General features: G+C 36.3%; 3 protein-coding genes across 26 annotated transcripts in view; all 3 read left to right on the top strand.

Moving 5' to 3' along the window:
• The window catches only part of LOC121319967 (neuronal cell adhesion molecule-like), a 100,028-nt gene extending 96,473 nt beyond the window's left edge, over positions 1–3,555 (top strand). For 9 of the 21 annotated variants that reach the window (XM_041257980.1, XM_041257983.1, XM_041257975.1 and 6 more), the window contains 2 exons: positions 1,306–1,317; positions 2,020–3,555. In XM_041257980.1, coding sequence (XP_041113914.1) covers positions 1,306–1,317; positions 2,020–2,254 — 247 coding nt within the window. In that variant the 3' untranslated portion in view covers positions 2,255–3,555. The remainder of the gene's footprint in view (positions 1–1,305; positions 1,318–2,019) is intronic. The other 12 variants (XM_041257977.1, XM_041257984.1, XM_041257985.1 and 9 more) reach the window with 3 other exon arrangements.
• An 11,033-nt stretch (positions 3,556–14,588) lies between these two features.
• LOC121319969 (contactin-1-like) lies at positions 14,589–110,021 on the top strand. Of its 4 annotated transcripts, none has more exons than XM_041257996.1 (23): positions 14,589–14,685; positions 60,939–61,068; positions 65,380–65,506; positions 66,247–66,425; positions 69,448–69,543; positions 70,060–70,266; positions 71,120–71,222; positions 71,887–72,068; positions 72,232–72,356; positions 72,808–72,925; positions 73,145–73,295; positions 73,765–73,892; positions 75,024–75,199; positions 79,511–79,631; positions 90,964–91,122; positions 93,005–93,154; positions 94,793–94,863; positions 97,095–97,329; positions 99,585–99,688; positions 102,465–102,651; positions 103,018–103,130; positions 103,793–103,949; positions 107,765–110,021. In XM_041257996.1, the coding sequence occupies exons 2-23, from the start codon at positions 61,014–61,016 to the stop codon at positions 107,848–107,850; spliced, it is 3,030 nt and encodes a 1,009-aa protein (XP_041113930.1). In that variant the 5' UTR covers positions 14,589–14,685; positions 60,939–61,013; the 3' UTR covers positions 107,851–110,021. The 4 variants fall into 4 exon arrangements, with proteins under 4 accessions (XP_041113930.1, XP_041113933.1, XP_041113932.1 ...); XM_041257999.1 differs by lacking the exon at positions 14,589–14,685 and adding an exon at positions 36,004–36,212; XM_041257998.1 differs by lacking the exon at positions 14,589–14,685 and adding an exon at positions 47,394–47,910.
• A 12,933-nt stretch (positions 110,022–122,954) lies between these two features.
• LOC121319139 (E3 ubiquitin-protein ligase PDZRN3-B-like) lies at positions 122,955–125,410 on the top strand. Its single transcript, XM_041256320.1, has 3 exons — positions 122,955–123,762; positions 124,417–124,503; positions 125,261–125,410. The coding sequence occupies exons 1-3, from the start codon at positions 123,049–123,051 to the stop codon at positions 125,408–125,410; spliced, it is 951 nt and encodes a 316-aa protein (XP_041112254.1). The 5' UTR covers positions 122,955–123,048.
• Positions 125,411–144,179: the final 18,769 nt, after the last annotated feature.

The raw sequence follows: 144,179 nt of genomic DNA on the forward strand, positions 1-144,179 counted from the left end.
TATAGAGTGTGAGTCTGAGAAATATTAGCTAATGCCATCTATTACCCTTTAGTTGTGTGTACCACCTAATGGTTGATAATGGCTATTGTGTAATTATTGGAACCATTTTGTGCAGGCTGTATTCAGGGTTTTGTGTTTCTTTGGGACATGACAAGAAACAGATAAAGGGGAACTGTACTCAAAATAACAAGGCTCTCTAAATGCTCTGTATACATAACAAATGTGTCTCGCTGCGGCAATTTTGTTACAAAGTCAAGTGTTTGGCCAGTATTTATTTATTTATTTATTTTTAAATAAGGCCGCCGCCATATTGAATCCTTTCTAGAGCCGCTGTTACGTCATATCATTGACAGCCACCCACACCAGTGAACGCCAGCAGGGTGAATTATGTCAGAATGCAAAGCGTTTGGGTGCAAAAATAACGAAAGGAAAAACAGTAACAAAGTATTTTTATGTGCCGAAGCCTTTAAACCAACAAAGGGCGGCCATAACAAAACAATGGCTACATAATATAGGAACGGGACATGCGCTCAATAGAATCCTATGTGTGACTATAGAGCGAGTCAACGACAGGACGGCACACAAAGCACGACGGAAGAGAGCTCCAATACATTCAATGCTCATTTGTTTTAATGGGTTTTATACGATATACTGCTCAAGGAGAGGCTGAAAATGCATCAAAAGCTTTAGTTAACATATTTTCTATTGAAACGGTTATAGATTCATTTCAGCTGAGGTTCAGACTAATCCAGGATCCTGAAGTTGAGCCATTCCCAGTGATGTCGCTTACAGTCCACACTTTAGCATGTTCTGAATGTAACAGGCTGATAAAACTATGGCGGCAAAGCACACCAAGCATACAGCCAGCTATAATTGGGATTGGAGGGCAGTATTGGAGATTGTCATGTGGGGAGGGGCATTGTCAGGAATGTATCACATTCAAATTATTATTTTTTTATTTATTTATTTTTTTTGAGTTTTTATACAAAGTCTAGAATGCAGGATATTTTTTAGTTTATGTTTTACTAATTTCCTTAGCTACTGTCACTACTGAAATACTAAACACCTGAGGTCCCAACGACATTAGCATTGCGCTCATTCACATAAAGTGAGACTGATCAATCAGAATGTGTCTTTTGAATGTAATTGGAAATACTGCTTTCAGTTTTACTGCAGTATATTATTACATGGTTGTGGCGTTTCATTTCAGATTGTGTTGTCTTGAGTGATAGGAATAAGACTTTACTTTTCCTCTTAGACAATTTTCATTTGTTCTTTCTGCATTCTTTTTAATGGAACATATAGGTCACTTGAAAGGTAAGATGGTATCCGCAAGCCTGGCATGCAGTATTAATACACACGACTTGAAAGGCAGTGGTGTTTGCTTAATCTTTTTGCCCAGTGGAAAACTTTTTTAAATGATCACTTAACAAGTCTTCATTTCACATTCACTGCCATGAAACATCACTGGCTATTCCACTTTTAAATTTAACACAGACTAACTATCAGCATAACAAGCTTTCTGTTTATGCACTTACTGTATTTATTTTTTTTGGATGAGGATGTATTTATTATTATTATTATTATTATTATTATTATTATTATTGTTATTATTGTTATTATTATTATTATTATTATTATTATTATTATTATTATATTAATAATAATAATAATTATAATAATAATTACATTTATTTATGTATTTCTAGTCTTCCAATGTATGTCATATTAAAAAACAATAAGTACAAGTAAATTTGAAAATGTGTTAAAGAAGAACAAGCTGCCAGCAAATTCATAACCCCATTGCATAAAACATCACAGTTTACTGGCTTAGTAAGTAAGTCAGATTCATCACACTGTATATTTTGACTAGATTTGATTGTCAAACTACACAAGAAGAAAATACACATGCAAAGGGCATCAGTGGCATGCTTTTTTATTTGAACTACAATAAATCTTTACAGATTTATATTTGTGTTTTACAGATATAATGCCTGACTTTTTTTTTTTTTTTTCTAGTGACACAGAGGACCATAAACCTTTAAAAGGAAGCCGGACCCCTTCCAATAGGACTGTAAAAAAAGAGGATAGCGATGACAGTTTAGTTGACTATGGTGATGGGGGAGATGGCCAGTTCAATGAAGATGGCTCTTTTATTGGACAGTATAGTGGAAAGAAAGAAAAAGAAACTGCAGAAGGCAATGAGAGCTCTGAGGCCCCTTCTCCAGTTAATGCGATGAACTCCTTTGTGTAACTTGGGCAAATAGAAACTTTTCAAGTGGCTGTATACACCTTCACCCTACAGGCTGATCCATGTACACTGTGACCTGCCATCCCCTGCACATGTTGTATGAAAATAGAGAAAGATGTTTAATGTTACAAATGATCATTAAAGCAACAGGGGGGATTTGTACTCCAAGTGCACACAGGCTGCCTAATGTGTGAGGTAAAGAAAGTGGGTTGTGTAACTGATGTCTTATGCTTTGCGTACATCATTTTTTGTCAAAATGTATATAATGAATTGGCAACTACATAATCCGAATGCATATTTAATCAGCTTCTCTAATAGTGCATGAGAACAGAAAAAGCTGCAATGTTTTCCGCACTTAACACAGACAGATCAGTGTATGCTGTAAAACAGTTGATTCAATTTAGACTATACAGTGCACATCTCAATTACCTGATATGTATTTTAGTTTTGTTGTCAAAGTGTTATATTGGTATTATATAAAGCATCAATGTCTTTGTGGACATTGTTGTGAAAAGTGTGATTAAATGTATAGCTATTATATGTATTTTTTGCAAGACAGGAGCTGTTTGTATATACAGTATTTACAAAGGAAAACCTGCAGAATCATTGACTCAAAATTGGGGAAATATGTTTATGTATCTGTTCTCAGTGTATAAGTACTCTATAGTCACCTTCGCTTTTCGAGCATTCAGCATAGTCTTACATATATAAGATAATAGGTTATTAGATTTTAAAGGACGTTTTGTATGGCTGACTTATTTCATATTGCAATTGCAATAATTAATAAGGATACTCAACACGCTACATATGTCAAAATATTAAAATACCATTAACATAACTTTGCATTGCCTTTGTCTGTTTCACATTCCTGCTAACTATGTGAACAGTGATATAAAAAGTTGTTTGTTTTTCTTTTATCTTACCGGTACTTACATTTAAGGTTAAAGTGGCATCAAATTAAAACTTGTTGAATTCTCAAAAAAAAAAAAAAAAAAAAAAAAAAGTGTTGTGAGTGATCTTCAGTAAATAGTGCCTTTGTAACAGTGTTTTTCGTAGACTAATATACAAATGAATATATTTTGAGTTGGGTACTGCAAGTTATGGAGGAATATATACAAGTTTAAACCATAAAATACAAATATAACTGTATTGTGTAATGGCAATGTAGGGGATTTCTTAAAAGTCTCTTACAGGGTATGGATAACTATCACTTCTAATGGTGTTCTATAAATATACAGTATAACCATGGTTTGTTACCAATATTCCACAGATGAAGACACTCTGATTACCTTCAGGATTATTATTATATTATATATATATATATATATATATATATATATATATATATATATATATATATATATATATGGCAGCTTCTATCTAAGGAACTGATTCACTGCCATTTTGGAAATATATTCCAAGCACTTAACATTTTCTGATAAATTTTACAGTTTCCTCCATTGACTTGTAGGGCATGTGTGTTCAGTTGCATACAATACAATAAAAATGGCTTTGGTACAACATGCTAAAGACATTGCTGTTTTGCAAAGGTGCAGATTTAAATGTGGCATACAGTAGATTAGTATTAAAGTAGTTATAGACAATGTAATAGCCTTATGGTTGAAACTACTGGATTTCATCATTTGGTTTTCATAACTTGCATCAAGTTTAAGTTTAATGTTATGCTTTTAATGTGTAGATATGTTGTTGATTGTGTAAATATAGCCTTTTTGCTGTAGACTCTTTAAGGCCTGAAGAAATTAGAAGAAAGCCTAACATGTACTGTGTATGAAATGATAGGGCCAGTGGAGTGAACTGGAGTGAATATTATCTACTATACAATATTGTTTGCTGTGAACTTCATAAATTATAACTCACAAAATGCAAGCCTTTCCAATGTTGTTTTTCACAAGCTTAAAATCAGAAGATAGGCACCGTGTAACTTTCAAACAATGTTGTTTGTCAAGTGGAACCAGTTTCCCCTTTCCTGTTTCCTGTTTTCTTTTTGAACCAATACTAAGAAGACCTGCAGAAAAGCAACAGAACACCCAGCAGCCGATCTCTTAAAATCCCCCCTTTTTTTTGCTACTGATGTAAGAGAGGTATGATACTCTGGTAACTGTGGATGCTAAATTAATCTGTGCATGAAAGGCTACCAAATTGGTTACTCTATAATCTTATTGCAAAAGATTTTGTATAAAAATATATATATATATAAATAAATGTGGTTTCAGAATTTCACTTTTTTTTTTTTTGATTTCTCACTTGTGTTTGTGGGTTTTTTTTTTTTTTTTTTTTTTTTTTTTTTTTAGAATTTATGAGATGACTGACTTTTGTATTTTAGAAAAAGCTTGCAGATTTTGGAAAAGCAAACCCCTACAAACAAAAAAAAACATATTAGTAAGGTTGACTGTGCCAGTCCCGTTACCGGGTGTTTCTCTGGAAAAACCTGTACGCTCCTGTATTATTGTCACAGAGTTTTATTAGGTGTACTGCCATATATCTTACATTATACTACCTATACAGTACTTCTGTATAACATGCAACAATCATATGGGGTTTCCGATACCTAACAATCATATGGTCCTGATATGTCTACAAGGGACATTAATACATGTCTCATATATATATATATATATATATATATATATATATATATATATATATATATATATATATATATATATATATATATATACGTTCAGTATAATGGTTTAGAAATATCGTCTCCTTCAATTTGAGTAACAGTAGAGTGTAAATTCGGTGTAACAGCAGAGTATAGAACACACCCAAACCTTTACAGAGATTTTCATGTGTTAACGAGGAGAAAATAAATACGAAAAGTACACAATTGCTCCTAGATATTTTATATATGCTTGGTATATATATATATATATATAATATATATATATATATATATATATATTATATAAATGACTGAATCATAGGTCCGGCCCCTCATATATTTTAGAAAAGAAGTGAGCTTAATCTGAAAGTAGTCTTTAAGCTAAACACAGGTATTCTAGAATAATTAAAACAGAATATGAGTGTAAACATGTTATTATAACAGAGGAATTGTTAAGTTTGAATATATAATAATATAGTGCAGACTGTATGTAATAACTTTAGTATACAGTAAGACTGACTGAAGAAATATAATTAACTCAAACTCAAAGGAGATGTTAATTGGATATGATCTCATGTCCGCCCTTCCTCATTTCCAAAATATATGAGGTGAACTAATATGATTTTCCTCGGTACCATGGAGTTCCTTAATACTAAACAGAATATGAGTGTGTGTGTGTGTGTGTGTGTGTGTGTGTGTGTGTGTGTGTGTGTGTGTGTGTGTGTGTGTGTATATATATAATATATATATATATATATATATATATATATATATATATATATATATATATAAAAATATATAAAAAGTATGTTGAATCTGACAGACTGGTAAGCTATGCCAAAATGTTACACATCATAACAGTACTGCACATGCTGCATATATTATATAGTATTTTTACAACTAAACAGACCACCAATAAAGAAGTACAAAGAAAAACAGCCATACTCTCTCAAAGTTGTTGAACTTTGTTTATATCAGGTGGTCAAAATATTATTCTGTTTTGATTATTAACCCCAGACAATACTCAACAAAGATCCATAATCTACACAGTACATACAGTAACAGGCAGCAACAGCGATTTAGTTTTATATTTTTATGAATTGAACTAGATTTTTATGAATTTTATATATGAACTAGATTTTAAATCCCTGGTTTTATTTGGACCTTTCATGATTTAATCTATCAGTTAGGATAATCAAAAAGTGAAATTTTACAAACTGCACCTACAGCACATTCCACAAGCCTAATGCACCCAAGTTGAAACAAACAGGGTTTATTGAAGGGTGAAAGGAACCCCTACAACAAATGGATTAAGCAGTATCTCAGACTGAAGTTTCTTTGGTCAGATCATGTAAGGGGAATTATACTAAGTACTATGAAAGAGAAGGTGAGTTAAAAAAACAAAATGGCAACTGGAGATCAATAAACATTTGATAATAAAATAGGTAATGTTTTGATTATACAGTATATTGAGAATGTGTGCATGTTGCAGCAAAGAGAATATTGACATCTAATTTTTTTAGATAACTTTTTCCATTATTTATTTATTTATATATTTTAAATACTGGTATTTGGAATTCTTCCGACTGTTTCTGAAGTATTTTGGATATTAATATGAATAATGGAATGTATTCATGGCAGACAGATGATGTCCGATAAGCAAGCGTTACTTGAATATTTTTGTGGAATGTACTTACGTGGGGCACACCAGGGATTTGCATATCAATTTCAAATGAACTGTAAAGATCATTCAGAAATAAATGGTCTGCTGCATAATCACATTTGTTTCTGAGGATAGCTTTTTGCTCAAAATAGCCAGCTGCCCAAAGCTTCATACATTTCTCAAGGAAGCATGTGTTTGAAAACAAATGGCAGGTATTTTATACTGTACATCCACTCTGTTCTCTGGTTAACAAAGTATTAAAATGCATCATTTGTAACTGAATTTATTCCAAACGAACCAGGCAACCGCGACGTAATTACAAAACATTAGTGTCAGATTGAGTAGGGCAACAGTAATTCTATCAGATGCATCTGCTGGATAGAGCACTAAGTAAATAATCAGGAAGGCAATCTCTACTGTCTGGTGCCTTAAGCAACCCAAAGGACTGAACAATGAGAACCGTTTGGCAGTAATTAAAAGAGAAAAACTGTCATAATGAGAAAGAATGTGACAGATTAGCGAAAGAGATTAAGGACACCAAAATGCAGCTTTGTGCAATGTCAGTGTAAACACCAAACCCTGCCTGGGTCCTCTACATAAACTGCATTATGCAAGCTAACTACATACAATGCACAGATGGTATACTTTTAACACTATCTCTGTCGTTATGCTGAGGACATTTAAAATACAGCAGTAAAGTCACTGCAAGTACTGCTTTGAAAATGTGTGCATGTTAGTCATTTAGTAGAATCTTGGTTACCTGTTAGTAAGAAATGTTTCATGCAGACAAAACTGAACACAATCCGTAGAAACAGACTTTCGTTAGAAATTATATTTTAATAACCAGGTGCTTATAGCTTTGTGAACAGACCCCAGATCCTATAACCAGTCTAGTACTATGCTATACTGCATGAAAAATAAATGAAAACTAATCTCACAAAATACAGTTTATTTCCCTCAGTTCCTGTTCCCATTAAAATTGATGTAATTTTCGTATGAACGATAATAGGTATTTATTTTGTTACTGGGACAAAAATGTACTTTAGCAAAACATTCAAAACGACATACAATCCTAAAGAAAATGTTTAAATGCACTAAATAAAAAATAAAAAACAGCACCCCTAATACTACATGAAACCTCGACAAGCCACTGTTATTTTTATTGGAGCCTTTGCAAGCACAGGGGAATAACACTGGAATGCATTAACCGTCTATGTTTAGGCGTAATCTCAGGATCACCACAGATAGGTGGTGGATAGTGATAGTGTCTTTTTCAGTGTCACTTTGTTGAAATGCCTGTCATTTTTTATATTAATTGAGATATGTGTGACATGGCAGTACAACATTGTAAATCACGAAAGTCTTCCACTACATTAACACATGCAAATTAAATAGCGGAGTGAAGAACAAAACAAGGTTACTTACTGTAAATGCTTATCATGACGTACAACCATGTTTTAAAAGCATTTTGCACTTAAAGTGACTGCATTTGTCTTTCATGTGTCCATTTTTTTTTCCATGATATTTTTTGTCAATTTTCTTTTCTATAGAACATATCTACAGTTATGGCCTAAAGTCACCCTATAGAATTAACTAATTTTGCTTTGTGACATGGCTATTTGTTTTTAATATTCAAATTTCTCTAATCACCTGAGGGGACATTTATCTTAGCAAACAGCATTAGCTCAACTCTATTAACTGGAATGTAAAAAGGTATAGGCTGAGAAAAGACTTTAGAATTCTTGTATGAGTAGTGCAGTCCAAACTGAATGATCTTCAATGGCAATGCAGTTCTCCATTCTGTACTACATACTAACATAAACACTGCTATTATGATAAGAGCAAAATGGCTCCACAGTGGTAACATTTTCATATTTTGACATGTTATCACAATATGAACTAATACACATTGATTGCAGATACTTGCCGCCAAAGTACTACCAGTTCATGTGTGTTGCCATTGCTGGTAATGCTGGAGTGTGTTAATGGTTTTGATAGATTTTTTCTTAAACCTCTCTTTCATGCATTCATTAAACAAAGAATGCATATGAAAAAGAAAAATACAAAATGATGATGATATTGTATTGGTTGTTTAGGGTTTTTTTGGTTGTTGCTGTTTTAACCATCCCATACATGTATATTTAGGAGTCATCTCAATACCTCACAAGCAGTGTATATACTGTAGGAAGAAGACGCTGCTTACATGAAAGGCCTCATTTAAAATGCATCTGTGAATATATCATAGTTGAATATAGTGTATGTAATACGGTTCTGCTTGTTTCGCTCGGGATTCATTTTGGAAAAGACTCAATGCAATTAAGAACCAATGGAAAAACCATCATTAATACAAAAATGAAAGAAAATGGTGGTGGGAACAGCCTTCTATCCTAGCTCACAACCCCAGAATTGTGTTAACGCTCTTTACAAAAGACTGCAAGCAACCACTTCACATTTTTCAAGAAATGTTGCATTTGCAGTGAAACAAAAAGCAGGTGTGATACTTATGAAATGAAATCACAGTGCTGGTAGCTGGAGTTTTTCTTTGGTAATACAGACCTATGACACGTAATGTGACAAGCAACACAGACATGCTACAGTGGCTCAAAGCACAGAAACCTTCAGTGCTGGACAAGCAATGCCACATGATTTGAAAAGATATGTTTTTTTTGTAATTATGCAGCAGCATTGAGATACTACAGTACAGTGCGCATCCATGTGGTTCACTTCCTGGAAATGTACAGCAATGCTGAGTCATCATATTGGTATAGCTGATGCAGTCAAAAGCATGTCTGCGCTACACTCAATTTACATGCTGTTGAACCTGTGTATTGGGATTTTATTATCTGTGCAGTAGTGAAAAACAGTCAATCCAGGGCGCATTTTGATTAGATATACATCGACATAGAAGGATTTTTATTTTCTTAATGAATTGACTGAACAGAATGTGAATCGGCTTTCATGACCTACAGGAGTAATGTTGAAAATAAGAGTACTATTCTCTTCTCATATGGGATATACAGGTCTGATCAAAAGCTATCTTCAATGCCTTTATGATGTATGCATTGCAGTATTTACTGCCTCCTAGTGACAGAAATTACAATTACAACTGCATTTTTATATGACCTCATAGTAACCAATTACTCCACAGATAATAAAACCCCAAACCAATATTTAAAAGAAAATACAGGATGCTATAATTTTGTGAAATTCTACTGATCGATTACTGGTGCCTTTTTAAAACATACAATTTTAGCACAGAGGTGATGAATCAGTACTTTAATAAGAACGGTTATGGATGGAGCATAGGGCATGATCTATTTTCAAGCTTATTAATGCACTTTTGTAAACAAATGACAATTTGTTATTAACACAATATGCTCTACTTACAGAATGGAAAATATATAATTTAAACAAAAATGAAATGTGATATTAATTTGGTCACAATTTCAATAGAATGCGGTATTGGAGAACAGATGCTTATCAATTCAGAGATACCAAGATGTGTTGTTAGCAGGCTGTTTCTAGTAAGCAACCTCTTCCACCCTAAACATCACAAATCGTTATTTGTTCCAGAATGTTTACGGTTTAAAATATAAAATATTTTAAAGTAAAAAGTATTTGTATGGACAAAAATTACCATTCCTTGCTCTGCAGTGGTCCAGCCCATGAATGCTATTAAACAACTTCCTGTCATCAGTATTGCCTTTGTTAAACAGAACACCACACTACATAAATCAAACATGAAACATGAGTTTTTTGCAGAGGCCAAATAATTATTAGTTGCATTAATATAGTTTATATCAAAGAAGTACATGGCAAAAGAAGCATGTATTTCACCTTTGGTCTCACATATACAGTATTGTACTGGCTTTTTGTTGCTCATACACTAGACATTACTGGAAGGCTGATTTATCTGTGGTGCATCTGTGGTTTAAGGCATTGACTCCCAGAGGGAAGACCTGTCAGCTCTCATGGAAAGGTCATATTCTAATTCTAGTTGCTTTTCCACTTGTCACTGTTCAAAGTAGGGGCCATATAGTAGGTGGGGGTGAGGCAGATAAACAATACCTCCCTAAAATCACCTTGCTGTATTTTTACTAGATGTAGTAACAGGAAAAGGTGGTGGATATCAATCTTTCAATACACGCTGTAGAAAGCATTGTGGGGGAGTTCTGAGCCTCTTGACTACTATGACTGGGGGTCTACTTAAATTGCAGTAAATTTACATATTTTTCCCGGGTAGGTTATGGAATAAAATTTGGATTTGTTTAAACATTAAATAAACCTAAGTAGACAATATTTCGGAGCACTATAAAAGCCTTAAAATAGTGGTAGAGTACTTGCTTCCTTACTAAAACAGAGTGCTGTCATTTGTTAAAGGCAAGCATGCAACATCCCCCAGCAGTTGTTGCCGACATTCTCTGTCTGGTGTGGTCTTGCCCATACATTGAGACGGCACGCCTGCATCCACTGACTTGATTGGAAGTGTAAGGCAAAGCTTTACCAAGTTATACGGATGTGGAAATTGATTAGAAACAGTCCCAAAACTCGGTAACCCAAGTGCATCTGGCATAGTTTAATAAAGGCAGTATATGCAGCTCGTTCGTTGCCATGTTACTTGTCCCATCCAATAATTAATTTTATTAGTATCGAGTCAAAACAAAGAAAACGGGCCTATTCGGGTCTAAAACTCTAACTGTGTTTAAAAAGTAAGCAGCAGCTTGTTTGAAGTGAGGTGGCTGTGCTGGATCGTACCTGTAGTACTGACTTAACTTGACTACAACCGACAGGAATAGGGGAAAGTGGGGCTTAGTGAGACACAAAAGTTTTAAACAGGCACAGACCTGTAATGCTGAGAGATTAACAACATCTTTTGGCACCGGGCTGTAGATTATGAAGTTAGTTATATGTAAAAGTGACTTTTATATGTAAAAGGGACATTAGGTTTGTCAGATGCAAAACAAGGAAGCTATGACCATTCAAATGAGTGACCACAACTTGCCACACTGTGCCCTACTAGTGGGGTACTTTGAGACTGTACATGTGGCAGAATGACACAGTATGAAAGACTATGGAAGGGTGGAGTTCTTAACACCACTTGGGTGCCAGATTTATTCTTTACCACAAGGTGGAACTGTGGTACTGCTTTTACCAACAATGGTATTAGCAGGTTACTTGATCACCTTTGGTGCACATGCAAGTGCCAGAAATAATCAAAACAGAAGGTACAAAGGAAAAAGAGAAAACAAAACACTTTTAACAAACTACAAAATAAAGGTGCTGCACTCTGCAGCGTTACCCCGACCGTCGCTATCTCCATCCTACACTCATCCGGTGCCCCAACCTGTGTAATACATATACTTTCCAGGGGTCTGCCCAAGTTTTTCCCTGCTACTAAAAAAAAAAATCCCTTTTCTTTCTTTTTATTTTGTTTTGTTCTCGTTCCTCTCCGGCAGTGCTCGGTCTGTCAGAGATTCCGCTGGCTCGTTTTGGTTTTAGAGGGGCAGGTCTGAGGGAACAACAGAGCATTATTTTATAGGACCAGCAATCCCCCAAAGCCCGCCTCTCCGCCTTTCAGAGAGGGGGAAGCCAACCCATCCTCTTCCTCACCTCTCCATGTCACTGCCATGACTGACAGGTGGGTCTTACGAGAATCTGCCCTCTTCCTGCAGCACCATGCATGCGTCAGACAGTCAGCACAGATCTCCCGTTACAGAGACCCAGATACACAGCAATTGCTTAAACAGGATGCCATCAGTTTTATTTACATAACACCATTTATTAAACACAAAACAGCTGACAAAATTAACAGAAATTAGATGAGGTTATCACCTCATATCACCTTAGATATAACTGTAACTCAATTACAAAATCAGAGACAATAAGCCAACTGGCTTTCTGTCTGGTCTAGAACTCTACTACTCCAGTAAATCTCAGTGCCTTTTAACAAATGTCAAGGTCACAAACAATCAATTGGGATTTTTTCTGGCAAAGGGACAATGGCTGTAATACATTTACGGCTCCTTTGCTGTGTTTAGCGAATTTCAGTGTTTCCAAAATCAACTTCAAAAGAGAAGATTCCCATCTGGTGCCTTGTGTGGTCAGAGAACACTGACCTTTGCAATATGGCCCTAACACTTTCATTTACTAATGAGATATCTGGAATTTCTGGCATTAGAAACTTACAAGATTTTTTTCTGCTAGCACGCAGAAGCTGATTTCATAATTATTATCCTCATCCTTTTCTGTCAGTGCTGTGCCAGTGCAGTAAACATTCTGCTTACTTGTCTTTGTGTCGCAGAACTTGCATTGGCCCCTAAAAGATGTGAATTTCGTGGTGAATCCCTCAATTTCCAGATTTCTGCTAAATGGCAACTCATATGGTGTCCCCCTTTCTGTGTAGTATATCTTGATGGTTCAGAAATTCTTTCCCAATTATTTACTTCGTAGATGCCTTGATGTAATTTAATTGTCAGAATTAGAAAAATGATTGTTTAATGAATTTAGTAACCTAGCCTCCATCACATTGCTTAGGAGCTGAACTGAAAAAAGTGTGTTAGTATCTGCTACCTGTGTCCCATGGCCAGCCAACTCATCTTTTCTTGTCTTAGGTTTCCGAGTAGGGGCGCAGGCACTGGGGGTGCGGTACATAAGCAGATAGCATGATATGTTTGATGTGTTTGCTCTTGACGTTTTCTGGTAAGCATGCTGTAAACAGTGTAGCGAGGACTGAGGTTAAAGCATGTTTTGTACTTAAATAGATAAACAGGTGTCGATGCTGCTTCATTTTATCAATGTGTTTAACATAATAGCAACGGAATGCATGGCTTCCATCCTATACAGGGGGTACAGTTTTGTTCAATGGCTTTCAGCACCCCCACTCTAAAAAGTGTTCCAGTGCCACTGTTTCTGACCACAGCGGAATGTTGTCTGGAAATTCAATAAGCACTTTGCAGAGAAGAAAATCACTTACATTTTCCAATACCTGCTCTATAAGCACTTGGCATTTAAGTAGTACACTTCTTGGATCTTGGATGGATCCTAATTTTATTTTTCTTCTAAAAGAGCCAAGAGTGAAGGGAGGCATTTCAAGATTGCCCTTTCTGCTTCACCTATGTGATATTTTGCAAGGCAATGCATTACTACTACAGTATCTCCTTTTACTTCATCTGTATGCTTTGAAATATTTTAGGAGTCTTATATAGTAATTAACCAGTGAGGGTAACAGGTAACATGTTACAGTTCTCAAGCACCATTGTAATACAGAGCATTTGTTATTTTAATTATAATCATTATGAATTATGTATTGAAAATGTGTGTGTGTCTATATATACACACACACACACACACACATTTAACACACGATTTACTGAATTATCTTTGAAACCTATCATAGCTTTAGTTTGTTTAATAATGATCATGGTTAATATAATCATGTTCTTGCTTTCATTGCTATGATAACAACTCGTTCAGCCCACTGTATCATATAAGGCAGCGACTAAGCGATTTTCCATTTCGGCGGATTTACCGTCTAAAACCTTTTTTATTTTTATTTATTTATTTTTTAAATCCTGTGTACAAAATAGACGACGGGGTCTCAGTGTGGTGCGTGAATCTATTGCAGATAAGATAGCTGAGAGTCCTGGTGTGTAGAACAGAACACTGCACTGGACAAGATGCAGCGACCTGCAGATTGAAATGCATGATGTAAATCGATCAGCATCCCATAGGTCTGGAAACTCATGTTGTGATTCTTGCGGTGGTATCAGACGCCACCGCTTCCTATAGTTTTGGGTTTGGTGATTATTACTGTCAGTAAGAATCTCTTCCTCTCGCACAATGCCGTGTCTTGCTTTAGGCAAGACAACACAAATTCGTTGTGTGGTCCCTGAATCCTGTGTAATATTTCACTGCAGACTCACTGCAGATATTAGCATCCCAACCCAGCCCAATACAGATGGAATGACATCCTTTTCGTCCAATGGAAACCCCAAGCGCGTTATGCTTACACGTCAAACATCACCCAGTATCCAATAGAATAATAATAAAAGGTCCCTCCTGTCGGTTGGGCATGGTTGACTGGCGGTGCGGCGGACATAGGTGTGCTTTGCAGAGACTGAACAGATCGACGGTTCTCCGTTGCAGGTAAGAAAATAAAGGCATGCGAAAATTAGAACCCAGACAGTTTAATTAGCGGTGGTAGCCAGTGTGCACACATGTGAACTAAAGCGGCCAATGCACCAAACTACCGCAATGCAGAAACATGGCAGCGGGTTTCTCCAGAAAGCCTATGTAATGTAGATACTTATACGAATAACCTGTTCTTTAAACGAAAAAAAGGTTACATTTGTGTACAGGATGCATTGAAATGTTTTACTTTACAGGACTATTCTTATTTTTTTTTTAAATAATACGATATGTCCATACGAACATATTGCGCAGATGCTGTTAAATTAATCCTGTATTAGACTGTACCGGCATGTGGAAATAAACATCAACTATGACATTAATGTTAATGTAAATATATTATTATTATTATTATTATTATTATTATTATTATTTATTATTATTATTATAAATTACACTACAGCTATTAAAGATAAAAATATTATATTGGCTAATATTGTTTTGCCAAAAAAATAAGGAACAGAAAGGGCGTGTATAATTCACAAGCACGAAGCACTGACAGGGTTTATTAATAATTAAAATGTCAAATTATGCACCAAGTGCTCGCTTAATAAGTAATGGTAACAATTTGTAACACCTTACTGAACAAAAAGTAACAAACAAACAAACCTGATTGTCAATGACATTTTCCAAGCAATTGCACCAATATTCGCGATTAGGGACGCGGTGCTTTGACAGGGTGGAATGAGAAACGCGCAGCTCCAGACACCTATACTTCCAGTTTCTGCATTCTTACAGTATTTTCACAGTACACTGTTCTTTATTAGAGGGTGCGTCCTCCATAGTTACTGTATTGACCCCTTGAATTGGCGGTATCTGTGTGTAGCTCTTACCTGCATAAGGATGAATATAATTTCCTAATGCAGTAATCCACAATTTCTAGAGACATTTTGCAGTGTGACCGATTGACATAATACATTGTATGCTAAGTACTCAGGTGCTTTGTGAGTTGACTTACAGTATCTTTTCAACCTCAACCTGATGCTTATGGGTGGGGCATGTTGTATGTGAAGCATTTGAACTTTCCTAAGCCTTCATATCAAGTTATTTTAAAGCATTTGATCATGCTACCAGTATTCCCCAGTAGCCAAGGGTCACTGTGTACACGTTGAATCTCTTATATGAGCCTTTCATATAACATAATGAGCCCCTAACAAGCAGAGTTTGCTTGAGCAGGTCTTGGAAAGTGATTATACTGTAGTTAATGCAGTTAATATAGTATTGTTTTAGGTCAATGCAAGCTTATTGAGTAGGTATGTAGAAGGTGGTACTCACCATTTTAATTGCCATGTGCTTGTGATAGAAAATGGAAAATGCACTTTAAAGTGCATTTTATTTTATTCTTGTATTTTAAACATAATCTTATAATATATGGGATTTTCATAGTTGGTAATCCAGAAGCTGTTTAAAAAAAAAAAAAAAAAAAAAACCCAACGCTTTTGGCATTTTTCCAAATAGGCAGGCTCTCATTGAGAAGTTCAGTATTCCTCAATGTTCTTCTTCTCCACTGCTTAGAGTCTGGAAGAAAAGTGCTTGTGATCCCACCTGACCTTATGGTTTACATGGGCAGGATAGCATGCTATTCCTATGATTTGTTGGTGGTTTGTTTTCCACTGAAAATATCTGATTCTTCAGGAAGCATCTTTAAAGGCAGTTGGTGGCACTGAAAGTGTTTAACAAACGCGTGGTTGTATCAGTCAGCCAACACAATTTACAGATACATTACTAAAATGACCTATTTGAAGTCAAGACAGCCAGTTCAATGAACTGTAGGCTGTATGATATCAGAGATCTCCAGCCTGGTGCTTTTGTACAGTGGAAAGATCTGTATTGGCAAGTGTTAATACTGCCTGAGGGCAAATCCCTTCTGGCCTACGTAAAAGTGATGCTCTTGATTTCAGTATATGTAGATGGGCGTTGTCTCACTTGGTATTTAGGTAAAGTACTGTTCACTATATTGTGCCTTTTAATCATATATGAACTCCAAAGACCTGATACTTCCTGCAATCTATGGGAATTTAGCAAATACATATGGCTGTTATTTTGCCAGCATGAAATTAATTTCATTTTGTCAAGAATCAGCATCTGACACTGATTAAGAATGTCTAATACAGTTGTTAGCATTGATAAGTGTACTTTTTAAAAAGCTCATTCTAAGTTAATAAGCTGTTTAGGGTGGTGTTTATATCAGAGCAAACACAAGGCAACTTCACTGTACCACGTAATTGCAGGTCCTCAGGGTTCCTGCCGAACACCACAGGTACTTCCACTCAAAATTTTCTTTAGCCATCATGTGAGATTAGAGATTGAGACTAATTTGGTTATTAGTCATGCCCGCTTCACCTGTGGCTGTGCCCTTGGTTAGCTAATCAAATTAGTCTCAAACTTTTTAGTCTTTAGTTTCGCATTGATGATGCAAAAAGCCCTTGTGGGAAACTAACTTGAAGCATGTAGCCAATAAACCATGCTGGGTTCAAACATTTTAAAAATAACTTCAAAAGATGAAATGAAAGACAACAAAACAAGAACTGGAAATTAAAAAACATGATGTACATGTTTATTCTACCATTAATGGCTGCTGTTTGCCAGTACCACAGGGATCAATATTAGGTCCTCTGCTCTTCCTAATCTACATTAATAACTTAAAAATGCATTAGTAAGACCTCATCTAGAATATTGTGTTCAGTTCTGGTCACTTCTGCTACAAAAAGGATATTGAAGAGTGCAAAGCGATCAGAATTATTCCTGGTTTAAAAGGCATGTCATATGCAGACATTCTAAATTAACTGCATCTATTCAATCTTGAACAAAGAAGAATATATCTGATTCAAGCATTCAGAATTCTAAAAGGTGTTGACAGTGTCGACCCAGGGGACTTTTTCGACGTGAAAAAAGAAACAAGGACCAGGGGGCACAAATGGAGATTAGACAAAGGGGCATTCAGAACAGAAAATAGGAGGCACTTTTTTACACAGAGAATTGTGGGAGTCTGGAACCAACTCCCCAGTAATGTTGTTGAGGCTGACACCCTAGGATCCTTCAAGAAGTTGCTTGGTGAGATTCTGGGATCAGCTACTAACAACCAAACGAGCAAGACGGGCCAAATTGCCTCCTCTCGTTGGCAACCATTCATATTTTCTTATGTTCTTAAGAACATTCCAGAAAGTTAACAGCTTTAAGCCATCAACATACAACCTACTATTTTCCTAATTAAATGAAATAACACCAAGGCAAGATGATTCTCAATGCTTTATTTCCATCCTATAGCCTAAGCAAGCGTCCACATAAGAAAACTGCATTATTTAGCACATTTAGCCTTGTCTTTCTCATTGATGTCAGAGGCCAATGACTGTATGACTACGGAGGCTGATCTACCGTCTGAACAGAAACGAAGCATTATGATGTGGAGTACATAGGAGCTTACATTGATGCCATTGCCACAAGAGGACTTTAGTCAGCTCTGAATTATTCCTGTCAGTCAAAAAACAATTTTAGTAAGTCTTATTTAATATAAGATTGAGTATAATTATTTTGTTAGCTCTATGTATGTAAATAGCAAAGGCTCCGACTGGAATGGATTTCAGAAAAGGGTTTAGCTTGATAATAAAATCATTTTGAATGTCTTATGGAAATGATTACTTGGCTGTCCTGTGATCTTTAGTGGGGTGAAGTTAACATTTGTCAGTTGTGAGTTTTAGCATTTCCAAGATGCTTTGCTTTGGTGGTTGAAAACTCATTCCAGGTCTGTAATAAATGATGATAATAAAAAAGGACGTTACTTTATCTAAAGGCTGTCTGAAGACAATTAAGATCAGAACATGTAGCAACCACCGTTCATTTTAATGGCTGAGACTGGCGTATAGCCACATCTTTTAGATTTCATTTTGAATGTCTTTTGTAGACTTTTTTTTTTTTTTTCAAAGAATGTGCTTACTCTGAATATGCTTTACTGGTAGCAGGGATAAAGGATCACATTTTTGCTGGGTTTTTATTCCAAGCAAACAGATTTTCATTTGATAATGAAACCACATAATTGTGATTGGCAGGTCTGGCATTTTCAAGCAGTGGTGATAAATTTCCCTTACTTTTATGAAGCTTGTTTACATGGTCAAACCATTCACTGTTAAGTTATACTACTTTGCCAACTGTAATGTCATACAGTGTTAAACCTGAGAGAAGCACACACACACACATACGAATGAAGGTCATTCTTCAAAAGACGCAGTGTGACAAACTTATATGCTGAAGGGCACCTCCTCTTATGAACAAATTACTTTTGATGTTTCAGTCTTCCTGCTGAGTAGGAAAGTGAGGAGCACAAGTTCACTCGAGCACACCAGAGCTATGAAGCCAGTGCTTGTAATGCTGTTTCTTTTATGAGCAAGCCAAGTTTGGATTCTTTGAAATTCATTTCTCTTCATACTTGCAGTCTTTGTTAACACAACAAGGATAATTAAGCAGCCATTTGGTCGGAAGAATTGCACATAAATCGCAGTATGTCTTACATTTTGCCGTCAACTTCTACAGTTCAGCATGCCTTCTGTCCTTGATACAACTGATAGTATCAATGCCTAAACATTAATACTGAACAGCAGTGTAAGACATTTCCAGTTAGTAATCAGAACTAAATCAGAACTAAAAACACAGTAAAAAACACATTTGTGTAATTTTGAGAAAATACACTCAAGCTCTTCTTTCTTTCTTTCTTCGTTTCACAATTTTCTGCCTTGTAAAAAAACTGTAGTATTGATTGACCATCGTGATGCAAGTATGTGAGAGATGTCAAGTGAAAGACGTTGGGTGTTATGGTTCGTACGACATACCACTTACCAGCGTTATTCAATTGAAGTACAATACCCTGGTTCCTGTTTTTAAGCTCCCCACATTTCTGCACAACCGAACCAACGCTAAGCCCTGGATCCATCCTTTACAATGTGAGGTGCATACAGCATAAGCCTTGTATTGTGCAGAGGAGGTTGTCCTGAGGGCCTTGGTCATCAGTCCTGTATGTATTTGAATGCAGTCACTCCAGTGCCTGAAAAAGCTAACATGGCTTTGGATAATTTTAATAATTATGCCTATCGTCCCATCTCAAATCTGCCCTGCCTTGCTAAAATATTAGAACAAGCTGTCACTTTGCAATTAAATTGCCATCTAACTGCAAATAAACACTATGAACCTTTGCATTCTGGTTTTCGACAACTACACAGTACTGGCCTTGTTAAAGTTACAAACAATCTTATGGCAGCTGATTCAGGTGTGTTATCAGTTTTAATTCTTTTGGCTCTTAGAAGGTTTGTTAGGCATTTCTGGCATTGCACAAAAATGGTTTCAGTCTTATCTTACTGGGGGTTAACACTCTTGGCGGTTTTAGTTCTGAGGTTGGGATGCTAACATCTGCTGTCCCACAAGGCTCAATTATGGGCCCTCTGCTATTTCGTATGTACATGTTTCCCCTTGGTCACATAATAAGACTGCATTGCCTGAATTATCATTTTTGTGCAGCTGACACCCAAATTTATGTGCATACTAAATCTGATGTTGATGTTGCTGCCTCTGTGCTTGCTGATTGCATTTCTGATATTAAGAATTGAATGTCACAAAACCTTCTGCATCTTAACTGTGACAAGACGGAGGTTATGTTGCTAGGCACTGCCCACCAGTTACATAAAACCAATGCTGTAAACTTGTCAGTTGATGGTACCAGGCTTGAGTTTAGATCCCAACTGAGAAATGTGGGAGTTATTTTTGATCCTGGATAAACTTTTGAACCTCATGTGCAGAATATTGTAAAGGCATAATTTTTCCACCTTAGAAACATCGCTAGGGTGTGACCTATGCTTTCTGCTTCTGTAGCTGAAAAACTGGTTCATGCATTTGTACTACTAATTGACCACCTTGACGCTCCTCCAGTTGCTCCACCTGCCCTTTTCTCCTTCTCCCCTCTCTCCATTGCTGATGTTTCCGGCTTACTGTTGAAATCAACTACTGCCACGTGCCCCATGGACTCCTGGCCTCTGTGCTTCTGATCTTGCTCCCTCCATTATGCACACCCTCAACCTGTCCCTGGACTGTGGCTTGGTTCCTGCTGCCCTCAAGCTTGCCAGAGTCACACCGGTATTCAAAAAATCCTCCCTTGACCCGTCTGACTTATCAAATAATCAATCTCCCTTTTCTTTCAAAATCCCTCAAAAGGGCGCTGTCAGTCAGCTAATGAAATATTTCACCGAAAACAATCTGCTTGAATCTCTCACAGTTTGGTTTCCGGCCACATCACAGTACTGAAACTGCTGTGCTCTGGATTGTGAATGATCTCCTGCTCAATGCTGATGCTGGTGCTTCCTTTGTGCTTGTCCTTCTTGACCTAACAGCTGCTTTGGACACCATAGATCGTGGCATTCTTCTTGACTGCCTTCAAAAGTATGCTGGAATCTCTGGAACCTGTCATTCCTGGATGTCCTCTTACCTATCCGGACGCATACAGTCTGTTTTTTTATGCTAAACTTTAACAGGATGGTGTTTGTGGTGAAGTCAGACCCGGAAGAAACACTCAGTACTGCCAGGTGAAATGTGAATTGCGCTGTTGCGCACTTTAATCAGTAAACAGAAAATAAAAGGTTGAACAAGAAAAACACTTTGTAAAATAAAATGGCACAGTAGCCAAAACGAACAGACAGACAGACAAATGGTGGACAAACAAACAAGTATTGTGCTGGTTGTAAGCCAGCACGAAGCAATCGTTAATCTTAGTTTTTACCTCCTCTCCACACCAGTTCTCCACTCACGAACACACAACCCCGAGTGAGTGAAAACATGCTACTTTTATGCAGCTGTACCGAGACTCGATTGCTAATCAATCATTCAATTGTAGTCTCGGTACAACTGCACGTGAATTAATAAAGTGCAATTCCCCGTGCTCGCATATTACTACATTTTACCTGCACGTGAAGTGCTGTGCAATCCTCGTGCCCAAATAGAAATATACATTTTAAATCACTTGTGTTCATAACCCATATTATATCCCGTGTACCAACTACAATACACACTACACGCAACATACAACACAAATAAATAGCCTAGGGGCAGGGCACTTACCCCCCCCCCCCCCCCCCCCCCCCCCCCCCCCCCCCCCCCCCCTTGTGCAAAGCACACCTGGCCTCAATGGCCACCTCCCCCCTTAAAAACCCAGCAGTCCAGGTCAAAGTCTTGGGCCGGGAAGGGAAGCTTCACTGAGCCCATGGCTGAAAATGCTGTCAGCTCCCCTGCCGGTAGTGGCACAGCTGACAGCATGGTGGTCCACTCCCACAGGGGAAAGGCTGCTGAGGAAGGTGGTCTCCTGACCTCTACCCCCTTTTTCATAGCCAGCAGCTCCCTCTGATGGGGCTGCGGCCACACTGACCCCTGCCGCCAAGCAGAGCTGACGGCGACCCCCAGCGAAGCAGTTCCGGTGACCCCAGGCAAAGGCAGCAGCAGACCCTCGGGAGGCGAGCCCCTGGCCATAGAGGCGGCAGCGAGAGCTCTGCTTCTCCCTCGTACCCTGCCACCCATGGCTTGACAGGCAATTCGGAGACAGAGGCAGCCCCAGGCGATGCGGAGCAGCAGGCAGCCCCAGGCGATGCGGAGCAGCAGGCAGCCCCAGGCGATGCGGAGCAGCAGGCATCCTTGGGCATCCTATGCCATCAGCATCCAGTCCTGGTCCTTCATCTGGTGAAGGGAGAGGCAGCTCCTGCTCCTCTCCCCCTGATGGTGATGGAGCCAGAGACCGCTCCAGCTCCTCTCCTCGTGATGGTGGGGGAAGTGACTCCAGCAGGCATTCATCCTCTGCTGGTGGAAAGAGACCCTGCAGGCATTCACTCACTGCTGGTGGAAAGGGACCCAGCAGGCATATACCCTCAGCTGGTGGACGGGGACCCAGCAGGCATTCACCCTCTGCTGGTGGAGGTGGCGAAGGCAGAGGCAGCTCCTGCTGCTCTGCTCCTGGCAGTGGAAGTGGTGGATGTGGGAGCAACGTGTAGTCTCCTGATGATGGAGGTGGGAGTGGCGTGTAGTCTACCCTTGTTACAGGGTACGCATCATAAACCGACGCATCAGAAACTGCAGCTAGTTCAGAATGCTGCTTCCAGGATCCTTACCAGATGTAAAAAACGTGATCATATCACCCCTCCCCCCTCCTTGCCTAGCTGAACTGGCTACCTGTAAAGTTCAGGATTATGTTCAAAACTCTCCTGCTCACCTACGATGCTCTTCATCAGACAGGTCCCGAGTACCTCCTCAACCTGCTAACCTGCTATGCTGAGGTCTTCCAACTCTGGACTGCTTGTTATCCCCAAGCAAAAGTGCACCACACTCGGACAACAGTCATTTAGCTTCATGGCTCCGACTTTGGAATTCTCTCCCAGCTTTGGTGCGTGATGCTCTGACCGTAGCTCACTTTAAATCAACTCTCAAAACCCATCTGTTCTCTCTTGCTTTCCATACTCCTTAAGCCAGGTATCTGCTATTAGCTGCTGCTACTATTTCATGTATTGTTACTATCATGTATTCTGCACTTTCCACTGTATTTATTGTACTATTTTATGTATTATGCACTTTCCACTGTATATAATGTATTATGCATTTCTGTATTTGAATTATTATAGATTTTCTTGAACTTACTGCATCTTGTAAAGCACTTTATGATGGTGTTCCACTATGAAAGGCGCTATATAAAATAAAGATTGATTGATTGATTAATGTGACTGGGTTTTTGTTCTTGTCCTTGCAACAACAGATTTAAAAATTACAGCCCCCATCAAAGTTGCTTGTGATTTTTTTCTTGTCATGTAATAACATTTAAATTACATTTTACATTATGATGTTTCTAGAAATAAACATAAATGCAAATACACAAGGGTGGTATATACAGTAATAGCATACTGTACTGTACCCACCTCTCATTAATCCATCACTCTCGTTTAGCCTTCAGTCTGCGATGTAACGGCTTGATTCTGTTATAAAATACTACATATAACTATCACATGCATTTTCTGAATTTTTTCTTACAGTAGCACTATATTCCTTGTTATTAACTGTCATTCATCAGTCCCAAGGTCCCATTTTGATAACATAAGCAATTGATTCAATAAGGAGGTAAATTTGGTATTTGAAGAATAGCAAAATAAATGTTTGATTGCAATACGTGGTTGATTCAAACCAACGATTCTTATTGGTGGTGTGGCAGGCTGGCGAGTGGCTAGAGGCCCAGAGACAGACTGCAGTTCAAAAAATAACTATTATAAATAAACACAAAAATGAAAGTGCACAAGGGCAAAATAAAGATTTAAACACAAATAACAAAACACAAAACTTACAAAAATAAAAGATTTCCAGGCTGGGCAATGCCTTCACTGGATTTAGAAAACAAACAAACAAACAAACAAACAAACAAACAAACAAACAAAAACAAACAAACAAACAAACAAACAAACAAACAAACAAACAAACAAACAAACAAACAAACAAACAAACAAACAAACAAACAAACAAACAAACAAACAAACAAACAAACAAACAAACACCAGCCTGCTTCCTCAGCTCCCTCCTCCCAAATGGGAAGCAGAGGCCTCCTTTTATGTCAGGTGGCTGGGCGCTGATTGATCGTTAATTAACCTAATCAACTAATCAACAACAGCCACATGAACATAATAAACCCAGGCAGGTAGGGGAAATTAACCCCATCCCTGCCAATTTCAAAATGGCAGAGCTTTGCTCTGCCACAGGTGGTTTTCACTGTAACTATGTAGATGCATACCACTTATACAGACACACTTTCCTGTCATGAATGCAACTCTACAAGTATGTCTTTCTGTATTGTAGTGCAATAGATTTATAAGCCTTGAAAATCAACACAACTAAAAGGATTGAGGTATTGAATCTGTCAAAGATCAGTCCATTTACACTGCAGACTACAGAATGCAATCAGTGCTCAATTTGTTCACACCAGTTGAGTCTGCCTCTGATTTCTAAATGCCCATGGCAGTTTGATTATGGTTAGTGACAGAACATTTAATGTTATCCACACTACATTTGTCACAAGGACAGTTTCAATTTCGCCTCAGCAAAATTAAACTTTTCTTTCTGTTCTACTGACTCACAGTTTCATGATAGTACTGAAGCAAAACATGTTTATTTTCACTTAAAATCTGGGCCAATCTCAAAAGATATATTTTTAATTGATTCACACCCCTAGATTACTCATTAGATTCCAGAGATATTATGGGGGTGTCTGTCGGTCAGTACATTTGTCCAACTGTGGGTCCCTTTGTGTGTACATTTATTTCAATACTGTACATCAGTCATTTTAATATACTAATATACCATGATACTAACACCGTATTTGTTTATCTGCTGACACCTAGGTCTTAACCACCCAGCTGTTTATCCCACTATTTCCACGTGGAGCCATGCAAGTCCAAATTTGTCACTCCTGTGAGAATAGCATGCAGGGGTTATATGTGCATCTGCAAAGTTTAACCTCTTACGCCCCCCTGTTCCGCGGGTGGAACATGGTACTGCAATTACACATTATATTTCAAAAATCATCTGTAATATTATTACAAAAGCAAAACAGCAAAAAAAAAAAACTGACTCAATATCAAAAACGTTGTTTTCCTACCGTCAAACAGCGAAGGAATTTTTCGAATTCGCCATTTCACCGCTGAGATATTCCCTTCGCAATGTGTCATATACCTCACAGTTCAAAAACAACTCAGATCGACTAGCTGTGAGTTTCGCTGCTCTGGCCTTACATGTATCTGTTGATGGTGAAATCTCCCTGATCACGTTGTAGGGGAAGTCACAAGCTGTCCAATCGTACCTTGACTTTGTTTGTAACCTAATCCATTGAAGAGTAATTGATGTGCGTATGTAAACAAGACACATATTTGCAAGCGAGAGCGCAGCATTACGCACTTAGGATCAAGGTTTCTTACCGTTTTCTGATCATTTTTCAATTTGTAAAATTTATAAAATTGAACGAAATGGCGAGCAGTGTTCCAAAGCATCCCAAAAGAAGTATATTCAGTCTTTTTGAAGTTTTGGAGGAGATGGATAAAAGTGAAAGTGACGGCGAAAATGATCAACTTTCTGGGTTGGAAAGCGCTGATTCAGCGTCTGTGAAGCAGCATCTGAAGATGGATTGGAGCCTCTTCAGGATTTGAAAGTATAATGGATCCACACTACATTTATTATTATTATTATTATTATTATTATTATTATTATTATTATTATTATTATTATTATTATTATTATTATACGTAATTTTCAATATGTATTTTTACTGTAAATGTTATTAGAAAATGCAACCATTTGACTGTCAAGGGGCACATAGAAATAACTTTTTTTTTTTACAATTTTTATTGCATAGTAAAGAGCAACACCATGTCTCATCTGTGCTGTGCTGCTGTATACGGTCCCTGATCTTTACGATGCAATACAAGTTGCAAGAAGTAATTGTTGCTTCCTGGCCGTCTTTATTATTTTCTCATTTATGTTCATTGATTTAGATTATTGCATGGGAGTGTTTAGCAAACTTTTTTATATTTCCATGATTACAAGGAGTGATGTTACTCACCTAGAGACAGTGTAGGTTTCTTGCCCTTTCAAGATAAGCTGGCCGCCTGCTCCAACAGTCACTCACTCAGTTCCTTTGTTTACCACATGTCAATCAAAGTAAAGATGAAAGGAACTGAGGTGTTTTCAGTCTGGCAGCCTGATTTAGAGCAGCAAAGGTGTCTGCAATCCCATTATTATTATTATTATTATTATTTATTATTATTATTATTATTATTATTATTATTATTATTATTATTATTAGACTTTTAGCAGACACCTTTATCCAGTAATCAACATATGTTCACGTGTCAGCAGTGCTTGAATGAGTGTAACCACTTTATTTTGAGAAAAAAAAATCTTCTCATTATTTTGTTTCTTGACATTTACATACTTTCAAGCAAGTGAGTAACAAAAATACAGTCAGGTACTGAAAATTCAGAGCTACAAAAAAAATCTCAGTAGCAACATTCTCCTGCACAAACACACAGTTATGTGAGAGCAATGTGCCTGACAGTTGTGGCATATGAACTGAGAGTATTTGTCATGCATACTCATCATGGATACATTTCGGGCACCCCAAAGCTCTCCAAAAAGGCCACCTTTTGAATGAAATATTGGACAAATAAGTAAAAAAGAGGATTACAAAATCTAATTCATGTGGCAATGTATAGCGTGTGAGGTGCCAGAACGTAACCTCCCTTTTAGAACTTGCTCCAGAAACTAGTGTATGACTGGCCATAAAGATTTACACAATATTCATTTTTGGAGAGGTTTGGGGACCCTTGGGCCTAGCTTTGTAAAAACTCATGTAGAATTTGATTCCTTTATTCAATCAGTTTCAAATTTTTATCCAGTGTAGTAGACATGTTGGGGAAGCACTGGAAAAAAATCTGGCTCTTTTCATATGGTACAAGGTGAAAAAATGACGAAAGAATTTAAATAAATAAAAAGTGTTTCTTGTTTTTTATGGGTTTTTTTTTTATATTTCTCCTTCCAATGTGGTACTGAGTAATGGCCAGGGGGTTACCTTGAATTCAAGCCCTGAACCATGCCTGTGCTGTCCATACTTTGGAAGATAATGTGATTTAATTAAGGCCATAACCCAGGAAATTGCCTGTGGGAGGCTGGGGGTTTAACAGGTTAACATGTCTTTTAACGTGCTGCAATGAAAAAATAAGAAAACTGTTTTCTAAAAGTTTATGCAGTTTTGTTTTTTCCTGGCAGACCGGGTCATCTGTGTATACACAGCTGAGAGTGATAAATGGATGCCTGTGTATCTACAGAGAATAAAACGAAGAGATTTCTTTATTTATTTGTTGGTGTTACAAGTAGTAAGGAAGCCTTTTCAGGTATGTTACTGGTCAAAACAACATATTTATTTATTGTACCTACACTTCACAAATAATAATTAATATAACAGTGCTATACACCCGTCCCTGAAACTGGGGAAGATACTGTATATGACTTGAATGAAAATTTGCCACGGAAGTTTTCTGATGTATGTGTTCTAGATGAAGACGTTCACATTGTTGAGGGTTTGAAGTGCATCTGCTTTGAACTCTATCACAGAAAAAATAAATTCTAAAAAATGATATGCCTGCACAAGTATTATAATGTTATTATAATGCTGCCATTGTAAAAATATGTGTGTGCATGTATATGTATGTATATATATATATATATATATATATATATATATATATATATATATATATATATATATTATTGTATATTTTATTTATATAATGCTGCCATTGGGGGGAAAAAAAGTTCAATTGAAAAAAAATTTAAATTCTAAATTGCTTATTTGAGGGCTAAGAATGAAGAATCAATTCATCTCTTATTTTAGACATGTTGATATGGTCAGTGGTTATATTATACAAGTTGATATGGTCAATGGTTATATTATACATGTTGATTTGGTCAATGGTTATATTCTACATGTTGATATGGTCAAATGTTTAAATAACAGCCGTGACAGGGGATGCATGTTACTGACACACTAGATAGAACACTTTGTTAGCAATCCACCTTCAGTCTTAATAATACATTGTTAAATCAGAACTTAAAAACTGAGTTAAAAAGAATACAGTTACTGGTCCACTCTGTCACATTTTCAAGCGCAGAAATGTGCAATAAGTGTTACTTTTTTTAATTATAATACAGCTTTCATATTCATTGTGAATTTGGTTGTATGTCATCAACAGGCATGGATTTGTAGAGTACTTCAATTTAAATCAATAAAACGGCAACAAAATAATGTAAAAACAATTGTGTCCCATCAGGGTATCGCCATCCAACTTGATAGCTCTCTGTGTCATGCAAATATTGGCATTACTGGAGAAAGGGCATACATTGCATATGTGTCCTTGTCTATGCACCATCTGTGGTAATCATATCCTCACATTCACTATGAAATTATACAATCATCACAGTATGTAATTATCTTTGAATCCAATTTAATATGAATGTGTTATAAGGTCACTAATTGTTCAGGTGACTGAAACAGCTGCTGGTCATTTCTTAGTTAAGGTACTGGGAGAGGGGCAACGGGGTATGCTTAGCGACAACTAAAACCAAGGATTTACAATGTGCAATAGAAGTTGAATTTGACTGCTCTCTCCTACAGATGAAAAGAGAAGTTAAAGCAAAAGTCTCAAAGACAGTACAGTATCGTAAGTCAGCATCTGTACGTTTGTTGTTGAAGACAAGTGTTTTACCCATATAACACAGAACTACCGCTTAAAAGACATGAAACGTACCTCTTCTCTACCCTAATGTATATTTTAAGAGAAAACTTTTTTTTTTTTGTTTATATTAAATCTTTTTACTGGCAACGGGAAGGCAGTACAAAGAATGACCAGTTTACAAAGAGTCTTGGAATGGTTGATATACATTTTTTGTTGGGGATTCAGTGAATTGAAGCTTTGATGAATGCAAATAAAATGTTCCTTTAGTGGTTAGAAATACTGATTTGGATTTCATAATAATTGCAGTGAATATAATACAGTTTGCACATACTATATTATTATATTGGTAATCTATGCTGCAGATCAAGTTGTAACCATCAGTGGTCTAGACACAGATGTCTCGAGCAAATGCAAAGAAAAATGAAGATACAAATGGCTGATTAAAAAGCCTTACTACAGCGCTGCCCTTTTCTGCCAAATGACAAGCTGCAATTGCACCACAGTTGTCGCTACCATTATCATGGACACTTTTCAGTGTAGCTAGAGTCTGCCAAGAAAATAAACACATGCAGTCTTTTTAGTTTTTAGCATTCTGATTTTAGGACATCATTAGTTGTATTTGTCACAAATCTTATTTGTTTTATATATTCACATTAAAGATGTCCAGCTGTACCTTTATACATTAAAGCAATACATAACTTTGTATTCATCTTGATATTTTGCATGTGTCCCAAATAAGTGGATCGCAAATGTACATTTTTATGGTTCCAAGTAAAGGGGTCTGTATTGGTTGTTTTTAATAATTTATAACAATCTCTTAAATAATTTGGATAGATTAGTACTGAAGAGGCTTTCCACAGGCCCTATTTAATTATAATATAATAATGTATTTGTAATTATTTATGCAAGCAATCAAAGTGTTTTAAATAAGCGATAATTTATTACTGAGCCCAAGAGCCCTTACCTGGTAGTACTGCTATTACTAGGTAACAACTCATAGGTAACAACTACTAATTGGGGTCCTATTGAAAATGCTCAACAGAGCCAGACTGTCAATTGAGTTGAAGCACTTGTAGTGTTTGTAGCACTCTTTGCTTCACAGAAAGCACATAATTATAAAAATAATGTAATCTCTCAGAATGTTCATAATCAGAGCTCACAAATACAGTTTAACAGTACAGTAGATCTTCTCTATTCAGCCATGCACTATGATTTTACCAAACTGCAGCAGAGGAGTTCAGAATTGAAAAATATGAGACAGATGTAATTATAATTGTGACCAACTGTATTTATTTACAGTATGGAATGTTCTTTTTACTTTCATCCTAAATTGATAATGAGTCACTGTAATGAGACACATATTGCAAGGGGGATCAAAAATGTGATATTCAGATTTGCTATTCTGAACTATCAGAATGCATTTCATTATCACAGCATGGTTTGGATGGTGGAACGAATCCGTCTACAGGGTTCTGGGTTAGCAAAAATCTACTGTACAGATAGGGGAAATAACCAGCTGTTTTCTGTCACTACAGACAAGAAATACAGGCAGCACCTTTATTTAGGACCTTTTAGAGGTGGGGTCATACAAAATTGTAAAATGTCTTTCCCACGATTTGCAGTTACAGAGTTTTTGTGTCCTTCATCATTTGTGTCCATTCTGGACTGGGGACAGAAGGGTAAGTCACTTTCACATTTTACAAAACATGTATAATGCAGGCTGTGTGGTCTGATGGTTAAAGAAACAGGCTTATAATTAGGAGGTCTCCGGTTAAAGCAATGGAGGACCTCAGTTCAAATCGCAGCTCACTCACTGTGTGACCCTGAGCAAGTCACTTATATTCCTTGTGCTCTGTTTTGGGTGGAGATGTTGTTGTAAGGGACTCTGCAGCTGATGCATAGTTCACACACCCTAGTCTCTGTAAGTCACCTTGGATAAATATTTACTACAGTAACATGTATGTAATATAGTGTGCGCTTTACTGCAAAATGTACTGAAACACTGTATTATTTAATCTAGTAAACTGTATGCCCTTGTATGTTTGTATGTTGCCCTATAGGATGTATCTTGTACGTTGCCCTATATGTGATACATCAAGACATTTTAAGATTTCGTTGTATTAACGTAGCGTTAACATGCTGCTCGTTTATTGTAGTTTAAGGAAGGTTCAATCAATCACTATTTACTGTTTGCCATGTGGCCCCTTTACATATAAAGAAATATATACTACATACTACAATTTCTACAATAAGTACAAACAAAAAGTACTTAAAATGAAGTACATTTCCAGTATGTTGAGGTTCTGTTAGTCCTGTACGTTGGTTAATTTAATTGGCAGTTTTTACTATGGTTATTATAATTAATTGCAGTGTTTAATTTACTTAACTGGATTCTGTACAAGAAATAAAGAAGAAATGTGTTAATTACATACTTTATCAAAAGAAAAACAACAGTAAGAAAATATGTTCTTCTGCACACTTGAGACTGCGGTTTCAATCCTGGACACATCATGATACTAATGACTGTGCCAATCGCAGTTTACAACCTGCTGATACATGGAAGAAATCCAAAAGAAAATATCTGTGCTTTCAGGAAGCTTTACTGTATATTAAGGACACCCTGTCCCTTCTCTTTTACTCTGGGCAGCTCCTAAATTGGTTGTGGATCAATAGCCTTGTGGCAGAGCAAAGCTCTTCCCTTTAAATTGGCAGGGATGGGGTTAACTTCCCCTACCTGCCTGGGTTTATTATGTTCAGGTGGCTGGGGTTGATTAGTTGATTAGGTTGATTAACGATCAATCAGCGCCCAGCCACCTGATATAAAAGGAGGTCTCTGCTTCTCATTTGGGGAGAGGGAGCTGAGGAAGCAGGTTGGGTTTTTTTTTTTTTTTTTTGGGTGTTTGGAAAGTTTGAATCCAGTGAAGGCATTGCCCAGCCTGGAAATTGTTATTTTTGTAAGTTTTGCTTTTTGTCTTTCTTTGTGTTTAAATTGCTTTGTTTTGGCCCTTGTGCCCTTTCATTTTTGTGTTTATAATAAAATAGTTATTTTTTTGAACTGCAGTCTGTCTCTGGGCCTCTTTCCACTCGCCAGCCTGCCACATTTGGTGTCAGAAGTGGGATAGCGCCACCTAGAGGCTCAGAGCAGTATTTTTGTTTTGTTTTGTGGCATTTTTGGGATAATTTTTTTTTTTTTTTGAAAAAAAAAAAAAAAAAAAATGGGAAAGAGCAGACAGCGGCAAAGGCAGGAAAAGCAGCAGCAGCTGAAGAAATGTAAGCTGCTGCAGCCACCACTGGAGGACCCGGCCAGCCTCTTCCCCTGGTGTTCCTGGTGTGGGAAGGAGGACCATCGTTGGCGGTCCTGCCCAGACGTGCCACCGGCAAACTGGTGTGGCCGGTGTGAGGAGGACGGCCACAACTGGGCAGGATGCCCCTACAACCAGGCCCAGGAAGAGGTGCAGTGTTCACCCCGGGCATCAGGGGCCACCCCACTACCTCCAGCACCACCACCTTCACCACCGTCCCAGGAGATCTGGGACTGGTTGATGCACCCTGAGGCAGACCTCGTCCACGATCTCCCCATAGTTATCAACACGCTGTGGCGTCGAGATGGGGAGAGGTGGGAACAGTGGGAGGAACAACACCACCCGGCCTCCTTCCCAGAGGTTGCCCTCATGGTGGTTAATTACCTGGCTGTAGACATGGGAGATGCCCCGGTCACTCCAATAAAGAGGGGTGAGCCGCCTTCCCGAGAGCCAGAGAGGGAGGAGGAGCCTCCGTCGCTCCCAGAGCCAGAGAGGGAGGAGGAGCCTCCGTCGCTCCCAGAGCCAGAGAGGGAGGAGGAGCCTCCGTCGCTCCCAGAGCCAGAGAGGGAGGAGGAGCCTCCGTCGCTCCCAGAGCCAGAGAGGGAGGAGGAGCCTCCGTCGCTCCCAGAGCCAGAGAGGGGTGAGGAGCCGCCGTCGCTCCCAGAGCCAGAGAGGGGTGAGGAGCCGCCGGCGCTCCCAGAGCCAGAGAGGGGTGAGGAGCCGCCGGCGCTCCCAGAGCCAGAGAGGGGTGAGGAGCCGCCGGCGCTCTCAGAGCCCGAGAGGAGGGCTCTCAGAGCCAGAGAGGAGGAGCCGGCGCTCTCAGAGCCCAGAGGGGAGGAGCTATGGCCCAAGGATGCCTGCCTTGCACCGCCCAGGGATGCCACGCCCGCTACGCTCAGGGATGACACATTTGGATCGCCTGGGGTTGCCTGCTGCTTCGCATCGCCTGGGGTTGCCTGCTGCTCCGCATCGCTTGGGACTGCTGGTGTCTCCTTTTTGTTTTCTAGGGTTGCAGAGGGTCCACTGCCGTCGCCGCCTCCGCCACTAGAGGGAGCCGGGCCGCCTCCATCCGCTAGAGGGAGCCGGGCCGCCTCCATCCACTAGAGGGAGCCGGGCCGCCTCCATCCACTAGAGGGAGCCGGGCCGCCGTCACCGCCTCCGCCACCAGAGAGAGCCGGGCCGCCGTCGCCGTACTACCTTGGAGATTCGGGGCCCCCTCAACCAAAGAAGGCTTGGGGGCTCCGACATCAACCCCGCCCACCACCACCCACCATAACAGCCCACCCAAGGGACATAATTGGACTCTTGGGGGGAGGGGGGTGGGGGGAAGGGGGGAGTTGGCCGATTGCAGCCGGTGTACGTTGTACATGGGGGGAGGTGTGTGGCAGAGCAAAGCTCTGCCCTTTAAATTGGCAGGGATGGGGTTAACTTCCCCTACCTGCCTGGGTTTATTATGTTCAGGTGGCTGGGGTTGATTAGTTGATTAGGTTGATTAACGATCAATCAGCGCCCAGCCACCTGATATAAAAGGAGGCCTCTGCTTCTCATTTGGGGAGAGGGAGCTGAGGAAGCAGGTTGGTTTTTTTTTGGTTGTTTGGAAAGTTTGAATCCAGTGAAGGCATTGCCCAGCCTGGAAATTGTTATTTTTGTAAGTTTTGCTTTTTGTCTTTCTTTGTGTTTAAATTGCTTTGTTTTGGCCCTTGTGCCCTTTCATTTTTGTGTTTATAATAAAATAGTTATTTTTTTGAACTGCAGTCTGTCTCTGGGCCTCTTTCCACTCGCCAGCCTGCCACAAGCCTATATTACATAGTACCACAGATGAGTGAAGTACATTTAAAATGAGAAATTTCATTGCACAAGGCAGTCTGGGCATCAATAATTTCCAAAAGCACAGACATAAACTAATTTTAAAGATTTAGTATTGCTATCTGGAAGTTGCATGCTTTTCCAACATAATGCTGAAGGAAATTGTATTTTATATCCCAACTAACCTGTGTCATGACACAGAGTGTGGACTTCCCCTAAACCTGCATAGTGTATTTGGAGTTTTATGCCATGTTTAAGTAAGTACTATGTGGTTTTCCTGTAGTAGCATACAGTATGCTAACGTTCAATATGCCCACTGACATTAATGTGAAACCTATGGAATGAGGTAAATCAATATAAAATGACATTCTGCAAGTATGCCCATGCTTGCTCTTAGAGTACGCAACAGAAAGCCTTTGTAATGGTTCAAACATTCATTTCCGCCATCACTGACTGAAACCCAGTCCTTATCTGCTATATTGTGATGATCATTTGGCACTTGTCACTGACGTGTGTGTGTTCATGTTTTCCATAATTACCATTTTAACTGTCATTTTGCAGTTTCCAATTCTTTGCCAGTTCGTTCTATGGTTGAGCATGGTGTTTACGGGTCTTTTACATACTTCAATTTGTTATTATATTGTTTTAAAACAAGTTGCAATTCTTTTAAAATTACACAGGCAGTCCTAGGCAACAGTAAATATTTCTAGAGTATTTCAATTAGCAAGTATGTTTACGCTGTTGAGGAACATGTTCTAGCAGTGCAAACATTCCTTAACACTACCAGTGTCAATGACCTAGAAACAGAGTGTATAAACGATGCATTTTATTGATAACCGACAACAGAAATAGCGTACTTTTTTGACAAAAGTTGCCTGCATAACTAGGCATTTAAACTAATTGCGTATTAAGATATGACAACTGCCTTCCTTGCAGTTCATTCTTATACCAGCCAAACCTGTTAACCTGCAGATCTTTAAAGGTTTAAAAACCCTATCAACGTCATAAGCTAACTGTTTTACATGCATGCCCTTTTAGTTTTTTATAGTGATTGGTATTTGTCTGGCAAGAAATAGGTGGTGGTATCTCACTGGAACTGGCTAAGCATTTTATATATACATCTTTGATTAAAATATATATATATATATATATATATATATATATATATATATATATATATATATATATACTACTACATTATTAAAAGCAACAGTTTAACTATAGTTTTAAATTACAAAAACAACAAACTATTTCAGAATGGTAGAATTCTGTTCCATTCTATAATTGTATGTTTGTGCATGGCTTTTTTTTTTTTTTATACATAATCATGTTTTTTTAAATCTATGTATAGATTTAAAAAGAAATGAATGCAATACAGAAAATAAATCAAGCTGGTGCATTGACTAAAGTAACAACAAGGACTAATTCTGTTGACAATTTTGGTAGAGGCCAACAGTATTAATTGCTTGGGTGTTGGCTGTCTCGATCACTGGTTAAAATGCGCAAGTCCAGAAAGCAAGATGCATATTATGTTTCATTTCTGCAGACGCTTTCATTGAAGATTTGATAATAGCTGAAGGATGATATAGTAAAATTAGAATTACTGCTATTTACTAAAATAGTACGGATTTTGCAAACATGTCCTGAACGTGACTGAAGAAAAAACAGGTACATTACATTAAAAAATACATTGGTGAAATCCCAAAACACTATATTAAAATAAACTGGCTGCGATACCAGGGACTTTCTGATGTGTGAATGTATCTACAAGTGGCTTTCTGACAGATAAACATGTGGTGTAGAGAGACCAAAATGCAACAGATATTGTAATGAAATCAGTCAGGGGCAGCTTTGTGCTTCTGAAGCTCCTGCCTAAACAGATGGAGCAGGAGCTTTTAGATAACAGCGAAGGATCTGAAGATGAGCAGTGTACACTTAGTTACTTGTACAAGGGTGACAGGAGAACATGCGAGTGTTTAATAGCTTATGCTTTAAATAAACAGTATAAAGCTGTGAATGGATTAACCCCCAAGGAGTCTCGACTAATCATTGGAAACTGAAGGCTATTCTGTTAATTTTTTTGTCCCTTTTTAAGGTGAGTGAATGGACAGCTCAATCTGTATTCGTTCAGTGTTCATGTAAAATCCATTTCGAATCTATGCTTTTTTGAAAAGGTTTTTGTGAGATACTTGGTCGGCTGTTTTACACAAACAAGATACTGCTGCTTCTGAAATGTTATAAAAAAAAATTCTGCCGTGAATAACGGGTTAGGAGAGATTTAGAATACATTGCCTGGCATGCATGCTGCAGAATATTCAGAATGAAAAAAAAAAAAAAAACTAAAAAATGTAGTGTGTGATAGTTAGAAATCACTGCAGAAAGAGAACCAAGGGGATTTCAAACAAATTAGTAGTAAATAAAGAACACTGAAAAATTGCTTGATAAGAACGTGATGTTCTGCTCTTTTCTGGCTGTCCTCTGTGTTTTCCGGGCCTCAGTGGTGACTGACAAAATATCCCTTTGAAGATAGCATTGATGCAGAGAATTAGCATTCAGCCCGCGCTGTGCAACACACAGGTTGGTTTCTAGTTTCGTGCTGCAGTGTTTTCAGTAGGTCAGCTGACAGACTGAAACAATCTCTTTCAGCATACAAAGTGAGTATGGATAAAGAGGGAAAGAGGCTCGGTTGGCTGATGTATCAGCATGCCCCTTTAGCCACAGATCCATTTCAATTCTAATTCCTATAATTATTCAGCAGGCATAAATGCATGATTTCAGGGAAAGGTTATGAATCAACGCACATCTGCTGTTGATGCGGATCAAAGCTTGTTGTAAATGTTATACTGTAGTCCATAGCCAGCTGCTCCAACCACACTGTCCAGCCAGAAACACATGTAGGGATGTCTTCCAAGTTTAACAACGAGAAGAAAAACAACAACAACATTTTTGAGTGTCTTATTTCTCTAAAACAAGCACAAATATGAACATTATTATTTCTGATGTTGGTTAGATGCCTATACGGAAGTTTAAAATAATGGAATTCTAACTGGAGAATTGTTTTGACAATACCCTAGATTTCTTGCCTGTGAACAGTATGGCTGGCTTTTTAAAACTGAAAGGACATACAGTACCTCAATTTCAACAAGGCAGAAGTAGAATACTACCTGTGGATGATCCTGTGGTTAGTACATATGATAGTGCTAATGCCAGTTTACAGGATAGGACCAATTACAATGAATCAAACCTTTCCAGATCGTTTTATAGTTGCAGGTATGTTTTAAACACAATGTACAGTATCAGTCTTATGCCCTGTAGAGGACTAACATTGCTTTACATTAATTTTAATCCTGTCCTGTAACTGCTGATAAACGTTATATGATTACATTTTATAAAATGCCTTTTTGTTGGATTGTATTGGCTAGTACTGAAAGGAAACATAGCTATATAATTGAACACATATTTAAACAATAGGCTTGGTAAAACTGTTTGTCTAATGTTATAACAACGCGGTTGAAGAATGCGCTCCTCTTCCTCTACTGTCCAACAGTGCAGACAGGCTATTCTTCTTGTTGACTGTTTCTGGCTCATGACTGCGGTTCAATGGTGGTAGATGTGGGCTGTCTACTTACGGCTGATGTTGGAACTGTGCCTCTCTCAGTGTGCTTGCTAGCAAAGCGGAAGCTGTTGCAGCACTGCTATGTCCATTTTCGCCACATTGCACAATTAGCTCAGTGGGCTCTGCAAGTGCAAATGTAAACTTTGACATGCTTAACACATGTCCTTCTGCTGTGAGTACAGTGGAACAGTGGGGATCCAGTCTCTTTATACCAGACCAAACCGCAGGTGGCCAATTTGTGCGTCTCAGAGTGCCTCTGTTATAGACATCGCTCCTTTGCATAACAGCCTCCATGTAGCCTCCACTTTTTGTGATGCGCCAATAATATGCGAATAATGAATCACCCTGTATAGTATTCCCATCTTAGTGTGGGCACTATTAAGTGGATGTCCATAATACAAACCAATGCACAGACATATGGAGGACCTTGGAATGCATGATAAAGGATTAATGAAAAGCAGTTATTGTCTTTACCATGCAGAGTGTGAAAGATGGATACAAATACGTTAGTGTAATCTGGGCAGTCGAGCATATAAAAAATGACTGCTGGTTAACAGATAATTAAAATGAGCTCAAAAGCTAAAACTTTTGGACAACATTATATACTGAATTAGTAATCAGATTATGTACTGCATGTTTGCAGAAAGCAAAGAGCAGGTGCTGTATTGGCAATCAAAATGTTGGGCTTCCCAGGTACTTCATTCAAATGTTGCAAAACTTCAGCAGCAGAGAGCAATTCAGTCTCAATACAGATTCAAATTAGTCTTTTCATCAAAGGCTGCCTTTTACATATAGGGTGCTTGTTGTATTCTAAAGATTACAGTACAGTGTATATGTGCAACCCAAAGGCAGGTTTATGTAACTGAGAAGCTCAGTTCAATGAATAATGTGGTATTAAAATGTGGAACATAAACTGGATTCAGATTGTATATCAAAATGTCTTTTCTAGATCCAAGTACATACTGTCTACTGTAAGCTGTGGACATCTTTTAACAAAACACATTTGCATTACTTTACCTTTGCTGTTCAATCTCAGCCTCTGTTCACAAGAACTGCTTAGGATAAATTGTCTTTTGTCTCATATGCATCTTCAATTCCAGAATGTTCAGACTACATGAAGATATTTATGATTCAGTAGCTGATCTTTTGCTAATATATTCTAAAAGCAATCTTAGAGATTCATGATAGATGGTTACTTTTAATTTAAATTATTTTACAAAAAGCTACTGTAAAAACAATGTATATATGAATTGAAAGACATATATTTAAATATATGTATTTTAATAAAAAATATCCAGTTTTTACCACCTGAAGAAAAGCACATCCATCATAGATCGACAAACTGAATAGATGGCCAAATTAGAAATGACGTCATTAATAATATCCCTGGTATTTTGTGGTAAAGGTGTGTTTGTTCTGCATCCGTTGAAGAGAAAAAGGAGCCATTCATTGGCTTGGCTACTAATTTGTTAAATTTCCTTTCTTGCTCTTTGTTTAAAAAAGGCATTTATCACCATGGCACATTCAATCAAAATGTATTCAACAATCCATTCATATGTAATAACAATTTTGTATGGAAAACATTTTGAATCTTCAAATACGTGGACCGACTTTTGTCCCACAGGGGTTGTCAGGTGGTGGCCATCTTTAGTGCTTCTACAACAAACTATAAATACATGGAGCTTTTCCAAACATGCTCATTTGCTGTCATTTGCAGTCATCCAAAGCTCATCTACAGCTACAGTAGATGCAATCACCACAGAAACAATTCTGACTACAATAAATAAGTTTCCTGAATTAAATTATATTTTATTTTGTATAATCTGAGTAGTACTTCCAATATTTCTGTGCTGTATGTGAATAAACAGCATTACTTATTCAGCTTGGATTAATAAAACCACTATGTAAATATCTGCTCACATAGTATTCAGTGGTATGCAATACATTGTTGCTACTCAAATGGAAGCACCCTTTTCTCAGCCCTCTCTCTTGCCCAAGTAGATTTGCTTAACCATACCGGTCACTGCAAAGCCATTTAAACTCGCATATACACAGGGAGCTGGTATCTCTATGAAATCCAACTGTAGTTGTTTACTAGGGTTTGGTGTGCAAAACACGTTCGGAAATGGTGGCTGCTGTTGAAAGAATCTGGAGGAAGTCCATAAATGGCACAATAAATGTTTTGCTGCAGCCTGCAACTGTAAGATTAGTGAATGCAGCTGACATATGTTTTGCTGCAGCCTGCAACTGTAAGATTAGTGAATGCAGCTGACATATGTTTTGCTGCAGCCTGCAACTGTAAGATTAGTGAATGCAGCTGACATATGTTTTGCTGCAGCCTGCAACTGTAAGATTAGTGAATGCAGCTGACATATGTTTTGCTGCAGCCTGCAACTGTAAGATTAGTGAATGCAGCTGACATATGTTTTGCTGCAGCCTGCAACTGTAAGATTAGTGAATGCAGCTGACATTCACTTTGTTATAACACCGTTTGGGAAAAAAATTCAAGATAAAAAATGACATCTAGATATATATATATATATAGATATAGATGTAGAGCTCCTGCCCATCCTATCTATTCATTCAGCCTTGCTATTTAAACCCTTCTTCTAGCACTCCGCCCTGTCGGCATCCTGTTTGCTTTATACATGAGGTGTATATATTTCACACCCAAGAGTGCTCAGTCATGCATGTAATACACAGGCTGCCTCGTGTTTCATAACATTAATGTACTGCATATTCCAGAGAATAATTAAGGGAGCATTGTTGGATGGCAGTTGAAATCAAACTGCATGATTAAGTAATTTTGGAAAAAGAGCTTGTGTCATGGATAGAAGAAGCTCCACTTTTTATGCAGATTGATATATTGTTATCAAAGCCCTTGAGTAATCAAAGGCCAGTAGCAATTCACAGTGTAGCTGATAAAGCTTATGGTAAATAATACTCCTAGCAGGGAGAATATGTGTTCACATTATTCACTATGTGTGACTAACAGATGTATGCACATCTACTGTATTTCAGTATTTCATGACTGGAGTCTAAAGATAGCAATGTATTATAGTATAATGCATTCCATGGTGAATCAGGAGGTAACTTTATTTATTGATATTCAATTTTGAATAGAGTAAGCAAGTTCCCGTTGACCAACATACATATTGATGTTCCATTTACCTGCACTTGAGGAATCTCTGAGTCTGCTTATCCTGTTTAAGTGATTTTATAGATGCATTTTGTTCTAGCAATATGTGAGGACAATCATCATTACAAACTATATTTATCTTTTTATTTAAATCATCAGTTTCAGAAGTTTCAATTTCTGCAGAGACCAAGAGACATCATCTTGACAGTTTTAATATTATGTGAAAGTGGCTTCATAATGTTTGCAACATTTTAATTAACTTCTAGGATATAAGTGTTTCCAATATGAGATAGAATGGCAGTTATTTATTTACATTTTTTGAGTGCACACAAGTTGAATGTCATACTTAGTAATTTTAGCAAATACTTTTATCCAAAGCAACTTACAGAGACTAGGGGGTGAACTATGCATCAATAACTGCTACAGAGTCACTTACAATAGGACCTTGGTCTCATCCGAAGGACAGGGCACAAGGTGGTTAAGTGACTTGCTCAGGGTCACACACAGTGAGTCAGTGGTTGAGTTGGGATTTGAATTGGGGACTGTCTGATATCAGGAGGCTGTGTGGCCCAGTGGTTAAAGAAAAGGGCTTGTAACCATGAGGTCCCTGGTTCAAATCCCAGCTCACTCACTGACACACTGTGTAACCTTGAGCAAGTCACTTAACCTCCTTGTGCTCTATCTTTCAGGTGAGATGTTGTTGTAAGTGACTCTGCAGCTGATGCATTGTTCACACACCCTAGTTTCTGTAAGTTGCCTTGGATAAAGGCATCTGTTAAATAAATACTAATATCAAGCCCTTTTCTTTAACCACTGGACCACCAAGCCTCCTTGTAAACTGTGGCTACTTTAGATTTGCAACATTGAACAAAAATGAAATGTTAGGGTATCTTTGGACAGCAGTTTACAGTCCAAAATTGGTGGCTCAAAGAAAAAAAGTACCCCAGAAATTCAAGCTTTGCTTTTAATTATTTATATAAAGGATGGCACCATTAAAACGAGATGCCAAATCCAAGGCTAGTGACTCAACCTCTGCTGATTGCCACTCAGAGTCAGCAGACAGACTGGAGTTTTTTGGCAAAGAGTATATGATAATTTCTCATTCGCCCTCCTTTCCGAAGGGAGCTGTTCACCTTATCAGCAAGGATAGTACCTTGTTAAATAGGATCAAGGTCCTTTGGAAGAACTCTTGCGAACTTCAATATGGTACGGCTAGTGCTTTTGTATTGTGGAGAGGAAAAAATAAATCTGTAAATCATTATTGCTCAGGATGCTGTTATTTTACAGTCACACCTGTTTTAATTTGTGCCACTACAGCCAATTATTGAGCTTTACAAAGGCTTTACCATGGAAAGCATCATGTAAATGGTTTCCAGAAGAAGTATTATCTTACCTTAAGATCTGTTGATTCATTGCGGAAATAAGACACTGCTTCAGCTATTTATCCCACAACCAGCATTTCTATGAAAGAAACTGGAATAGTGTATATATCACAGCTGTCTGATTACCTAATTTGTATGTACTGTTTACTCTCCATAATACCCCATTAAAGCACTTGGTAATACTGTATTTTGACAGTAGGTATTTCTGTTGGTCTAAACTCCAAACAAAGCAGTACTATTTATTGATAGTCTGCTTGATTTTAAATTGCACCATAAGATGTCATGAAAATGTACATATTACATACAAGTATTCTAATGCATGTATTATCATCGCGCTTTGAAATTTTCATTCAGTAATTTTTATCAATCAATTTTATTTGAATCAATGTTACAGTTTCCTTTGTATCTAGAGATCCTGCAGCTGCTCTTCATTTTACATTTTTGCTTCTTTGGTTACTTTTCTTAATAAGACACAAAATGAGATTGGCAACAGTAATGCAACTCATTCTAAGCTATAATAAATGGGATGTAATTTAACATTATTATTATTATTATTATTATTATTATTATTATTATTATTATTATTATTATTATTATTATTATTAATTGTTATTGTTTGTAATTGTCTTTTTCTTTCTTTGAAATATTCATTGGCCTATAAAAAAGCATTTGCCTCTTTTTTAAATGTAAAATTCTTTAATACTTATCTAATTTTTACAACACTTTAATTACAGACATTATTTATTACATGTTGTTGATGATATCACCATAAAATAGTGTTACATTATATTAACTAAGCTTTTGATGTAGTATATAAATAGGAAAAGATGAAAGAAGTTACAATATTGGAAAATAAACAAGTTCAATAGCACCTTAGCACCCTTCCTTTATCAATGTGAGCTTGCTTTTTGCATCTATAGATATCTATAGATGTTTGTATGTATTGATTATTTCTATGAAAGCAGGTGACTGAGTTGTGAATGGATTGATTTGACAGAATGGTGGTTGCATGACACAATTTCAAAAATACAGAAAACATCCACAACTAACTAAACTGTTTTTAAACAATTTTTAAAATTCCTTTTAGGAAGTGCAGACTTTTTACTGGGGTTTAGTAGGTTGAGCCTTTAATGTTTTATGTTATGTTGCGTCAGACAGTGATGCAGTTGCCCAGACTGATTCTAACCCAGGCCTAACCCAGAGGTTAAAAGCAGCCCACCTAAGCCTATGTATTTCGTGTGGTAAATTAAGCAGGTTACCACTTCTTCATATATAAATTACAAATCAACTGTTACCAAGGCTAATTCACTCAGTTTTGTCACTGGGGTGGTTTCATATTATACAGTGTATTGGATATCCATTATGCTCCAGTTTTGTAGTATTGAAGTATTTTGGAGATGTGCATTTAGAAGGACATAACAAAATACAAAGACCGATCTGTCCTCTGCTCTGAAAAGTGTCTTGTTTTAAAACCCCAGTGCCAGCCAGAGTAGAGAGGTCCATTGTGTTGTTTTCCCTCAAGAGATAAGAACTACAGTATATGGGCACATTTATCTCCTGATGCTTCACTGTCTTTCTCTATCTCTACATATGAATTGTGTTATAATGTTTTGACTGGATGAAAAACGAATTACAAGTTGGTTGGATAGCTGTATTATCCCGCTAACAATTTAACAAAATAGGTGCTTTTCTATTTGAAGGAAGTATTTATTATTATTCAAATAAAACAAACAAAAAATACAATCTATGTACCTGTGCAAGTGTCGTGGGCTTGTCAATAAAACAGTGGTTATGGCTATTTCAGACTGTGACTGAAAGAAGGAAAATGTGGGTGGGGTGTTTACTGCTTTGCACAAAGCAGGAGAGTAAGGGTAGTGAGTGCCTGGCTCGTGTCCATGGCTTGCTAATCATAGCTTCAGAGAGGCTTTTCTCATAGACTGAAGAGGAGCGGCTTCCTTTTGAAGATCCCTGTGGAATTAACGGTCCCTGCATCTAATCATGCAAATGGTGTGGACAGCAAATACATTGGACTGACTGAAACCAATGAGGGAAGTTCATACGTTATTGTCTGGCGCCCAACTATAAGGAAGAAGAGAAACATGGGGCTGTGTTTACAACCACTTTTGGCACCCAGAATGGAATGTCCTTTTTTCTAGATTTGTGATGTCATCATACTGTCATCGTACTGTGGTTTTCTAGAATTATGAAATTCACGTTCCAAGCGTGGAATCCCTGGGGGTGGGGGAGGGGGGTCGGCCAGTGCCAGTTTGGTATGATTAATACTGTTCCATGAGTCAAAATACATCAAATTCAAGATAAATTGAAAAATTGTCGTCTTACTGACAGAAATATACTTCCTTATCACCTTTAATCCCGTTGCAAATCTCGTGTTAAGAAATGCTTATCATACAACTTCAGAACAAATAACACAAAGGCTAATGAAACTGAATATTAAAAAAAAACAGACCAGCGAAAGGCGAGGGAGCTACATCAGTGCTTCCTCGCTATTGTCAAAAGTACAGAGTAATTTCAAAATATACATCTCTAAATCATGTCAAAACAAGTTAGTCTGTTTATACTGTACATTGTATACATATACATTATAAGTGCAATATCCAAGTTGATATCCATACCTCCAGATCAACCAATAAACCCTTAATTTAAAGTCCTTGAGCATCGAATACCGCTGTTGAAAAATATTTTAATACAAAATAATTAGTAGTTATAGCCTTTCGTTGAAAGATGTATTGATTTTAAGTTAAGATTGGTACATCTTTTACCAGACACATTTTCTTAAAGTTCATGTACAGTGTAGTGAGTCTTAATGCTGAGTAACCAAAAAACAAAGCACATATTAACTTATGCAGTTTAAAAAGTAAACTTAATTTAATTGGTAGTAGCAGCATGTTGGCGCAATGTTAGGATATCACATTGAAAATTGTCATTTTGGACCAGCCCTAAACAAAAGTATAATTAGACATTTTAAAACAATAAAATTATACTTATAAAATGTGGTTCAAATGCCTGTAATGTATAAATACATTAATTGGACCATTAATCTGTGTTCCTTTTGTTTTTAAAATATTTTCATTTAAAAAATCTAGATCAAAATTCCCCAAGATAAAATGTGTATTGTACCTATAAACTGACACCCATTGTGGAATGCATAGTATAGATTTTATTATATATTTAACAATTGCTTTTTTTTACTTAACTCATTTTATGTTTTTAGTTATAAGCACTTTTCATCTGCTACAGCTATCTTGAGAAGAAGCATTTACTGTACACATTTTCACAATGCCTTGTATAGATGCATGCGTGCATGCATGCACTCAAGAGAAGACTGTTCACTATAATTATAACCATAAAGGAGTGTCCAACTTGAAAGGAAAAAGATAAGCTTTTGAATTAAATTTCACTGAAATATACTGACCTGAAACAGCTAATGCATGGAACAAATGGGATTGGACTGCACTGTGTATTGATAAATTAGATGTCAAAGGAATCAGTTTTACAAGTTGACAATAAGCCTAGATTTAATCACACAATGTTGCTGACAGGTGACTGTCACAGAATGTAATTGTTTAAAAGCTGTTTGTGTTTCCATGTAACATTTTGTGCAGACCAAACCTTGGCCCCAAAACTAGACTTGTTTAGTTTTTGTGTTTGTGTGATTCAGTTCAGATGTAATCAATAGCAATCAATTGCTTTAAATATTGATTCATAATACCTGGGCCTTCATTAGCCTGCTTCATGCTTCACATCTGTTTATATTTTAAAGCATTTAAGAGCTGATATTTTTCAAGTTAGGAAAACACTTTATGACCAGTATTTCTACTAAAAAACGTATCTGTACAGATTTGAGATGGATCTCTATATGGCCCATGCTAGTAAAATCTTAATATATTCAAATTATTTTCATCTAGCAACATTTTCTTCTCTTTTTTTAAGGGATCTTGGAAAGGCACATGAGTGTCTTAAAAGGTGAATCTTACCAACATCTACTGTGTATTCGGCCTGTCCAGATTAGGTGCTATATCTGCAGTGTGCTCTAACTTAGAACAAAATGTGCTTGTTTGTAAAGAGCACGGTACTGTACAGTTCCATTGCTCAATCCTAACGTGAGGGGTTTAATAAGGTTTTCCAATAAATGTATTTCTGTGAGGTTTAGAGGTTAATTTTTCTGGTTTTCCTTGGAACCTATAAGAAAATTGCTCATTCCAGTTTTATCCTCTACCAGCTGCCTCTGGTGTAAATCATTCATTGAATAATTTATATATATGGTTTTTATAAGTAGATAGCTTACAAAATGGCATGTTTATTTGTGAGATGTTTTTGTTAATTTAACTTAGAAGAAAGTATTGTGATTAAATGAGTTATTCATATACTGTTTGAAAGGAGGTATAACTGTAGTGCACAAAAATATAAAAAATAAAGGGCTTTTTTTGGATGTACAAATAACAAGTTTACTTTTCTATTTTTTGGAACTAAACTAAATGCAGCTGGGCACTTTGCCAACTGCCAATTTTTGGGCAGTTATTTGAATTAATTATCATTTTTACTTAAATTAATATGTGAGAAGTATCTGAAAATCATTAAGAATATCTGAAATAATCAACATTTAAAACAATCTTCACTGTAATTTGGTGCCTCTTGTTTTGTCCATAACATGGTGGTTTATTTAATGAATGTCTCTATTCATCTGCATCAGGCAGCTTAATGCAAATGGTGACCTATATGTGAAAGCACCAGTCAAGCAAATGGATTGATAGTAAGCTGTATAAAGATTATGGCACAGATACTAACAGACACCAGGACACATTGATAATAGAAAATATAGGACACGATAATCAAGTTAACAGTATTTTCACCATTGCTGCAAATTGAATGCATCTATTTAGTTTACACTCTTAAAGAGCAATCCTTTTAAAATTGTAAAATGTGTCTGCTCTTCTTAAATGAGAACATTGGAAATGAATACAGAAAAGGGGTTAATGAGAGATAGTAATGCTGCAGCACGGGCAGAGATACAGTAAATGCAGCAGGAGCCAAACACCCTGCAGTGGCGTGCTGGATGCACACATGATCTGAGCTTGGATTGTGTCTCAGTGCTGTAAAACCAACATCCAAATTCAGACTTAGGATGGAATACTGTGTGTGTTGCAGTGAGCCAATTACCTCCTTCCTGAATAGTGTAATAGTAGAGTAATCGATAGCCCATTACAGGGCTGGCTCACCAGTGAATACAGGACACACAGACGGCATAAATTATGCATGCAGTGCTGATTCTTTAGTCTTCGAGCAGTGAGAGGGGGCTTGTGGAGAGAGCAGGGATTGCTTCTTACATTAAGAGACTGCACAGAAGACTGAAAAAAAAATCCCTAGTCTTATTTTGCAAAGAGTTTTGGTCAGCAAGCATTTACGACATACAGTGCTGAACTCCTATTCCTACTGCCTGACCACCCTGATTCTGAATTTGGCTGGGAGTTGCTGTCTGGGCTGAGCTTTGCTCTGAGGTCACAGCTTGAAATCATTTTAATTTGATGGCTGCTGCAGGATAGAATATACAAAACAATCCCCCTGCTCTACACAGAAAGTGGAATATTTACATGGGAGTGGCACGGTGTCTCTTTTTCATATCCAGAGGCATTACAAGGTGAGTTGATTTTTATTCTGCCGGTTGTAGGATTGCAGGAGATTAAATGTGCTGAGTCGGGGATCTGGTGGTGCAGTGTGGTGGTATTAACATTGACTAGGACCCCTCCATGAGAATGCAGAGTCAGGATTTTTTTAAGGTGCTTCCTGCTGCTGCAATATTGTTTCTGCGTGTGCACAGCAGGGCATTACAGGTCCAACCATTACAGCACATTTCGGTCAGTTCTCGTTTTTAAAAAATGTAAATAATATTTATTTAGATTATTTTTTCTATCTGTATCTACTGTATCTGTATATCTAGTTTGATTAATCTATTTGAACTTTCATCTAGTAACCTTGGACAAAAAACATTTTTTCTTGCAATTCAGACTGAGAGAACACACAACCTATTAGAAGTGCAGAAGATTAAATAGGTCAATTTTATGAAGCATCTTTGGTGTTTTTATTTTTAAACTGTTGTCCTTTCAGATGCTTTGGTACAGGACAGTACAGTAAGTAGTCACTGATGCTTTTTGTATTGGTACCAAAAAAACAAATGTTCTTGAAAAAAGTCCACCAAAAGCCCTTTATGACCTCTACTGCATACATTTAAATGATATTTAGATATTATTAGAATATGTTCAATTTACTTGCTTTTTGAAGAAACAAATGCACAAATCTTCATCTGTTAAATTGTCCAAAAAATTACACTGTTGCCAGGTTGGTTTTAAAATACAGTTTTTTTGTTTTGTTTTGTTTCTAGGAAGTGATTAATAGCATTTGACTGCTTTAGGTTGTGTAACAGTAGTTACAGTTTCAGATGAGCAGATGAAACGTGTCTTCGCAATCTTGTATGAAGCAGGTTTCTTGCAGTTAGTCACACAAACTCATATTTACTACTGCAGGTATGTTATTATTGCATAGTAATTCCAGTACCGGTAGTAGTAAAACCAATGGGGATAATATTGCATAATAAAATTCAACCAATATTAAGGCTAAATGGAACTGTTTGAACTGGTTTTATAGCATCATATTGGCAGCCAGACAAAGGTGCCATATTCTGTCTCTGCTTAGAGGATCCAAATCCAATTAAATCATATAAATTACTCAAGCTGCTGTCGAAATGTTCAATAAAGGGGTGGTGGCTGAGATTTTGTTATCTTGATTTGACTGATAACTCCCTCCATCTTACCAAACCCCCTACCCTATCCCAAAACACTCTTCCCTACCCTGTTTTAAAATCCATGTGGTCTTCTCAAACTCCAACTCCCAAACCAAGAATCCGAATCTAATCAATACATGGGATCCCACACTTTAACATTTACCACTGTTCAGTTATTTATTTGTGCAGTAAGACCCTTGTAGAATCCTATCACCAGAAACAATTATTTTATATTAACATGGCAAGAGATAAATATTTATTTTGTACTTGACCTCAATATTGAAGTGGAAGATAAAGGATCTATCATTTATTATGTTTGGCCTTCAACCCTGTTATCCATTGTACTAAAATACCAGAAGAAAAACCCATTAAGACATTGTGCTTTGTAAGTTAAAACCTTCATTTGTAGCTTCCACATATTTAATATGCAAAGCTCTGTTGGTTTATTGAATTTAAAAATGAGAATCTTTTATAGGAGAATCTATGGAAATCCTGTGCTATGTCAATGATGAGCAACCGTATATCTTTAAATGCATTATTAATGCTCAAATCCTTAGAGCGGAAGAGATATATAATAATGAGATGGGTGGAAGAGACACCATGATAAATTTATGTGGTGTTCTCGCGGGACAGAGGTTCTTCTGGCAGCAATAGAAGTTCAGGACATTAAAGAGCTGCACAATGAGGAGAGTGCACCATAAAATCACTAGAACGCTCACAGTAATTGTTGTGTTGGGCATTCAGAGGCATCTTCCTTGAAGGAGTCTTAGATTAAAGCAACAAAGATTCCTTTGGGCCCTAGTAGTCTTGTATTACCCTGATCAGCTCAGTTCCTGGGTTATAAACATGCAGGTTTAGTTGAAACTATTGGTTTTGTAAATATAAATTGTGAACGCCGAACTACTTAACTGTTAGATTACTTTTGAATTATTCAGCTTTTTAAAAGTAAGTACCAAACAATAAATCAGACAATCAATTTGAAAGCCGCACTAAATATTGCAGCGCTATAATTAAAATGTAATCCTAGGGTTTGTTTCTTCTAGGTTTTCAGCAGAATTTCTGATTGCTGTGAATGATGCTATAGGCCCAGGGAAACAGACAAGCTAACAGTTTGTAAAGCACATTGCATTTAGTTACATTCTTCCTTTTTGTATTCCCTTTTAAAACAAATAGCTGGTGGGTTCCGATTTCCTTCAGCTCAGTTAACTGATTTATTCAGAATTATTGCACTGAGATTCAGGCATCTTGTTCTTTGGGACCTCCTAAACTCAGCAGGTAATTCAAGTTGTATGGAACGTTTATCAGACAATCAAGGCACCAAGCAGTTGCTTATGAATTTGATTAATGACTTTAATGAAAATGCTTTATGGAACTTTAAATATGCCACATCTTTATATGTACTGTGCTGCATAAGACGTTTTTAATTACTGTACATTAGTTGAAAGTACAAAGAATATGGGAGGAGGGTAAAACATATATATTCACTTGCTTCCATGTTTTAGCCTGCAGAGGGCGCTGTTGACCATGGTCTGCCTACCAACGATGGTAGACAGGACCACAAAATACCACAGGTGGTACAAAGTTCAAGTGCGGGCGCAATCACAGGTGCTCAAAAGAATAATCAAAAACAAAAGCGAAACGAAAAAGGAAATTAAAACACAATAATCAAACTATAAATAAAAGGTTCTGCACTCGGCAGCATTACCCCGGCAGTCGCTAACCGCACGACCCGGGTCTCCGTCCTACTTATGGGGTGTGCCCAAGGTTTCCCCGCTACCACTACTTTTGTTGTCTTTCTGATTTCTTTTCCAGTTTCTTTCTCCCGGCCGTTCTCGGTCCTAGACCAGAGCTTCCACACGCTCTTCACATCTTAAAAGGGCAGACCTGAGGGAACAGCAGAATGTTATTTTATACGGCTAGCAATCCCCCTAAGACCTGCCTCTCAGCCGCTCAGAGGGAGGGAAAGCCCTCACACCCTCTCTCCCACCTCTCTGTGTCATTGCCATGACTAACAGGTGGATATTGAACAGCTGCTGCCCTCTAACTGCAGCACTATGAATACACCAGAAGAGTCAACACAGGTCTCCCCTGTTACAAAGGGTCTCTAGTAATTTATTCTAAATGATAACAAAAGCCAATAACATCTTGTACTGAAATCCTACTAGATTTCTTGCTATGTCTTAGCTCTTTAGTGTTTTGGGGTCAAACAACTGTTGAATGTCACAGACACATTGCGGCATATCTTTCAAAGTCTAGACAAGTTGTTTATTAAAGATGAAAGATACAGCTTTTTTGTCTGTGTTTTTATTTAAAACATTACAGTTAAATACAAAGTAAAACACGTAAGAGGATGTACTATTTAATAATGTTTGCAATCATTCCGAATGATCTGGATTCTGTTGTTCCAATATAGAATTACTATGTTCTCCTGGATTCTCCAAAGCTACTTTTAATTACCTTGGAACTTGCTTTGAGCATCACTGGAGATCATAAATATCTGCATTGAAGCCCTTCCTCATTTTATTTGATTCATGACAATATGACCTTTGATGCTTACTCAGCGTGTGTATAAAAAGAGAGTAGTCAGGGCAGGAAGAGTTGAAAGGTCATATATATTGATAGGATTTGAAAAGAATATGGAGGGCTGTTCAATAACATGGTTCTTTTCTCTTCACCTTAATTTGCACATTGTACACTGACAGTGAATTCACAAAACATTACTGAAGCCTGGACTGTGAGGCAAAGCCTTACTGTGTATTGGGTATTGATATTCTCTCAATGTCTTTGTTACAAAATCTACAGTAGAAAGTGAAAGACATGGCTTAAACATGATGTACCAATTGTGATAATATTAACCTTGGATGTCAAGATCCTCAGAATCTTTATTTGGGTTTAGAAATTAATATTGCTTCTTTAACTAAATTATGCCAGCACTCCTCAAAACATGCATCATTAATTTACATACAGTACTTCACAGGCTTCCTGGGTCTGTTTAAATATGTACATTGCAAGCTGTTAATGATGATTAGCCAAAACCAGCCACAGCAATTTTTAAATAAGGCATCTTCTCTGACATCCTTACATTGCTGTGGACATGTTGTTGTAGCCAGGAGGGTCATTTTATATGTATAGTCATTTAATTTTTTTTCCAAATATCTGGTATCTTAAGCAATGTAGATTATTTATTTTATATCTGATTTATCAGTTGTCATTTATACGGGTCCAAATCAGTTGTTAGAGTACACAGCAGTCCTGCAAATGAAACCTATTTATTTTGTTCATACATATGCATGTTAATTGTAGAGTTGTCTGCCATTTCATTACAGGTGTTTCCCTGTTACAGGGCTGGCTTAACTTAAGGCCAGAAGCCCTGTTTCCAGTTTCAAGTGGTGTGTTCATATTATTTGAAAGTGTGGAGTTTGAACTTTAAAGCCAAACTGCTGTAGAAATTTGGTAACAAAAAAAAAAAAAAAAAAAAAAAAAAAAAAAACAATAATAACAGATTGTTTAATAAGTGAGTGCTGTTCAACTCAAAAGTCATACAAATATCACAATTGTTAGTTTGTAAAGCTAAAATAAAACACAATAAGAAAATAAGAAAAGTCTTGCAATGAAAGATGCATTCATAACTTGCTGGCCGCCCACAGTTAATCATCACCAGGCACATTTTGTTTTCCTCTATTTTACATTATAACAGAGATAGTCACCGGCAGATGCTGTTATTCTCACAGAGATGACTTGTTCTGTCTCTGGACGTAAACAATCTGCAGTGTGACAGACACTTGTGGCTTCATGCATGTTTAGTGCCATTTCTTTCGCTCATGCTGACCGTCCTTCTCCTGACATCATTATCATTTAGCTGCAGCGATACTGCTGCAATCACGTTTCTCAGCTCCTTCATGGCAAACACCTTCACTTTCAGTGAAACGCTGCATTTCTTTCTCTGGGAGCATTCTGGTGTACTGCAGGCATTTTCTAATGAAAAGTAAAATCCTACTGAAAACATGCATGTATTCATTGCAAACTATGGTAAAACATAAACATAGTTAACCATAGAAGCCACTGCAAATGCACAGCATAAACATAAAAAATGCCAAATTACAGTAATCTGTGGTGTTGCCACGTATCCGCCATGATCAAGCTCTAAAGCAATTTTAGTTTGTTATTGAACAGAGAAGTTTAGTTCAGTGATTGTAGATCCTACCAAAGTTTTCGTACACTGTTGTATGAGCTGCGTGCGCTGCCATTGCTGGTAGTGTCACATGAGCTGTTCAGTGTGTTCATATGCAAATGAAATTTGTTTGCCTGCGGGGCGTATCAACTTCAATCTCTGTCTTGAACTCCTGCCTGTCACTTAGCGGCGAATGCACACACCCACATGGCAGATGGCTATCCTGTCACAAGCATTAATACCCTGTATCTTTCTAAACAAGGGATTTAGGGGAGCGCTCTAATAAAAGCTGAATCTCAAAACGATTATTGCTTGAATATAGTTATCGTTATGTATAATGTTATTTTAAAACAGGTTGGATATGCGACGGGTTACTGTACTGTGGAAATTCACTGTGGTTAATTTAAAAGGAACTACAGTACCTACCTAATTTACCAAAACCTGTTTATACAATATGAATATTTTCTTGTAGTGTAGGTGGTATTGTCATTCTGTAACAGATGTTAAAATAATAATAAGAATAAGAATAATGTTCTAATTGTACTGTATTATATAAATGTACAATGTAAAATATTTGTCAGCTATAACATTTGTCTGTTTTTTCAGCCCAATCTATTTCTCAATAAATACACTACCAGTGTATATGGCAAAGTGCTGGCATCTCATTGTATTAATGACTGCATTGTTGAAAGGTCATGGTTTGGCATCCAATGACTATTTATTTATATTTATATTTATACATTAATCTTTCAGTTTTGTTGTTCTTGTCACTGTTATCTGTTCAGCTTTCCATTTGGTTTAGATCGAATGCTGAATTGGAGTGTAAAGCAGCGCACTGCCACAGCATAATTTTTACCCAAAATTCAATTCAGTGGTCCAAAATTAATGAGGCATGGCATAAGCTGCCATATTTAAATGCTTAAATGCGCTGAACCGGTGCCCAGTATGGGCTATCGGTAGCACAGATTAACAGACTCATTTGAAAAATAGTGCCTCCCCTCCAAATTGTCTGCCTCAATTGAACAATAGGTAGGTAAGTTGGAGAGGCAGAAATGATCGTTCAAAATGGGCTAACCCTGTTTTAAATAAAATATACTGGTTTAAACCCAGAAGCCTGGGTAGCTCATCTAGAGAGGCAGACTAAGTGACTTTTTATTATATTATTATTATACGACAGATAAAACCAAATACACTTAATGAAAAAGATAACTTAATGAACCAAGTTTATTATACAATGAATACAAACAATTGTACATAATTAAATAACCGCTATTGAGGTATAATTTCATCCTCAGGGAGATCAAAAAGCAAAATGCGGACCTAAAATACTCTCCCTTCTCAGTACTCTCTCTCTGTTCCTGGGTTGTTCAGGAAGGTTAGGAGCCTGTACTGTCCTTCATAAGAAATACGTTATCACTGCTGCCATAATGCTTTCCTATCAGCTGCTTTCTGACTTTCTTTGCACCCAAATAAGACCAGTTTGAAATCTGACTTATTAGTGGACCCTTTTAGGGCTGGCACAGCTGTTCTGCCACTTCATAAATCTAATTTTAATATCACAGACTTAATTTACAAATGAGCCCCATCTACAGTTTGCCCATGCATATAATTAAGGATTGACACACCTTAAAGAGCATGGTTAATGAGAGGCGGAGCGCATTGCACTGCGGAGCATATTCTGACGGTGCTAACACGGCCTTAACTTGCCAAAAGTGTCATGATACATATGGGCAGTTTTAATGTCAACGTAAACTCTGTGCTACAGCCAGAATGCCATCGCAAACTACGATATGCTGCCATTTGGAAAGGGCTTGGTCCTATACCACTATTTGAAAAACTGTCCGTGCTTCATACCTCACCGGATTTCTTGATATGTATGTTTACATACAGTACCGATATATTTTAATTTAATATACAGTAATAACTCATATGCTATCAATAGGTTACCTACAGCAAATTGTTAAACCTCTGTTTAATTGGCTAATTGACAAGTTAGAGTTTGTGTGACTGGGGAGGCACATTTTGAGACAACAGGAAGCTGGGAGATACAGCTGCCATCTGGAAGGTAGTAGCTGAGGGCTGATACAAGTTCTAGTTTAAGAGACAATATGAGAAGACAGTACTGTCTTGTATCATGAACTTCTCCCTTGTATCATGTGTGCATAGTGATAGACAAGCTACTGATAGAAGTTCTGATGCATACACAATGTACTTAGTTAAGGGGAAGCCAAGAAGGGCCAGTGAGTCGTGGTTTTGTTTAGTTTAAAACTGAAATGTTTGCTGTCTCTGGTATTAATGTGTCAGTGCAGTACAATGCTGGGTGTTGTATGTTTAAAGGTACAGGGGTTGTATTGTTATTGGTTCTGGTTGGGAATGGCATATTAACAATTTTAATCTGATAATTTGTTTAACCCCCCAAGCCATTTCCTCGATAGCATTTATTAATGTATTTTTGTTTTGATTTTTTTTTTTGTTGTTGTACCTTAGACAGTTATCACACTTAATTTGGAAACAGAATGTTGATTCTCAGTGCTTTATTCAGTTGTTTTAGGAGCAGTAATGAATGATTGGAATGTGTCTCTGTATTGTTTAGTCTAGCATATCTTTGATCATACAGTAGATCAAAGAAAAGAAAATAAATTGCTCTGTTAAAGTATATACAGTGACATACAGGTAATTCTATATACGCCATGTCAGAAACTAATATAGGTGCAACTAATTGATGTTCTCTGTTTAAGTCAAGAAACACAGCATGTGACTTTATACTATTTACTGCTGGTATGGTAAAAAATGACATTTCCATAAAAAGTCACCATCAAATGCAAGATGTGATTGGTATACAGATACCTGCTGTTAACATATGTGAGCCTGCTGTTGCTAGCACCGGTATCTTTATGGTATGATGTTGGATAAACTTACTGTACATGTTTAAGTATTTCAAGCACATTATACTGTAGGTATAAAAATGCCCAAAAAATGAAAATGTATGCAATTTTATTCAGTGTGTAAAACTGTACTTTTCTAACAAGCCTGTTCAGAACAGAGACAGGATGTGTATAATGTGTAAAAACAGATAGTAGATGTGGAAAGTAAGGATGTTTTGACTTTCTGAACAATAGAATTCATCATAATATCAGTTGCAAATCAGTGCCCTTCAGGACAATGCTGCTGGGAGACTCTTTTCTCGAAATAAGTTTTTTAAAATTTACTGCACCCAATTATTTTACCCACCAAATTTCTCCCCACTTTAGAATATTAATTTGCGTTTCCATATTACAGCTCAGGAGAACTGAAGGTCAGTGGGCTTCCTCCTATCCCTAATATAACTAAGCCAATTGCCTCTAAACACCCATGAGTTTGAGGGTGGACATTGGCAAGCAAAGGCCATCCCTGCATGTGTCCGTCTGAGCTCACTAGACGCCTGGCCAGTGGGGTCCGCTGTAGCATGCTGACAAGATACCGTCGATTTTGCCTCCATTACACTGTAGAATCCCAAAGGATGACCGCAGACTTTGCACAGATAGGATGCAAACCTGCGCTCCCCTGACTATATGACTGTGCACACCACGTGGTCATGCCTTTACCAGGTGAGTCATCGGGGACCAACATAAACAGATTCTGTCAGGGAAACAGTTTCAACATATTTTTTTTTTTACTTGTTTCATTACTTTTGTCCTTACCATTGATTACTGAGTTTATAGAATAGCAGGACAGAGAACCACCACACCACACCAACCTTGCTTGCCTGTCTCGACGGTAATGTCCTCTCTTTAATGCATGCCAAGAACCCTAACAGTTCAGTGTTTGCTGTGAGAATTATCATGCACATAAATAAAACCTGTTACATTTTGGGGTAGGTATTTTCATAACACTCTAATTTAAAATAATGACTAGAACAATATCTCATTTTAATCCTTGAAACAACATTTACAGTTAACAGCATGAAAGTTGGGGTCTGTTTAAGAGTATTCTAATTTGCATTGTGTATTCCTTTAAAAAAAAAATGGAAATTACAACAGCTCTTGTTGAAAAGCTGTTGCTAGGAAACCAGCAGCTTGAAGATGAAATCCCCACTGTGCTAGTCTCCAGCTGCAAAGCCTAGGCAGTATGTTGGGGAGTGTCTTTACGTGACTGGGAGGGATTGCATTTCCTTTCATGTTAGAAATCAATAGTTTACAAGTGCTTAATGTGTTTATAATCAACGGTGCGTGTTATTTTCAAATACAAACTGCCTGTAAAGTGACACTTTAAAACTGGGGCCTTTCTAAAAGAATGTGTTATTTTATACAATATAGAACATAAGGGGTAAGTTGAAAACCTTCTTATTTTACAATCCAGACTGAACCATGTGTTTTACAGTTATACAATAGACATGCTAAATGTGGACATTCACTTATTATTGACAAAAACAAAGTATTATATCTTCTCGTAAATTTGACATTGTTCATTCACTGATTTGTGTGGACAAATGCACTTCTTTATGTGGAAAATGTGCTTAGCATCCCATTGTGTGACAAAGGCAGATTTCTTATAAATAGCCATCTGCATTCAGTTAATCATGTCTCATAGTTCTTGTAGTGAAATGCAGTAAGTAAAGTATGCTGTGAACTCACCAGAGACATATTCTAAACCTAGATTGATGATGTTTTTTTATTTTTTTTTTAATTATTATTACACACAAAAAAATATGTTATTTACTTGTACGGTTTTGTTTGACAGTTTTGACGAGTGGTACACATTGTAATGTATGATTACAGTAAGAGTTTGTGTCCACTATAACAGGAGTACAGTATAATATTGTTTAATTTGGGTAACTTGTTAATCATACAGTAGTGACCGTACTTTTTGAATGTATAAGTATGTAATATACTGTATTGTAGTGAACTCTGTCATTTTAATTTCTTTACTCGGCAAGTATGTTTTCAAACTGTGTTTTCAAACGTTGGGCCTGATTTGCCTATAACTTATTGGCCTTTTAAACAAGCTTATTTATCTATTTGTATCTAACTGATTATTACTGTAAGCGTATTGCCATTTTTTCAACCCAACCATGGCTTTAAAGGTGTGTTAATCGCATTTATTTTGTATCCATTTTCTTACTTCTTGTTAGCCGTGCAGAATGGCAGGTGTTTCTGTGTATTTGTTAACCCTTGTTCAGGCCTTCTACAGCGCACAAGTGAAATACTGTAACTGATGAGAGATTACATGCTAGCGTATTGAGGAAAACTGCCGCCAATCATTTAATTTCCAGAATACCTATAGTTTGTCTTTTGAGACACGCCTCATAGCCAGAGTCATACATTTGTATATCACTGACAGCGAAGTGTCCTTCAACCTCTGGAGGTGTAATATGGTACTGTACAAATTTAATTAGAAGGAGAAAGTACTGGTAAATAATGGAAAGTTAATAATTAGGTCAAAGTGCAAACAGTAAATCGAAAAGAGCAAAAGGGTATTGAGGCAGCAAATCAAGTGGGAAAGGCTGCTGTTGATCAAAAAAACTTTCAACTTTTAGTTTGCTTTGGGCATAATGCCACACATTTGGCAATTGAGAATTTGTGCAGTCATTTAAAAAATATATATAAAAAAAACCAACTTTAAATTGAAATGTTTTTAAATAGATCAAAAAATGTAATATTTAAACCTTTAGTGATGAACTTGATACTGTGAATCATTCCATTTATCATCTTTAAAACTTGATTATTCTAAACTGGTTCAAATCCTATATAACTATCAGACAGTGTTTTTTTGTTTCTTTAGGGGGGGTTGTATCAGGATTATCCGCTATTACTTGTGGTGTCCCCCAGGGCGCTATTCTTAGTCCAATGTTATTTTCTTTATAAATGCCACCACTGGTTGAGATCATTCATAAGTGCAGTGTAAACTTTCACTGTTATGCTGATGACACACAGCTTTATATTTCTGTGAAACCTGGTGAAACCGCTGCTATTTCAGCTTAACTGGAGTGTCTTCCTAGTCAAGTTGGATGTCTCAGAATTTCTTGCAATTGCACTCAGGTAAGACATGAGTTTTTGTGTTAGATTCTCAGCTGGTAAATTCCTAAAAAAATGTTTTGGGCAACCTGACATCTAATATAAAATCTTCTTTGAGAAATCTGTAGGTTGTGTTTGATAATGATTTGATTTTAATTATGTTGTGTTTCTGAAAGGAGGACCCTCCCTCCAATCACCTATGTAATTAAAAAATTAAAACGTTCCATAAATAGCCTATCACCTATGCCTCCTTGTCGTTTCTGTAAACTTTCACTGGGTCCCCCTGCAATTGCACTCCCTGCATGAGTTTTTGTGTTAGATTCTCAGCTGGTAAATTCCTAAAAAAATGTTTTGGGCAACCTGACATCATCTTCTTTGAGCATGCCTTGCCTATCACCTATGCCTCCTTGTCGTTTCTTTGTTTGGTCCCCCTGCCTCCCTGCCTCTTCCTCACAGCATGCCTTGTCCAGGGGAGTTAGGTGTCCACCCACCGGCTATAGCTGTCATCAATCAAGTCATTACGTCACAGTTCAGCCAGCTCATAGGGCAAGGTGGTTCAGAGCCACTTGCCCTGCTCGTAGGCTGCAGCTGTCATCAATCAGTAGTCATTACATCACAGTTCAGCCAGCTCATGGGGTTGGGGGCAGGTGGCCCAAAGTGCCACTTGCCCTGCTCACTGGCTATAGCTGTTATCAATCAATAGTCATTGCATCACAGTTCAGCCAGCTCATGGAGTGGGGACAGGTGGTTCAGAGCCACTTGCCCTGCTCGCAGGCTGCAGCTGTCATCAATCAATAGTCATTACATCACAGTTCAGCCAGCTCATGGAGTGGGGGCAGGTGGCCCGAAGTGACACTTGCCCTGCTCACTGGCTATAGCTGTTATCAATCAGTAGTCATTACATCACAGTTCAGCCAGCTCATGGGGCAAAGGCAGGTGGCCCAAATTACCACTTGTCCTGCACACTGGCTATAACTGTCATTAATCAGTAATCATTTCATCACAGTTCAGCCAGCTCAAGGGGCGGCTATAGAGCTCTAATAGACAAGGCCGTGGGCCAAAGTATATTACGGCCATCTGTTGAACGCAACAAAGAATTGTTCATTTCAATCTTTTGGTGGATGTCTTCTTTCTAAATGAAAGATTGCTAAAATTATATTTTTTCGTTCTTTGTCTGATGCTGATAACTTGATTAATGGTTTTGTTTGGTCTAGACTTCACTGTTGTCATGCTTTAGTTGCTGGGCTTCTGCATCTTGCCTTATTATGTTTGCAGCTTGCTCAGCATGCAGCTGCTTGGGTTCTCACTATAACAGAGAAACAGACCTATAACTCTTGTGTTGACCTCCCTGCACTGGCTTCCACTGCATTTTAGAATGGATTTTTAAATCTTACTATTGACATATAAAGCACTAAATGGCTTGGCACTGGATTATATAAGAGAGGTTCTGTCCTTATATAAACATCTGGACAGTTTGGACCTCCTAATCCAATGGATCTCAACAGTGTAAGTGCTAAACTTTACTGTACCTTACTTGGTTTCCTGTACCACAAAATCTACCTGCATTTAAGTGTCTGAGCCATGTTGTCTGCATTGTTTGCAAACAGTGTAACTGTTAGGTGTCAGCAGACATATAAAATAATGCATACTGTGCAAAACAATTTCTGAAAGAACAGTATTATCATACTTAAACTTGTTTTTTTTTTCCCCCCCTAATTTTACAGACAGTCAAGTTTAAGCAGAGTACAAGACTTCAACCCATGAACATTGATGCTGCTTCATTAGAAAGCTGAGAGAAAATGCAACCCCTGACCTTATACCTTGTTGCTTTGTCATTTATATTGTGCCATGCTGGTAAGTAACATATTGGCCTAGTAATGGGCTTTTTGACCAAGAGTGTGTTTTCAAAAGTCAATTACGTCGAGGCTAGAATGTACATCTTTCGTAGATGACTGTAATCTTTGAGCACAAAGCTACAGCAGCTTGTGAAAAACAATTTAGTGCTTTATGAAAATGGAACGCAGTGCAGTAGAACAATAGCAATAGAGAAAATTAAAAGGACAGTCAATACTGCTGCCAACCATACATGTTCTTTCCTGTACATCTGCTGCCTTATAAAGAACTAATTCCTATTTCCCAGGCTTGTCATTGTGAGTTTTGTTAGCCAGTGTTTTGTTCTGGCTAATGCATATTGAAAGTAATTAACGTCTCAGTAAAAAAAGCAGTAATGATGTTTACAAAATAATTTTGCACTAGACCGTAATACTTACAAAAAAACAAAACAGTGTTTTGAATCGCTGTCATTTTTTGGCTACTGGGATCAGAAGAACTTTGCCTGGACAGGTATGTGATTTTGTTCTTGACAATCCCTATAAGGGTTATTGAATGAGTAGCACCAAGAAGTAAGTGAAATAAATTCCTGGCTTATCAAATGAAGTAAAAGAGAAATAGAAATAGAGTACCAGAGCTGGAGGGCACTTTCAAACTGCAATGTAGCTCTTCTATTATTTAACTCAACATGCAGGCATTGCCCATGATTACAGGTTGATGTGGCTTTATGGGTTCCACAAAGAGTTGTGTTTTAAGAATAATCTGGTATAAGGTCAGTCCAATTTTTGTATAATTGGAATAACGAAATGGCTTTTTTTTTTCTTGGCATGCGAATATACAGAGTTGACATCATGGGACTAGGAAAGGGTAGATCTAAAATGTCTTGCAGCTGAAAGCTATATACTTGTACAAAATAAATGTGTTTAGTGTAGCATATTTTATGCATAGATAAATAGTATATGTAGTTTTATCTGCTGTGGGAAGAAGATGTATGATTATTTATGTCTAGTTTTCTAAGGGCATTTGGAAAATGATATAATGCACAGTACGTTTCAAACAAACACATTGACAAATTTTATTGTCGTTCGATAACATCACTCTGATGTTACTACTGAAATTCTCTTTAAAAAATAACTTTGCAAACCTGAAGGAAAAAAACAACACAAAACCCATGAAACACATGGCAATTTTTCTGGCAACTTCTGAAGCAACTGGTACATTGCAATATTGCAATGTTCATCAAATTTATAAATTCATAAGTGATGTTTGAGAAAACTGCTGTATCAACGACAGTTAGTACCACAATTCTAATAGTGTTTTTAGATTATCAAATAACATTTTCTGGTCAAATTCATTATCCATGTACAGTACTTTACTCTATATGTTTACATTGATCAGTTGCTGAGGTAAAGCCCCAAAATAAAAGTTCAGTCTGTGCAGAACATTACTTGTTCATGCTATGAAAAGGTACTGGATACTTGGTTATTTTATAACATTGATATAATTTTAACCTAATGTAAATAATGCAATCAATACACAAATAACCCTAGCTTGTATAGATTTGTTTGGCAATAAGTGCATGGACAGATCTTGACATTGCATTTCCGCCATGTCGAAAACACATGATAATTATCTCAGGATCTCAGTTTGGTTATTGCAAGCCAGGTCACAGTGCAATTTCATTATGATCCTGACCTTTCACTTTTTTTTAAATTTTATTATTTTCAATTAGCTATCTTACTTTAGTGTTTTGTATAAAATAATAGTCTTCAGTGTTTCAGTTAAACAAATCTGTATATTTCAAAGTTTACTCAAAATATTAGCACCTGGCTCTGATATGTACTAACTGTTTTGAAAAGGACTTCCAAGATTGCATATATTGTTCTTAATTATGCATCATTCACATTATGGTTAAGAAACATCTGCTGAGACGCGTTGATTGTAAATTACATTTAAACACTGTAACAGGCTGAAGTAAAAACAAATGGGAATACTGGTTGGTATAACAGTTGGCTAAACTTTGATCATTATTGAAATACTGTTGTTCTCTGCCATTAACTGATAAGTTATTCATTTAGGAAACAACAATAGCTTAATTCAATATGTTGGTAATATACAGTACATTTTTGCAGTAAACTGAGCAGCAAAAATGTATTATAGTAAAATTAAACCATTACCAAATAATTACAGATGATTTCACATTGGGAGTCGATTGATTTTCTAAACGAATATTAGTGGTAAGAGAGACATTTTAATAGTTAAAGTTGGCATAGATCTAGATCTATGAACTACGGATGCCACATGGATCCATAGTTCACAGGCTTAGAATTCTGGGATATATCCTTCCCATATTATTGTTAATTTAAGACATGTGATTCCCCCCCCCCCCCCCCCCACTTATCAAAAGACCTTTGATTCTGATGTCCGGCTGAAAGAGAAAGCTGCAACTAATGTACTTCTCAAGCCTCTTTTCATTCTGCCAGCAGGTGCGTAGGGAAAAAAAGTGAAAATCTAAATGATATTTCTTACAATTGAAAATATAACCATTCAGCATATAAAATTGGAACAGGGTGTAGGATATTTTGCGGATAGGGGTCTATTCTGACTTGGTTTACGCACAATTTACGAGCTGGAAGTAGGGCTTATATGCCCATGTATGGTATTGTATTTACCGTTCAAGGGCATGTAAACCCGGCTTCCAGCGTGTAAATCGCAGGTAAACCAAATCAGAATAGACCCCTTAATCCTTCAGTTTTGTTTCCTGGATACACCACCTTATCTTCTCTTTACCAGTGAGTCTCAATTTGAGCTGGGAGGTAGTTTTGACCTCTTGAATTATTTTTTATATTTCTGCAGGCAAGAGAAGCCAGAGCCATATAAATATTGTAAAATTAATATATCTCGGCTTTTCAAGAGATAATTATAATATGAATAATTAATTTATAATTAATTAAAAGAGAGAGTGCTATGGAAAAGAGAATTAAAAGATGTCTTTGTATGAATGTCTTGTTGACTGGTTTTATATTTAAAGGACAAAAATGATTTTGTTGAATATGACTGGGTCTGGTCGAACCCAATCAAGTTTATGCCAGAAATACTGATATTAATTTCTATATTTTAATTAATGTATCTCTTAATGCATACTCTGATGTCATTTATGAATATAAACTCAGAAGTATTAATACATATTTCTGAATAATTGCATATATAACTAAGTAACTGTTACATTTAATGAAAGCACTGTCTTAAATTAAGCCTAAAATAGAAGTATAGTCCATTCATTTTTTTAAGAACTTGTGGAGAGACATATCAGGCAAAAAAAAAAAAAACCCTGCCCTGAGGTTACATTATATTAAAGTCTATAAAGCAATTAGACAGAAGGTGACCGCATAGGAATGCAATGCATGTATTGGTATGTAAATGATTGTATGTAACTATATATTTTTACATCTTATTCATTCTACTGTTCACTACAGCACATTGCTCCAAAAATAAATTGTTCAGCAGTGAATATATGAAGGAATTAATACCTGATTTCAAGAGTTTGTGATTATTAGTTATTAGTTATGAACCCTTTTTTTTGTTGTACAGTAGTCATTGCATGGTCTAATGCACTGTGTGTTGAAAATCAGACATGGTTTTCTTGAAAAATCTGAGAACTTTGTCTTTGAATTGAAAATATTGTAATTGCCCTCAGTTTTATAGAAATCAACAGCATAATAACACAGCAGGATATTAGTGTCTGGAAGGAGACTGCTGCTCATAACTGGTAGCTGTATGATCAGCTTTCACTCAAAAAGATATCAACATATGAAAAGAACCGCTAACCATCATTTCGCTCTTTGTGATACTACGAATGCAAGGCTTTTCTTTTTACCTTGTTCAGAAGAGTTTTTAAATTCAGGTCATTCTGCATTTTAAAGTGGTACTGTTATATCCTTGAGTAGAAATGTTAACTGGAGAGGAACCCTAATTAGAGGGCATTACAGCCTGGAAATTGGACGCATCTTTTCAGTGTGAGTAGACCCTCGAAAATAAGGTATTTATTGCAATTTTAAATGACATATTCTTTTCCTTTTCTATGTTGAATTACTTACATTCTATTTGAATTATCTGCCTTATTACCCTCTAATGATTCCTTCCTTCACAGCTTCTGAGTCACTTTCTGTATGATGCTTTCGGAGAGCAACTCCCTTAGCACTATACTGATGAAAGCAGGTTAACAACAAGCACATAACTAACCTTTCAATATTGAGCGGTGCTCCCCCCCCAACACCAATTAATCTAGTCATCTTTCTATGTGTGAAAAATGATCACATGCCTCCTTTTTTTCAGAGGACGGTACGGGATATGGACCAGTATTTCAAGAGCAGCCAATTGATACAATATATGCAGAGGAGTCTCCTGAAGGAAAAGTCACTATGAACTGCAGAGCACGAGGGAACCCAGCTGTTGTATACAAGTAATCAATACAGATGTTCACCACACTCTTGTTGCCAAAAGAGTGTCTTTTTCTTTTTTTTTGGTTTGCGAGACTGCTTCTAGATATGTGTATTTGAATGCTCAAGTGTTGGCAGTAAATCTATAGAAAATACACAGTACCATTTAATATATCAATCAGTCTTTATTTTTATATAGCGCCTTTCAAAAATATGCGCTGAACAGGAGAAAAGAAAAGAAAAAGATTTTTAAAAAGAAATAGGGAAATGAAGATGCTTAAAAACAATACAAACAAGTAATAAATACATAACTGTAAATAAGTTAAGAGCAGTAAAAACAAGTGAGACAAATAAATATAATTTTCAGAACTGTAAAAACTTCCCTGCATACAGGGAAGTAAACTGAACTGTAAATTATATGGTAAAAAATAAATATCCTTTACAGGACTGTGAATGCTCTGTCATAAAAGTACATTTTCAGTCTTACTTTAAAAACAGCAACAGAGTGAGCCTCCCTCACAGACGGTGGCAAGCCATTCCACAGCTTAGGGGCTTTTTACTAGAATGCTCTCCCACCTGCATGTTGTTTTTCTGTATCCTCTGTATATGACATTATGCTTTGATCTTCCAAGTACAGTTTTACAATTTATATTTGTCGAGGATGTCGCTGTTGTTTTTGCAATGTTCCTTAGACAACATTAGTATGTAATGTTTGTTCCAAAAAAAAAAAAAAAAAGATTTCAAGTCCCTCTTTTTTCCATAGGTGGAAATTAAATGGCTGGGATATCCATGTGATAGACACAGATGATCACTACACTATGGTAGGGGGGAACCTGATCATTAACAACCCAGAGAAAAGCAGGGATGAAGGGCGGTACCAGTGTGTAGCAAAAAATATATATGGCAGTGTGATCAGCAGAGTGGTCACCATCAAGTTTGGATGTAAGTGGTTGTGCTGTATGCTTTTTCATTTCATATATTAGCTTATACAATTCAAATCTCCTTTCATAAGCTCCCACAGTGCCTATGTTTACATGTTGTTGGTATTGAGAGCTCCTGAGTATAGCACACCGTGCAATATCGAATATGGGTCATTCTACAAACCAACCAGTGCCGTCATAAAAGTTTACCATAGTAAAATCATAGCAAAGTGTAATAGAGCATAGTGAAAACATGGCAAAGCATAGATAAGCATTGAGAATAGCGAATTATGGTAACGCATATTAATAAACATGGCAAACCAGGGCAAACTAAGGTAAATGCATAGTATAGCCACATGGCAAAGCTGCATAAAGTAGTGTGCAAAAATACCATGGTAAACTTTAAGGGTACATCCGGGGTCAGCAATTATTATTATTTGTATGAGTTCAGTGGAACTTATAACATTTGATATTAACCCATCATTACAGAAACACAAGAATTGGAAAAAATATATAGCTCACATAAAAGGTGTGCCCATATCTTTATTGCTCATCATATATAGCCAAGTATATGGTATAGTGCACTGTCTATCAATCCAAACCACACTGCAACTCCCCCCCGGTCGTAGTGCTTTTTGTCATGCACTTATTAAGTGCATGGCAACGTAGTGCATCATAACTTGCTAAAAGTCATTATAAATATCCCCTCCTCTACTTCAGCTGTTTCATTTTTCACTATTCTCTTTCTGTCAGCTGATTGATACATTTCCTTTTATTGATTTCCAGATGTGCGAGGTAGGTTTGCCTTTTTTTCACAACATACGTCAGCACCTCGACTTTGACAATATTGCCTTTGTTTTTCCACTGCATATCATTTGGACATAACTGACTAGCTTTAAAATGATGAACAAATATATTTATTAAATCAATTTTAAACATGTAATCAATTTATGAAAAACTGAAATCAAAATAGTGCCATTGGTGTTACCTAGGGTCATTTACAATAACCCCAATGAGAGATTATTGGAAAATAAGACCTTGGCCACAACCATTGAAAACAAAGGGCAATAAATTAATCAAATCATATTTTTTTTAACAACAAGACCATTTTGTAAATTATTTTATGTTTCTTGAGCACAAAATACATAACACTAGTGACATACCTGGATCTTAAACCTACTCATTAATTTTACTAACTGAAACATGAATATTATTAAAAATGAAAGAAGCATGTTTAACTTGCATACATCAATGAAGTGCCTCCTCTAATGACCTTTGGTGGCAGGAAGTTTTTGGTTGTGGTGTCCATTCATTTGCAATTGCGCCATTTCACAAATGAAGCATCAAACACAGAACATTGAGTGACGCACATTGCATTTGAAATTGTAAATACATATTGTTGTTTTTTTTGTTTTTTTTTCATAACATTAAGCAGAATACATTATACATGTACAGGTTTAACTTTTTTTTGTTAAACTGTCTAAAATATCTCCATATTAAATACATTTTACATGCCCTCCAGCGACATAGTTATGCACATACTGGCACATGCTCTTATTTGAATTTTCAGTATTTCATGTGTTTTGTTTTTCATAAAGGAGATGCACCACAATTGTAGAATGACCCATACTCTATGTATCTATAGTAAGTGTTTACAAACAATGTACACGTACTGTCACAGTATCCTTTACACTACAATACTAAGACTGTGAGGGAAGACTGCTTACCTGGCAGTCACTCTTTGTATCATCATATGTATGAATAAAAACAAATTTAAAAAGTAATTTGACATATTTACTTGCTGTGTCACTCAGTCCTTTACAGTTCAGTTTGTAGCAGGATTTTTCTTGGTGTTGCACATCAACAGCATTTCACAAAAAGAAGTGTCCCTTATATTATTACATACTCCAGACTTTGGTTTCCACACGCACCAGGCTCGAGATTTAGTATCCTGCAAATGAAAGTATGAGTTTTGATGGAAATTGTAACCTGGATAGTACAACCAGTGTGCATACCACCAAGCAATTGAACGAGTGTATGTAGCTATGGTAAGTGCCTAATTCTAGGACAGAATGGTATACTGAGAGACTATCAGATTTTACTATAGAGTAAAAAAGTGGTGTGCATTCCTGAGTATGTACAGTCACCCCATTCTTGGAGATTATTTCCTTTCCTTTTTTAATTTATCTCACAGATTATTACAATGGTAAGGAGGATAGTAAGCATAATAAAAATGGAATCCTAATGTATGTTTTACACTTCAAATAAAACTTTCAAGTTTAGCGTGGCACACACCAAGGTTAGAACCCAACATTGAAAGCAATCTGTATTACAGGACAGTAAGACTCAGTAATCTGAGCCAGCCTGGACCCTATGTGTTATGTTTTTAATACTCTTCCAACCCATTTTTAAACTAGAATCAGTAATGAAAAACAGGCATCTGTAAATCAATATGTAAAGAGCAAGTAGCTGCAAATATCATTTGCTCCATTTCCCGTGTTATTGTTTTATGGTGTCTATATAAATTAACAATTTTGAGTTATCATTTTTTGTTCCAAATCTGCTTTGAACTGGCTTTGAGCTGGTTTGGAGAAGTGCAAGGACTTACCCATTCCATTCAGATCATGTGACAATAAGACCTTTCAATTCCAGCCAGCTCCACTGTCTTTCTGCAGTATATAAATGTAGACTAGGTGGGTCTGGCAGAGCTGAATGGACACACTGTCACATGATTTGAATGTAACAAGGAAGGCTGTTCAGAGCTAGAATGTAAGATTCTTAGAACAAAGCAGCTGAAAGCCAGGTAAAAAATCTGTTTTTAGAGAAAGAATACAATAATTCAGCACTGGAGCATGAGAACCCAGAACCACTCAGAATGATTACAAACACCTCAATAGTGAGGTATTCAAATTCTAACTTACGCTGTACTTTACTATGCATGTGCTGGTCACTGTGTGCAGTTATATTTCACTTCACCTCTGTGAAAACCAATAAGCTGTAGTAACTGACTATAGACGTGTAAACTGCTGTTGTGTTTTTTCTAGACCTTGATCCGTTTTTAACAGATGAACGATCTGCAGTGTCTGTGAAAGTTGGACAAGGCGCTGTGCTGCTGTGTGCACCTCCACCACATTATCCAGGTAATACTTTGATTATTTGTTTTTTTAAACCTTTTATTTATCTAATAAGCAAAAATGTGTAAGTAGGAGCCTTTACTATTATGTTCATTAAATATGGAATTCATTAATTATCATATACATTTAAAACAACATGCAAAATTGTATCTGCTATGTTGCAGACCAATGAAAAGCACATCTAAACTCTTTAAACCGTATCATCATTTTAAAAAAAAATTACAAATGTTATGCATATTATACACATGCTTTTGTTGTTTGTAGTTATGTAGCTGAAACTGACAAATTTATATTGCATTTTAAAATGTATTATTTATTTAAATATTAATAATCTGTAAGGCTTCAAACTTGGGACAAAACTGGCAATGGAAACATTTAATTTGGTATTAACCTTTCTCACTAGCCATGAATGTATTTCTTTATTTTAATTTGTTGGGTAATCTCCATGTATTAATGATATGTGTTTAGGTTCTCAAAACCAGACAAAATCTAGACGTCTTACTCTAATGTTTTACTCTTCAGATGACTTGTCATACCGCTGGCTTCTGAACGAGTTCCCCATCTTTATCACACTGGATAATCGAAAGTTTGTCTCTCAGACAACTGGCAATCTGTACATTTCAAATGTGGATCCAGCAGACAAGGGCAATTATTCATGCTTTGTGTCCAGTGCATCTATTGCAAAAAGCGTCTTCAGCAAGTTCATTTCACTGGTTCCCCAGGATGAACGTAAGTATTTTGACTTTAGTATCATTGTTGAAGATAATGTTTTTGCAAAAAAAAAAAGAAAAATGACTGGAAGATTAGGTAGGTAAATACAGGTATGATGTACATTGGTACTTTTTTTATTCACACCAACAAATACTAAATTTCTTATTATATTTTAATCTTTGTAATTTGCATGGAGAGTGACATATACAATAACACACTGTTTACTTTTCAAAAAATTAATAACAGTGTCATGTTGAAAAAATAACTTATTTGTTCTTTGTTCCTTCAGGGGAATTGATTTTATATTTATTTTTTTATTTTTAATAATTGGTTTACATGCCCAGAGAGATGATTTAATTTCACCCTGTAATATGAGAGGAAATTTTGGCAGTGAGTATTTATTATGCAGGCGGTCACTCTCGTGAGAAATGAGAATAGGGGAATGCGACTTTAATAATCCGATCCTGTTGTCATTTCTGTAATGTTAGTTGTAATGTAAAATGTCTGTTCTAGTGCACTGATAGTCTAAGGGTTATTGCCCACATTGTCAAACAAGTAACACAGCAATAACGTTCCGTGATGTGGTATGAAACAGAAAAGCCAGAGCACTTGTTATATATTTTTAGAGGATGGATCTCAAACCCCAGTGCACTAGAGCAGCCATTTTGAAAAGATCTTTGAAACGGACTTTAAAGTTATAAGTGTAAAAAGTTGTCAGGATGTTAACAATGAAAAGAAAAATAACAGGTACATTGTTTAAACAGTTGTAGCAGCACAAGGGGATGTGTAACGCTATGTTTTTTGTAATCCCGCTACCTACTCTTTAAGGAGTCATTTTATGTCAATATTTTTAAAGCTCTTTTTTTTTAAGGTGAGAAAGTGAGAAAGTATCCAGCAGACATAAAAGTTCGATTCCCAGACACCTATACACTGGTTGGACAAAACGTGTCGCTTGAATGTTTTGCTCTTGGAAAGTAAGTCTATGGGCCACATTCTAAAAGCATTAAGCCTTCCAGTCATCGCATTGCAGTTATATGCAATTCACTACCGTGCTAGTGCTTTATGAATACAGCCCTGTATCATCTAATACTGCACGTAATACTAACCACTAAATTAGGTCAAAAGAGCCACTAAAGCTACATATGCAGGTCAATGAAAGGCTTCAAATCACCTTGACTGAAATAATAAAATAGTGTTGGTTGGGAGTATGATTTCCATTTAGCCGGGTTAGAAAATGATTTATTGCAACTTGATTAATAACCGTTTATGGTTATAATGTACATTTGCATTATAGTATAGTGTGTAGATCTCTGTAATCAGTTAAAAAAAATAAATCATTTCAAGTATAGTAATGTATTTATTATCTAAATAGGAATTCCAAATTTATCTTTTGGCTGTTCATTTATCTTGCATTAACAGGCTATAGTGTTAAACAGTGTGGTGTGAATGAAATTAGGGCACAGTTGTGAAATAATCCTGTGTGAAGAATAAGGGAATGTGGAAAAGTGCAGTCGACTTTGATTCATCCACTTCACTGGGAAAAAAAAAGGTTTTAACTTTGGTATATCATGGTTTAAGTTAGTCTTTCACACTAATGTCACAGTAGGATAATCTTACTGTCCTGTTCCATTTTCTTAGCCCTAATCCCAAAATTGTATGGAGAAAAGTCGATGCGCCCTTTCCAAGCAACTATGAGATCAGTTTGTCTGGTTCCGTTTTCACGATATTTAACGTCCAGGTTGAAGACGAGGGCCTGTATGAATGTGAAGCAGTGAATGCAAAAGGAAAAGATAGACACCAGGCAAGCGTTTATACCGAGGGTAAGTCAGAATAAGAATATAATAAGATGGTGTATTATGTTTTTAAAGACTACTTTTAAATGTACTCCATTCTTCTTTTAATATTGCTACAATACATGTTTCCTTTACCCACCGCCTAGAATAATTATATAAACCATATTGTGAATTTATTTTATTTACTTAGCTTACCCAGAGTGGGCAGAACATATAAATGACACTGAAAAAGACATTGGAAGTGATCTGACTTTGTCTTGTGAAGCCAAAGGCATTCCTAAACCTACTATCAGATGGCTGAAAAATGGAATTGGGGTAAACTGACTTATTTTCTTTCAATCAAAGTATGTACTAGTATTTAACATATGCTCTATTTCATACTATGTTTATAGATTGCAGTTTTTTAAAATTGAGCACTGTAGATTTTCTAAATAAAGTAGCCAGTGCTAACCTTACAACAGGAAAGTTGAACTGTAATGTCTCTGTCTTAACTTTTTAATATAAAGAAGGTATGATAAGGTACACAACTGAGGACTAGTGAAAAACAAATTATGGCAATACAAATAATACAAGACATAGTCTCCAAACTGAGTAGAATTGACAAAGAACATTCTCAGGGCCAGTCCTCTTGTGGTTGTGTTGGTGGGACTCCTCTGTATATGCAATATGCATTTTAGTGGTGAATGCATCCATGTTTTTCTCTGCCTGCACCAAAATACCTGTAGATGGATTTTGCTTGCACACTAAAGGTTATGTTCCTTTGCAGTATGGTAAGGGTGATTTGAAATTCTATGGGCTGACCTTGGAGGATGCTGGAATGTATCAGTGTGTAGCAGAAAACAAGCATGGAACTATTTATGCAAATGCTGAGTTACGTGTAATTGGTGAGTAACTCATTCTTGCTGAGTGCTTTCTCAATATGAGCACCCATCAACTTAGCCTATAGTTACCAAATTAAAGCATGGTTACAAAATGGCTCATACTGTACCTTTTACAATTTACACTGTGTGTCCCACTTTAGTTTTCATGCACTGGTTTATTTTGTATTGTGTGTGCAACATTTAAGTGTCATCAGAAATAATCTTTTTTTTTTCCTTGTTTAGCCAGTGCACCTGATTTTGAATTGAACCCTGTGAAAAAGAAGCTTCTGGGTGCTAAAGGTGGAAGAGCGGTAATTGAGTGCAAACCAAAAGCTGCCCCCAAACCCAAATTCTCCTGGAGTAAAGGGACTGAACTGCTACAAAACAGTACAAGGTCAGGGTGCAGGGTATTTTGAGATATTGCTTGTGAGCTCTGTGAATATGCACTATACTCCAAGTATTGGAACAATAAATGCTTAACTTTGTCCAAGACGGGTACATGATTATCTGTTCAAGGATATCGATATTTAGTTACAGTAGCAAGGTTTTTTTTTTAGTTTTATTTACAGCGATGGTGGTCAATCTACCTTATCACTGACCCAATTCCCAGTGATCCAGCAAATGTTAGTTTCTATCTTCACTTGTAAGACAATTTTCAGATTACAGTCTTTTGCACATATGTGAAGAGGATGCACTGGGTAAGTGAGGAGTCTGAGTACAGTAAAACAGACCAGTGTCCTACCCCGTCATTTCGTTTTTTTTTTATCATGCTTCCACTTGAAATAGGTTATTGTGTTTAACTTCAAAGTCTCCCTAGCTTTCTTGCCACTTGTAACACATTGTGCCACTTATGCTTGCTCTAGGATATATATTTGGGAGGATGGGAGTCTGGAAATCCTAAATGTCACAGTAGCGGATGAAGGAAGGTATACATGCTTTGCAGAGAACGACAGAGGGAAGGCCAATAGCACAGGCACCCTTTCTGTTACAGGTGATGGCTCGGGGGGGGGGGGGGGGGTTTCCTGCTAAATTATTTTAAACTTCAGTACTGCAAACCAATTGTATAGAACAGATAGCTACCCTCAAAACAGTAGACCAGTAAATCTGTTGTATGTAAAGTACTAATGTGTATGTCTATGCTTATTTCAGTTTATTTTTCAATGTGATTCACTGATGTGTTAGTAAAATATTGTTTTAGTTTCTATTAGCTCCTAATTGGGATTGCTGTGTAGTATTACAACTTGACAGAAGCTCTATAAATTATTTCTTCATTAACACCTTAGATTCACAGACAGCAATACATCCCACATGTTTGTATACCTGTGTAAAATGTAATTTTATTTTTTTAGAGTCCTTAATATTGCCTACAGTAACATTTTAAAGCATATTAGGAAAACAATGGACATAATCTATTTTTAGTGGGTACCATATATTTACAGGAAAAAAAACTGTTTGGTTTGGATAACAACCTGCTGGCTGACTGTATAGATGTTATTTATTTATTTACATATTTATTTGAATGCTGAACACGCAGGATGAATTGTGATGTAATCATAATCATCTAGCTTGTTTTTAAGTTCCTTTATGACAGCGACAAATGTGCTGTCTGTTCAGCTAATTGCTTTCTGCAGCAAGGCATATCTTTCCTGTGTAATTACTTCTATCTAATTTAAGATTTAGGTCTGAAACGGAAGTTTGTTAACTAAAAACAGAGTTGCCTGGCAGCTGGTTGCTGAAGTACTGTAGGATAATAGCTCAAAGAAAACACAGGTCAGGGAGCAGGACATTACATTTATTTTTATTTTTTTCCAGCACCATCTAGTACAATACAGTCGTTCTCTACAGTTGCTGGTAACATGTTGTAACAGCCCAGATATGTTATTAGAAGCCTGGAGGGCTATAATTATAAAAATTTTAAGGTTCCTATATATATATATATATATATATATATATATATATATATATATATATATATATATATATATATATATATATATATATATATATATTTTTTTTTTTTTTTTTGTTTTTTTTTGTTTATTCTTTTTATGTTATTTTGTATTCCCATTGCTGACAGCAAGTCAAGCTAAATCAGCTTCTCTCTTTTTCTCAAAACATACAGACGTGACTAAAATTACTCTTGCACCTTCTAATGCTGATGTGACTGTTGGAGAAAAGGCCACCATGCAGTGTCGTGCTACTCGGGACCCCTCACTGGATCTTACATATATCTGGTCTGTGAACAGCCACATCCTTGACTTTGATAAAGAGAAGGAGCACTACAGTCGAAATTTGATGGTGAGTCTCAAAGGACAGACATGCAGACATAAACAGGGACTGTGGGGTGTATTGAATTAATCTAAGCAGTTGTGGATCTACTCTCACTGGTTTGATGATTAAACTAGGGCCTTGTTGTACCACGCTTATGAAAATCAAACATCTAACAGTGCAGATGAGTCTCGTTAGTGTATTTCTCTGACAATTTTTTAACTCTAGGGTTGATCTGCCTGTTTAAATCAACTGAATAGAGCCTTACACCTTTAAATAAAATGGTGCTTGTGAATTTAGTGCTGAAGAGTGACAATACCGCTAGTTGAAATTAGAGCTGTAAATCTATGTTTAACAGATGGAACCTTCTGTGTAAAACTGTCATACAATCTATATTAAAACAGTAGACTTTATTTAGTATTTGGTCATCTTTATATTTTTCTTCTGTATTTTTCACATTTTAAATTAGTATTCCATAACAGGGGTTTGCAATACATCAAGAAATTGAATAAATAAATAAATAAATAAATGCAATATTACCATTAAGCAGTACATTTTCAGTAAGCATTTAGCAAAATAAATACACTTAGATTTTTTACTTTTACTTTTTTTAGTCTACTTACCTTTTAAACGTTTGAGCAGCCTTAGTTACAATTAAGCCTGCAGGAGCCATGAGAGCAATAAGGACTTTAAAAATGTTCATACCTCATAAACCTAGAATCTGTCCTTATCATTAACGCATGCAAAGTCCATTTATCCCACAACCATTCAGACACCTCCTCCAGTATTGTATGTTCAGTTCAAGTGAATATAAAGTCTGACACCCTAGCAATCTATGGAAAAACTGTGAAAGACTTGTGAGAATGTTGGTGTTAATGAGTGGTCTTGTGGTGGGAACCAAGCAGACCACATTTCAGCTGTGGCCTGTGCCAGATTGGTACAGATGAAATGCTGAATATCTATTGAATTAGTCCATGGCACCACTGACCACTGTAATTGAAATGAAATGTGTCATATTGTTTTGTATTCACCATTTGTAGTTCTCACTTTCACCAGCAAGTAGCAGTTTCTAATCACTTTTCAACAGACTCTTTACACAGACGGCTTATGATTTTGGTCAAGCTGCACACAAATATCCTACATGTGACTGAACTTTCTCAATAAAAACAAATGAAAATAGTGTTACTTCTGTTTTGTTTTGTGTGACTAGCATAAAGCCAGCAAACTACCAGCTGTATCAGGATAGACCCATGCTTCTGTTATTGTAATGACAAAAAATGTCAAACACTAAAGCAAAATTTGCTGTGTAAAACATCAACTAATAGATGGTGTAAAGAAATCTAAATATCATGTACAACTTTTTTTTTAGCAGAAAATACTTTCATATACACTTTCTATAATATTTCAAGTTGTATTCTTTAGTATTCCCATGCTGTTTATCTGTACAGGGAACAGCAACATTTTCTCTGCATGAGTTTCAATTGGATTACATCACTGTCACTGAATATTTCCACTGCAGTAGGATCTATAGGATTTAGGGCCTGTGTGCTCATTTTTTTTTTTTTTTTTTTTTTTTTTAAATCAAGTAGGATTTACCAGCAACTCAGAGTAGAGCCCCAGACAGGGATTGACCCAGTGACCTCACAATCCAAAGTCATCTAAACTAACCACTGCACCACTTGATTGGTAGTTTTAGTGTGTGCTGGATACTATAAAGCCATCACTTTGTGGCAGGGAAATTATGCTCTTAAAACCTGCTTTGCAGACATATCCGCTAAAATAACTTGTGATGCCAAACAGGAAAACTAAATCGTGGCTAAAACCGCAAGTAGGTTTTAACATCGGCTAGTGCTGTATCACTGTTTCCAGTTACAAATCCAACTCCCTGTAAAGTTAACCAGTCTGTAGTAATGCACAGTTAGGGTTTTGTAAGAATTTCTGTTTATTGCAAGTAAAATTTGTGGTGAAGTTTTGCTGATGCCCAAGTTCCATTCCTGCTCTGTAAGCTGTGTTCCTCCCGCTAGGAGTCGAGTTTGGGAGGGAGGTATGTCAAACATACATGCAAAAGTTTTAGCTGAAATCACATCTCTTTTGTTATTGAGACAGGACTGTGTGGGTTTTACCTGCTATCACATCACATGCATATCTCATATTTGTTTTATTCTTTGCCCAAAGAGTAACAATATTGATTGCGCCATTTTTGGGAAATTATTGTAAACAAAAAAAAAAAAAAAAAAGTTAGATTTACAAAGCTGTTGCACAGATTAATTCAACTGTAACAATAAATTAAGCTGCATTTACGACTTTGAAGAGAGGCTGTGCCTGATTTGAACTCCATTTTGTATACATTTGAATAACAGATGCCAAGCACCCAATCAATTGGAATGAAGAATATAGAGACATTGTGTCTTGATACGAAAATAAAAAACATATGCATTGGTTTGCAGAACTGAGCATTATTGTTATCTTGTCAGAAATGTGATGTTTTGTTTATTGATTTTGTATTTCATGTCACGGAACTCCAGATAGCCATTTGTATTATTAGAAGATAATTCAAGATGTACCCGATGAGTTGCAACATCAAGCTGTAGGAATTATCTGTTTCCATTCATGGGTTTGAGTATGTGCAGGCAGTTCATTAAAAGTGCCTGTTTACCAAGACGTTTAGAGCCTCATGCACTAACATTGGTAAATTACCTGAAATACTACATGGTAAGAGAAACCCATACTGCGTGCAAAAAGGAAGGCGTGACCGATCTATTCACTAATATAATAATATGCTCGAATAAGGCAAGCTAAATGATTCATTTGCTAGTCATCATAGCACGTGAAATGCTGCACGCGTTGCACACCCATTATTTTAGTATATGGGCACTCCAAAGGACAGATAGTCCGGCTCTCACTTTGTCAGAATGACAGCGACCAAGGAGGCAGCAGCCGGCACCAGCTATATCTTCAGTGGGTCTCCATAGGATGAGGGAAGGCGGCCCAGTGTTACGCAGAAAAAATTAAATACAGTACCTGATAGCAGATATACACATTTATCATGTTTCCCACACAGCACTACTTGTGGTTTGCTCTATTTTATATTGTAATTTAGACAGGCACCGCCTGGTTTCAGTAAGTGGTAAACTTAACACACGCTGAGACACTCAGGAAAGTTAGCACCTTTAAGTAAATATGGTTTTTATATCAAGTCCCTCTCCCGCGGTATTAGGGGAGAGAATTTGAATGCATTTCCATGGATTACCATTATTAATTGTATGTAAATGACTTGCACGCGGTATCTTTTTCCACGCGATTCATTTTGCGTGCAGTCATTTGCCGCTGGTTAGTAAATATAGCATGTGTACAAAGCACACAGTAACAGGCTTACTGCGTGGTAAACTGGTTACCGCTGTTTAGTGCATGAGGCCCTTAAATTCCTTTTTTTCTCACATATGCCCTTGTGCAGTACAAAACTCTGAACTCTCAAATAGCATTTTGTTCAAGGGCACTGCTCGCTATTTGCCTTTCTAATCCTACAGACTATAACAGAAAATAACGGTCCTGCACTGCTCACTGTGTGAGCTTTTCTGTTATCTGTAATGTATTAGTAAGGTGAATGCACTAGCCAGTCCAGTCACAAATTGTATACAGAAGAGTTATTAGCTACATATTGATGTAAACCGGGGGTTTTCTATTTCCCAAAAATGGTGTCTGTCCAAAAGCTCATTCCTATTGTTTTTTGCTGTACATTTATACCATGATCCTCCCATGGCATTTACAATGATTAACCATGAAATGGTAAAACTTAATCAATGGTTTGTCCCTTGGCAGGCTCCAGCAGAAAGCTGTTAAACTCAGATAGTCTAATGGTTATCTAATTCCCAGTCTATTGTTATCTAATTCTATCTATTGTTATTGTTTTCTTTTGCATTCTTCAACGAATACCAGCACATTCTAACTGAGTGACATAATCAGCATGCTGTGGATGGTCAACACAAATCTCAGAATGAATCTCTGAATCCATTTTTATTAACCTTTAAAGAATTTCAGAATTTCTTCAACAATCCAGCAGTCGTTTATGCAAACGATGGCATTTTGAAGAGCAAAAAAACACTTGCCAATAATGTCATTACTGCACAGTAGTCTGCTGGCAACAACAGGAGTGTTGTATGGGAGTGCATGGGACTGCTGTATGCCTTCTGCATGAACAGTGCTGCCATGAAACAATTACGTGCCAGCAGGAGGTTAAAGTCTTACACCTTTTGTGTAATAGCATTTTTTTTGTTTGTTTTCTGGAATGTGGCCGAATGCATTTACTTTTTGAGAATTATATCCAGATTTACTCTCTAACAGAACGAAGACAGAGGGGATTTGTTCATTGCAAATGTTCAGTTACGGCATGCCGGGAGGTACACCTGCACAGCTCAGACAATAGTGGACAATTCTTCAGCATCCGCAGACCTGGTTGTGAGAGGTAAGTCATTACAAAGAGAAAATGTGTATTGGCAAATGTATTATGGTTGGTACATTTGGACCTTTTCTTTTAATTATCTAAAGCTGCAGATCTAAATACAGTCACTTTTTAATTCTATTTTAATCCTTCTGGTGTTTTCCCCAAGAGGTGTATCATTGACCATCTGGTTTACACTACTAATATCAGGTTTATAAACTTTAGGGAGTAAGTATCAGGGTTATATAAAGAATTGACCACTAGACTGAGGACCAAATAACCCCGACACCTGACAAAGCAGTGTTGAGTTTATTTAAAGGACCGCTGCTGTCAGATGCGTGTGTTTATTTTGAAATGAACACTTACAGCTTTGTCAGCACTGTTCTACATTCAGAATCTTGTAAGCACCATAATACAACGAAAGGGAGTGACTGAACACATTTCCATGGTTTCATTGATGTCTAATATCACATGAAGTTTAGTAACTCCCACTCCCGCTTAGACCATTGCCTTTTTTTTTTAAAGGAAGGTTTTATTTTTTGTGCTTAGGTTTGACTGCTGTTAGAACAAATTAGAACAAATTACAGGACCATTTAAAAACTGTTTTGTTTTGGGTTCTTTTTCGGAAGTAGCGTTGTGTGTTTGTTGCATATTTCTAATATCTGTTCAGTGTCATCGGTTAAGTTATAAAATCTGATGTAAAAAGGATACATAACAAGAAAATTATTCAATATTTACCTTGTTTTAAATAAAAAAACATGCTAGTGTCCTTGCATATTGATACGTGTTTGTGTAACTGAAAACATACACATGTATTATTATTATTATTATTATTATTATTATTAACAACCTACGCACTCTAAAAGCAGCAAGGCGTTTTTCAGAATATAATGTTGAAGCTATGTGTGTCTGACTGACACTGCTTCCCGCTCTCTAACCCTTTTATTAAACTTTTCTGTCAGCACCGGTTATTACATTTTGCTGGAGCTTCTGTTTAATCTCAGATCTGTAGGTCTGTCATCTATTTCTACTGTCAAAATGGTTTTTTTCAGTAACTGCTGCTTTCACTTAGTTTGAAAGACAAATGCATGGGAATGTCAACACATCTTTTACCACCTTTAAAAACATGTCATTATTTCAAGCATATAGTAAGACTGCATTACAAAACATTTCTACATAGTCCTTGATACATGTAGCAGATTTGACTGAAAATGAGTTTACCTTTACCATTTCAACATGTTTATGCTGGATGTCATACTCAGGCATTCGAATAAAAATTTCTTATTTTGAAATATTGCATTTCTCACACATTATCAGCTGCAACTACTTGTGTAGTAGGTTGGAGTTCACAGTGTACCACAAATGATACTACGCTAGACACTTATGTTAACATTTTTATTTCAAAATGAAACATGTAACTCTACTAAATGTTAACATTTGTTGTAAAATAAAGACATAGAATGGCAAAGACAAATCACATGTATAACGCACACATCTGTAATGGTCAGGATTTAACCATTAAATAACTTTAATCAGTAGGGTATGCCAAACAGTTGTCATGTTGAATTCATTAACACATAGGCATTGTTTAAGAATTTGTCATGAGTAACATACTATTGATAAAAGTGGGAAGGAATTAGGGAATATTCTTCTTAGTTTGAAGAGAATATATATCATGTAATTACAGCCTGAAAACATGTTTAACTGTCTGGTGTTTACCTGGTCAGACAGTGGCTGTAGTCATGTCAGAAACATGTATTAAGAAAAGGTTCCCTTTGATTTTAGAAAGCATTTAGTTGGCCTTGAAAATGATATAAACAGTGTTTTCTATGAAAGGTTTTGATTCAGTTTGAACCCAGTGAGAACTGTAACATCTAGCTGGAATAGCTTGTCCTTGTGGATTAAGCACAGGCCATTTCTCACCTGTATGGTTAACTGTGACAGCTTGGAAACATTCTGTGGCAGGAAATACCTCCAGATATCAGATGTATGCCAAAAATATGAAGAAAAACTAAATCAAGAGAGTCACAGAAAGGAATTGCACAACAGTTTGCAAGAACTGAACATGGACACCATTGTGAAAATGCTGTCCTGACAAAAAAGAAAATAAAAAGTGGATAATGAATTAAGCGGCATACTGTGTGCAGAGTAACACTGACACCAAATGTAGCTGCTAAGAGAGAGCACTCATCAGGGACAAGAGCATTTTAAAGCATTGCATGACAGCTGGGTTGACCCTAGTAAATATAGTTAGTAAGTTGAGATTATTTTGAAGTTTGCCTGATCAATGCTTTTTGAGGGGAAAAAATAAAGATACACACTGTAGAGAGAATTCAAATGAACTGTGGACTGCTGGTTTAATCCAAATCATGCTATGTAAACTCCTTGGAAATGGGTCACTGTTGAGTTATGGTATACTGTAAACATACAGTAGACGAGTGACCTATTCATAACAAACTCTCTTTTAAACAACTTCTCAAAATGTTTCTGAGCCCTTCTATTTGCAGTAGTAATTGAAAAAAAAGTTTACTAATGCTCTTAAAATAACACCCTTTAACTTCAAACTTGAACTTGAAGAATTAAATTCAGTATTTATTCTAATTATGTGGCTGTTTGGAGACTATTCTTTATTGTGTTACATAATTATACATATGTAAAGTGAACTGCAAAAGAGCTTAATGATTTAATGAATTTTAATTGCGTTCATTTGTAGTGCCCTGAAATGACAGAAGAGATGCATTGGTAATAAACCCAACAAGGGAGTTGAATTATTTGCATAGTCAACAGACTAGCACAAGTAAAGTAGCTAGTAGTGAGTTACTGATGACAGTATAAAGTGTAATTGTGCTACAAAGAATAAAAGTGTACTTAATACAGTGCTCCAGCTTTATAACACTGTTGTTGCGATCCAAAGGTACCTTATAATGAGAACACAAGTGCTAGTGTAATGCCATTATGGGGCTAATGGGAGCCATGTCTATACCCCCTTATAACTTTTTTTCACATTATATAGGGCCACCTTATAACCACAGGTTTGTTTTTGTTTTTTTCTTGGATACCTAAAATAGTTATTAATTAATTTTCCAATGCACAAAGTATGCAGCTGCTGAAATTGTACAACCACTTGCACAGGTTTTAATCAGAAATTAAAACAACACTACAACTAAAAATTGTGCATCGATTCATTAAGACTAGAGACTGAACTATGAGGGAGTGCTGGAAAACAGGAAGAAAAGAGAAGCCATTAAATATAAAAACCAAACTGTTACTACACACACAGTCAGTAAGCAATTTTTTTTATATATATTTTGACTTTTGTATATTCTCATTATAGGCAATATGAGAGATTACATTAAAACTTTTAAAAAATATATACAAGAACACAATTGGCACAGATTAAAAGTGTTGTCAGGAAGGGGTATTACTTACAGCAATATTATTCTATATTCTACACTTTACACATGAGTGAACAATGTTTGACAATTAAACTTTACAGTTACTAGTATTCTTATAATGTTAAATTAAAAAAAAAAACAGACAAAGAAAAAATATAACAGGAATCAAACCCACCCTCTATAAAAGCTTTTTTTGCAATTGATTCAGTGGTGTAATGGATCCTAGGAACTAGCTTTCTTTGTGCTCAGCTCTTAGGAATCATGAGCCTAAACCTCTGCCTGCTTTCAGTTTACCTTGGCAAACAGAATTGTTATTGACGTTTTATTATTTTTTGGTAAATGGGCAATGGCTTTGAAATTGAAAAGCGATGGTGATGGAGTGTTGAAAAGTCCAGTATATATTCTTTGTTCCCAGTGAGGACTTTCTGCATATAGGCAATGCACTCTCCTTTGTCTGGGCTTCCAGTAAACTGACATGTTGAATATTGAAATGTCCGTGGAGACTCATGTTACTGGTACTTTTTGCTTTTGAGGAACTGTAGGTGGTTACAAAGGTAAGTTAATATGAGAGAAGGTTTTTTTACTGATGCACCTTCCCTGCTGGTATTTTTCCAGGTAGTCTTTAGTAAAATCGTGTGTTGTTGATGATGCATCTGCCATTAACAACCATTAAAGTGTCTTCATTTCATCAGGATCCACTGCAAAATCAGATCAGTATAATTGTGTAAGTGGCCTTATTTGATATATGCATCCACAGTTCAAAGTGAGTTGGAATGACTGCACCGCAGCAGCGCTACAGTTTCAGCTTCCTGGCAACTTTTTACAAAATGTTAAAAACACAGTGATAATGTTCAGGGTCCGGTGTGTTTTTCAGTCATCCTCACTCATAATGTGGTGGTCTTCACTGTTAACACCTGACTTTAGAACTGTTATACATTTTTAATGCATCACAGGCATCCTTAAATAAAGTCATAAAGTCCCCAAAGTATTTTCCAAGCAGCTGGGATGCTTTTAGTTTTTGTTCCAAATATTAAATGATCTTGAGGTCTGGGTGCATTTGTGGCCTTCCTGTGGTCTCAGGCATTCCACCCTCAAACCATTTGTTTACCATTTTGAAAGTATCATTGGCATCAATGTATTGCTGCAAATAAATATTGAATCAATGGCTTGCCTTCTATACACATTTCAAAAGACTAGTTATATACGTGTTCAGTTATTAAACAATAGGAATGATGGAAGATATATAGGTGAAAGTAACCTACTTCAATATCTTTAATTAAATACTCATTGTATACAGTATTAGGCTAATGTTTGGATATCTTTAGTGCCAAATATTTGTACTGTCACGGTTTCTTTAGCTTGAAAAAATTATATTTAATTGCCTGTTTGGATTTATGAGGGTACACAATAAATAATATTCTGCAAAGTCTGGAATTTTCTGTTGCTGCATTGGAAAGATCTTATTTTATGGGGTTGCTAAATCACTACTGTCTCTTTATTGAGCTGATTTCTAGTAGCAATTACAAAGGCAACAATGTTTGAGTCCGCTAAGAAATGCACATCAATGAAGGCCCAGTTTAAATGAGAGGAATAATAATAATGCAGTCATAAAAAGCACAATCCATATCTTACTAACAGTCATTTTATTTTATGCAAATCTGATGGGATATTGTTGAAAGATGGGATTGTCGTTTAAGTGAAGACCTAGGGTTAGACCAGTGATCCTCAAAGTAATTTTGGCACCGGCATGAATTGATCTTACTTGGTTGTTTGCGGGCACGCTGACTAGGTTCTTATTAAAAATAAAATTTATAACGGAAGGGATAGATGATGTTTATATATATATATATATATATATATATATATATATATATATATATATATATATATATATATATATAGAACGGAAGGGCGCTCTCTTCATATATATATATATATATATATATATATATATATATATATATATATATATATATATATATATATATATATATATAGCGTGTTTAGTGGGGTTATTCTTGGCTCACTGATAAGGACAAGTCTCTGGCAGTTATTGTACGTGCTGCGCTTATTCTTGAAAATGTATCTAAAATACGCAATGCAAATATTTTTAAATAGCATTTTTAAACAGATAACCATGAATAAACTAAAATAAGAGGACAGATGGTGTCTCGCTTTGTTTCAATTTGGCAAATTTGTCAACACTACTCTGTTTTAAAGATCGTCATCTCCAGAACAATTATTCAGAGAAAGTGGATTCGTAACTAAATCAACTACGGTGTTTCCCTTGTCTGGTGAAATTAAAATATATAGAGAGAGAAAATTAAATTCTAAATACTGAAATGTATTATTTTTCTCAATACACAGTCGGCGAAATGCAGTGCTTACCCGGCATATTAACCCCCGCCTCTGCTCACGAATGATTGGACAGCTGTCAGATCTTTCACTTTCCTATTGGCTACTTACTCGGCTTTAATTTACATGCAGAATCCTGTGAACGGCCTCTGCTTGCTTGTAATTGGACAGCTGCGTAAAACTTGGCAGATATTTGACTCTCCTATTGGTTACACTTACTGTCAGTACATGCAACTGAAACAGACACAGTTTATGTCCCACCCAGCTAATAAGCCAGCAGTACTATCAACAAACTGCTGTGACGCTTTTGTTGGAAAACTTGTTTAAAGCTTTATTTATTTTCCCACCCGCTAGAAATGTGTTCACGACCCAAAATTTAAGAACATTCGCTGGCACGACTTTGAGGAACACTTGGTTAGACAAAGTGCGGTGTGTGTGTGTGTGTGTGTGTGTGTGTGTGTGTGTGTGTGTGTGTGTGTGTGTCTAATATATATATATATATATATATATATATATATATATGTCATGGTGTATTGTAGGCCCCTTGCCAAAGATGATTCTATACATAACTATAGTCTTGCAAAGGAATTATTAGGGAATATTCACAGTAATAAATTATTTGAATCGCAGTACTATGTAAAATGAAAAGAGGGTTTATTTATCACTTCTTAAAACTTGTTGTATTGGAAACGCTTAAATCTGTATTCACATACAGTAGACACAGTCCACCAAACTCTGAAGTTTTAATGAAGTTAATTGAACTAAGGAAATCAAAAAGTGCCTTGCCGTCTACAAGGGTACGCAGTCAAATACATATGACAACCGTTTGTTTTTAAATACAGGGGATTAAAGATGGGGAAAGATATATAGCTTCACTGACATGTTCATAACAGCCTTCTTTAACAGACTGGACTGTAAATACCATACCAGCTGCTGAATGACTCTTTAGTAGACCGTGAAGGTTTTAGGCTAGCCTATGAAAAATCTAGAAAAAACAAAAACAAAAAAAAATCGGTGGGGAAAAATGTGTTTGTGTGACAGAGTTGTGTCCTTTAGAAATGTGGGTTCTGATTTGTGTCTGGTGTCACTGATGTCATACAGTAGTTGACTTACAAACGAGACAGCCATTAACTTTCTGGCTTATACATTTGACCTTTGGCTTTAGCATTTTTCGGAATGCCATTACGGAGAACGGCTTGCACAAGCCTCTGTCATATATTAGTTCCTTAATGAGTCTGACAAGCATATTGTAAGGGGTAACTGTTCACAATCAGTGACTGGGTCTCTTTTGGTTCAAGCGACTGCGAAATATAAATAATTTATCTTTGTCTAGTCCCTTTTCAGCTGCTATTAAAAATGGTGTTGTTTTAGTTCCATTTTTTCCATGGAATATTTGGGATTCTACACACTATTTTTAACATGTATTAACACTCAAAAAATGTCAAACACAAACCCACAATGGAAATGGTATGTGGCCAGAACCCTTGTAAAAAAGAAGATTCATAAAGAAGTCTCTGAGGTAAAGTGAAGGGTTCATTGCTGCACCTTGTCTTTGCAGTAAGTAAAGCCATCTCACAGAACAGCTCAATAATAACCCCATCCGAGCATGAGCTATGTGTGATTGGAAAAAAAAAAAAAAAAACTATTCTGTTAAAGCAGCAGTACATATAAGTGGCAATGGTTCATTAGTCATGGGGACTGGATGTGAACCTCTCATAAATTGTTGGCTCAGTTATCACTTCAGTGCCTCTTCGCGTTCTAGGGTAAGAAAAGGAGAGATGTGGGTAAAAGGAATGTGGATAAACTACTGAAATTACTGAACTTTAAGAGCAGTGCCTCATTTAGAAAAAATATATTCTTTGTCCATTTGTGGTTGGTTCAGAATTTACACTGGGGGTGAGCATGAAGTCTTATTGCAACTCTTAAAGGAGAAAGGGCACAGTTACTCCATCAAACTACTCAGATAAAAGGACATTATTGCTTGGTGAGCATCTGAGAGCCTTCCTGTTTGTCAAATACATCTTTCAGCTGCTCAGAACTTCTGGAGGTTAAGGGAATAAACTAGGGAGGCACTAAATACTTCCCTAAAGTCCATTTCAGGCAGATGTTGACAGACAGGTGAAAACAGAGCAGGAATCCCAGTGGGAAGAAATTAAATAAAAACAGGAAAGCTGGAGGCAAAGACAATTCAGTGATAACCTTTTCTATTGAAGCACAGGGAGCAGAGACCTGCATCTTGCCTGCACTGTAAGTGATTTTGTGCACAAAAGGCTATTGGCAATTCAGGTGCAATGGAGCGTAGCATTTGCAACCCTATTCTTTTCGTGCTGATGTACTCACTTTGTATTTGTTGTATTAGTATGCTTCACAGTACTGTATTTCAAATTTAGGTTTTCATTACCGTGTATAGTACATGCAGTAAAAATGTAGGACAGTTTTAGAAAGCTGTGTCTTATAACGTTATAATTTGATATTGGGATGAACAAGTCTCATCTGGATTGTGGAGTGCAGTTTGGAGTTTACATTCTAATACGTTTATAATTAATTCAGAATCACAAACTGGGACCTGCCAATTTGCCAAATTTGAGAGAGAGGTGCTAAGCAAAGAAAAAAAGCATGTCACTGTTACACAGGCTGAATTCACGACAAAGGAACTAAATTAGATGAAGTCAGTTGTGGTCCCAGTTTCAGTGTTCACACTGGAACAAAAGAAAAAGATACCCTGGCTAAGCAGTCTTCTACAAATCTCTCATTATTCAGGACGTACTTACATGTGCAGACTTGCCTTAAAAACGCAACCTTAAATCCTATCAAAGTATTTCCAGATAGTGCTATTTAAATATCTTAAAACCTGTCCTATTAGGATGCAGACATAAAAAGTACTGTATAATTTATCATAATCAATCAAGACAATCACTGTCATACATAACACAGATGTCATCCCTTGACCCGTCTGATTGATCTTTCATAACTATTAGGCTAAACAGTCAATAGTGCTAAATTTTAAAATACTAAAGAAACAATAATACATTCAATGACAAACATTGTGACTAGAAATACTTTGCTTTGATAAAACATGACAAAGAAAATAACCCAGATACATAAAGTAAGGAAAAACAAAAGTATTTTATCAGTATTTAGGATGGGAGTACTGTACCTGTGGGATTAATAAATGAGACGGTGTTTCCTCCCTCTGAAGTTATTCTTTGATTCTTACTAATGTCTGTACTCAAGACAATGGGTATATGTGCAATTTAAGTAAGTTGCTGAGTTTAATTAAGTGTGAAAGTTATGAATGACATTATGCGACTACACAATGGTAGAAATTCCTAGCATGTACTGTATATGATCTTGTATTTCACAAAAGGACTTTTAAGAGCGCTGTTTCCCACATTTCTTTGACAAGAGGTCACAAGGTGTATTTTTACACAAAAACACATTTTGAGACGGTCCAAACACGGCGACACATGAATCAATGCTCCTTGTCATCCTGACAATGGTAGAGGCCCTCTAGAATGCAGTATTACACACAGCACTTTATTGTACAGGGTTGGGAAGTGTCTGACTTGTTTTGCCTGCAGCAACCAACAACACTGGAGATGCAATTGGAGCCATATTGCCAAGAAAATTATTTGTTCTGCCGCCTTTGCCCTGAATTTTACTTCCACAGTCGGGCAGTGTGCAGTGGAGTGTGTTGGCTTGAGGCTTACAGGTTTTGTGATTTCCAACAGAAGCAGAAACATGTGAATAATCTTATGATTATTCAAAAACATTTAACATGATTGAATCACTAGCGTTCAAAATGGTGACAAAAACAAGCAATATTCGGCAAAAGCATATTTGGAACGATGTCATGGTTTTGTTAAAAACAAGTCAATATGAAAAGAAAGAAATGACCTTAACACACACACACACACACACACACACACACATATATATATATATATATATATATATATAATCTGCTACACAATTGTTACACTAACTGTTTAATTTTACTCTGCATGCAGATGGGAATGTTTAAAATAAATTATATATATACAGTTTCCCATTGCTTTCTGAAGTAAATCTGTGAAACAGCAGGTAAGCCTCAGTCTTGCTATATTAACAATGTTCCTGTTTCCCCCATTGGGCTCTGGCAGTGCATTCCATTGAGTTGCATTCTATCTCAATGCGCCCTTCAGGTGAGGTTTATTGCTTGAAAAGGCATGTTCTGCTGATCAGTATCACACTGAATTGCTCACCATAATGCTCGTAATTGACTGAAAGTGGTCTATATGTATTCAAAAAGATAGGTCTGCAGTCAACCACGAGCATGACCCAGGGGATTAGGGATTTGCTCTTCACTGTCTATATATGTGTGTGTGTTTTTTAGCAAGTCTACAGAATCCCTTTTGAATGTTGCAGGGAGTAAGTGGTTTATGCTTGTGTTGCCTTCAGGCAAGGGGCAATATATAGATACTAGCTAGCTGTAACCCTGGCATGTATAGTTTAGAATCTGTGAAATTTGTATTTCTAAATGTTCTTTAAACATGTCATACTTATTTTATTATATTGCATGTTGTTGATATCTTCAACTGACTTATGGGTTTCTTAACCTACTTGATGCAACAGGTATAGCAGTGACATACAAAGTACAGTCTGTTTTTTTACCTTTACCAACTAGTTAATGATGGATAAGGCTATTGTTTTCAGTAGTCTCTCCCTAAATTAATATGCCTTTCAGAAATGAATCTTTAGTGTTCATGTTTAATGTAGTTCCTTCAAATTCTGTATTTTCAGTATTTTCATTCAGCATGTACCTGTGGTGGTAAAGTCTGTGGCTACATTTAAAACGACTTTTGCCACCCAGAATGAAACATTCTTTTTCTAGGTGTCATCTAGATGATGATGTCATCATACCCTGTATGATGTCATCATACCTAAATCGTAGTAGTTTTCTAGATTTTGGGTGAAAGTTAGCCAAATTCAAGGGGCAATTTCATGTAATCTTATTAAGACAGAAATACACTTCATTATCTTCTGTAATCCAGTGCAAACCTTGTGCTAAGAAATGCTTGTTGCACTACATCAAAACAAATAATGCAAGGCCCAACTCAACTCAAAGAAGAATAGAAGCCAGCCAGAGACAGAGCACAGAGCTACAGCAAGGCTTCCCCGTGGTTGTTTAAAGTTCATTTAAAACGAACATCTCTGAATAATGTCAGAACAGTTACATTGTTTATACATATAAATTACAATGTAATATACAAGTACCTCCAGACTGTGGCTGATAAATCAGTGAGGTCTCAGCAAAGTGTTGAGCTCTCAGTTTAGATCAAGCAATAACCCTGATGGCCACAATTAGGGAAGTAAAATTGGAATGTTTCTGTAAAACGACACCCACTAGCGCAGCACTTAAAAGTTTGTTGTAAACCCTTGTCAAAATAACAAAAGGACAGGGTCATGGGATCTTTTTCAGGAATAATAACACAACAGTCAAAGCGTGCTACGTCTGATTTCGCTGTAAATCTAGCCTATGTTACACTATGCTATTATGAACCAAAGAGTCTTTTGTCTCATTGTGCGTGGGGATATTTTGCCATCTTCTTATATAATCTCTACAGGACCACCAGGACCTCCAGGTGGTGTTCGAGTGGAAGAGATCAGAAATTCCTCAGTGAAATTGACATGGAGCTGTGGAACTGACAACCACAGCCCTATTTCCAAATATACCATCCAGGCCAGGAGCATGCTGTGGGAGGACTGGAGAACTGTCAAAACATGTGAGTTAGAATGCTGATACAAAAAAGAAGAAGCAGAACACTAGAATATGTTACTGCCTGTTCTACATTGTTAATGTACTGCTACTTTTTTATTTATTGTTAAAGTAATTAGTATTTCTTTTATATAACTACTAATTCTTAAAACAATAACCGCATTTATTATACTGTATAAGCTCGGTCTCAGTATCACTCTGTGAAAATGACAGCAGATTTACACTTTACAACAAACTAAAATAGACCACACTCTATTTCATTTAAAGTTCAAGGTTGTTACACTCTTTAAAACTAGGGAATTTAATAAACATGCATTCAATCTAATAGTATGTTCAGAAAAACAACAAAACAAGCAATAATGCAGAATATCAACATAAAACAATTAAGCAAGTAATACATTAAAACAATTGGACAGTCAATATTGCACTAAACAATGTTACGACAAACAAGGATTTAGACATTCAGTGTTTCAGTTCTATAAACACAATGACGCTAGTGAAATATCTGATTCTGTGTCTTAAGATATTCTCCACTAGGACTGCATGCAGCATGGTATTACTTACATAAGACATTCTCTAGAATGACTTCACAATGAATACAAGTTACCAAAATTACACTGTTTATATGGTAAGATACCTGTTATCGACTCACATACATGCATATATTTTGCTATATATCATACCCTGATAAGCATTAGCTTTATACTTGCATGTCATTTCCTTTCGGATAGTTCGGTTTAGGTAAGCAAGACGTTTTAACGTGGGGAGACTGGCTTTTTCTACCGAACAATTTGAAGAACATATAGTTCCGTGGGCCGTTTTCGAAGTCTAGGGGTCGTGGTGCACCTTAATACAAATTTTCAGCCATTTTGAAGGGACCACTTTTGAGTTGCTAAAACTCTTGTCTTAAAGGGAGTTTTGGAACAGAGGGAGACAAGAGAGAGTTTCCGATTGGCTAGTCATATCAGAGCTTTAGACACTGTTTGAAGTGGAGGTCATCTGTGTCAGCCAAGCTCTGATTAAATTACCATGATTAATTGCAGGAAAACTAATTGGTTCCTCCCCATGTTTGTACAGACTGAGTGAGTTACTTTGATTCATTTGCAGACTTAACTTAAAAATAAGCCAATATGACTTACAGTTTCATGTTTTATATTTGATGAATTTTATATTTGTTACTTAAAACATCACCTGTCTTTTTTCTCCTTAAATTATTAAACAAGGTTTTCGCTTCCCTGCCCCTTCACCTTTAGTTAATGTAAAAAGGCAGGTTCAAACCCATACTGTACTCTTTCTCAGAGATAATTTATTGGAGTGATGTAAAACTGAGTAGCTACTATTGGCCAGTATATTTTTTTGGACATCCCAGGCACACATATAAATCTATGTGTTAATTAAGTGCATTCCCACTTCTATTGAAATTAAATTTCCTTTCAAATGTTCATGAAACCAGATAAAAAGATAAAATATGGCTTCTAAAATAATTCCCTTTTGACAGTTTTGTTTTGGGTTTTTTTTGCCTGCTGTTATTAATAAAACATCTTATTGATAAGACTGGATTTACCAGGTCATGAGTTTAGGAATGTACGAGATACACAGAACTATGGATAAAAAGCAGGACAAATAATTGGATAATAGTTAAAAAAACATTACATTTTGATCGAGATCATTAGTTTTGTGATTTGTAAATTGTGTCTTCACAATACTACCTTTTTCTGACTTAAGACTACAATAATTATACATTTTAATATCAATAACAACTTTACTATCATCTTTCTTATCTAAAGAAAGATTTTAAGGTTTAATTGGGTTAATTTTATTCAAAGCTATTTTTGCCTCTGTGTTTTGCTTTGCACCTCTAACTGTGTATGTTGTACCACTATTCCCAGCTCCTTCAAACATCGAAGGCAATATGGAGGCTGCAAATGTAATTGATTTAATTCCCTGGATGGAGTATGAATTCCGTTTGATAGCAACAAATACATTAGGGACAGGAGAGCCTAGCATGCCATCGATTAAAATAAAGACTCTGGAAGCAGGTATGTCCGTTTTCTACATTGTTTTATGTATTTATTATTTTTTGTACTAATAGATTTTATCATTTAATATTTTTGTTTATTTAAGTTTAACTAGAATGCATTGAAAATGTGTGAAATACTGTGTATGTATATAGATAAACATTACATGGTTATGATTTGTTTAAATCTAAAATTTGTTTACATCAATGTGGTGTGTGTGTGTGTGTGTGTGTGTGTATATATATATATATATATATATATATATATATATATATATATATATATATATATATATATATATATATATATAGTGCCTATAGAAAGTCTACACCCCCTAGAACTTTTTTCACATTTTTTCACATTTAAATGAGGATTTTTTTTCACTTATCTACATAACAAACTCCACACTGTTACGGGGAAAAAAGTTGTTATTGAGAAAAAAATGCTATATTAAAAATACAAAACTGAAAGATCATAATTGGATAAGTCTCCACCCCCCTGAGTTGATACTTTGTGAAAGCACCTTTGGCAGCAGTTACAGCTGTGAGTCTCTTGGGATAGGTCTCTACCAACTTTGCACATCTAGATTTGGCAATATTTGACCATTCTTCTTTACAAAACTGTTCAAGCTCTGTAAAGTTCATTGGGGAGTGTTGATGGACAGCAATCTTCAGGTCATGCCACAAATTTATACATTTTATAATATATATATATTTGGGGGGGGGGATTTGGCCAAATGCAATTTTATATGTAATACATATTCATGTTCTAAGGATATCCATTTAGTTTGTTTATGACTTGTGGGATCATGTTTATGCATATTTTGATGAAGCAACTTCATTTAAAAAGCCAAAAGGCAGCAAAAAAGACATGCTCCACCACATACTTGTGGTTTATTAGAAATGCAGTTGAGGGAGAAATGCAATTGTAAGTAGCCCACAGAAGAAAATACTGTGTGTAGGATTGGCACAGCTTTTGAAAGTTCTAATTCAAGTCCCATTTTGTATTGCTTTTAGTTAAAGATACATTTAGGGTTCAATTATTGTCAAAGAATCACTCCAAATTGAAAACTGATAACAATGGTCTACGTGTACAACATCAAGAATTGACTAGTTACTAAAAAATACCAGTTACAACCTTCAAAATCAAACAAACCCAGTCATACAATGCAAAAAAATAAATTTCTTAAAGCATGGTCTTGTATTAAAAGATTGCTCCATTTAAAATATATATATATATATATATATATATATATATATATATATATATATAGATATATATATTAATATATATATATATAATATAAGAGCACTAATTTGCAGTATTAGGAGACGAGGGCAACCATACCAAATTCTACCATTCTGTAAACAGCACCTTTGGGAGAAAAAAAAGTGAAATGATAAAAGTGTGAATTTGTGTAATTATAGGGCTAAAGAGGGAGGCATTGTTTTTGCCATGTTATTCCCATTGTTTCAGAGACGCAAAGATGTTGCTGATATCTGTACTTCATTGCCATCTTTCCTCTGGTAACAGTTAAGTATTAGTCTTGGCAGTTCTGTAGACCCTTGCAGCAGTCAAAGGCTTTGTTAGTAAAGAAAGAATTGGGTCTCAGCAAACTAAGCTCATCATTAAGACTCCTTCTGTTCCTTTCTCTTTTAGCTCCCACTGTGGCTCCATCTGATATTGGAGGGGGTGGGGGAAGGAATCGAGAGCTAACAATTACATGGACGGTAGGTTCTGATATCTCACAGAGACTGTTAAAAAAAGAAAAGCCCATTCTTTGTTGTCTGTGGATGGGTTTATAGAAATTATGGACTGGCAATTGCAGGCGTCCAGCAGGGGTGTGGATTAGTAAAAAAAAAAAAAAAAAAAAAAAAAAGGTATTGTCTCACATGTGTCATCTGCAACTGTTTGACATCTACAGCGAGAGTTTAAAGAGTGAATGCTAACATAGAAACCCCAATGTCATGCTTATTGAATTGGTGTTTTTATGTACCCCAGTTGCCAATGTAATTACATTTTACATTATACTGAACCTTTGTTACCAGTTTTGTTGTATTTCAATCTTCCCAGGAATGTATTGTTTATTTAAAAAAAAACAAAAAACAAAGAATGTAGTAAAAAGAGTGCAATGTGAATTCCAGGTAAATCTCGGGTGTAAAATTGTGTGTGTGTGTGTGTGTGTGTCAGTCACAGTCACGCAGCTACTGAATGCAAGCATAGCCCATATGCAACAGCATAGACACATTACACTTTTGTTATGCAGTACATCTGCAATATATAATAACAGCAAACTGTTGTAGACTTTTGTGCTTTGTTGCTTTGCCTGTCAAACATGTTCTAGAGATCATACTGAGATTTAAAAAAAAAAACAGCATGCACAGAAATATATATTTTTTGTAAATTTTTTGTAACTAGTACAAGTGCCAGTTGTGCAAAAAGTTCTTGAACAATATGCTTTAGTAAATTATGTTATTGTAATGTGTCAATACAAGTTGATTTATTTGGGAACTGCTGTGTTTTATTAAAACATTTTAAAACCTCTTTTGTAGACTATTTGATATGTGATACACACACGGTGCATTTAAATCAACGTGGGTTTTATTTCACAAGGAGACTCAGGCCACTCATCACGGTATTTTTTCCTCATAGCTCTCACATAGGGTTGTCAACAGGCTCCAGAACCTCGGTACCCTTTAATATTTCTTACTTCACACAGATTGATGGAACAATCCTCGCAGGCATGTGTGTGCTTTTGGTAACAACAATTCAATTAATTTAGCAACAGTTCACACAATTCACACTCACTTTACCGAACACAGTTTAGAGAGGTGAGTTACAAAACCTGACTTTCCTTAAAGTGTCCTGAGATTCTGGAGCCTGTTGGCAACCCTACTCTCAGATCAGGTGACACAGGTTGAAACGTCATTAAAGAATATAGTGGGTTACCGCAAAGATACACGTCTCCTTTCTTGTAAAGGTAAAGTAAACGGTTCTGTATTTTGACATTTCTGTTTTGGGGGGGGGGGGGGGGGGGGGGTCGCTATCGGTAAATTGTGTAAGTTTCAAACTAAAATCTTATTCAGGGACATATTTCCATTCGGGAATAAAAATACTATTAAGTAAAAGGCTCAAAACTATAGATTGTGCGCATCCCTTGTTAGTAGCTGCCAGTCTGTTTCAATCAACAGTTTCCTTGACAGATTTTGTAGATTCAGTATTCGGTTCAGTATTTGGCCGAATCTTTTGAGATGGATTCGGAATTGGGTCGAATACCAAATACTTGAATTCGGTGCATCCCTAAAATATATATATATAATGATAGTGGACTGAAAAGCAGCTCACATGCTTCTATTTTCTGTCTGAGTGACTTGTAAAGTTATTTTATCAGTACTGACACGAGTTAAACAGTATCGTTTTTCACTAAAAATAATGTATTTACAGAAATGTATCTACTGAATGTAATGTCAGTGGTGTCGAAAGACAAATACAAACATACAATAAGTATAAATATAAAGATCAAACGGTTTTCAGAGCAGGAAATAATAACTCAAGAGACACACTGCTCACATGCTAGTTTAGTGCCAGATGAGGCATTCATTGAGATTTCTGTTTTGGCCATTTGCACGAAAAAATAGAAACATCTGTGACAAATTCAACTTTTTTCAAATTTTTTTTTTTTTTTTTAATCGGCTAAATATGTACTATTTGACACATGTTTGTGGTATTACGTGTCTTGTCACAGCAATTGTAATGATACGTTTGCATGCCTGATGGGTTGACAGTGTGCAATATATTCACATTGCTGGAGGTCAGATAAGACCAGTGTTAAGATATTATAAATACCAAATGCTCTTTGTGTTTTGCAGATGATGTCCTTAATAAAATTGGGGTCACACCAAAGACAGTTTGAAGATTTGTGAGTATACTGTATAGTAACATTTTTCTTTTCTCCTCATAGCCGGTGTCAAGAGAGTACTACTTTGGTGGTAATTTTGGCTACATAGTGGCCTTTAAGCCTCACGGTGATAAGGAATGGAAGAAGGTTACTGTGGCTTCTCCAGAAGCCAGGCGTTATGTACACAAAGATGCGTCTATCACCCCGTCCACTGAATTCCAAGTCAAAGTCAAAGCTTACAACAACAAGGGAGAGGGTCCCTTCAGTCTAACAGCGGTTGTTTATTCAGCCCAAGACGGTAAGTAGAATTATAAGATATAGAAATATATTGTTACAGGAGTACTATTCATGGGTTACTATTCAACCCCTGTATTACCATTAGGAATGTTATCACCAATCCCCTTTAATTATGTTAAAGACCTTTCAGTTTTTTTTCTATTTTAGTATATTTCAATTTGAAATATGTCTGTATCAAAGACAACGAATGCTATAGTGAAAAATGCGCTGGTGCTATCTGGTATTTATAGTTCAAAGTCACTTCAATGGCCTAGCAGCAATCGGATCCTGTGAACTACAGCAAAGCTTCCAGGACACAACAGCTTATCTATTGCATTGCATTCATCTATACAATAGCATAACATTGGATAATACTGAATTTAAATTTTAAAAAATATATTAAAATCATGTAAATTAGTAAAAGGAGTCTGTGTATTAGTAAATTTAATAAGAACTTTTAAGCGTCGGTTAATTGCTCCTTTAATAAAAGCGTTCTTTGTCTGTATTTATCACTCATAGTACTTCCTTATTTGAAGCCTGTCGGGTGCAGTGCTGAACACTGCTTTCCCTGTGCTCTTCTCAGCAGTCTCTTAGTTGTGCACTTGGAATTGCTCCAGGAATTGTGTATGGGTTAGTGTAGCAGTGGAGAAGCCATTTATCGCATTTGTACCACAGAGAATGTAAAAAATAAATAAACAACAGTAAACCACATAAGAAAATATTTTGAACAGCATAGTAATCCTGTGAGACACTTTAAAGACCTTCTTTTTTAAAGGCTATACAGAAACTAGTGTAAAAAACATGGGATTGGAGTTCATTTTAAAGTTTTCATGAGATACTTGCCCCTATGTTTAATAGTCTTGCAAGCAACACTGCTTTACTCCTAAATATTATGGTTAATAACTGAATTAGATTAAGAGATACAGTAACTATTGGTAATGTAACTATGGAATCATGTTAAACTGTATTCATCAAAAGTAATTATATTAAATTAGTTTGTTCATTTCATTTTGTCAGGAAAAGTTTTTAATCAAAACAGAAAGTCAGATTTTTTTTTCCTAATTTGGTTACCATCCATTAACTGAGGACTGTGACAGACAGTTTAATATGTTATTAAAGGGTGCCTGTATTTATGCTTTCAGCTTTTACATGTTTCCTAAATATGCCTTTCAATTAACATTCAATTTTATGAAACTTAAGTAGTGTACTGTCATTTTTTCTTATTATTTGAATCAATGTTCTTTGTTTGGTTTCAGAACCATCAAGTGGCAATGCAGTCAGCAATGTTGAGTAGTTAGCTGAGTTATTACCAGCTACTGACAGGCAATCAAGAAGCTATTGCAGCAAGATGCTAACAATTTAATATAATTTTTTTGATCCATATGTTTCCTTGGAAACAAAGTATTTCTACAGAACTCTGACTGTTCTGATGCATAGTTGACCCATTGCCCAGTTGGAAGATTAAATATCAGATGAAAGTTATCTGGAACAGAGACAGTAGTAGCAGTGTGTTGTAACTTGTTGTAAGAAGTGTATGTGTGTGTGTGTGTGTGTGTGTGTGTGTGTGTGTGTGTGTGTGTGTGTATATATATATATATATATATATATATATATATCCCGTTCTATATATAGATATATATATATATATATCTATATATCAGTATATACATAATATAGATATATATATATATATGTTATCTGACAGCTCACACTAACAAGAGAAATGAGATCTTTCACCAGCAACTCTTATTGAATAAAGTAAGAGAGTAAACTAGTTGCCAGTATTAATCTGTGGCAATGATGAATAAAAGCAGAAGTACTACTATGGATGATAATTAGTAGATCTATAGTACAAGGAATGAACTCATACTATTACATACATTCAGGGGTTCGATTTTTAATGATCTAACTCATGGCAGATGCTTATACTGACCTCCTAAAATGTATAAAAATTATTTTCAGAGGACCTAATTTCAATGTATGTTTATTGTACGTAGTAATTTTATTAAGTGGGTCAATAAACCCCCCCTTAAACAGTTAAAGGGTGGCAGTATTATACAGTAGATCCACTTTTTCCAAATTCTGAACCTTTCCTGGTACACGGATAAAAGCAATGTTGTAATTACATTCAGCAGTGTTACCGTGCAATAAAACTGTATGTGTGTGTGTATGTATATATAAAAAAGAAACATTTGCATTTGTCTGCTGGTGTACTCAGTAATAACATTGAGCTGACAATTCTACTGATGCTAGCACACTGTATGGTATGTTTTTCAGCTCCTATTGAAGCACCAACAGGTGTAACGGCTCGGAGCTTGTCATCCTCTGAAGCCCAGGTCTCTTGGGTGCCTGTTACCCAGCACACAATAGAGGGGTATGAGGTATGTCTGCATCTTTCATGAGGAAAATGCCGTGAAGAGTTCCCAGCAAGGTCAATTGCCAGTAGTCTAGACACTGTAAATTTCATAGAAGCATTTTTCCATCAGGTACATGGTCTAAATGTATGATGGTGCTTATTGTCAGTCAGGAATATCTTATGCAATTAAAAAAAATAGCAATTGTTTTTCAAAGGCACATTTGTCCATGAACACTCTGAGATGTTTTATTCTCCCCAACAAGATTTTGTCCACTTTTACTATATTTTTGAGCCATTTTCTTGCTGTAAATTCAATATATTGGTCTTAATTTCTGGCAGCTGATCCTTGAATGTCAAGAAATATGAGGCAAACTTACCAGCACAGGCAGGACGTATAAAGAGATCTATTCCAAAACTCATATCATTCATATGCAGACTAGCTACAAGAGAACAAATATTTGAAAAAACTAGATGTAAAACTATCCACAAACACATAAGGAAACAGCACACATGTGTTACCTAAACTCTAGCAGCTTTACAGTACACCTTTACCAGGCTAGCAACACAGTAGATTTGGAACATGTATTGTAGAATACAGTCACTGGTATGGTACAGTGGTGCTGTACTTGTTATATGGATAGTTTAAACCTTTATTTAAGTGATCATAAATTTAGACTGGCTGAAAGGTAGACATTATATAAATATAGCATGTAATGAACTAGTTAACTAGATAATTTAGAACATCTTTAAGGTCAATAAAGTGTTTTGCACATACTGTTCAGATATATTGCATGATAAAGTCAAGATCATAGTGGAACATGTCTTCCAACTGCAACAAATCAAAAAGATATCCTGATATCTGCAAATTATCTTGAGACACCTTTTTTTTTTTTAGAAGAGAAATAACTGCTCTTCTGTTTATTAAAAGCACCAGATCTCTCACTTGTATCTGATAAAATGAGAGGTCTGAAACATCTATTCTCAGAGGACATGATCAAAATAGAATGTTCAAAAAAAAAAAAAAAAAAAAAAAAAGGCTCCCATTTATATACTTTTTTTTTCAGATACAATATAAAGCAATGTCTAATTGGCTGTGTTTAAAACAAACATAGGGTTAACAATCTATGATAGTAGCACTGTTATTCCTGAATAAAAATCTGCTTGTCCCTGTTCTTTTATATCCTGACATAAGTTTACAACAAACTTGCCGGTGGGTTTCATTTTATGGTAATTATGAAAGGCTGTGCTAATATTTCGAATGTGATGCATTTTAAGATTCATGCCATTAATTTTAATGCGTTAAAAACAGTGTTTACAATGACTTTAGAATGATATTACAGAAACATTCCAATTAGACTTACTTCATCATGACCATCCAGGTTTACTGCAGATGTAACTGGAGCGTTCTGCTTGTCATAAGAGATAAGGAAGTGTATCTATTTTTGGCAGGTATTCAGTAAATCCGTTCATTAACATGTTGATTTCTGTATTGAGTGTTTTTAAAAGCCCACTGGAAGGATATTTTTCTCTCATCCGGGGCGCTGGGGCGAGGCTATAAACTTGTTTTGAAATCAACGTGGCAGTGGATGGATTTATTGAACACCCGCTGATAAATACTTCTTAAATACAATTCGTAGTACGAGTAACTTGTTTTTGCATATCTCTACTTTTGATGAAACTCAATTTCAAATTCAGCCTATAAGCTGGTAGACATTTATTAACAAACTTATATGTAATGGGAAAATAAGTTGCCTGCAAAAGCGAAAACTTTGATGATGTACATATTTGTTTACAACAGGTTTTTTTTAACAACTGCTGACTGAACTAAACAAAACATAATCATAAGTAAACACGTGTGTTGTTTCTCTCTCCCATGCTCATTTTGAATAATGTTGGTGGCACCATTATATTAAAAATTTTCTTCATAAACATGTATTTTTAGTCATTTAAATTAGTGCTCCCTCTCTAGAACGCGGGTCTGGGGACACACACAACATGAGCGTTATAACCGAGAGTATTATAAACGGGGCAGGGGGTGAGGGGCGCCGCGGGCCGCGGGCCGCATAACAACACACATCTGACTAAAATACAAAATAAAATAACTCCCTCTATATAATGCACATATAGTGAAGCAAAAATGTAACTTTCCGTGAATTAACCATTACAAAAAAAAAAAAAAAGGTAACATTCCCAGTCATGGATCATTTTAATTAGCAGTTTTTAAACTATAACTAGCCTAGCTAAATGGCGGTTGGGAGTTCAGTTCAAAGCGACAGACAACGAAATTGCGAGAGAGAGCAGGTCAGGAGAAGAGAAGAGGGAATGGGCTCGCCCCAAGTTCAGCTGCCGAAGCAGGGCTGAAGCGCCTCGTCTCCCGGAGAAAGCACAGTTCCTCTCGCAGCACAAAAGTAAATACATTAGAATGATAACCACAGTTATATTGCATGAATCACTAGTAGAGGGAATTGGGAGACATGCTGTAGGAACGTTATATCCAAGGCGCGTTATAACCGACAGCCTTATATCGAGGGAGCACTGTATTTCTAAAAGGTTTATGTTGTAATCCAATGTTGCTACAAATACAGTACAGTAAAGCACCACATTATTTATGTTGGCAAATTAATTCTCTAGGCTAGCGAGCACAAAGGTAAGCTAGTACTATTGTATGTAGAGATATTATATCCGGCTTCTGGCAGGTTATAAAGGATTGTGACAGTTTTCTATCCAATTGCTTGCAAGTTTCTTTTTTTTTTTTTTCCTTCGGTCATTGACATAAAATAGCACTTTTCTTACTTCGTCAGGTTCGATACTGGAGGACACAAGACAAAGAAGCAGCTGCGCATCGAGTACAAGTATCCAGTCTCACTAATTCGACCAGACTGGAAAATACACTTCCAGATGCACATTACCACATAGAGGTCCGAGCCTTCAACGCTGCAGGATATGGGCCTCCCAGTGAGCTCTACGATATCTACACAAAGAAAGCACGTAAGTTAATTCTTCAAATTCATTTATTTTAAGCAGTTTCTTGAATTTCACTGTACAGTATGGCGATTGCAGTACAGTCCATACAGTGGGCTTCTAGTACTTGCAGCAGCTCTGTTTTAAATAGAGCGTGGAAATGGAATAGCTCTTAATTAAGTTCATGCAAAAACTGCTAATTCTAAGAAAGTACTAGTAAAATCTATTGATCTAACCTAGTGTTCTGTTTAAATGCAATGTAATAATTGTTGTTTTTTTCTTTGTTAACCTTTTAGTATGGTGGCTAGTTTCAGCAATGCATTTAAATGAATTAGAGGTGTTTCCGGCATGCAAATAGTACATAATTTTCTGAATAATCTTGTTATTTTCCAGCTCCTAGCCGTCCTCCAAAAATAGTCAGCAAACATATTGTCGGTTCCCAAGTGAGCATCGTCTGGGAGCATGTTGAACCTTTGGCTAATGAATCTAGAATTGAGGGATACAAGGTTAGACATCGCCATATTTCAATTATTGTGTTTCAGTGTGTTTTATAAGGGAGAAAATGATACATTTTTATCTGTTGAGATATAGAGATGAAACATCACTTTTACAAATTATAACATCAGATGATACTGCCTGTTTAATCAAATCTCTTTTCAGTTGTTTACTATACTTCACACTCAAGCCAACTTTGGCATCTTTTTGATGGAAAAATATATAAAGTGAAATTTTAGAACTTTATATAGACAGCCAAGTCTTTCTGATTAATGTTATGCTTCCTGTAACAGCGATTTACTTTGTTTACGTTTCTATAAATGACAGTGTCAGGATGCATTGATCAATAACAGGTCACGTGTGAAGACTTTTAAATTGCCATGTATAATATATATGTGTATAATGTATGGTGAGGGAGGTTATGATTTGTTTTTTATTCCAGACTACCTGCAAATAAAGTCTATTTCTGGGCCTTCTATCTTAATGGATAGCTTTATATAATAAAATGCATAGTTCAATTTCTGCTAAATCATGACAGAACTAATGATGCCCTTGACTTTGTTAATAAAAAATGATACACTTTCACCAGAAATGTCAATTTTCTGATTTTACTTGTATTACTATGTTATGTAGACACATATTTTAGCATAATATTGTTTTAATGGTTCTTTAGGTGCTGTACAGACAAGAAGGACAGCCAGGAGGAATGTTGTATTCAACCGGTAAACACTATATATATGTACCAGTTCCAAAAGATGGCGAGTATATTGTTGAAGTTCGTGCACATAGTGAAGGAGGAGACGGAGCAGTGGCTCAAGTCAAAATCACGGGTAATTGCTTTAATTTATTCATCTTTCAATTAGGGAAATACCTGTACATTTAAGTGAAAGTACTTTCCAAGTTATGTTGTAATTCATACAATCAATGAATGTTAGTTAGGTAGTTAGTTAGGTAGTTACTTAGTTGACCAGATGTGAGATTTATTGCATCGTGATTAAGGCATATCAATTTGAAATAGTCAAAGAGCAGCATCTTGTTACCAAAGGATTATTTCCACTGTTTGTTCCTGAGGTGGGTGTGATGGTACTTTAATGGTGAAACTTGTGTTTTAACTGAATCGATGCACATAGATGCATCTAATTCAATTGGGGTGGAGGTTTAATCTAGTTCTGTAGTATACCTGCATGGCTATATTGACATGTTTGCCAGTATATTCAAGTTCAGTATCAAAGAAAGGTCAATATTGAAGATATCTGATATGACCAATGCAGTCCAACCCTGGTCCTGGAGAGCTTCAGTCCTGCAGGTTTTATAAGTGCCTTTACATCATCAATAGCTAAAGATCTGGAACACATGTTAATCTTGACTAATTAAGCCAGTAATGGGTTCAATTAAGTAACAGAGTTGGGTTGAAACAACAACCAGAAGACCCTGTAGCTCTCCAGGGACCCTGATCTAGATGAAGAATATGTTTTTAAAAATGTATTTTATACACTGATGCTGGGATAACTGAAGAACAAGCATTAGCTACAAGTGTTACTAGTTTATAAATTCATAGATAATCTTCCTAGACGACCTACTGGTCACTCTATACTACTTATACTTAGACTGCACTTCTATATACCTTATTATTGGAGAACACAGTACAATAAGTAACGCTACCAGACCTGTATACCTAGTGATGACTGGTTATCAAGCAAGACATTTGATATCTGAAATAAAGTGGTGAATTCTGAATGCACTTTTTCTCCATTCATATTCTTATTTGAGTGGAACATCTAAAGAGACTAGTTTAAAAACTAAACAAAACCAAAAATAGTATCACTGATAACTGAGTTTAATGCACCATTTCATTTTTCCAGAAGTATAGTTTTTTATGAACAATTTGTTAAACATAAGTTTATTTCACAAATCAAATTTACTGTTGTCAACTTTTTTACACCATCAGTATTGTGTTTGGTTTGCTGAGTTGTAGCTCAAAAACAAAATATGTAAGAAAGTTTTGAACTACTGGAATTTTGAACCAAAAATAGCTTTTTATTCCACAAAAAAGTTGAGAAAACTTTGCATTGGGAAGAAAACCCAGTAAACCTAACCCCTAATGTTTAGATATGCTGTTTTATTTCCATTTTATTTCAATGTATGTATGTATTTTTTTCTAATGCCTAATTTTACAACACACAAATGAAGTGGGGAACACTAAATACAACTACATTCAATGTTCCCTTTATTGAATTAAATCAAATTATAAAACCTGAATGTGTGGTCAGTGTAATACAGTAGATGGTTCACAAATCATCTTGCAAGCAGAGCTAAGCTCTGCTTGCTAATAAAATGCATGAATTGTAATCCCAGTTTCTACAACCAATCTGTTGCCAAACTAATTATAGCAGACAAATTATATGGTGTGGAAAGCTATAATGTAGTGGAAATATTAATTTTCTGTGAATATGAAGCATGGACAACAAAACTTGTGCTAGAGCCATTTTCTATTTACATGTGTTGTTCTTTTAAAAATGTCACTCTGAGTTAAGTTAAAAAAGGATTTATACAACAGGAGAAATCATTTTTGATACATCTACACAAGCAGTAGTCTTTTACCGCACTCCCTAAGAGCTCTTTCTTGCTGCAACATGAACCAGGTGAAGCTGAAAGGTCAATATCTGCTCGTACTCGGCAACTGCCAGGTTACCATCAAATCTCAACAAAGCAATAAACACATTACATGCATTTGACAACACCTTTCCTCAAGCCCTTATTTTCCCCAGTTTAATTTATGCTTTTCAGAATCATCCATACATCACAAAGTGACAACTGCAACCGCACAGCAATTTGCCTCATTGAGTTCATGTTTTCCAATAGACAAATTGTATGCACTAATTTAATATTGAATTCTGTCTTAGGAACGCACATTGTCATCTCCACACAGATGTGGAAACGTTAAGTGATTGATATTTCTAATATTGCGTTTTTTTTTTTTTTTTAATCCTTACCTTTTGAACACGTTCATGAACAAGTTTGTGTCTCATGCATTTTCAATTGTAAAGTAGGGTTTTGGGTTAACTTCAGCAGATGGGTATTGTGCGTTTGAAATCAATCATGACAGAGTGCAGGTTTTTTGGTATTAAAATGCTTGTTTTCATACCCATTTAGTTCATCGTAACACTAAACACAACTATTCTGTACAGTGTATAGTGCAGTTTATTTTGCATTCCAGAGCTCAATGCTTTGTCTGTATCCAGCCTCAAACAATATCTCTTAAATTAAGGTTTGACAAATGTATAAGTACATTAGTCTAGTGTGGAAATAAAACAATGTGAAAATGAAACATACCAAACCTCAATTATCATTGTTAAGAGCTAGCACATACTGAAGGAAAGTTACCAGGGAAGCCGGTGTGCTAGCACCATACATTAACATTTTTAAAGTGTTGGTAATTTATAAATAACGGCAAGTCCCCACAGTCCATGACTTAACTACCTCCATGTGTTCATTCCTTTGCCCTGTTTTTTGTTGGATACATTACCTTTTTACAAAGACAGCTATAACATCTTGTAATTGATCTCACTTGCTGAAGGAAGCACCGTCATATCCATTATCATTCAGCCTGAACGATCTTGACAGCTTGATTTCATGGGCCCTGAAAATAAAAGCAGTCAAGAGGGTACAATGCAGAAGGTTTAAAAACATTGTGAGTTTAACATAATCCTTAACAGCATTGCCGTATGTATGATCTGCAGGGCTGCGGCTGGTCCGTGCCTATTCTTTCACTTCATAAACCAAATGCTGCCATGTTTATCAAACTTCATAAACCCCATTAACATACTTGAGATGAAAGATCCGCATATTTCTAAAATAAAATTCTAATAACATTTGTTAACAAGGCTCATGACGTTTGATGACAGAATTCTACAGGAACGGCCACCGCACAAATTATCCCTTCAAAATGACAACTGTTTATTTATTGTGAACAGAAAAAAGACTTTTTTTTGCACTCCCCACCATCAGAAGTTCAAAGTCAAAAAAGTTGTTTTAAGAAAGCATAATCCACTGACTTGAAAGGCACACAGCAGTTGTATCCCTGAAGTCATGTGATTTATCCATGATTTTAGCAACTAATAACATTATCAATTAGCAGACACTTTTATCCAAAGCAACTTGCTCTAGGGGGTGAACTATGCATCACAACTGCTGCTTCAGAGTCATTTACAATAGGACCTTGGTTTTACATCAATTCTGAAGGACGGAACACATTGAGGTTAAGTGACTTGCTTGGGGGTTACACACTGAATCAGTGGCTGAGCTGGGATTGAACCAGGAACCTTGTGGTAACAAGCCCCTTTCTTTAACCACTGGACCATAAACCCTCCTATATTAATTCAGGTGGCTGTCTCCAATACCATGCATGGTAAAGTATTACAATTTTTCCTCGAAATATTTTGGCCAAGCGTCTCGACAACACCCAATATCCATTGCTTAAGGCTTTACTATGAATAATACATTAATACATACACCGTAGATGCCAAGGTCCAAACTACATACTGTATCCAAAAAAAAAAAAAAGAGTGTACATATGTTCTCTCATTGTCTGTGAAGGAATAGCACTGTCTGAGTACTGATTGTCTGTTTTTGTTTCAAATTGTAGGTGGAGGACCTGTAAGTGTACAGTCTGCCAGTGTCACCAGTTTGCTGTTTTTGGTCCTGGTTGCTATTTGTTACCTGGAGCTGTGAATGTCGCCACATTATTTGTCTTCACTCTAGTGAAGTGGACTCCGAAAGGTTCAAGCCTGTGAGGACGTTGGCTCTTTCCAGAATCCCTGATATCATCTTAAAGCCAAATACAACGCTCTTTGGAATATATAAGTGGAAAAGACTCATGAAATGTTTAAAGGACAAAGACAGCCAGAAAATCCCATATTAAGTACCTATAAAAAATATATTTGAAAGAGAATTATTTTAACTTGTTCAATATGCCTTATAGAAACATTTACACTGATATTTTACAGTTGCATGATTTGGTCTCAAGGTACAAGATACCAGTGATATAAATACAATAGCTAAGGCTGTTAAATCCCCACAGTAGGGGATTTACCTTCAAGAACAAATGTCCAGTTTATTTATTAGAGCATTTGGGTGTAAGTGGTACGTGTAAGAGTAATTGAGTCTGTCTTATATGTTTGTGTTCTGCAAATTGTATTAACGGCTGTTGTTCCTTTCTACATAAATAAAGCACCCCCTATATAGATACAGTCAAAACCAATACAAATTTCATTTACATGCTGTATATAGTAACAAACTTAAATGTTTCATTGTGCAGCTTAGCTTTCCTTGCTATAGCCTACATAGGCACAGCTCATCACTATTTGCACATCTAGCAATTGGCTTTTTGCATTTTTTTAAACTTCTTAATTGACATTGTAGGATAGCCATACAAAAACCAATGGTATTTTTTTTTAACATCACAAGAAGATTGATAGGCATTTTGTGATTCAAACTCTTCTGATGGTGCTTTTGGAATTGTATCTTTGTTCTAACATGATACAATTCTTTCAATGTTGCAAGATCAAGTTGTGTGCTAAGAATCTTGTGATAATATCTTGACAAAATGTCTGTTTTTGTCTAAGACCAAACCTAAAAAATATACAATAATGCTTATAACAAGTTAATGTAAAGAAAAATCTGACATGAAAACAATTCCCCTGTGTCTGGCAAAATAATATTGAGAAACACTTTCAGTCTGTAGCATAGTTATGACCTGCCTTGGCCTTTACTGATTGGAAGCAATAAGAACAAGAATAATACAAAAATAGAAACTTAAAGCAATGAATAGGAAATATGAACATGTATACAGTAACTCACTGACAAAAAGTGTTATAGCATCCATTTTAAATGTGTGGTGATGACAATGTATTTGAGAATCATAATACTGTATATAACAAATTGACTGGACTGAAAGTTGGTAAACAAGTATGATAGAAAAAAAGATATACTTTTGTTTTGACTGTATCATTGGGAAATCAGTATGACATGCTGGTGCTGTGTAAAGAATGTACTTTTTCTTGTTTAAATGGTTGATATTCCAGTCTGAGTGTGAGTGTTGACTATATGAAGTGGTTATGAAACAGCTGGCTCAAATAGTGCAGTGTCTGATGCTTCAAAAAATACTAGCTTTGAATGATGTTTTAGTAGCATACCCTGGCAAGCTCGGTAGAAGTAGTTTTTATCTTTTAGAATTTCGCAGAAAAAAAATAAACGCAGCAAGCATATTGGTATTAACTGTCAAAAAGCAAAATAGGCACAATACTGCATAAATATACATTTCTTTGTTATAATTACAGTAATATATGATTTTTGTATTTTTAAAATATGAAGGAAACAAGTTGTTTATGAGTTTTATGTCTATGACTTAAAAATTTTTGTTTGATATAATAATTTTTTATGACTTATCACAGAAATGTTTATTGAAAATAGAGATAGTTTCCCAGAAATGTTTTGTTTGAAACGCATCAGTATGGTACACAAATATACACTTCTGCATTGTGAGTACCTAATATCAAACAACCAAAAATTGTTTTCTTTTCTACATAATCAACAAATCACTGGAACAAATTGTCAAATGCATGAATGCCTTTAACTGCAAAATATATGATATTCAGAGCAAATTGGTACATTTTATTGTGCATGAAATGGAAATGGAAGGTAAAGCTTAATTTAAACATAATTACATATGAAAAATAATTCAACTCACATACTGATCAGTAACTCTAAACTGCCTTTACTGGTATAAAAACATACATGTTTGAATGAAACCCTCTCTGTCAGAAATATTGTAAATAAGCCTAACCTATGTATTATCTGCTTACATAAAGTCAGTCTTCTCAATTAAAATTTATATAGACAAATGTGTTGTTTTCTGTGCATTGCGCCATATTCAAATATGGTATTTAGTTCATATTCAGTTGTATTTAGTGGTGGTCCCCACACAGTAGCAGATGCCATGTACATTCTAAGATGTGCATTCTATTTCATGGGAGCTGTGATTCAGATTATCCCTGCTTTGCTGTAGCCAATTGGCAAGGCCTCCAGTGGAAAGTGTAATCGGCAGTGTTGCGTGTGTTTTGCAGGCCTCTGCCTGTTGCAAATGGGTCATTTTAACAGTTAATGTCATAATTTTGCTGAAATATCATACCTTGAAACCTGAAAAATATCGACATTTCAAAGGAATGTGTTTCCACTTGGTTTGAAAGATTTGTTAGTGTGTTACTCAATCAAAAGTTTATTTGAGAAAAACAACACCTTTTGGCATACATGATATGTATTTGATATGCCAGATCTGTATTTCACATGTACAGTTATATGTAATTTGACATTTACTAGTGAATATTTCAGTCTGAGCAGCTGACAAGATTATTCTTATAGTTCCCAGTTTCCTTCTTAAACTTTGAATAAGAGGATTTATGGTCATACCTGATACATTCACACAGGTAACAAGATGATATATTTTACTACTCAAGATCCTTATATCTCTTTTAGGATGTTCTTCACTTACCACAGCTAATGCCCTGAATGACTGGGGAGGCTATTATAATCTTTTTAAATGTGTTTCAATGGATTTAGTAACATTTTAAAATGTATTGCTACCATTCCATGCTAAAATGGATAACCATGCAAAATACAGCATAAGTTTAGATATCATTTGTTATTGTGTTATTATATATACAAGACATTTAGAACATTTATTTTAGGTTGGTGAAACACAAACAGGGTGTGTTCAATTTAAGTCTCCTTCAAAGATATAGTTTGGGATTTCTTGACTTTGTACCTATATGTAAAGTAGAATACCATTTCAACTCAAAACTTTAGTATTAGTTCATTTTGCAGAAACAAGTTTAAACTTGAAGCTGATTTTTAAAAGTATTGATGATCTGTATTTAATACGTTTGGCAAATAATAGTGGATCTAGAATTGTAGACAATCATACAGTTTATAGGCTTAACAATAAATACTATTTTAATCCAAGTGAAATCTATCTTAATCAATAGTAGAGAGTGGGTTTTCATTTGAAGCTTATAATTTATTTTGGACCAAGGAACCTCAAAAGCATTCTGCTTGGAATTTCTTGAGACCCTTTTTTTAGTATCAGTCCGCGATGATGCATTTGGTGAAAGGTTTTTTGCATAGCCATCTTTTTCTAATACTTACTGGTTTTATGTGACTCTTCCAGCAATAGCAATTTATTTACCAAATGATTTTAGTGCCACTTCAGTAGCAATGCATTCCACATTGGTAGAAAAACTGCAGTTACAACAGTCGATGTGCATAAGTGGTCTATTGGAAAGAACTATGTAAGCCAAACATTTTCCATTTAGAAATTCTCTATTTGCAAAAAAATCACACAATTGCAAGAGCTTACATAATTGAAAAGCTTTAATGAAGAGCAAATCTGTAGAAACACACTGAAGTAGATAGATCACTTTAGACTGGCTTTTAAACCATGTGTCATTACAGCTCTCATATCTTGACATTCTTTAGCAATATTAGGGGTAACGGCCATAATGTACCAACACTGAAGAGGATACTAACCGAAGCGTTTGTCTACTTGACTCAGTTTCCATGTGATAGTTTTACCATAGAACGATTTTAACTTTTCCACACACATATAAACTTCAAGGTCCTATGGAATTAATGTACTGAACTGTGTACTGTACTGGTGGGTCTGAAAAAAGGTATACCTGACATGTTTCCATAGATAGTGTTCCAATCCTGCTGGACTGGGTTTTCAATAACTTTCCAGCCCACACTGTGATGTATTTTAATGGGTGGAGAGACTGATGGATAGTTTGAGCCTCCAGGATCATCTGCACCTCGTCTTTCATGTAAGTCATTTGCCAAAATATTTAAAAGAAAATAAAAATAAAATCCCTATCTGCATGACATCACCCTCTTGCTGGACCCTACACAATGTAAAAGCTTCCGTGACTCCCAATTTGACAGAAACACACTGAAGTAGTTCAGGTGAGTTCACTTCATGCTAGTTACTAAACCATCCGTCATTGCATCTCTAAGCAGTAGTTGCCATGCTGTTTTGCACATCATAAGTCATTTACAAAAGAGTAAAAAATAAAAAAAAAAGACCAATACATTTAGCGCTTGACTTCGTAATGAAATATAATATGACTTTGAAGCAGTGACAATAGTGCAGTAAATGCTGTGTAAACAGTAAAATCTAGTATCTTATGCTAGAATCTCAACCACCTGCAAATGCAATGTAGAACAAAATGTAATTATTGTTCTGCTTTCCTTGCACCTGGCTGGCGTATTGGGTTTCAATTTAAGGGTTAAACCCCTCCATTGAACATCTGGGCTCCATTAGTTGAAGACATACAACCAGTGATGCCTTCAAAATGAAGGCAGAAAGGATATAACATTTTTAGTGTACCAGAGACAAAAACAGGATATCATTAATCAGGTTCATCTGAAAGAAATCAACCACAGTTTTGTGTGATGACAGCAGCCAATTTATTCAACTGAATTGATTAAAATGTGATATTCATAAACCCTAGACTACATATAACAACATGACCACATATACCAGTTGCCCTGAATTTGATCTTCCATTTGTTTTTGATTACAAAAATCACCCGTTCATGACTTCACCAGGGGACATGTCCTGTAATGTCTTCCAATGCTTACACATTCTATGAAATATTAAGAAGTCATAATGGGCCTGTAAACAAGTAAGACATCCCCAGTATTTTACAAATATGTCCCTCAATGTTCCAGACATCAGGTTGTTTAATTCAGTTCTGATAATGTTAGAATTGGACTCCTGTGCCTTAGATTGCATTGACAATTATTTACTATTATTTATTCAACCAGAAAAGTACCCATTGAGACCCAAGTCTCATTTACAAGCGTGTCTTAACACGAACAACACAGATAAGTAAGCTAAAATCAGCAGCAGCAGCAGCAGCAGCAGCTAAAAACACTAGAATATATAAATTAAAAAACACACAAACTGGGATTAAATAAAGGCAGGGGGACACTGATATGTATTCAATTAAAAAATATTATGAGGAACATTATTGATAACAGTAAATGAACAGTGACAAAAAGTATCTCTAATAAATTACACTATGTAACACAATTTTTGTTCCTGGGTAGTAAGTGTTATTTCCTAATTGCTTATGCCTCAAAAGTATAGACTATGGCTATTATTCCCCACAAACTTTGCTTTTGTGACCAGGACAGTGATATTTCAAAATATCACTATTTCCAATGAGAAAATGGGAGAATTTGTGTCTTTTCATTCACATAAAGTCAGAAAAAAACAACATATGAATCCAAATTAACATGTATTTATACTAAAGTAATACAAAAATGACTACAAAAGATTTAGAAGTGAGTAGTTTTTCGAGATTTACGATTATACTGTAAATTTACAGATTCAAGATTCAAGTTAACAGGAAACTAATTCCAAGAAAATTGATAGGCAAATAACCTTGTACCAAGCTGTGTGTTGACGTTTGTGAAGGTTAAATTAGAAAGACTTTAGGAACATAACCCATAACTCATGTTAAGTTTTAGCAGTCAGCATGACGAGACCATTCATAACTTTAAACACAAAACAGTACCAGTGAAAAAGTATTTGTTGTGCTTATGGTAACCATTACAAAATTGGTATGCTACATTACTATGTCAAACACATTAATAAAAAAAATCACCCTCAACATTTGTTCTACAGCTTTCAGGAGATGTGAAATAAAATCAGTATTGCCATTGTAAGCTTTTCCAACCCCTAAAGCTACATATGATTGACATTAAATTAGTTTCCAGTTGGGTCCAATGCCATTCTTTCCTAGTGAGTAAAATATCAAAGTAAATATATGGTTTGGCCTATTTTAAGGTATGACATTAAACCTCTGAACATCAAAGGGAAGACATAGTTATAAAGCATCAGGGGGTCGATTCCAAGATTTTTTTTTTTTTTCATATTTTATTGTGCTTTTGAAAGTATCATCTGCAAATGTCACCATATTAAGAAATAAGTATGTTTTTTTCTTCTGCCACAGGACAATAACATACACAGTAGAATGTAAACGGCAACAGGTTTTGTTTTTCTCCAAAAGAAATACGATAACTGCACAAGCTGATAAAATAAAAAAAATAGTAGGAGCTTTAAAATGGATATACTTTAAAATAAGCATACATTAACTACACAATACTTTTGTTATAGTATTTATTAAACTTATAACAAAATGATGATAGTAAAAATAACTTTGTTCATCATGTGGTAATGTTTGGATTTCCGTTCTCACAATCACATGATAGTGTGCTACATGCATCCATTCATAATTAGTAAATGTCAGCCTAGTTTTGTGAAATCGGTTGATTAAACGTGTCTGAACAGAAAGGACCAAGCCCACTGCACAGCAAAACAAAACAATCAGCATCATGTTGATTCCAGTTCATTTTTAAACTCTGCCTCTCCGTTGGGTCATTATCTTCCTACTAAAATAGTTAACAACATATTAAGATTAGGAAATGTCTGTTCCCACAAGCCAAATAGCAATAGATTATTTTTATTTACATGGTATTATCAATCAAAGAACTGCTGTGTACTGTAGGGTATGTCATCTAACATACCTCAATTATGTGGCTGGATTTCAAAGTACTGTACCAGATGTAGCTTATCAAGTTGTAAATCGCAAAATTTTAACTTGGGTTTAGTTTCATGCTGCTGCCTGATGCTTGCAGTTAGCAGGACATGTTTCTTAACATTTGTAAGTATTACACCACAGAGAAATTACATTAAAATGTGTGTTTATTTAAGTTATTTCATATGCAGTACAGTATGGACACTAGCAGGTTTCACAGTGTCTTACATGTGCTCTATATATATATATATATATATATATATATATATATATATATATATATATATATATTAGTGAAAGCAAAGCCAAATGTAGTACATCTGCACACAAATGGTTAAGCACTGAGAAGAATGGTACTGTACCATATGAAGCACTCATATCCTGTAAGACTGCCTCCAGTCTAATAAGAGCCATGCATTCTGGTTGACAGTATACAATCTTCCTGATGCAGTGTTGATAAATGAAATGTCTTACTTATTTCAGAGGTATGTATTTATAAACCATATGAGGTGGGTCACTTAATTTGAAGGATGTCCTGGTGGTGGACCTGTTATAATGGCTTTTCTCTGTTTCTCCGGTATGCATGCCTCAGGGTGCAGAATCTTGGATAATAATACCATGGATTTGACAAGGTTCCAAAAAAGATGACCAGGAAGACTTTGATGTAACAGAATACTGTTTGGTATCTTGAACTTTAATTTCTTGTTTTGCAGGGGTAGATTCTTTGATGTATGAATCTTCATTTTCTTCCTGCTGTATCATCAAGATTTTTCCTGCTCAGCGCTTACCTACAGTCTTCAACCTATTTTTATTTCTTGTTGTTTTCCAAGAAAGAAAACATACTTTCTGCTGACTACTAACTATACTTTGTTTAAAGGCATTCATCTACTGTAGCTTTGATATTGAGACAGCTCAGTGAGCACACCTCATTCAGTCCTGGACCTAGCCTGTCTATTTGGCAGTTTTGTGATGGGGAGTCATGTCCACTGTATAGTTGAGATAACTACGTGATTGTATTTGTGACCTGAAATGTGTTATAAGCCAGGTGTTCTAACTGACGTGTAAAGTATGAGAAGCTTGTATTAGTATAAATGTATCAAACTTTTTCACTTGACTTCTGGCAGCCAATAGCTGATCTTGCTGCCATGTTTACTGCATGTGTTAGCAGCTCCGTAACTAGTAGAGACCTAAGATACCTCTAATCTTAATTTTGAAGTCATGTGTGGTGGTTATAAACTTTATAACTTTATACTTTTCTGTATTTTATTATGCTGTGTTGCTTGTTAGTTTAAGATGGACTTGTCTTGACATTCAAAGTCCATGTTCCTCTAAGTAACTATAACAGTAATCCCACACCTGCCGGCAAATTTATATTTCTTCCAGACGCTCTAGGATGTCACCAGTAGAAATTTCTTAAAACGCTGCTGTAACAAGCGAAGGAAGCATAACAGAAATGAAAACCGATCCCTACTGTTTGAATCCTTGAAATCTGTCATGCTAGATTAGACAATAAGACACTTGGGGAGCCTACTGTATCAGATGAAAGGCAGTTATTTTTAACACCATTTTTGGAGTTGGTCCATTAGTATATGGTTACATTTCTTCGTTGCTATACTGTGTTTCCCAGTAGACCACTTGTGCTGGTATGTCTTGGCAGAAGGCAAGGATGTCATTTTTGGTCATCCTAACTGTTGCATAGTTGCCCTCTCCCTCTCAAAATAAAGCTCAATAGCCACTTTTATGACACAAAGAAAGTCTTCCAGAAATGTGAAAATGTGAGGTTTAAAAACTTTACTACACCCGTTACATAAGCTTGAACAACTAATATGACACCAGGGGTAATTTTCACAAACCGCTTCTACTGTTGGTATTTATATTTAAATTAGCAGAACTGATTTCTCCAAAATAAGACTGTTCTGACTTGAAATAGTGTTTTGCTAATTATCATCCTGTAGAAAAGCTTTATGAAACTGGCTTTTGCTTTTTATAGACACTACTGTATATCAAAAAGATTGCACACAGTAGCTTTAGTCAATACTAGAGTTTAGAAAGATGTGTTTGTAAGTTCTATATAATAAAGTAGAATGTTTATGTGCATCCATGCAAGGTGAAGGTTGGACTACAAAAATGCACTTATTGCCCTTCTGTCCGCCCTTCATGCTCTCACAAACTAAGTAAGTCATGGAGGTCACGGTTACACAGGTAAAGTAAGCGACATATAAGAATTATGGGAGACTGTTTACCTCCAGGATCAGATAGCAGGTCAACATTCCCACGGTATAATATGGTATAAATGGGTAAGAATCAAACTTGGTTCCTATTACTTTTGAAGTTGATGTATAAAACAGAAAAAGTTGACAAAATAGTCACTTCTGTTTGTTGCCTATTTTGAGAAGTAGTTTTATAGAAATACACATTTTGGTAGTTCTTATGAATTTTCAAGGAAATACAGCACGCAGACAATTACATTGTTTGGGTAAGGTAATAGCTGCAGATACTGTATTGGAAGACATGAGTCTAGTTAATGGGATATATCTGGCATGGAAATCAAAGGTCCCAACCCTGCCACAGAGATGACATAATTGATTTTCCCCATCACACAACAAGTAAACAGATAACAGATGGCACCCACTAAGGAGACAGGTGGCCATGTGTTCTCGTTTTTTTTCCTTCGAAGTAACCCCTTCTCAGTTTCTGTGCTTGACCTGAATACACAGTACAATTAGAATGATTTAAAAATATCTGAAAACGCACTTTAGATATCTCATTTCAATCTTTATTTAAAGATATCGGGAAATCATTTTGAGATATCGCTAAATGTATTTTAGATATATTAAAATGATTCAGAGATATACAGTATTAAAATATTTGAAGAGATCTTAAAATATTTAAAGAATTGCTTATTATTTATAAAGAGATGCCATTTCAAGACCTGTGGTCTTAACCACAGTCAAGAATAAAAGGATAAAAATGAACAAAATAAAATATGAAAGATAATGTCTAGTCTACACATAAGCTAGTAAAAACAAAAGCTATTATAATGTTGTAGCCCTAATAATAATAATAATAATAATAATAATAATAATAATAATAATAATAATAATAATAATATACATTGATATAAAAAGATAAATCTTACAAGCATTGTTATAGCTTATATGGACGTGATACCGGCTCTTTAAGATATATGTACCCATTCACTCAAAATATAACAGATTGACTTGTCATTCATTAAAACTTAAGAGTTACATCAGCTTTCGATGAGCTTTTGGAGAATGACAGATGAAATAAAACACCATTCAATAGAGATCAACACAAAACCATCACATGAATCTGTATTTTTCCACAACAAAAAAAGTTGAATGTATTTTGAAACAACAGTTTTAAAATGTAATATTTTAAATGGAGCAATCTGTCTTAACATGGGCCTTAAATTATCGTAATTATGGTAAACAAACAACATGGAAGGTTAATGTAAGGGCTGAAAAGTGCGGTTAAGTAGATGTAGAACACATATTTTTCTTTCACAAAAAAAAAATGGCGCAAATTGTATTTTGGTTATAAATCTGACCCACTGTGCAGTGTATCAACAATTCCAAATTGCATATGAGCAGCTAGATAATATTATGAGGTATGACTCCATAGCAACTTTATATCTTTGCAGTATACTTGATAGAATAATACTCCCATTAATACTGTACATAAGAGAGGGGTATTTCCTATCATTCTTTCAAAGCTGCCAACAAATACATCTTAGTGAAAATGAACCACAACATGACATAAAACCTCCTTCCTGACTACTATGGCAACGCAAGTGCAAGAACTCATTGTTTAATTTTAATTTGAATAATAGTAGAAAGCAGTAAAGCTTCCAAGCGTTTTTCCTTCGTATTCAGTTCTTAAACCGGAGGTAACAGTCTGTCTCAGAATCCCCGACCACAGTAAGAGAGTTTGTGTGATTGTTTGTATTGGCTGCTCCCGCTTATAAACTGTGTGGTTTTTGAGACGTGCAGTAAATACTAACAGGAAAATGTCAGTTTAAAATGCTTTACCAGACGCCTTCCATGTACATTTCCCACAGCAGTTATTTGTCTTCCATGACAAAATCCAAAGTAATACTTATCTGACAAAATATCACAAAGAAACATGACTGATGTCAAGGCTATATTGATATACTCTTGGATATTGCTTTAGTTGGTGTCAGTTACTCATCAGTCAGTCAGTCAGTGTGGTCTGTCAGTGTGGTTACTGGCAAGGGACTGACATGTTTGAAATAATGTGAAACTTTTGAATGTGCCACATATCCCTGTATTAACCAGGATTAGTCAGGGCCAAGGTATAGGGACCCCACAAATTACCATTACCATTCCCCACATGGTAATGAATTTTACTGCTGTGCAAATCCCAAGCAAGTCTATTGATTCTTATTGGAAGGGTCTGTTGCTAATATTTTGTAATACAAGAAGATACTTAAGCCTGTTAAATCATTAATTGGTTCTGCTATTCTGCTTCATAAACACACACACATAAATATTAGGAACATGTTGGTGATATACAATAGCTTTACTGTGTGATCAGTAACATTCACTAGCTAAGTATGCATGGCACGTTTCTTTTTCTGCCAGGGATGTTTTTCTCTTTAAAATGTCAAACCATTATTAGAATTGCAATCATGCAAAAGTTGATTTGTATTCATGTGTTATTCGACAGACACTTGCAGCATTACCTGCAGCATTAGCAGTTTTATGATGACTGCACAGTATTAACTGTACACTATAGCAAAAGAACACTTCCTTTGTCCAGTGGATGGGGTTTGTGGGAAAATTCAAGAACAATCAAGTTGTTAAAAAACATACATGTATATTGTTCTTGTAAATATGGCATTTCCAATTGTTAAACATAAAACTGCAGATGGCTTAATGGTTCTGCCATTCTGAATATTAAATATAAAACCTGAAAATAAAAACTGATGCAATGTTGTCAGTTGAACAAAACTTGTTCGCATTTATTTTAAAAACTTTGAAAAAATCTAGAAGCATCTAAACAAATCTAAATGCACTTGACTATTTTCTGTCCGTAAAGACTAGCTAGCTTCGTAAATAACTGCTAAATCCAAAAGAAACAGAAAATAGGAGACACTTTCTGGAAAATATTACAGATTGCCAGTCTTGCGTTGACCTACAGTTGGACGAGAGAGTCAGGCTGTGGGGAATGTTTTAAAACTGTTTTTGGCAGTGTTCTAAATGTTCCATTGATGACAGTGGAGGCACACGAAGAGACCTCTGTTGGTTATATAAGATACTGCAGGCAAAAGATAGAGGCTTACTTTACTCAGATATAATGATTAACTTAAAACTTTTTAATGTTTTAAAGCTAATACCCCAAAACCAGTGTAGCATAATGTTGCAATGTATAGTAAACTTGCCTAAACTCAAACTTGCCAATATACAATATTGTCTTTGGTACTGAACTAGCCCCACTCAATACAACCAAACCGGAATCCGTTTTGCACATTTAGAATGATTTTGGTAGCTTTAAAAGTACTGCTGTATAATGATGAATGCATTTTAACTAACTCCTTTATGCATTCTTGGTTTTGATGACTACTGGGCATATTTCAAGAATACAAAAAACAATGTTAGAATTGGCAGAAAACAATATGACAGTACAATGCTATGTTTGAATAATAATTAATAATGAATAATCCTTATTTGTTTGGGCTAACAATTCCAGAAGGTTAGTATGGCATCTTTTAGGATAACCACCAGAATGTTGGCTGGACCTATTGACCTATCTGGCCTTTTCTTTTTCATATGTTATTGAGTAGGATACGGCATTCAAACAAATGGCAACACATACTGTACTTATACAAAGCGCCTGCATTGCCTATTCTGCCAGTGACCTTGTGCAAGCAAGAGCATTCTCATTTGAACCATTTTAACAAACAGCTGCAACAATAAGAGGCCCTTCTTTGTTCATACTCATTTTTTTTTCAAGTTTGAGTGCCTCAAACTTGGAAGAGGGCTAAATTCTGTTTAGAAGGGTTGTTGTTCAAGTCATGTAAACTAATGAGTCCACTTACCAACAAGGAATTGTCTTTCAAGAAATGCACGCAACATAAGCAAGCACAGATGCCATATTTAACAAAAAAGTAAATGTAGAATCTGAAAGATGCAAGACAACATTGTTGTTGATAGATCAATGACACTGGGAAGACATTCCCCATGGAGGCTTTGCTCAACAGATGCTGGGTTCCTTTGTTGGACACTACCTCAGTTTAAGTATTCTGAGCAAATATGTTGAAACCATTTGTATGAAGACCTATGTGTAAAGAGAAGCATCAGGTTGGAACGTTTGTGTAGCTTAGCTCTCATTCATGTAGAAAAGTAATTGAGAGGGGAGTGATTGAAATAGTTTGCCACCTTTAATTGAAAGAGATGAACTGGCATGGCTTAGCCCTGATGGTGAGTGATTCATTTTATTTGGTCATCTTCCAGACTAAGACTAAGAGCATACCTTTTTACCCAATACCTTTTTAATCTCCATTAGCTAAATTGTGGTGTTTTGCTACTGGTGTTTTGTTGACAGTATCAGTAATCCCCTATATTTTTGCACTAGATAACGCTGATTCTGCAACCCACCAAATAGATTGCCACAGCCTACAATTGAACCCTGACCCACAGGAAACTACACTAAGCAATACTGCATTTTGGACATTTTTACCATTTAACCTTGAAGTATGATGCATTTCTTACTGTATTTAGCTAAGGATTTAAGCTATTTATTGCATTATTAAATTGTTAAAATTCACCTCTGTATATGTTTTATTTATTCATTCATTCATTTTATTGCTTTTATTAACGTACAATGGTTAGTCAGGGGCCCCAAGTGTATCCCCATCTTTCTGGTAATGACCAGTCTTATGTAAAAGGCCATAGAGCAATGATACAATGATACACAGGACTGTATTTTCTGCATACATATTAGTGTGAGTGACTGGACAAGTCTAAAAAGAATGGAAAATAAGAGGTTACCTTAAATGAACCTTTGAAGCATTCGGATATATACAGTAATGATCTAAAATGATTTAAAAAAATACAAGTACAGCTATGCTAAGAGTCTGCACACCATTCTACTGACTACTCAATCTAAATATCCATGAACTGATTTTTAGTATTTAAAGGACGCATGTACATGTAGCAGATTCTTCTAAAACCGAGATCAAGATGTCAAACTCCTCAGAAAACTTTTTAAACAGCTTAAATAAAATATTGTTCCATGTTTAAGGATCGATCATTTATTGTTCAGTTAAAGCAATGCCAATGACAACAACAACAAAACAAAAGAACCAACACCAGGTGGGTTTGTAGCACTATACTGAGCAGTGCTTTAAAGCTCCTTGAGAACACAAGGACAATCTTTTTTATAATTTAGAAAAACAAGCACTCACACCTTCAAGGAATTCAGTCCGAACTGTCTCCAAATTAATAGAAGGTTGTCATAAGTCAATGAATAATCTTTTTATGCAATCTCACATTTCAGTTGTTTTGCATTGCTTATTATTATTATTATTATTATTATTATTATTATTATTATTATTATTATTATTATTATTTTTATTAGTAGTAGTAGTAGAATTAGTATTAGTAGTAGTAATATTTCTTTTGTATTTTTTTTACAGAGCAAGGATAAGACAGGTAGTGGTAAGTTTCCCCACTATGTCCCACAAGCAATCCTGTAGGACCATGTAAAGGATCGAGGGTGGAGAAGCTCCATTTATCTGCCCACGCCACAGGGCGCAGGTTCGGTCACAGACCTTATGTGCTCTGTTACATTTTAATGTAACCATTATAAATAGTGCAAACTGTTGAACAAAAAGAGATTAAACATATTTAACAGGTTACGGTTTCAACAGCTAGATACCCATTTAAATCAAATAGCATTAGGAAAATGCGTTCTCCATTTGTTTATTTTAAGTAGACTTTAATAAGCAGGCTATTTCAAGACCACCATCTATTTAAATTACATTAATTTTAAATTTATATTTTTCTACAGTATTTGTGATTTACTTTGAGAATTGCGGGCGCTTAGTTTAGTGACAATACGGTAGGCGGAGGCTGCTTAAAACTTCATAGCAAAAAACTTGAAGTCAGTATAGCCAATGACTGAGGTAACATATCGTACAGATACGCGGGGATCGGGAGCGCTTTCACTAATCACCGACCATAATATATATATATAACTATTAATAAAAAAATATATTTTTTTAATCATGGGGTTTGACTTGGATCGATTCGCAGAAGCCGTGGACCCTGACTTAAAATGCAAGCTGTGCACTAAAGTTCTGGAGGAGCCGCTGTCCACCCCGTGCGGACACGTTTTCTGTGCTGCCTGTTTGCTACCCTGGGCGGTACAGCAGAGACTCTGCCCGCTGCAGTGCCAGACCATCTCTGCCAAGGAACTTCACCAGGTCCTTCCACTGAAAAATCTCATCCAGAAGCTGGACATCAGATGCGAGTACCATTCCAGGGGTTGTGCAAAGACAGTCAATCTGCAGGAATTGAGAGACCATGTAGACATGTGTGACTACAGTCCAGCCCAGTGCAGGAATAAGGGATGCAATGAGGTGCTCAATTTAAAAGACATGGATTCTCACATGAGGGAGAGTTGCGATTACAGACCCGTAGGAATCTGTCAGAAAGGGTGCGGATTGGTACTGCTCCACAAGGATGCGATCCAAGGAAATCACTGCTGTCTCCGGGCACTGAGAGCCCAGAATGGGGCGCTACAGGTAAAAACGTCCAGCTTGGAGCAAGACACGAAGAAGCAGGCTATCAAATGTAGCAAACGAGAAAAGTCGTTGCTGGCTCAGGTATCAGCACTTCAAAATGAAGTGCAACTCACTGCACTGAGGTACCAGAAGAAATTTAACCAGTATATGATCCACATCAACAACATTACTAAATATGTTGCAAGCCACTGCAAGGTAAGAGTTTTAAGTGCTTGTGTTGGTATATGAAATACTGTAAGTGAATGTTGTATATCATTACGACTAATAAGTTATAACAGTACAAAATACCAATGATAGGGGTGTTACCTCATTACAGAGGGATGTTGCAGAAGTTGCAAATTATTATTATTATTATTATTATTATTATTATTATTATTATTATTATTATTATGGCGGAATACTTCACATTAAAATGTAAAAATGTGTATTGTATGACCTGCTCCAATATATTTAAATGATAGCTACCAATGTCAAACACACCAAGGGTCAATTTTCAATTTTTTTTACGAAGATCCTTCGACCGCAACAAAAGGTTTACAGCTTGCTCGTGTTGGTGCTGATTACAGCAGCTGCTTATAATGAGAAACAATAAATAAACGAATACAAGAAAGAAAGAAAAAACCTAAACAAACACGTGTCTCAATTATAAACACTTCGCTATAACTGTAAACACACCTGGTAGTGTAGGCAGCAACGAAACGGTATATGCTTTTTACATTTTTTATTGCGTAATGTATTTTGTTTTAACTTGATTACCTGATTAATAAAAATCCTAATTTGATTAAGGCAAGCTCTTCCGTAACGTGTTTGTACACAAATTATGATTCACCAACTGTGTTTGTTTTCTAGGGAGGAGAACAAAAAATACTGAATGTAGTTCTTCATAGAGAAAGTGACAGTCTGGGATTCAATATCATTGGAGGAAGACCGTGCCAGGTAAAATAGTTTTGTATTTTGTATTCAGAGATATATAATACGGTCAAGTCACAATACATTATTTAAACATACCTCTAAAATAAATTGCAGGTGAAACAATGTATATACGGTAATAGTTATACGAACTGGAGACTTAAATTAATGTACAGTTTTGCAATACTATTGCACTGGTAACCCTTGCTGTTTCACGGTGGAATGCTTGTTTAATGGGAATTGTTTAAATCGTGGTTAAGGTCGGGACACACTTGTCTCAATGTGGGTGTGCTGCTTACAGCAAGTATAGCTGGCATCCTATGACTCAAATCAGAAAGCAATGTAGTCCACGAAACAGTAGCACACAGGGACTGTTTTGGGACCAATACTGTGTTGTAACATACATAAAGAAAAGTTTAACTAGAAGCACACGCTACATAAGCAACTGAAATAATCCCAAAGGGGAGAGGCTAAGGGCTGGATTTTGTTTATTTTTTACAGTTTATTCTGAGTGCTTCTGGTTGAGCAAATCTGCATTTGAGTGAGACAGTGGGGAACAGTTTGTGTACTGATTGGCACACCTGAAACCAACGGTGATATTGTCATCGTTAAGCACGCCGCAAACTGTGGCAGCGGTGTGTTTCGTGCTAAATCACTTCCTTAATCATTTCAGTTGCGTACCTCCAGGCGCTCAGTTTAATATGAAGCATAGGCTTTCTGTCACTGTTTGTTTATACTGACGCTGTTTCATTCTTCATTTGCTCTTGAACTCATCACTATGAAGAATCAGGACGATTCTACTGCCGAAGGAATTTATGTTTCAAAAATCTTGAAAAACGGCCCAGCAGACAGAGCAGATGGACTGCAAGTTCATGACAGGATTGTGGAGGTAAGAGGGGTCTGGAAACAGCATTTGCATGACATCTGCAACTAATATATATATATATATATATATATATATATATATATATATATATATATACACACACACACACACACACACACACACTCTGTAAAAATACTTTTAGTTAGATCTGTTATAGCCCATTTTGGAGGAAGTAATACATTAGAGTATTTACTGTGTAGTTAAGGTCAAGCAAATCAACAGCCTGGCATTAGTTTTAAGAAGAGGTGCGCTAATGGTTAAGGAAGTCTTATACCCCTATGTAAACTCCAACCCTTCTCCAAAGAATAAACTTAGGTTCAGCTGGGTGAGCAATACTTTGCTACACATGACAATGGAATCTCCAGGCACAGCTGTTTAACAGCTGTCTTGTAATCACATCATTAAATGGTTTGGTCTGCTTCAGTTGTTTTACCTTATTCTCATGTGTTTGGTAATTGTTTGTTTTGTATACAGTAGTAAATAAGTGCCTGTTTTTAACTAGCGTGATTTAAGACCTACTTGCAAGAACTAAGAGTTGACTTCCTGGTTTCTTATCCCTGTTTGGAGATGGCCTAATTTAATTTAACAAGGGGTTAAATCAGTTACTGTGCCTGTGGCCCACCAAGCTGTGCAAGAAGGAGGGTACAATGTATGTATGTGTGTGTATATATATATATATATATATATATATATATATATACACACACACACATAACACATAATTTTTAATCTAAAAACTAATTATGAAACCACTATTATGACTACTCTGTTCACTAGAAACGGTCATCTAATTGTGATAAAATATTTGTTAACTCATGTTGTTGAGACTTATCTGAATATAGGTCATGGTGTTCCGTTTATGTGTGAGTTCTGGCTAGGGTTAGTTGTATCTTTGTAAGCAGCTTTGGTAATTTAAAGAACCTGCTTGTACGTTTTGTTTCAAGTTATTTAACATACTGTATATGTAGGTCATGGTACATCCATGTGGGTAGCTTACTTCACATAAAATAGTTATCAGATGTTCTGCACGCATTCTTTAGCACAAATTCTTGAATATATTAAAGGGAACTTACTTTCCAGCGCTGTGAAGTTGTAAGCTGCTGGAGTTGTAACAGAATGCTCTGAGGAATTGTTTTCTTTTGTTTGGATTTGTTTCTAGTAAATCATGATTTTGAACAAAGGCATTAATTGCCTCATATAACAGGACAGTTTCAACTAAAATACAAACATGTTTAGGATTTTTTTTTTTTACAATACCTTCAATGCTCTTGGTGGCTGTATATAGCAGCACATATACACACTTGTCCAATACAAGTAAAAAACTAAGAAACAAGCAAACTAAAACACTTGCACAAAGAAAGGCAGTATACTATAGCGTCAGACAGATATGTACGGCTACAGTTTGGGCACTTACATATCTGGAGGTGAATAAACCACACATTCTGGACTAACTTAACATTGACACAGCTCAGATACATTTTCATTTCCAAGGAGGCTAAAGGTCATTCTGAAAATAACTCCTTGTACCTACAGAGCAATGGCTTGTAAGAGGAATCGAATTTACAGCAAACAAACAAAAGCACTTGCAGCTAGTTCTGCCAAACAAAAGTAGCTTGCATCTCACAGAGCAGTCTTAAACTGCAAGGCCCCATGCAAAGGGTGGCTTAGGCTCAGTCCCAAACTGAAATGTAGCATAACACCATCTGGAAGACAATGCTTTGCTCTCCTGCTTTGAGGGGTCTGTGTAGTCACCCTCATTTTGAAGGAGAACGTCTGGTTCAGTTTTATGCGGCCAGCTGTTTTTGATTAGATAATGTAATCACTGGAAAGCAGGTAGGAAGAAAAAATGGGACCTTTTGTTTACTCTCACCAGGTCTGGTGTTTGTCGTTATTGCTTTACAAGTCTTAGATTTAAATTGGTAATGCCGTTTTAAAGGAAATGCCATGTTAAAATGTGACTATTTGGTGCCTAACATTGCCACAATGACTATATATTTAAAAAGCACAGTTTATTAGAATTCAGACTGTTTGTACTTGTTTCATGACAAGTAGCAAAGTTGTTTTTTCTCTAGTAGTCAGAAAGGAGGAGCTAGGTGGCCCAGTGTGTTAAAATAATTCAGGTAAATGAAATAATGCTAAAGAGTGAATATTTTATACCAGATTTCATTTTGTAATTAATCTTGCATTCATTTAAATTCTGTAGCAGAATGACCGGGTGGATCACACAGTTCACTGAGTACTTTATTTATTACACTCAAGAGGATAGTCATTGGATATTTGGCTGTCCTCGTTCGTGGAAAAACTAGAGTACTCCATGAAAATGTCCTATAAATCTTACCTTGCATGCAAAATTCACTATGCAGATCTCACGTATGCAGTTTTGAAAGAAACACGTGCTGAAGCAAATGCTTTTTTTAATCTGGTACCATAATAGCTTAACAAAAGCTGTCTTTGCATGTCTTACTTTTTTTTTTCAACTCCTCAGCAGTGTATAAGGTGTCACGTTGGATGATTAGCTGGTTGGTTAATAACAGGACACTAGTTGTTCAAGTGGTCTGGACAGTTGAGTTAGGATACGCAATGACTGAAGACAAGCAAACAGAGCTTTCTGTAACCTACATTACTATACACTTTAACATGAAAGTATGTGAGACCTATGTAGTTCAAGCAGCTTTGTGGGCCGCCATTAAGAGAATCTGATTCGTCTTCAGATGGTCTCCAGCAAGTCTTATCGGGTTGTGTTTACAAATTTGAACTGAATCAAAACTTTGAAACAACTGTTGTTACCCTAATAATAGTTCTGGATCTTTTTTTTTTGTTTGTGTCATGGTCTTGAAATCAGGGGTGTGATATTTTTAAATAAATACAGTATAATAAAGTTTATATTATGGACATACAACAAAATACGCATGCTAGTTTGATATAAAATATAAACAACATGTTATTTTATACTGGCACATTTTGGAGTTCTAATTTATTTCTAATACCATATAAATACTGCAAGCATTATATTGAACATATATTGGAACAAGGCATTTGGTGTATTGTCATCTGATACAAGCACATTTCTACATGGATTATCTGTGTTTGACTAAAATAAGGTCATTTGTCACTGTGTGATTTCTTTAGCAGGTCTGACTACTGCTATCATGGGTAGGTTGGCGCCATGGGGACCAATTTAAACTTGAAAGGGCCTCACTGAAGGGATGGTTCGCCAATTATTTGGAACCACAAACTGCAGAGGATACCACAAAGTGAAGTGTTTATAAAGGATTTAACTAGTCAGTTTATTCATTTTTCTCCCCAGATGCCAACTATCTTCAAGGGATACTCTTATACTATACTGTACTGCATTACATCATGTGTTTCATGTTTTGAGGGGGGATCATTTTAAAAAAAGACTATTTAATACAAACTTTAGTTTATACCATAATTGTCTGGGAGTTCATAGGTGCTTCGCTGGTTATTGGGTAAAAGGACAGCTTGTAACATGAGCCTGGGTGCTGACGGCTCCGTGCTTGGACCCCTGTTGTTTCTTGTCTACATCAGTGATAGATTGGGGGATAAGTAGCAATCTTAATCAGATTTGCTGATGACACATCTCTTGGGGAAGTGGCCGACACACTTTCAGCCACCCAGGACATCCAAAAATCTTTAGGCCACATACTGTACAGAACTAGGCAGAAATTAAGTTTAATATCAAGAAATGTAAGGGGATACATGAGTTGCAAAAATGTAGGATCCAAATACCAGATCGGGGGTATAGAACTGGAACATGCTCACCGAGAGAAAGACCTCAGTGTTGTAATAGACCCATCATTGGCAGCTGAATGGCCTCATTCGTACATTTTTTATCTTATGACAGGTACAGTGTGAGCTTTTTGGAATGAGAGCCCAGCTACTGACAGGAGGACTCTATTTCTAATACAGAAAGTGGCTATTAATCATCGTGGACACTAAGAAAAAAGAAGCAACATCACACTTCTGGGGCTTTGTTAATTATGTGGAGAATAGCTATTGAAGTCAACACTAGAGACTGGTTGCAATGATTAACAGAACATCCAGATGCTGGGGGCACTGACAGCGCTTCACATAACCACTCTAAGCTTGTTGCACGTTCACATCATGAACTGAGTAGGTCATTCATTGGCATTTGGGGTTTTTATATTCTTTCTTTGTAGATTGAGGCAGCTTCATAAAGAGAAGTAGACTGCTAAAGTGTGTTGTATGAAGGCAGTACGTTATTCTCTTACATCAAGTCAAGAGATACTTAGCCTCTGTTAAAGTCCCAGACTCGGTGCACGATACCCTTAGATCTTCTCAGTCTCCCTTTTCATTAAACAGGTAATTGTGTGTGGTTGGTGTAGCAAATCTGCTAACTCTATAATCATAGACTCACTAGGATGTGACTGTCATGTCTTTAAATGCAAACATGAACAAAATGCATTAGCCTTTTGTTTGTGGTTTCACCAGGAATGTTTTCCAGCTCCTAAACGTGGTTGTTAAGTTCATTCTTTTTTTCCAAAATGAATGGTGTCATTAATTAAAAGCATCTAACCAAAGCTTCCAATATATACAAAGCACCTACTGGAGGAGCAGGAAAAAAGCAAGTAAACAGAGGCTTGCAAACCAGTATTTTGCAATGCAGTGTTTACCTCCAAAAGGAATATAATAGCAAAACATAAACCCACAATGTCATTAGTTTACATGGTATAAAGGATGCTGTTTACATGATATAATGATAGGCAATGAGTCCTCTTATTTTTATTTTTTTTATAGATCAGTAACAAACACATGTTACTGTGAGTAACTATACAAAATCAAGAAGTTTGCATTCAAAATATTAAAGAAAACGATTTATTGAAATGCTAAATTTTAACCTTATACTATTTATTAAAATTCTCAGGTTGTCCCTCCTCTTTTCTCACAAAAACTATTTTGCACCCAAGGTCTTATTTTGCACCTTTTATGTATTTGAACAGGGTCGGTATCCCTTATAATATAGAAAACATACTTGTGACAGATTTGTATGAAGAGGATACCATAACAAGAGCATATACTGTACTATAACTCTGCCTATTTCTTATATCTACCCTGCAGTAAGACATTGTAGGATGTCCCCACGTATGTTTGTTCTGCTAACTAGGTACCTCCTAGATAGATGGTATCATTTAGTAGATCTCTCTCATGCTGTTTTCAGTGTTTTTTTTCCTATTGCCAACCTGATGAAAAAAGAAAGCAAATTCCTGAGGCACCTCTGGGGGGGGGTTGTCTCTAACAATAAATTATAATTATGAATTGATTCTTTAAACAGAGATGCCTCTGTAAGTGCTGTTATTCATGGCATGTTGACCATGCTGGACTGCACAGAGTGCAGTTAACAGTGTTGAAAAGTTAGTGTTTATTCCTTAATAATTTAGTTAACAGATGTTGCAACTCTTTTCAGAATAGCCTATGTGGTGGCCCTAATGCTTATTTTATGAAAGTTAGATAATTGCTTGGCTGCAGATCTGTTCAGGGTCTAATACAATCTTGCTAGGATTTATTAGTCTTGGACACTGGGCCCTAGTCCCGCTTACAGTACTTGCTGTTTAGGAGCTGTCAGGAGGGTGTGTAATCCCTTTTCCCAGCACGTAAATAGAAGGTAAGCCAAGTGACAACAGGGCCCTAAAAATCCACTTACTTTAAAGGATTTGTACCTAGTGAAGATAACAGATATACATCTTAATCACATTTTTTAATTCATCAACCCTATTGACTTCAGTGGCTCTCCAGAGAATTGTGGTGGATCTGGGGCAAATCTCTTGCTAGTTTTTGTCTATGTGAAATACTGTATTCGGTGGATGATTTCATAATACAGTGAGACTATCCGAAAAGAACTGGCTGCCTAGTGTGTCTGTGAATACATATTTTTTGGTTTGACATTTGCATGTGAGAGTATGCTTTCAGCAATAGCCAACAGTTTTAAAAGTGTAGAAAGCTTTTTGATCAAAATCCTGTGGCTGAGCTGTACTCCTAACCTTTTATGCTTGATATGTCTCATAGTCTAGAAGCCTTGCTTAGAAAGCAATGTACTGTATCTTTATGGAGAATACCACAGGGATTGTGAAGTTGCCTGTTTCATGAGAGGCCCTGCCTGACCTTTTTGAGTTACTGTATATGTACCAAGTGACTTGCCCCAGGGTCATTCATCAAGTTCATGGAGTAGTGGCTTATCTTTCTGTTAATGGTAAGCTTAGTTTAATAGTGTTGTTTTGAGTAAGTTGTCACTTCAGGGGGCTGTCAACCAAGGATGCAGTGTGGTCCAGTGGCTAAAGTCCAGGGCTTGTAACCAGAAGGTCACCGGCTCAAATCCCACCTCTGCCACTAACTGACTCACTGTGTGACTCTGAGCAAGTCACTTAACCTCCTTGTGCTCCATCCTGCAGATGAGATGAGATGTTAAATCAATGTCCTATTGTAAGTGAGGATATAATGCACAGTTCACAGCCTACCTCTGTAAAGCGCTTGTAATGTTGGTCCACAATGAAAGGTGCTATATAAAAATAAAGATATTATTATTGTACAAGTTCTGACCATGGCCGTATTACCAAAGAGCAGTTGAATTAAACGTTGCTTGACTCTTTCAAAGGAATATTTATAGTTTATTCTTGTGTTTAATACACTCTGCAGTGAAGGTTTTCGAACATTCATTCTTTAAATGAAGTTCAAGTCAGTGTTTTGTGAATAAAGACCTATACTATGCTGTAGCTCCAAAGTCCACTATTTCATACTCAAGAAAACTGTCCAGTAACCACTTTTGTGGCTGAGCATTGTTCTCAAGTAAATTGTTATATCGGTTTCTTAGAGTTTCTGCTTTTGGAGACAACTCTAGGGATATTCTGATGCATGTCACTTTTAAATCTCAGTGCCACCAGAGGTAGCTTTTTAAAGGTATTTTTATTAGATTTTTTTTCCTAAAGTACAAATGAATCCACTTTACGTGAAGTACAGGTTCTTTCTTTATGCTGTATCGTGGCAGTGACACATATTCTGTATTGGGATTTAGACTTCAGAGATGTTGAACTGGCTAATTCAGCTATAACAAACTGACTCCATAAACACAGCAGCCTTTAATTGAGCTAATGCCCTTTATGGGGGTCATGATCTTAAGTCCTGGTTGGGTGGCACTTGCTAAGTAACACACACACACAGTGAATGTTTGACACCAAGTATGTTTGCAGTCCTTTAATGCCTAACAGCATAGCTTTGCTTTATATGAAATGTCAGAAATGACTTTGGGTCAAAATTGTTGAGGGTCTATAACAGGAATAAGGTCAAATACCAGCAATGACAGCACAGAAGCTGCCCTGCATCAGGAATTAGGAATGAGGATTATGGGTGGGTTTGGCATACAAAACCCGGTCTAAATAAACCAACCTGGTGTGTTTTCCCTGGTAAACTCCCTCTTTGTTGTTAGCTCAATTAAACCAGACAAAATTATTATTTCCATTAAGTTAGTATACAAGCAGCCTCCCAAGTTAAAAAAATAAATCAACTAGGATAGGGTATAGCTCTTCATGAAAGGAAATGTATTTATAATACTGTTTGTACAAATGTATGTACAGGAAGGATCAAGATGACATTGTGGTTGCCTTAGTGGAGACACTTGTTGAAGTGCATTTATATTTATGGTAAGGGACATATCATAATTAGATATATATATATTTATATATATATATATATATATTATATAATAATATATTTGACACCCTCAATTCATTTCAATGCAAAATGTTCTGATTCATGTTCAAATTATTACAACTTTGAAAAGGTTCTGTATTATGTGTACAGACAATCATATGCAGTCCATTCAAACATGGCAGGTCAGGTCTGAGAAAGCAGTTTATAATGAAGCCTTTCCATCACCTCACATTTTATTGAAACTAAGAACTGTTTTACTCCTAAGAACTTTTCTTTATTAAAAAAAACAAAAAAAAAACAAAACACTCATTACATTATGTGAAGCTTTTATGGAGACCTGGTACAGCAATAAAAGGTTACATAAACAAGCTCTGGCTGTGCAGTGGTAAAGGATGTTAAGTGTTGATTGGAGTCTCAGTAGACCAAAGGCAGATTTTCACTATTTAGCGTGTTGAGTTCTTTAAGAATGATAATGTAGTCCTGAAGAAGCATGCATTTTTACAAAGTGAAGTGTTCATTTACCATAGTAAGCTTCTTTAAGAGTAGTTTCTTCAAAAATGCATGCAGGGAAGCTATACGTAAACATACTTTCACATGATTATTCTACAGAATACTCCATGAACGTTCATAGTCTTGTAACTTCACTCATGTGGAGAGCAGTAAACAACCCACTCAAGCTCTTCAGGGGCTCGTGGTTATTCGGCTATCCCTATTTATGAAATAACTACAGTACTGTATGAATGTTCATGGTGTATCCTCTATTTCCCCGACTGTTTGATCTAGAAGCAAGAGCTGGACCATGTGAACTGAAGGAGGACTCTGCTAACCTTAGTGGGAGAGTTAATCTCTGTGGTTCTGGGATTTCTTTTAAATGCTTTAGCTCCCAGACGTGGGCTAGTTTTACAAGTAGGGCTTCAGGGTCATGTTTTCTTCTCAGTGTTAACCCATTGCATTCCCTTTAGTTTGTTTGCAATATGCTGACTCATGCTCATGGTCAATTGTGTGTATATAGATTTAATTTATCTGCATGGTTTCAATTAAACGGTTTGATGTCTTAAAGTACATAGTGCTGTCACATGTTGTTTTTGATTCCTTCTGTATAGGTACATTCAGTGAACATCAACAAAAACAAGCTCCACCCAGTTTTAGCTTTTGAGTTAATTTACAGTGTGTGTAGTTGACTGCTGTGGACTCGGTATATTTTTCAGTAAAAAATGAGACCACACAAGCAATGTTATTTTTACATGAAAGTTGTTGACATGCGGTATCCCAGGGTGGTTGACCTAAAATTAATCTTTTTAATTTAACGTTAAACAGACATTACAATACAAAAATAACCACAAGGGGAATCTGATGTGAAAATGAATGGTCGTCAATTCCAATGTCAATGTCTCGGAATCAAAAATTCTGTGGAGATTTTGGAATAATTCACCACCTTGCTCTTTTTTTTTTTTTTGGTCTATTTGAATCCCATTAGACCTCAACAGGTGTTGATAGACAATTTGGCAGCAATCGCCAGTAGCTTATGTGGTGTCACTTCTTTGTTTATACAGGCAGCTTGTGCATTAGCAAGGGATGAATAGATGCTGAAAGGATGAACTCTCTGGGTCACTAACCTCTCCAATTGTGAACATAAAAATGCCTCACATTGGGCAGGTGAAAGTTCTCAGTCATGTTTTTCAATCCAGTTCAGTTACTCTTAAAAAAATATTGGAGAGTATGCCAGGGAGATGCACAAGGCCATGGAAAAAATATATATGTACCGTGAAAACCCTTTGATGTAATCATGTTTGAACCTTCATTTTGAAGTCATAAAGTTGTTGAATCTTTAAAGAGGGTTTTGTGTAGGTAGTAGCTTTTAACAGCTGTGATTTACAGAAGAAAGGTTAAGTCAAGCTCATATTCTCTGCAGACCTAACATTTCTGTGGCATATGTGTCTGTTCCCTAATTAATTCATTGTATTGGTAGCTAGAAAAAAAGTTAATTTTAACACCATAACATTTTCTCAAACCACACAATAACTTCCTTCAGAGCAATTACCATCCCAAAGGAGTCCACTAAAGAATGTTGTAACCTTAGAAAGGTACCGTGTTTTTTTAACTTTTTTTTTTTTTTGATTTGAATTCAAGGAATTGTAATCTTTAGAAGCTTCATCAACCACATGCTTTGAAAAACATTCAGGAGTATCAAACAATGCAAGCTACAATGTGGTTTCAGATAAGTTATCGCAATTATCACATTTTCTAGTCAGTGTACTGTTATATGCAAAATGTAATTTTAAAGTTTTTTTTTTCATATAATTTGCATAAGCCGATAAAGTGAAGGAATAAGGTTAGCTAATACAGTACATTTCCCAAGGGCTAATTTTTCTAATTGGTATACTGACTGTGAATGAAATATCCTGAATGACAGGCACAAAAAAACTCTTTAACCTTTTGTATACCATTCCCATGTTGTTTTCCATTTATTACCGCATGCATCTTGCATGGCAATCAGCAAAAAGATGTGCTACAGTTAACAATTTTAGTAAACTTCAGTTCTGTGCCACTGTTATGCTGTCACAAGAGCTTTCCAGATGATAATTGCATCTTGTCTGCCTGTAGAGACAATAACATGCCTTTAGTAGATTAAATGATTTTGAGTACAAGTGTTGTGAGAGGAAACAATGGTTTTGACAGCAGCAGTAATGGAGCATGGAGCCAGACAGGCTGAATCCTGCATCCAAAGGCAATATAAGTTATTAACTAGCCTCCTTTTAATCTTACTGCGCAAGTGGGCAAAGATAAGATATGTCCCAGGTTCTCCTTAAAGGAACTAATCAGTGAAATGCATTCATGAGCGACTCTTGACGTTGAGAAGCCTTGAGTTTCAGTTGCTTATTAAGTGTCAGAAGACAGAAGACAAAAGATAAAGCTAGACAGGCAGACTGTAGGCTTCTGCAGAGCTGTTTTAAAAAGTTTACGAATGTTTACATTTATATATATATATATATATATATATATATATATATATATATATATATATATATATAATTTTTTTTTTTTTTCTTTTTTTTTTTAATCTAGGGGCTTTAAAGGCACTGCATCAAATACCAGGCTGCAATCACACCTTGTGGTTTGTTGAAAGCGCAGCTGTTTCCGTTTAAAAAACATGATGTTCTTATTTACCTATATAGACTCTTTTTTTACCCTGAAATTGACTTGGCAGATCAAGTAGAAGAAGAATGTGTTCAGTTTCTGGTTGTACTTGTTTGTCTTGGAGGGATATTTGGCGGGTGGAGGATTTTTTGCATGTCCCCATATCTGTTATGTAATACATGTTTTGCTTCAAGTAAATTCTAATTACTGCCACTGTGCCAACACAGAGGTGATGACTAATGTAATAATTGCTGAAAAGGGTAGTTTATTGAGAGAACTGGATTAATGCCTTGTATTTAAATGATTTTGAAAGAAGGATGTGCCGTACAGTTTAGAGGACATACTGCAAAATGCTCCCCTAGCACTAGGAGACTCCATAGCAAAGGAGAGCTGAGTGGAACTCATTTCAATGCACAGGGATGTCTGTAAAGGCTCAATTAAGCCTGAGATCCATGCAGAGTAACTACGCGATAGCTGTAAAGTGTCAACTTGACCCTAATAAAACATTCAGTGGTCTGTATTGCACTGCACAAACTGTTTCCACACTCCAAAGTGAACTCGGGGCATTGCTGATTTTCTATACTGTACTTATTTTCATTGTGTAAACAATCCTACACATCAAAGACAAGGAGCTTTATACATGTGGATCGAGTTACCTAAATAATTTTGTGTTGGCAGAGCCAGAAAAGACTGATCTTGCCCTGAACTTAGAAGCTGGCATAACTCAGCAAGAACGGATTTTAAAATTACATTTCAGTAACGTATGTAAATTCAACCCTCATTATAACATTCCTCTTGCGATTCAGATGGGTTTTGGTGTTGTAATGTCAATGTGGTGCAGGCAGACTGTAATAAAGATGCTTTTACTGCAGTTAATTTACCTTATACTTACCTCCAAGCTATAGCACTATATCAACTGTGTATCTTTGCTCTGCGTTCTAGTAGTGACACATGTTTTTTTAGTACTTGCAAGCTTTAATTAAAGCACAGCAATTGTAATGTCTTTACTTGCGTAGCTCAACAGCGTCTGTTTTGTTTTGGTGGCTGATTTGTAGAAAAGGCTTGCGAGTGCTATACAGCTCCCTCCACTTTCTTTGATTTCCAGGTGCTCAGAAAGGTTCTAAGGTATTTTGACATAGGGGTATCATTTTATTTTATTTTGTCTGGTCAGTAGCCATGGATGACAACTTAAGTTGGACAAAAAAAAAGTACAAGAACGTTAGAAACCGTTAGTAATACTACAGTAGATTGGAACTCTGTAATTACATCCAAACCTTCGTGCCACATGAAAGAGCCACTGCTTTTTGTTTTAGCTTAGTTTATAGTTTTTTTCTTAAAATATACTTACTAGCGGGTATTTAATATTTCCTAATACATACAGAAGTAATTGGAATAAAACCCTCTGTCCGCCTCTGATTGCTTCGATCAGTCACCTCATGAGACTGTAACGTAAAGGATCTGAGGTATCAATATACTCAAAGATCACTACCTTATTAGTATAATTACTTGAATACGATTCAATTTACACACAGTGTACATATTTTTACAATATGCAAACAAATACAAATACAATTCTTTTTTTCATCTGTTTTTACTTTGCTGGAACGGATATGTATTTTAGGAAGGTCTGAAAGACGGCTGTTTACAAGAGTTATATTGGCATTAATGCTGTGATACAATATTCACAATAGGCTCATGAATAGGCTATCAAATATTTTTACTTTTAATTATGTTTGAATCCTTTGAAAACTCATACAGGTAAATGAGGTTACTTTTTCTAGCCCATTACACATACTGAAAAAAGAAAGTTACTTAACCTATGACAGATGGAGCCATGCTGTCTCTCTTCAAAGAGAGCTGGAAAAAGTGAGTTGTGAGTGACCAGAGCAGTCAGTAAATATGAGTGTAATTGGAGTGGACTTGCCAAGGGGGGAAAGGAGGATAAACTGTTACTTTCAGACTTACAGCTTTGAAGCTGCCCACTGGTCTGTGTAACTGAACCTGCCCAGACTGCAAGAGGAAAAGGTTACAAGGTTAAACAGACAGACTCCCTTTTAAATACAGTTTAAAACAACTGTTAAGAAACTGTGTCATTCCAGGGTTAATTTAATCAGTAGAAAAACAGTCAAGTTGCAGAGCATATGACTGTTCAAGACTTGCCGGGCAAGTCTAAAACACTACCATGTCCTCTGCTCAAAAGTGCCACTGTGAGGATAGTCCAAATGAAAACAGCTGGAAGATGTGTCACATCAAACAAAGCAGGGACAATCTAAGTAAAAAATAATTCAGTGCAGCCCAGCCAATCAATGAAACAATCTGCTCTGGTGAGATATAGCGGGCAGCAGCAGGGCGGTGCAGAGCTAATGGCGGGCAGCAACAGCTGACAGGGCAGGAGCTATTAGCTTGTAACAAGCAGAGTGGCAATTGGGATGCTGTATGCTGTTTTTATACGCTGAACCATTGTAGAACTATGCACATTCAGTAAAAATAGCACCACAATTCATACATGTGTTTCAGATATTTCTATATTGCTGGAACGCTGTACATGAAAGCAGGGTTGTGTGAACATTCGGCCCATAAGCTAGCATTATTGATCACCCTGCAGTGTTTACAGGAAACACCTTACTTTGCCTTTCCTGTATCCCGTGGTGTCCGTATTGCAGCAATATCACTTGAAACATTATGATCTGGATTTTTTTTTTTCCATGCATCATGATTCATAATCACCTGGGGAATACACTCAACTTTTACTCTTGCGCAAAGATCGTGTCTCTTATATGCATAATGGTGTATTGAGATCATGCTCACTTCTTTAGTGCAGCTCGTCATTTTCAGTATGTCTTTCAGTACAGTCAGCGCACCAGCATGTGGATGGGGAGCAGTGATTTTAACTGGATGCAAATATTTTGAAAACCATTAATAAAAAGTACATGGACTACAATATACAACCGTTGCTATGATTCAAAAACAACAAACTGTAAACTGGGTTATTAGTAACCTTTTAACTTGCGCTGGCTGCTGTTAAAAAACACAGAGTCTTTCAATGGTTTCACCAGCTGCCATGCCCCACAGGGTCTCTAGATTACGTACACCTGAATACAAAGGTGAGATCATCGGGTCTGAAACTACCCTGCAGCTAAATTCCTTAAAATGAAGGGTGCTGAACACAGTTCATTTTAAAGTTGATTTTTCTTTTTTTTCTAACAAATCTTTAATTTGAATGACATTGGAATTACACACAGTTTAATAGTAATAGTAATTTTAAAATATCCCTTTCCAGTTTCAGTTACTAAACCAGTCACTTATTTATGAGACAACCAATTCAATGCATTCACTCCAGTAAATCAATAGTGTACAAGTCTGTCATTACTCATGCAAATGCTTAAAATCAGTTAAGGTCCTTTATAGAGCAATGGTGCAGTGTTAGCATGTCTTTGACTGCTGCCATTGCACCATCAAACCTTTTACCAAGTAGCTAATTTTCCATCTTCAGTTTGAATGCACATTGGGAGGCACACAATACAGGGCTCTAACTGCAAAGTTGGAAAGAAAGGGTTTTTCATTTTAAGTGTCCAGCTGGTGAGAGTTTAGTCCAAATCTGTGATGATTTTGATAATCAGAGTCAGGTTGTATCAACAATCATCATGCGTTTTAGCTGGCAGTATTGACGCACTATATACTGTTTCAGATGTTGAACATAGAGGCCTGTTGTTATAGGTTGTGGGTGTTAAACAGGAAACGACTCCTATGAGGAGTTGTAGAGCTGCTCTGGTAAGACCTGACTGGTTGTTACACCACTGTGACATGTAAAGCTGTCATTCAGGCAGTTGGCAGATTGCACTGTAGACGCATCAACACATCTGGTGTCTGATATAGCCTGGCAATATGTCACATTAGTGAACACGTTTCCTCCCAGCGCAGAATTTATTTATTTATTTTTTCTGTAATAACTTTTGACTTTGAATAACCCTGTGAACAATTGTGCAAGTCTGCTCTGTGTGAAAGCACTGATTTCCCCTTTTAGCATCACTACAGCTTTAAATGTCATATCCTGAGTTGCCTTGTTTGGGTCTAACTCAAATTGTGTGAAAACACAAATTAGAAAGATTGTAAACCTGGTGCCTGAGGTGAATTCGTCATCAAAACCTGGTAAAAATACAAATGAAAAATATTTACTTTGGCACCTGCACAAAAGAATCTCAGTATCCAGTTATTAAATATAAAAATCCTGGAAAAACACACATACACAACTTTGATCCAAATGTAGATTGATTTTCATTGCATGAGAGTAGATGTTAAAACTTCATGCTGATTTGAACTCGGCACTCGCCAAGATAAGCACCAACTAAAACGTAGCTTTACAGTAAACTAATGTGATCCATCTGCATCTCCATCCATTTGTGTTTTTTTTCAACTGATGATGTCGATATCCTTCTGCCTGGTGTTGAGAACTGAAGTGTAATGCTGGCTCCAGGGATCAACTTATTTTGCTTAAGTAGGGTACATCACTGAGGTCTTCAAGTGGGCACCTTCTGACCTTGATGTTTCGAGAGGGCTCGACAATGATTCTGGTGTCCCAGCATCACCCCTTCCATCCCCCACTCAACTCAGCCCAGCTTACTTACCCATACATCAGGGTTGCTTTCTTTCTATTGTGCTTGAGATGCCCAGACAGAATCTTTCCGTCTCAACTACAGCCAGTTGTTGCTCCTTTCTGCTGCTTCAGACAAGTTCTTCACTGTGTAGCACAACTCTTGGCCACTGAACCCGACATCTCTGAGAAACTGGGTTGTAAAGTGTGCCACAAATCCTCAACAACCCACCTCTACTGGGTAAATCTGGACTCTCCATCCTCGTGTACCGCTTCAGCAGCTAGTTGAGCATACCAAAGTTTCTTACTCTCATACGCCTCATCCACAGCATGCTCCCATGCACTGTTAACTCTACCAGATGAACAAGGCGTGCTGATCCAGACCACAAGACAATGTCTGGTCAAAGGTTAGTGGTGGCAATCTCAGGTGGAAAAATAAGTCGTTGACCAACATCTGCCAGCATTTTCCAGTCTCTAGCAGCTTCCGGTTGTCCTGGGCGAGGCTTGGTTTTAACACCTTTTCTTGGTGAGTGCTCTCCTGGATGGAGGAATATTTTCTTTTTTGTGTAATACTTTGATGGAACTGGTGGCAACTTATTGGTCATGTTACGCATGTCTTCCAATGCTAAGGCCAAATATCGCAGCACCTGGTCATGGCGCCAAGGAACCCATCCTTGGCTTAGACCCACCAAAATGTGCCTTAATGTTGCAGGTGATGAACACAAAGGACATGAGGGATCCTCACCCACCCAGAGTTTTAGGTTCTGTGGTGATGGGAGAACATCATATGTTAATCTTATGAGGAAACTGATCCTGCTCTGTTCCATTGTCTTGCCAGCCTATCTTGTGTTGTTCCACATTCCCAACTCATCCATTCTCCCTGCTTGGCCTGGGAAACAGCCTTTACACACCTCATCCTCTCCTCCTGCTTTTGCACCTCATTGACTACCAGTTTCCTCCGTTGAGCTGGGGTTGCCTTGTGCCAAGTAGGAGGAGCTGAACTGAGACCAAGACCGCCTCTTCCATGCTGAACTTCGAAGGGCAGCCTTAGCATCTTAGCATCTAGGGGAGATTTGCAATCAGTCTTGATGTACTGTAGCTGCCAGAAATACACATGCTCCTGTATTAGAAAAGCTTGACATACAAGTGGAGGATTAAAACTACTGAAAGCCTGGTGCGATTATTATTTTCTGTTACCATGCCTCATTGTTAGTTGTGATGTGGGGGTTCAGAAAGTTCACAGCAATAACCCTTTGATTAAATACTGCTTACAGTACACAGTTATTGTTCAAATAATTTTGCAGTGAATACAATGGGGGAGAGAGAGATGAAAAATAGAAATCCTCTAATCTACATTTCTTAACACTGCATGTGCTTCTTTCTTAAGGAGACACGACAGCTTTGAGACAGTTTGACATAGTCTGAAGCTGCTTGACTACCGCAATTAATCATTATGCTACGATAGCAAGAAAAAGTTGGGGTCATTTGTGTTAATGATTGCAATGTGTAGTTTTTGACAACTTTGAGTGAACTATAACATATTTCGTATGGAATAATTAAACAAAATACTAACATCTGGAATACAGCCTACGTTCCTAGAGAAAAGGGCACAAATAACCAGTAAAAGGGATTTCCAGGTTACTCTGTGCTATGTATACATAAATGATTGATATTGTAAGAGAATTGTTTGAAACCTAAGTAGCTTTCATTAACACACCATTATACAGCTATCGGGTGGTGATTTATCTCATGTCAGGGTTAAGCACAGAGCAGATTTATGTACCAACATCCACTGGATAGCATGAACAGGAAGTGATATTTAGAAGTCAGGTTCACAATATGGAACACATGTGCACTGTACTTGTATATGCTTTATGATTATCCCTGAGTTTTGCTTTTAACTTGCTTTAAAGCAGAGCCCCATTCCTTTGGCTGTTGTACAGACTTTGGTAGTTTGTTCCGGAAGAATATAATACATTATTAAGACGTCAAGCATCTACAATCATAAAAGAAGCACCCTCTTTTCATCAAATTAAGGCCACATTATATATAATTTGTGTTGTGTACTGTACTTTTAAGTGTTTACTGTATTTCACAGGTATGGTTTTTTAAAGGGGACTGTATCTTTCAGTGGTATGTATTCTCATTTAGTGAACTGTTGCTTGTTTAATAAAGCACATTATTTTGTGAACTAAACATAACAATCCAGGTACTTAATTTGGAAGCTTAATTATCCAGTATCCTACTATAGAGTATATCCCTCAGCACTAACAGGGCCAAGGGGTTGTGTTATTTTAGTAAACCCTTTTTTTGTATAAACAGAGGTTCATTAACCTTTTAAAGTGTCATTGGTTTAACTCTAAATAACTATTTGGAAACAAGAAGCAGTTGAAAGCTGGGTGAACATTTATTTCTTGTCTGCAAACGGTACACATTTAACCAGCATTCAAAAGAGCTAAAATCAACTTTTGGTTCTTTGTTGGTTGTTTTAAGGCATAGTGCCACTTGCAGGGCTTAAATAAAATGAAGGGTAAAAAATGATAAGGCTGTTTCAGACCAGGCTGGAAAATGGTGCTGAGGCTGACTGTAGACCTATCTGACTGGCTAGACCAACCATCTGATCGTTCTGGTCCAACGTAGAGGCTGTTGTTGTCAATAACATCGAAGACCTAATAGTAATCTGTAAACTAACAGGAGCACATGGAAATAGCAAGGAGCAGACTCTTAGGGTTATTAAAATGTAAAAAGTGTATGAACAGAATAGATTAGAGTCAGAACCAATCACTGGCTGTCCCCTTTGAAATGGATTGTGGTCTAAGCACTTTTTTAGAAACACAGTTAAACGGTAACTCTTTAGTTTAAAGACAACTATAAACCATGTATGAAATCTTTACTGAAGTTAATTCATTGTCTATTATGTTTCCTTTCTGTCCATAGCATATATTGATGAATATAATTCTAGATAGATTTTCACCTCTTGTTATTGTGAGTTTTCTGCTGCCCGACATTAATATATATATATATATATATATATATATATATATATATATATATATATATATATATATATATATATATAAATGTGTGTGTGTGTGTGAATTCCACTGTCAAAGTCACTTTGTGGCGACCCCCGGTAAAAGCGCTCTACAAAAATAAAGATTGATTGATTAACCAACCAAAGTCGTTCTTGAAACGTTTTGAATTATGTTATTAAACTCTCACATGAGTCACCAGCCACACTTTTTTAAATTTATTTTTTTTGTCAGCTTCCCACCGCTGGTTCCCTATCCTGGTGTCTGACCTCACCATGCGAGACAAAAAGGTCTGCGCCTGCACACCAGCACCAGCTGGGGAGGACACCCCGAGACAGAACAAACACCAGCTCAGATTTACTGTACGCTCACT

This window comes from Polyodon spathula, chromosome 8, assembly GCF_017654505.1.
Source record: "Polyodon spathula isolate WHYD16114869_AA chromosome 8, ASM1765450v1, whole genome shotgun sequence".
NCBI classification, from domain to species: Eukaryota; Metazoa; Chordata; class Actinopteri; order Acipenseriformes; family Polyodontidae; genus Polyodon; species Polyodon spathula.

Bases quoted from the DNA above. Each gene is read 5' to 3' on its own strand.
- LOC121319139 (XM_041256320.1), top strand. From the start codon at position 123,049: ATGGGGTTTGACTTGGATCGATTCGCAGAAGCCGTGGACCCTGACTTA. The intron at 123,763-124,416 runs GTAAGAGTTTTA...TTTGTTTTCTAG, and splicing joins ATGTTGCAAGCCACTGCAAG to GGAGGAGAACAAAAAATACT. The intron at 124,504-125,260 runs GTAAAATAGTTT...ATCACTATGAAG, and splicing joins TTGGAGGAAGACCGTGCCAG to AATCAGGACGATTCTACTGC.
- LOC121319969 (XM_041257996.1), top strand. From the start codon at position 61,014: ATGCAACCCCTGACCTTATACCTTGTTGCTTTGTCATTTATATTGTGC. The intron at 72,926-73,144 runs GTGAGTAACTCA...TTCCTTGTTTAG, and splicing joins TGCTGAGTTACGTGTAATTG to CCAGTGCACCTGATTTTGAA. The intron at 103,950-107,764 runs GTAATTGCTTTA...TTCAAATTGTAG, and splicing joins GGCTCAAGTCAAAATCACGG to GTGGAGGACCTGTAAGTGTA.